Source organism: Vanellus vanellus (assembly GCF_965231255.1).
Source record: "Vanellus vanellus genome assembly, chromosome: 12".
Lineage (NCBI taxonomy): Eukaryota > Metazoa > Chordata > Aves > Charadriiformes > Charadriidae > Vanellus > Vanellus vanellus.
Window position 1 is genome coordinate 10,368,307 of NC_138917.1, and position 140,298 is coordinate 10,508,604.

Sequence of the window (140,298 nt, forward strand, 5' to 3'; positions counted from 1 at the left end):
CCCCTGGGCTGGCAGAGCCAGCTGCCGGCACGTTCCCAGCCCCAGCCCCAGATCCTCTTTCCGGGAAGAGGGAGCAGCCCCGCCGGTTCACCCGCCGTATCCTGTTTTTGTGGAAAGTCAATCCCGCTCCCGCCAGCGCCGAGGCAGAGACCGGCCCCGCTCCCCCGGGGATGCTGCGGGAGCTGCCCCGGGAGGGCACTGGGACGGGTGCCAGCGGGTGCCACGGCTGCCAGCCTGGGAAACCCCAGCAGCCGGCCAGCGGCTCACGCAATGGGACAGGGAACACAGCAGCTTTGGGAACGGGTGCTCGCTGCCACCCCACTGCCTGGGGACACCCCTGTCCCTGGCACCCACAGACCCAGGGGCTGCGGTCCCTACACCGGGCACACACCAGGACGGGGACAGCCCATGCCAAGGGGCCGGAGGAGCCTTTGGGGCGCCCAGAGCCACCGGCTCAGCATCGGGATGCCCGTGCACACCTCCTGCTTTCACACCCGCCTGCGCACAAGGACCTCCACTCCCATCACACGGGGACACTCCTGGGTGCACCATAATATTTCCCACCGTGGCAATGTCTGCCATGCAGCAACGCCAAGCAGTGCCCAAACAGCCCCCCCTTCTCCTCGCCCAGTCCCCGCGGGCGCCCCAGGACTCTCCTGCGCTGGGGCGCAGGGGAGGCAAAGGGTTAAACCTGACCTTGCCCAGCCTTCGAAGACCTGCAGGAGCCATAAAGCCCCTGCAAGCCCAACCTGCAGCAGCCCTGCCGGGACACCGAGAGCCTCAGGGGCAGCGTGAGCCCCGGGGGAGCCCCCACAGCATCACCCACCTCAACGGGGCCACGCGGGGGCTTTGCGAAAGGCTCAGTCCCGGGCAGAGGGGCACCCCGGCGCGGGCAGAGCCCAGGCAGGCTGCAGGCAGCCGGCCCTGCACCTCCCATCCCCCTGCGCGCCTGGGGAGGAAACGGGAGTTATTGCTCTTGGAGACAGTGGTGGCTTTTTTTTTTTATATATATTTTTTTTCTTCTTTTTCTTTTTTTTTTTTTTTTCCTTTCTCTTTTTTATTTCCCTTCTTTTTATAAAAAGCACCTGACCGCAGGAGGCAGCTGGTTGCAGCCCACGCGCCCACCAGCACCCAGCTGGGCACCGGCCCCCTGCGGCACCCAGGGCCAGCCGGGACCCCCCCAGGGACCCCCGGCACCCCACCACCTCCTGGCCGGGCAGGGGGCTCAGCCAGGAGGGGCCGTGTCCTCACCTCACCCCGGATCAGGCCCCCGGTTTGGGGGTCACCGCAGCCCCAAGGAGGGGGGCGGCTGCCACCGCTGCCACCTCACCCATCGCTTCTGCCTGAGCACCACGGAGCCGTGCTGGAGGCATCACAGCCAGGAGCATCACCCAGCCTGGGGGTCCGGGTCCCGGTGCACAGCTACCTGGTCCCAACCCCCGTCACCCCTCGGGTGGGATGTGCACTAGTGGGAAGGCACAGCGGGCTGTGCCCCCTGCCGGCTCCGTGCACCCCAGAATTCCAGCAGGCAGGACAGAGCCGAGGCATCTCCCTGCGCCGGGGGTGGATACGGCCCGTGGCATGGCTGGGAGCCGCACCGTGGGGGTCCGTGCCTGTGCCAGCCCGTGGGACGCAGAGGGTTGCCCTGAGCCCTGCCGTGGGGGCCAGCTCCGGCGCCTCCACCCACCCCGAGCTGGCCGGGAGCCGCAACCAAACATCCTCCGGACGTTTGGGAAGAGCCTAATTGCCGGGGAAGGAAGGGCCACAGGCGGGTCATGCTCCGGGGCTCTTCCTCCTCCTTCCCCCCCCCCCCCCCAGGTGCAGCAGGACGAGCCACATCCCCCCGTGCCTCAGTTTCCCCTCTTCGGTGCGGATGCGAGGCCCCAGACCCCCCCAGACCCAGCTGAGTCACCCGCACGGCTATTTTGACAAGCGGCTGGAGCAGGAGGGAGCTGCTCTCCCCCAGGACAGCCCCCGCCCAAGCGGGGCCCCAAATTTAAACAAGCCACCTATGAGCTCACCAGGGAGGGGGAAACGCCAACACCACTGGCACCACCGGCCACGGGCGACAGCGGGTCGCCAGCACAACATCCCGTGCCGGAGCGTGGCAAGAGGGCAAGTAAGGCTGGCACGATTTGGGGCCAAATGGGTATAATCGGGGCACGAGGCCCCCATGTGCGAGGCCGCACCCAGAGGCCACGTGTCCCCCCCCGTGCACCCATGGGATGCGGCCGGCGGCTCCCGCGCACCCCGGAGCAGCGGCTGCCACCCCCTCCGGCCGGGGAGGCCTTGTGCAAGCGGCACCCGGCCACCTTCCCTTCCCAGCCCCGTTCGTTCCTTCGTAGGCAGGGTTATAATTAACCTCCTCACATCCTGCGCGATGCACTGAGTCACTCCTCCAGCAAACCAGGCAAATAAAGAGAAGCTTTTTCAACAGTCACCGACTTCCTCTGCCAGCCAGGCTCGCCCCGCACCGCACCGGCGGCACGGCCAGTACCACGTACCCCAGCCCGGCTGCCCAAAAAACGCAGCTGGGACAAAGGCTGCTTGGCTGGATGTCACCCCTCTGGGTGACACTACCCCAAAAGTCGTGCCACTGCTTACTTCCCCGGGGCTGCAGATCCCCCGGCATGGGCGGCGTGAGCCCGGTGATGGCAGCCGGACCCTGCCCGGTCCCGGGCACAAGGAGCCCGTTGAACAATCCTGTTTATGGAGAGGTTTTTTTTCCTTTGCGTCTATGTAAAGGTAAACGGAGAATCCCCAAACAGGCTCCCCCCAAGCAGCCGGGGTTCAAAGAGCCGATTCTTGTTCTGCGCGTCCCAGGACACGGGTATTTTCCAGGCTGGTAGCCAGACGGTTGCCTCGGTGGGTGGTGCATCTGCCTTCAAAGGCCAGCCAGCGTTGCTCCCAACGGGCCGGGAGCAGCTTGGGAGCCACGGCCCCGCAAGAGGCTGCTGCAGCCGAGGTGGATGCCCCGCTCCCCGCCGCGGCACCGGGACGGTACCCAGGCACGGAACCAGGATGGGTGCCAGGTGCCCCCCACCCCCCTCCCCCCGGAGCATCGCCAGGCGCAGGGCTGTCCCGGCACCCTCTTTGCCCCCCAACCTCACAAGAGGCAGAAAAGCGAGTGGGGTGACACGGTGGTGTCCAAACCGGGATGGTTTTGGCCCCAAACAGCCGCCGGTGCCGGGGGTGCGTGTGTGCCCGCTGGCTGTGCCTGGGGGGGGCTGGGGGGGGGGGACGGGACACGACACGCACGACCAGGGCGCTGCCCCCACACCCGGCCCGGAGAAGTCATAGCGTTTCCCGAAGAGCGGGCTCGGTCCCGCGTGGGGCTGGGGGAAGAGCCGGGCAGGGTGGGGTGAAGCGGACACCCCCCCCGCCACCCGCCGCGCGTCCCGCCACCCACTCCCCCACGGACCCTCCGGCGGCTCCTCCCGGGGGCTGTGGAGCACCGCGACCGCGCTGACGCGTGGAGGGGACACAGCGCACCTCACCACCCCCCCCCCACACCCACCCAAAACCCAACCCCTCCGCCCCCGGTGCCCCGCACTCACCGGCGAGCAGGGCGAGCGGCAGCAGTAGCCAGTACAGCCCCGCGCACAGCGCCCGCCGCTCCATCCCTTCAGGCGGCGGCGGCGGCGGCGGCGGCGGCGGCGGGACGGCCCATGCCCCGCCGTGCCGAGCCGAGCCGAGCCGTTCCGCCCCGCCGGGGCTGGGCAGGCCCCGCTGGCCCGTCCCGGAGCGCTGCGAACGGAGGAGTTTTCCCCCCGCCCCGCTCCCGCCGCCTTTATAAGCGGCGCCGCCCGCCCCCCTCGGCGGGCTGGTCCGGCACGGCTCGGCACGGCACGGTCGGGCTCCGGTTTGCTCTGTTCTGCCCCCGGTACGGCACGGTACGGTACAGTACAGCGCCGCCCGCCCCGCCTAGCGCCGCCCGCCGGCACTGCAGCCCCGCCACTGCTGTCACGAGTTGGCCGGTCTCAGCCCCGACGGGCAGCGGGGGGGGGACGACGACGGGGGGGGGGGGGACATGACACGGAGGGGTCCAGCCGGGGAGGGGGTGAGCCCCGACCCTGCAGCCTACCGGTTCCCGCCACTGGCAGCAAGGGCATTTGCAGCAGGGTAAAAATAAATATATAAAAAATAGTTTAAAAAAAAAAAAGCTGATGCGTTTCCTGTTTTCTTCACAAAAAAAAATATAATAAAATAAAAGAGGCTGGAGCTAATTGAGGCTGAGTGCTCCGCTTGAGGCTCCAGGGCTCGGTAACGCCAGCACAGCCGGGGCAGCAACGCGGCACAGGGCAGAAAGCTGCTGTGGACAGCCACCGCGCTGCACGAGAGCGGGGTGTTCGGCCGTGCGCCCCCGGGAGCTGGGTACACGGTCCTACGTCCCCGGAGCTGGGTGCCCACCACACTCCCTGGGGAGCCAGAGGCACGGCCATGCTCCCACGGAGTTGGGTGCCCAGATGAGGGAAGGTGGGTGCACAAACCCCGTGCCCCAGGAGCTGGGTGCCTCAGTGGTGGTGGGGTTGGGGGCACGGTCACTCACCCCCGGAGCTGGGTGCCACGCTGACCGCCGCAGCCCAAGCTGCGCCCCGGCTAGGGGGGGACAATGGGCACAACCTGCGGCGAGGCCATGGGGCAGCGGGCAGCACCCCGAGTAGTGCTGGTAACCGCCAGCCCCTAACAGGAAGCATTGGCCCATGAAATTTTCCGCATTCTTTGGCTTCCCCGCATTTGTTTTCCTAACGCACTTAATAAACTGGCATCCAGCTGGCACGCTGCCGACACACTCCCCACCTCAGCGGGCTCTGCTCTCTTCTCTGGGCTCTCAGGGTTCTTCCCCACCGCCCAGGCCCCGGCCCCAGATGTGCCGCAGAAGCTGCCTGTGCCGTAGCACCCAAAACACGGGCAGGGTGGGCCTGAAGGCCCCCAAACACGTGTCCAGGTGAGTTTTGCTGGGCATAGCCCTTTGAGGGAGCTGGGATGGGCTGTGGGCACCCAAACAGCCTCTGAGCATCCTCAGAGCAGGGACTCTGCCCCTCTGCCCGGCCACATCATCCCTCATCGTCAGGACCCAGATGGATTCACTTGTACAAATAATACGCTCGTCAATGCCCAGCCGCGCAGCTCTGCATTAACACCATGGCCGTGAAACCCAGGTATAGAAATTACCACTGCAAAAGCCCTGGGCTGCATCCCCCCACCCAGAATGGATCCAGGAAAGGGTGGTGCATGGCGCCCACGCCGGCGTCTCGCTCCCAGCCGGGCCCCCAGCACCCCGCCGCACCACAGCTGGCAGCTGGACCGGGAACAGAGGCTGTGGAAGTAAATGGGCACGGGGAACGGCACCCCAGAGCCCTGCCTCGCGCAGCCGAATCCGGCCCTGAGTGGCCCCGCTTCACTTTGCCGGCCTCGCTCAGGCTTTAAGAGGGATGCTGGAGAACAGCGCGGCCCCATAATGCGCCGCAGGCAGTGCCTGAGTGCCCGGCGAGGCGTTTTATGGGCGAGCAAGCTTCTCCCACATCCGGGCAGTGCCATTAGCGCACAGCCACGCGTTGGGGCAGGGGGATGCCAGGGCAGGGGGCTGCTGCAGGTGCCTCCGGACCCCCTTGTTTCTACGGCTGTGCTTAGCCTGAGCACCATCTGCTGCCCAGAACTGCGTATGTTGGAGGGAAGGCAGCAGTGGCAGTGTCCCCCGAGGGACCCCACAGAGCTCTCGCTGGGCAGGGCTCGGCCCCACACGGGCTGGAAAGCAGCAGCTCGCTGGCCCCAAGCGCCCTGGGGACAGCAGATAAGGGGGGTGACCCCCAGCCCAGGGGCTGGCCGGGGCCAAGTGCCATTCCAGGTACTGTTTGCCCTACTCTTCCCCCTGCTCAGGGCCCCCCACCTTGCAGCCCCCCGCCCCGGCCGAGGGCCAGGCGGCCTCCACCCCTGCAGCGGGCAGGGGCACACCGCCACCAGCCGGGCCCCCGAACCGGGCGCTGCGACACCGGGCAAGGTCGGAGGGGGCACCCGCGGAACGGCTCTGCTCCCCCACTGCCGGGCACCCCCCTCCCGGCCCCCACGTGGAGCACCGCTGTAGGGAGGCACGGCTCCTTTAAGAGCCCCGTGGCGCCAATTCCGCCCCACGTGACCCCTCCCGCCCCCCGTGGTGGGCGGTGCTTGCGGCCGCGCGGGTTCCCGCCGAGAGCGGAGGCTTTGGCGCGCGCGGCGAACCGGGCGCACGTGTGGGCGCGCCAGGATCGCTACCGCTACCGGGACCACGATCGCAATCCCGACCCCGAGCGCCGCCGCCATGGCCCAGCTCCGCCTCACCGACTTCTTCGGCCGCACGAAAGCGGCCACCGGAGCCCCGGCCAAACACGGCGGCGGCCGCCGGCTCAAGGCCGCCCTGGCCGGTTCCCCGGTGCAGCGGAAGGCGGCGGCGGAGGAGGAGGACGGTGTCCCGGCGGGGCTCAGTGCCCACCCGCCGCCTCTGCCCGGCTCGCCGCGCACCCCGGCCCGCGGCGGCTCCCCGGCGGTGCGGGGGCTGGCGGGCAGAAAACGGAGCCGCCGGGAGATGGAAGCGGAATCGCCGGCCGGGGTCCGGTCCGGGGAACCGAGCGGGAAGTCGGCGCGGAAGAGGCTGGAGCTGCACCGGGACGAGGAGCCGGGGACGCCGGCCGAGGTAGGGAGCTGCTGTGGTCGGGGATGCGCCGCTTCCCCTCCCCCCCCCCCCCCCCCCCGGCTACGGCCCTAAAATGGGGATGGGGGAACGACACACCTTAAAACCAGGACACCGTCTCCGGAGCAGCCCCCTCCCCAGGGCTTGACCCCCTCCCCAAGTGCAGACCCCCCCAGGGCTTCTCCCCCTTTTCGTAATGCAGACGCCCCCCTTCCCAGGGCTTGCCCCCTGCCCCTAGTGCAGATCCTCATATGGCTTCTCCCCCCCAGTGCAAGGCCGGGGGGGGGCGGGTCGACACTGGGGAAGGGGGGTGGTGTCCCTGCACATCCCTAGGCTGCCTCTAATGCTCCTCCGTTCTCTTGCAGGCCACCAGCCCTTCACCTCCGGCCGCTGCTCGTCCCCCGACACCACCCTCGCTGGACCTGGCAGCGGACCCCCCAGCCAGCACCACCCGCTCCCCCGGCCAGGGGCAGGATGGGGGGACGCGGCCCAGCACAGCCCCCCCGGGGACAACCAGGCGCTTGCAGAGGGTATGGGATGAGCCTGGCTTTCCGCTCCGGTTTCTTGTGTTTCTTGCCGGTGTGCGAGCCCTCCTCTGACCGTGTGCCCCCTCCCCACCCAGGAGGACCTGGCCGGGCTGCGGTGCCGCCTGCAGAGAATGAAAGCGCTGGCCCAGTTGCCACCTGTCCCTGCCGGGGCCAGCACTGACCTGAAGAGCCGTCTGGAGCAAGTGCGGCAACTGGAGCTGCAGATCCATGAGAAGAAAGCGAGAAGCGGAGCCACTTCGGGAGCGCAGCCGTCCGGGGACATCGGGGCGGCAGCTCCTGCGGCAGAGGCTGGGTGAGGAGCAGCTCTGAGGGCTAATCGGGGTGTCCCGGTGGCTGCCGCAGCCCTGATCTGCTGCTCAGCCCCACAGTGGTTTTGCCAGAGGTCTTCCCACTCCTGTGAGGGGGTGGGGGGGCGCTGACTGGCCTCGCTGCATGCAAAGGGCTTCTCTGAAGCAAAACTCGAGCGTGGTCCAAGCCACTCTGACATTGCCACAAGCACTGGGACATCCATGTCCCCTGGACATGAAGGGTGGGTGATGTGATCCAGGTAGTGGCACAGCTTGCTCAGATAAGAGTTTTGGGATGAGGGGAAGAAAGGGGTCTCCCCTAACCAGGGTGGGCACTCAGCTCCTAGGCTCTGAGGTCAGCCCTGTCAGCAGTGGGACCCCTGTCCTGGCCAGTCTCAGTCCCCGGCTGCACCCTTGGGGTTGTCCCAGCACTGAGTTCACCACAGCCCGTGGCTGTTGTGTGGGGGGGGACCCTCACCCCTCTCCTTTCCCGGCAGTGAGAAGCCCCCCGCGTACCAGCGGTTCCACACCCTCGCCCAGGACCTGCCACCGGGGCTCACACTGCCTTACAAGTTCAAGGTGCTGGCGGAGATGTTCCGCAGTGTGGACACCATTGCTGGGATGCTCTTCAACCGTGCTGAGACCATCACCTTTGCGAAGGTCAAGCAGGGAGTGCAGGACATGATGCGCAAGTAAGTTGGCAGCACTGGGTAGCCCATTTTGGGGTCCCAGCTGAAGCTGTTGGGGCGATGCCCTGGTGTCAGTCCTTGGGGTTCCTGACCTCTCTGGGTGCTGTTGCAGGCAGTTTGAGGAACGGCACATGGGGCAGATCAAGGCGGTATACCCCACCTCGTACAGGCTGCGCCAGGAGAAGAACATCCCCACCTTTGGCAATGGTGTGAAGAAGTCTGACTATCAGCTCACGCTGGAGCCGGTGCTGGGGGAAGGTGTGTATGACTCAGGGGAGGGAGGGTATGGGGGGGGGCAGTGGAGCCAAGAACTGGGGCGTCCCGTCCTCGATCCTGGCTGGGATCCCTGAATCCCCAGGGATGCTCTCTGCTTGGTCTGTTAGATAATTGTTTGATGCATAAGGGTCTGAGCGTGTTGGAAGTGGAAAACGCTTTTGGGACAAGTGGGAGGACGATTCTGGCAGCGACTCAGTCCCACGGCAGGGCTCTGATCCTGTCCTTCCCAAGGCTCTCGAGGTTTGGGCCTGGTTGCGGTGTTGCCGTGCTTTGCCAAGATGCTGTGGGTGATGCTCATGTCTCTCCTTGCAGAGGAGAAAGTGGACGGCCGCCCGCACTTGTCAGCATCGCGCCTGCTGGAGCGCAGGAAGGAGTTCAACCGCAACCTGGTGAACATTGTCAAGCAGCACCACAAGGTGAGGCTCCCCCAGCACCCTCCACTTTTGGGGTCTGGGGTTGTTCTGGTCACCATCTAGAGAAGTGGGTGGAAGGAGCAGGCTGGCATCCAGGCCGAAGGACATTCCTGGTTCCTGTGGGATGCTCTTGGCAGGCAGGTGTGGGTGGGGAAGATGGCAGCTGGAATCTCTCCTGGCTCTGAACTTCCTCCAACGCAGCTACTATGTGTTGCCAAACTGTGCTGGGAGCATGGGGCAATGGCTGGCTCCCCCGTACCTGACTTGCAGGTGCCATGACACAACTCTCGCCCCTCTCCAGGCATTCCTGGCCGCCCTCAGCCCTCCCATGGTGGTGCCGGAGGAGAAGCTGACCCGCTGGCATCCCCGCTTCAACGTGGACGAGGTGCCAGACATCAGCCCGGCAGAACTGCCACGGCCGCCCCAGGAGGACAGGCTCACCACGGCCCAGGAGGTGCTGAGCACGGCTCGGGGGATGCTGACCCCCAAGGTGAGTCAGGACTGGGGTCTGGCTCCGTCTGTGGCTGGCAGACCTCAAACTAGCTCTTTCTCTGGGAAGATGTTACTGGATAAAGGTTGGGAAGGATCGCTCCAGAGCTGCAGGACTCAGAACACTGTAAGGTGTAGGCAGGTGGGAACGCACATCTGGCTGTTACCGCTGCTGGTTGTGGTGTAGGGCTGGTTTCAGGCTACAGGAGCCATCGGTACTGACTTTGGGGCTGGAAGAGGAGATGGAGCACTCCAAAGTGCAGGCAGGATGGGTCAGACATGCCGGGGTGGGAGCGCTGGGCTGCGGGGTGGCAGCGGGGGCGGTGGAGGGGAAACTTCTCCTTCCTCCAGCGCGAGCAGCTCCCAGCTGTAACCCAACTCCTCCTCCCTCTTCCACATGAGCAGATGGAAAAAGCCCTTGCCAACCTGGCCTTAAGAACCGCTGAAGCCAGTGCGGGGGAACCGGTGGTTTCCAAAGCATCGTCCCCTGCCAGCACCTCCAGTGCTCTGAAAGGGGTGTCCCAGGCCCTGCTCGAGAGGGTGAGTAATTCGGTCCTGGCTGTAATGCCGGTACTGGGGGGACCTGCCTGTGTCTCACCCCCATCTTCTCCGCTCCCCAAGATCCGGGCGAAGGAGGCGCAGAAGCTGCAGGCGCTGATGACACGGGACCCGCGGCAAGAGGAGCGGCTTGCCATGCTGGGGCGGCTGCCGGCCATGGCCCGCATCCTGCGCAACGTCTTTGTGGCCGAGAAGAAGCAGGCGCTGACCATGGAGGTGGCTTGTGCTCGCATGGCCGAGAGCTATGACACGCAGATGTCTCCTGGTAGGAAAGCAAGGGGGGTGTCTTCTCACCGGCGCGGGAGGGCCTTTGCAGGAGGAAGGGGCTGGGGAGCTGAGCTCTGACCTGGTGGCTGCCGTTCCTTTTCGCAGGCGAGATGGAGAAACACTTGCGCCTCTTCGCAGAGCTGCTGCCCGACTGGGTGGGGATCCACGCCATCAGGACGGACACCTACATCAAACTGGACAAAGGGAAGGACCTCGGTCTCATCGCGGAGAGGCTCACCAAGGCAGCAAAAGAGGCAGAAGCCCTCTAAGCCCCCCCAAGGGTCAAGACTTCCCCCGTGCAATCTCCTCTAAATGTAGCAAATCCTGACCGCGCTCTGGGATCTGATGTGGGCTTATCCTTAGGGATGTCTGAGGAAGAGCAAAACGCCTTAATTTAACTTAATTCCTCTGTCCAGGCTTCGTGAGGTCTGCCAGGGTCCCTCACCCTTGAGCTCAAGGCAGGCAGCCCTGGATCCTGGGGTGACGCTGCAAGCGGTGAAGAGGAGCCGGTAACCTCTTCTCGGCTTCCTGCATTCTCCTGAAGGTTTGATGCAGGAGGCTTCTTCCATTAGCTGGGGTGGAAGCAGGACTGGGCAAGGTGACAGGCAGGAAGGAGTGAGAGGAGAAGCCACAAATTGATGTTTTTTGGAGTTCTGGGCCTTGTTCTGTTTTTTAAGAGAGGGGAAAATGCATCTCCAGCGCTCACTGGAAACAACTACAGGACTTGTCAAAACATATTTGTATTAAATGTTTTAAATATAGCTGACTTGTGTTAACCCAGCGCTCTTCCTCCGTGAGCTGCCTTGCCTGCGCCGTGTTAGCACCGTGGTTCTCCATGGCAATTGGCACCGGCCGGCACATGCAGGGAAGGGCTGGGATCGTCATCCAGCTCCTGGAGAAAGACTTACTGGAAAAAGTGAGCGTGGGTTTGCAGGGAACTGAATGCGGCTTTTGTAAATAGGGACTGCAGAGCAGCTCCCGTGGGGCCGGGAGCAGCCAGGGCTGGGGGGTGGGCGCAGGGGGACTTTTCCCCAGGGGAAAGTCAGGGTCACTTGGCTGAAGTGGTTTGGGAAGAGGGACAAAGAGGGTGCTGATGGCTGCAGAGGTGCTGGCCTGGCTCAGCGCCCAGGGCAGGGCAGCGCGGGTGCAAGGGAAGAGGTGGGAGCTGCCCCTGCCCAGTGCCGCATCAGGCACACCTCACACCGCTTTTTGGCCCAAACTGTGCTGGTTTTAGCACAGCACATCAAGGACTTGCATGGAACGGTGACTGTCTTTCATCCCTCTGGGTGGGGGACCGTACTGGTCCAGGGAAGCTTCCCCACCTGCTGGTTTTGGAGGCTGGCAGCATCAGAGCTCCCCGTAGCACCGCCCCAGGGAGCAGGCAGGCTCTTCCTCCTCTTCCTCCTCCAGGACCCTGCTTGCTGTTGTGTAGGCCAGTTGGCCGGCACTGCTGGCAGGAGGTAGCCCTGTTTCCAGGGAGGAGGGTTTAAACCCAGCCTGGAGGCTGGAGGGATGCACAGGGTTGGGGTGCGAGGCTGGGTTACTGGCTGCGCTGAAACCAGCGGAGAGGAGCTGGTTTCGGCAGCCCGGCAGGCACACGTGTGCCCCAGGGGGACTTGCGGCAAGCTCCCGTTCTGCTGCTTGGGACAAAAAAAAAACCTTCCTCCTGCCTGGAAGCCACCCCTGCGCAGCCCTATCTCTGCAAGCAATTACATCAATGGTTGCTCGCAGCCCGGCCAGCATGAAGGCACCGTTCCTGGGTTCCCTGATGTCACCCCTTGGCCCCGCACGCAGCCAGCTCTGGCACCGGCAGGGCTTACGCTCGCTTCCACAGCACGCAGCTGCTTTCCACGGCTCTTCGGGGTGGAACTAATTTTTCCCTTCTCTACCTCGCAGCAGGGACCTTCTCCTTGTGCCAAGTATGCATGCGAGGCGCTGCCTCCCTTGGCTCCGCGCAGGGGCTGGCTGTGAAAACAAGTGCCCTGGGGTAGGTTTCTCCCGGGGGAATGGTGTTTCTCAGCACAAACTGAGCAGCCACTGAAGTGGCTTTTCAGGAAACTGATAAAAATAGCCATAATAACCCTTACAAGTGTAAGGGCAGGGTGTGCGGCATCCCTGGGCACTGGATGGGGAAGGTGAGCTGAGCTGTTGGGGCTTGGTCTATGATCCCACCGGCACTGGGCAGGACCAGCTTGGGTTCCCACCCCCTCCAGCCAGAGGTGGGTGCCAGGAATGGAGAAAAAATACCTGAACTGCTCACTCCTTACAAACCTCTTCCGTGCATTTGGGGTGGCAAGGGGGAGCTCACACCACAGCCTCGCTCTCCACTGACAGCCTGGTTTTGGAAGAAGACACTCCCAAGGGTGATTAATAGCTTCAGCTACTGCAAAAACAGCTCTGAGACAGTTTAGAAAAAATAAAAATAAGTCAACATTTATTTTACCAGTGAGTTCAGCCCCTGCTAAGACAGGGTCAGTCCCTTATGCTTTCAGGCATGCGGAAGTTTTGGCACACTGGGTCTTAGCTACTCCTGTGACCAACCTCAACCACGCTATAGTGAGCATCTCCAAGCCCCACTTCATCCATCACACAGCTTGAGTGAGACCGCTGGAGCTCGGCTGCAAGCCTAACACCTTTTCTTTCTTTCCTGTGGCCTTCTCTGGCACCAAACGTACTGACAAGAATGGGCTCCAAACTGGCATCATCCTTTCAATGTCCTGGTGCCCCAAGAAGAACACAGCAGGGGAAGAACGGGACACAGAGAAGTCAGCAGCACAGGGAGTCAGATACATTGCAGCAGACGGGGAATTTGTGCTAAAAAAGAGCTGCCAGCCCTGGCTGGAGCTCCAGGCTTTGGTAGGTACCAGTGCTGCTTGACAGAAGGCAGGCAAACAGCCCTGAGCATGTGCATGGCCACCTTCCTCACCACCCGTCCCCCAGCTGTGTGCTACTTCTCACTAAGTAGATTGCTCCTAGTTTTCCAAAACCGACTGCTAAGAACTACCCTGGACCAAGGGAAGGCAGACAGCTTCCTACAGCAGCGAGCTTCAGCTTCCTGCAGTCTCAAAGGAAGGAGAGCAAGAGCCAAGCTGCGAGCTGACACGGTGTTTGAGCTCATCTACACCAGTTGTGTTGGCAGTGGCTGCCTCCTGATTTCAGGACACAGGGCTGGGCAGGCACTGAATTCTCCTTAGCAAGCACTACCTTAATTTAAGAGCAGTCTATTCTGCTGTGAGCAACAGCAGAGAGCAACCAGACCATCCTCTGCAGAGTTTATCCCTTAGACAAATAATCACTTTGTGCCCGTCATCCGTGTTTCTTTGGCAAACTTTTAACGGGTTGCTAGGAGGCTGACCAGGCATGGCTCAACCGAAGGGGAACAGTGGGCCCCCAAAGCTATCGGACCTCTCCTGCCTCAGCAGGAGTATTTTCACTTTGGTCTCCTAAAAAAAAAAAAAAATTCAGTGAAGATGCATCTTAGTCTCCCTCTCCAAAACCAGTCAGGCTGTTCCTTCTTCCCAAAAGGATGAACTCCAAAAAGGATCCTTACACTCAACACAGCTTAATCTGTGGCTTGGAAAATAAATAGGACTTAATGATTGTACAGCATCTGGCCAGAAGAAAAATTGTAGGTGTCCGTGTCCCCCCCCCCCCCCCCTCTCGTGACATCAATAGTCACTGAATAAAGCCCAAACTCGTGCACAGATCAGTGCGTGCATTCCCTTCTCCCAGCTCCTCCTCAGTCATACTGCAGCAGAGAGTAGAAAGGGATGGACTTGAGCTTTTCCGACCCTTTCAGGAGTTTTAACTCTATGATCACCAGGCACTCCAGGACGTCAGCCTTCAGCCTCTTCATCAGCTCACACGCTGCACACATGGTACCTGCATGACACAGAGGTTAAGTAGAAACTTCGTCACTCGAGGAGCAGCGCTGAGGCACGCTTCAAACCCCACAGCCGCTCCTGCTGTCACCAACGCACGCGTATGTGGGTTACACATGCTCTAACACCGTCTGCTTCTCTCACCTCCAGTTGCGAGCAAGTCATCTACAATAACTACTTTTTGTCCCGGTTCCACGGCGTCACTCTGGATTTCAAGTTCAGCCTGCAGGATGGAAAGAGTAGCTTCATTTCAGTCTGGCCTTACAGAGAAACGCTTCACAAACTGCTAACACATGGTGGAATGCAGACAAGTCTTCAGCGAGATCAACCTTAACACTCACCACCTAAAACCCCCAAAACCACATACTCCAGCTACAGGGGAGTGCCACAAAAATATATAGCGGGTTAGGTGACTGCTGGGCCAACCCTCTGGCACGTCAAGATCCTGAACATTCATCAAATGAGTTATGGTCCCATCGTGAAACGTTATCCTGAAGCAGCTCTCCAGTGGAGAAAATCTCCTGTAATGCACTGGGCTGGAGCACTCTGCCTCGACAGCACCACCAAGCCAGATCCAAACCATCACAGGCACGTCCTGTGTCAGATGAACTCGTCCCGTGCAGGGGTTGGCCCAAACGGTCCTCATAAATAATGGCTAGGTTTGGTGTTTCTGCTGCCGGTCCCCGGGTGCCGTTAGTCACCGGTGGTAGCGTGTTATTAGGCTTACACCTCTGCTCCTTAATCAGGGAGGCTGCGGCGTTATGAGGCGAGCACTCTGTTTTGAAGCCATGCAATAAAGGCATTTACTTATAGCACTTACTGTAAGAGTGGGAAACACACTCCATGTTCATTCCCCTGAATTCAAGCCAAAGAAAGCAATTTAGCATCAAGTCGTTACCACCCCCCAAAAAAAAAAAAAAAAAAAAATCACACTGCAGCTCACCAGCACAAACCACATTTCCACAGCTCGGGGAAGGAGCCGCCATGCCAGGGCACGATGAAGCTCAGAGCTGCTCCTGAAGCTTGTGCCGTGCCAGGATCCCCATGGCATCAGCACTGGCTGCAAAACCCAGCTTGGGGACCGCCCCGTTGGTTTTATCACCCCATCCCCTCGCTGACACCCCCCCCAGCCCTCCATCACCCAGCCTGGAAACCCTCTTCTCCCCAGGCATTACCTTGCCATACTCAAGGGCGTAGGAGACCGACTCGGTCGGACCAGGAAGCTTCCCTTTTTTCCGTATCAGCACGAAGCCGATCCCCAGTCTCTGAGCCAGGGGGGGCCCTATGAGGAAGCCGCGGGAGTCCAGGCCTGGGGGGAGCAGAGCAGCACAGAACACAGCCATTCGACTGGGGGTGTCTTTGCACAATAGCCCAGATTTATCCTCCCGTATTTGGGGAAGGGGGTGTCTCTAGAATTTGCTCTTACAGTCATTTCTACAGGTTGAAAACACACCCCACACTCCTGCACTGCCCGTGTTTGCCAAGATGCGCTGCTGACGGGCTTCCGGGCAACGCAGCAGCCCATTTTGCCTCCCCTCTAGCTCTTCTTCTTAAGAGATAAGCTCAGCTAAGCCCCAGTATCAGTTCGGCCACACAGCCAGGGACTTTGCACCACCGGGGGACCGACTTCAGTTATCATGAGGCACTTGGAGCACGTTTGGTCTAGACTCCTTGAACTTTGGGCTATCACCCAGCACAAGCACTGCTTTCCTAAGCACTTCCATTCTCAGCCTCTTTCATAGGTGTGTTGCAACGCGTTATCACCACAAAGGCTGTTTCTGTTGGCTTGAGAAGGCCCCCTGAGAAGCAAAACGTGCTGGAACAGGGTCTGGCTGCTGTGGGGACCGTGTGAGACCTTACAGGCATGCCTGTAAGACTTTACGTCAGACTTTCAGTACTCCCTGACTCTTTTTTTTAACGATGAAAGCAACAAATTACAAAATTGGCAGTGAAGCATCAGATGGCCTCTGCCACATCCCAAACCAGTATTTCAGGAAACGACAGTAGTAAGTTAAGGGCATAACCTGTCCCAGTCTTACCATACGATAGAGGCCAACATTCAGGTGATTATAACGTCCGAGGGCTACGGTACGTCCTGCCTCGTTAGCAGAGGAGCCTCCCCACGCCTCCCGCCGGGGCAGCCCGGGGACAGGATGCTCCGCAGTGGCCTCAGAGATGATTCAACCAACACTCACCTGCGATAAAGTCGATTTGGGGGAAAGATGCCCTCAAATGATCTTCCAGAAGGTCAATCAAAGTCCTGAAAGCTGCAGGATCCTTCAGCAAAGGGCTGATATCGCTGCAAAGAGAGGGAGAGCAGTTAGTTACCTCCGGGGGCTGATGTGGCTCCCGACCGAGCTCCTAAAGCCCAGAGGGGAGCGGGTCCCGCCATGTGCCGCAGGGAGGGAAGGAAGAAAGGAAGGAAGGAAGGAAGAGGAGAGGAGCTGGCAGCAAGCACCCCCATCCCTGCTCCATCCCCGCTCCCGGCACCCATCCCCGCTCGCACCGGAAAAGCACGCCGGGCACCGGGAAGTCGGGGAAGGGCCGAACCCGGTCGCGGACCCGCCGCAGCCGCTCCTCGTTCATGGCGGCCCCGCTCTGCGCAGCCGCCGGGCGGGCGGAGCTCTCCCGCCGGGAACGGCCCTGCACCGCCTCCGGCTGCGTCCCGCCGGCAGCTCCGGGTACGGTGTCCTGGAGCGTGGAGCTCCGGAACCCCGACTCCCCGGCTGCGTGGAGGACTGGTACCCCGGGGCACGGAGCATCAGTATCACCCCCCGGTGCGTGGAGGACTGGTACCCCGGGGCACGGAGCATCGGTCCCCCCTCGGTGCGTGGAGATCTGGTACCCCGGGGCACGGAGCATCAGTATCACCCCCCGGTGCGTGGAGGACTGGTACCCCGGGGCACGGAGCATCGGTCCCCCCTCGGTGCGTGGAGATCTGGTACCCCGGGGCACGGAGCCCTGCTACCCCAGAGCATGGAGTTCTGTTACCCTGGTGCATGGAGCCCCAATGCCCCCCATACACAGAGCCCTGCTACTCCGGAGCATGGAGCTCTGGCATCCTGGTGCACGGAGCCCCGTTCCCCCCTGTGCATGGAGCTGCGATGCCCCCCATGCACAGAGCTCTGGCATCCTGGTGCATAGAGCCCAGGTATCCCCTGTGCCCAGCGCGCCCCAGTAGCCCAAAGCAGGGAGCCCCAGTACCTCGATACACACTGCCCTGGCAGCTGCAGTGCACAGTGCTCTGTAACCTGGTGCAGAGAGCCTGGCTGCCCCCGCTGCATGGAGCCCCAGTCGCCCCTCTGAAGAGTGCTCTGGTACCTGCAGCACGTAGAGCTGTATTTCCTCAGCGCACGGAAACCCTGAGACCCTGCCTTGCCCCAACCAGCTTTGGAAAGGGGTCCCATGCCCGGAGATTACACGGCTACCCCCCTTCATCCCTGCCCTGTGCCTCACATAGATAGCAAGCTTGTTAGGACTAAACTATTTCCTGCCTTTTCTGTGCCCCGTCACCTCTTGTGAACCCCTGGAATCGCATTTTGTGTTTGTTAAAACCGTTGGTTTGGATTACACTCGTGGGGGATGATAACGCAGCCAGCCTGAGTGCCCTCGGTCCCGGACTAACAGCTCAGCAGCTACTGGTGTCACTTACTCGTAGGGCAGGTCAGGGCACTCTCACACAGCTCCTATCTCCCATCGCCTGACGGGCGAATAGCCGTTTGCCCACGCAAAAACCATTGCGGGCAGGAGACGTACCGCTGAATGAGTACAGATCTCCTCTTACATTAGCAAAGACGACTTGGACCTGGTCCAAAAGCATCTGGGTACAACCCGCTGCAGAAAGCGAAGGCAGCTCTAGCCATGCAAACACCCCCGGCCGAGCTCAGTGCTCGCTGCCGATAGCTGCGATGGGGACAGCTCAGCTCCACACCCTCCGGAGAGCCGTTAGGGCCTGTCTTGGAGGCGTGTGACAGTGTGCCAGCAGGTATTTTGCAGTGATTAGATGTGGACCCCGTGGGCTGGGTGCGCAGGGCTGCAGCAGCCCAGCAATGAACGCAGAGCTGCTTCCTCCTACTCTTGCTGGACCAACACAGAATCACAGAATAGTCAGGGTTGGAAGGGACCTCTGGAGATCATCTAGTCCAACCCCCCTGCCAGAACAGGGTCACCTACAACAGGTTGCACAGGATGGCGTCCAGGCGGGTTTTGAACGTCTCCAGAGTGGGAGACTCCACAACCTCTCTGGGCAGCCTGTTCCAGTGCTCCACTACCCTCAAAGTGAAGAAGTTCCTCCTCATGTTAAGATGGAACTTCCTATGTTCAAGCTTGTGCCCATTACCCCTCGTCTTATCAACGGGCACCACTGAAAAAAGACTCCTCCCATCCCTCTGGCATCCTCCCTTTAAGTATTTGGAAGCATTAATAAGATCCCCCCTCAGTCTTCTTTTCTCTAGACTAAAGAGACCCAAGTTCCTCAGCCTTTCCTCATATGAAAGATGTTCTAATCCCCTAATCATCTTCGTAGCCCTTTGCTGGACCCTCTCCAGCAGATCCCTGTCTTTCTTGAACTGGGGAGCCCAGAACTGGACGCAGTACTCCAGATGCGGCCTCACCAGGGCAGATTAGAGGGGGAGGATGACCTCCCTTGACCTGCTGGCCACACTCTTTTTGATGCACCCCAGGATGCCATTGGCCCTCTTGGCCGCCAGGGCACATTGCTGGCTCACAGTCATCCTGTTCTCCACCAGGACTCCCAAGTCCCTTTCCACAGAGCTGCTCTCCAGGAGGTCAGCCCCCAACCTGTACTGATGCATGGGGTTATTCCTCCCCAGATGCAGTACCCTACATTTACCCTTGTTGAATTTCATTAGGTTCCTCCCTGCCCCACTCTCCAGCCTGTCCAGGTCACGCTGTGAAGCAGCACAGCCTTCTGGCATGTCAGCCACTCCTCCCAGTTTAGTGTCATCAGCAAACTTGCTGATGGTACACTCTATCCCTTCATCCAGATCATCGATGAATATATTGAACAGGACTGGACCCAGTACTAACCCTTGAGGGACACCACTTGTTACTGACCTCCAACTAGACTCTGCACCACTAACCACAACCCTCTGAGCTCTATCTGTCAGCCAGTTCTCAATCCACCCCACTGTCCATTCATCTAGCCCGCACTTCCTAAGCTTGCATGTGAGAATGATGTGGGAGACAGTGTCGAAAGCCTTGCCAAAGTCAAGGTAGACAACATCCACTGCCCTCCCCTCATCCACCCATCTAGTCACTTCATCATAGAATGCTATCAGATTAGTCAGACACGACTTCCCCTTAGTGAATCCACGTTGACTACTTCTGATAACCTTCTTTTCATCCAGGTGCTTTGAGATGATACCCAGCACAAGCTGTTCCATCATCTTTCCAGGGATGGAGGTGAGGCTGACCGGCCTGTAGTTTCCCGGGTCATCCTTCTTGCCCTTTTTGAAGACTGGAGTGACATTAGCTATCCTCCAGTCCTCAGGCACCTCACCTGTCCTCCAGGACCTTTCAAAGATGATGGAGAGCGGCCCAGAAATGACTTCCCCCAGCTCCCTCAGCACTCGAGGCTGCATCCCATCAGGCCCCATGGATTTGTGGATATCCAGTTTATCTAACTGATCTCTAACTTGCTCCTCGTCAACCAAAGGAAAGCCTTGCTCTCTCCAGACTTTCTCTGTTACCTGCAAAGTCTGGGTTTACTGAGGACTGGCCCGAACAGTGAAGACAGAAGCGAAGAATGCATTTAGCAACTCCGCCTTCTCTGCATCATCTGTCACCACGGCACCTGTCTCGTTCAACAGCGGGCCCACATTTTCCCTAGTTTTTCTTTTGTCTCCTATATACTTAAAGAAACCCTTCCTGTTGGCCTTGACATCCCTCGCCAGGTTCAATTCCAAGGCTGCCTTGGCTTTCCTTGTTTCCTCCCTGCATACCCTGACAGCATTCTTGTATTCCTCCCAAGCAGTCAGCCCCTTCTTCCACCTATTGTAAACTCCCTTCTTCCACCTGAGCTTTTTCAGAAGGTCCCTGCTCAGCCATGCAGGTCTCCTTCTTCCCTTGCCTGATTTCTTTCTCTTTGGGATGCACTGATCCTGAGCTTGGAGGAAGTGACGCTTAAATAGCAGCCAGCTCTCTTGAGCCCCCTTACCCTCTAGAGCCCTCTCCCATGGGATTTCTCCAAGCAACTCCTTGAAACGATCAAAGTTAGCCCTCCTGAAGTTTAAGGTTTCAACTCTACTTGTCATTTTGTCTATACTACACTTAATCCTGAATTCTATCTTCTCATGATCACTGCAGCCCAACAGTGACTCTTCTTGCTCCCAGCAGCACCGTGGGTCCTTCCAGCTACGAGAAGTGGCTGTTGCACAGGAGGAGCAGCCGACAGGAGGGGAAGCTGGTCTCCTCTCCAACTTAGCCGTGATGGGCTCATAGGCACAGCACAGCTCACGAGACACCCGATCCTACCTGCATCCCAGCATCCGACACGTCCTGTGTCCTTGCACAGTTCCCAGTGCTTGGTGCAAACCCTAGGGAATCATTTGCTGCACACTGAATCCGCCACTGCTCTATTTTCTTCCTAATTCATCTACAGATAGCAAAAGACCCTTGTTTAATGGATGCGTGCCTGAGGTGCAAACGGAGACAAGCTGATGGCCAGCGCAAAGGTTGCTCCCTTTCTCGTTAAGCTTTCTATTGCCAGAGACAGCCTGCACAGGGGGTCAGTGTGCCTGCTTTCACAACCATTCCCTTAAAGACTAAGATTTTCCCTGAAGTCAGATTATCTCTTTGGCACGAGAAAAATCCTCTCTAGCAGCTGTTCCAGTGAAGCAAACAGATGAAGCACGTAGTCTTCCACTGGAACAGCGGCTTTGCAACACCCTCGCTCCCTCGGATGAGCTGGAAGGGTTTCTCCTGTAACCTTACCAACCATGATAATGGACAATGAGCTATTCCAGCAACTCCTCCTCTTCCTGGCAGATGGAAGTCATGGAATTTATCTACCTACCCATGGAAATAAGCAGGAGCTGGGAAAGGGCTCTTCTGCAGCCTGCCTGCAGTGCAAACACCAGGCACCCCTGCCTTCTGCCTCTCTTTCGTGGACAGTCTGTAAGCTGGGGTCCTCAGCACGCTTTTCTTGTTTGTGAGCCTCCTACACAATCACCACCATTACCAGCAGAAGACACTACCACATTTTTCTTGAGGCTAAGTGAGGTTCCCAGGCCCCTCATGCCAACCGACCCCAGACAAACCAGCAGCCCTCACCAGGACGAGCTGCCGAGGGCTCCCACCGGTCCCTTTGCATCCAGCAGCTGGGTGAAGAAGCAGCTGGGAGTGATATCTCCTCTGATGCAGGACCAGGCCTCTCAGACACCAACAGTTCTGCCAGGAAGAGTGCAAAGGTTACACCAAATCAAACTTTGAATGATTCAGCTGCCAGAAATTATGCCACATGCCAGCTCAGGTTTAAAAAACATCTCTCAGATCTCTGTCAGAACTTCACCTCATTAATCCTCCATTTCAAAGGATATGAATTGCAACTACCAGTACAGACTGGTTTTTAACATCCAAAGAAAATTAGTTTCCCTGCAATTGTTCAACCTTTCAAACAACAGTGCTGACTCCCACTGCAATTTCCATGTGAAAAGAACTTTCCTAGGACTAATTTCCAAATGTGATGTCAAAGGACTTCAGCTCTGGAATATCAGAGGAGGTGTCCTGACATCCGCTTGCAGCTCGCAGAGGTTTAAGGCTGTTGTGTGTCTGGTGGAGGAACCTCCACCTTGGATCTGTTCCCCTCCCCGAGGGTACTGTAGCAGGGGGACACTGGCTTTGCCTCTCTTTTGTACACAGAGGTAATCAGTGATTTAAAAGTGCTTTGAGATCCTGATACCAGAGATGTTATTAACCCGTGGACATAAAATCTGGGGGTATAAAAGCTTGTGAGCTGACTCTAATCAGCTTAACCAGGCAATTAGAAGAGCTGTGCGGAGTATGGAAGTTTCTGTTCCGTTAAGGATTTTAAAACTTCTGTGTGAAGTGGAACAAAATGCTCAAAATTTCAACATACCCCACAAGGGGAAATGAGAACTAAAATTTCCCTTCAAATCCACTGGAACGTTTCGTTTCAATTTCAGCTTTAGAAATGCATGCACTTTAAACCCATTTTTTTAAAATATCTTATTTCAACAGCAGAAAAATGCAGTTCTCCAGCCAGCTCCCTGGGCTTGGGAGCGAAGCATCCATACTGCATAACGAGCTAGTTTTGTCCCCCCTAAAAGAGGTAAAGGCATCATGAACCATCTCTGCCCTTCCACAGCATCCGTGTTCGCACGGAGCTGAACCCAGCACCTCCTGCCCGCTGCAGCAGGTTGGATGAGGCCCTTGGAGAAGACATAAAACTCCTCTCTCTCCTCTCCTGAGCCGGGAGAGGATTTTGAGTCCGATCCAGGACTAATGGATTTGGCACGCATTCCTCGCTGCTGGCGAACGGGCCGACGGGCTTTTCGGCCCCTATCCCTTTCAGATGGGAATCATGCTACCAACCTACATATTGCCCAGAAGGGTATTAAGTGACTCCAGGATGGACAAAGGCATAGAGACCTGCCAGACTGGCTCTCTCGAGAAGTTGGATGGCAGAGGTTTTTTTTCCTCTCCTAGGAGACCACAGGCTTTTGGCTAGGGATCCACCTTTATTTAGGATTTATATAATCCGAACTAGACTTTGAGCAACAACAAAACTATAAACGGTGGAAGGGGATATAAAGAAAACAGGCAAATGGATTCTTTTCTTGGTGTTTAAAACAGCCAGTTTCCACAGGAAAAAAAAAAAAAGAACCAAAAATGAGATTTCCGTTCTTCCCTTAAAACTATTCTTAAAAACTAACAGTTTAATTCGAGAGGCACCGCCGTGTCGCTTTCTGATAACATATGAAAAATTCACACCAAATACTATCAGAAAACAAAAGCAAAAGTCTACTTCCAAGTACTATAACTGTTAAGAGAAACAGAAAACAAGCCACTCTAACTGCAAAACAGTTATTTGGATACTGAACAAGCACTCAAGAGTAACTCTTGGAGAGTAAAACTGCATGTAGTTTGTAAAGTTTCCCAGTGCTGAGGACAACAGCAGGATCCCTGGGGAGAGATTTCTCATCTAGCTGTGCTGAAGAGGCTGCTGGAAACTCTGCAGACAATAAACTGCCTCCCAGCACTGCCTTCCCCTCCAAAGCCCCGATTCAAACCATTCTCACCTTCAAAGGTCTGTCTTCAGCTGCTGAAATTATTTCACGTGGTGACTGCAAAGATGTCCTCACGGGAAAAAAAAGTGTGTTCCAATCTTTGGGAGATCCTCATCTCGCCTGCTTTGCTTTATGTGAAACCAGGAGGCTGTTGGAAGCTGTCCACTACGTTTGGGAAAGGCTCGATTCAGCAGGTACCGAGAACTGCCAGCTTCCACGCAGCAGTGAGTGTCCCAGGTTCAACAGCCTCCTTCTTGGAAATATTAGTTCCAGTTCCTTTAGTAAAAGCCCACTGTCATCCTCAGCACTTGCCTGAAAACTCAGTCCCCAGACACCGTGTAACGTTTTATTAGCAAATACGTGGGTATCACTCGCTCTCGCTCTGAACTTGCCCATTTTCACTTTTAAGACTGTGTTTCTCGGCTTCCCATTTAAAATGCAGAGGCATGTTATCTTTCATCACTGCACTCAATACAGTTTGCAGGGCATTAACCTTGGCTCTAAGTGTTCGGAATTGATCTTCTGCTTTCCAATTCCAGTGTTCAGATCCCCAAATTGTTGGTCCACAGAGACTAATTTGCCACCGAAATAATCCATTTGTCGCTGCAGGATTTTAAATCAAGACTCCGTTTTTGCAGCCACAGACTGTAAATGCAGTAGGACTTTTTCCACGATTATTAGTTACATCAATTTCAGAAGCTTCTCTGCATGGAGGGTTGGATGATAACACAGCCTCAGGGGCAGAGCAGGGAGACTCGAGAGGCTCAGCTAATTGGAAATTAAAGGCAAGAAAGAAATTCCTTGGACTCTTAGCCCAAGCAGATATTAAGCTTTTAGCATTTAGCAGACATATTTAAATATAAAGAAAGGAACATCACACAGAAGCAGTCTTAGATATCATCTTTCCTTTAGCTCTTATGTCTTGCAGCTTGCGAAAGGAAGCCATCAACAAACCAGCTTCACTGCTGCAGGTCCCCGACTGGCCAGTAAACCCCACCAGACCCTCTCCTCTGTCAACCGCTATTGCACACACGACCGCAGGCAGGTCCTGCAGGCAGCTCCTGCAAAGCCAACACCTGCCCCAGTACGGGCAGTTTGCAAAACTGCGCAACTGTCACATGCGCCAACTTCAGATCAGATATTATTAAGGGCAGACGTGGTAATACATGCTGGCCGCTTTGTGATCCAAGGCGTATATCGGTGTTTTTGAGCTGCCCCACGCTAACGCTGCAGGCTGGCAGCGTTCATCCCTGCGGCTGTGCTGGTAGACGCAGTCTCAGGCCACTCATGCCCCTGGTCCCCACACCAGCTTCTGAATTGTACTTGGGCAGTTGTGTGGGCTGGGAAATTGATCCACGTTAAAAATAATACAGGAAAAACAAAACAAGCTATTTTTAATCCAAGTCAGTCCCGTGATCTGGCAGGCGTATCTGTGAGACTGTCCCCAAAGCAAGGTGTTATTCAGTTGTTTTACAGGTGCGCACAGACAAATCATAGAATGCATTTCTGATAAATTAGTTTATTTTTCTTCATTAGTTCTTCATCTCACAACTTTAAAATCTGTACATCTTTGGGAAAGGCATTGATTTAAAATTCTTCCTAGCCAGCCAGCTGTAAAACTACTATTCTTATTTAAATTTAAAGCAATAGCTTCTTCACATTAAGCTTTGATCTTTTATAATAAACGGTCACGAAGAAGACAATAAACAGACATCAAGTCAATTCACTTATAGCAGCCAGCTTTCTAGCGCAAAGTTTACATCCAGTGTCTATGCACCAACAGATCATTTCGATGAGGAACGAAGACTTTGTGTGCTGGGTAACCAGACAAACACCATGTGTGCTGAGAACAGGACGGCTCGTCCAAGCAAGTTACACAGACAGGTGAAAAGCAGTATTTTCAAAACTGCAAGCTGTGAAAGAGTAAAGAACGAAGTGGCAGCCAGGGGACACGGGGTAGCAGGCATCTAGTATGCTCATGATGTGCATACTGCGAATGCTAAGAACTGAGAAACATGTCTGGGCTAGTGCTCAGATGATGAGCTGCGATGTGATCTCTTAATAAGCAGGACGCAGAAAGACAAAGCGCTGTTACAGTTCGTAGCAGACATGTTCATAACCATTTGAGGGCTGACAGCGATTTTCAGGGAGTTGCAGTGACAGACTCCCTCCTCTGGTGGTATCTTTATCTGCTGATAATCGTGGACTGCAGAGCTCTGAACAATTCTGGGTGACAGAAGCACTAAAGCAGAGGCGGACCAGACCCAGAAAATGGGAGGTTATTTTTTTTGTTTGGTCTCCTGTGCTGACAAACGCACATGACCGCTGCAAGTCCTCCTACCAGTCCTTCTCATATAGAATCAGTGAAGAACAGGCTGATTAGGATTTCTCAAGACTTGAACTATCCACACTATGTCAAAACGAGGAGAAATGTTATGGACGAACTGGAAATGCCTTGATATACTGGAAGAACAATTAGGAACATCAAAAGGCATCTAAGATGTTTGGACTATAAACAAATGCCATTTGCGGATGTGCAAACAGTGAGTTTCAGAGGCTCTTCCAGCGGATGAAATGTTGGCTGCGATTTCTGACAGGTGGAATAGTAAGAGCCGACTCAAGTGCTGTTCTTATTACAATCTTATAGGATTATCCAGCTTCATGAGATATACAGTAGGAATTACTGTGGAGGGGATTACAGGTAGCATAAACCATGGGAACAGAGAGAATGAGAGCATTTGGGATTACAGGGAGGGTACGAACAAGCAGTTGGGAAGCCCATTGTAGGCAGAAGCACAGCAGTTACAACAGAAGCAGAGCTCTCAATGCCTCTCAAGCCAGCCCCAGGCTTTCCTTGGGAAGGAAGTAGGGCTGTTTACAGGTACAGAGCACCTCGATTTTTCCCAAGACAGCATAATGCCATGTGGAGAGGGCTTGTGTACTGTATAAAACACTGCAAGGGCAGAAGTGGAGCTGTCAGAGGTGCAAACAGCACGTTCGGGGTTGCTTCTAGCTCGGTTTTGTTTGAGACACATTTATTAGCAATAGCGAAGGGTGTGAAACAGGCTCAAAAGCAGATGAGAAATCTGCAATGTGAAATTGTGCGAAGGATCGGCATTTACCATGAACTCTGTTTAGAGAAGTGCTACACCCAGGCTGTGGAAAGTTTGCACAAGGAGAATTCCTCAGAGAGCGTACACTGGAAACAGGGTCAAGAGTTAACATCTGATGTAAATGGGCATTTCTGAGCCTGCAGTTGGCTGGGCCCAGATCATAAGACTAAACGCGTGACTTAAACCATATTTGGACCCAGATTTTTGGAAATCAAGAAAACCCCTTAAATGAACAACTGACTCCCAGCGCCCTAAGTATATCCTGCATACCATCAATAAGGCAATACTTACACGAACACCGTCTTCAAATTTCTTTATACCACTACCTGGGGAATGTTTGCAGCTATGGATGTAAGGCAGGCAAGGGTGTCCTCCTCCCTGGAGGCAGCCCCTTAGTTGGGAACAGGAGGGAGCACTTCTTTGCACCCGGTGATGCACAGCAGCAGTCTGGGCCGTACAGCTGCACCCAGTACTCGCAAGTTTAGGAAGAAAGGAAAAACAAGTTGGTGTCCAAAGAGTTCACAATGGAAATCAAATGTTAAAACAACAAGTTACAGACAAACAAAACAAGGGCAGTTTGGGCAGGGTTTTCTGGCGGCTATAAGTTTCCTGAACAGTGCCCCATGGCTGCTGTTGGGGAATCCGAATGAGCAGTGATTTGAGAGAGCAGGTTGGGGTGAAGGAGCAAGAGGAATGGTCCATCCATGGCATTTCTGAGGTGATGGCAGTTGCGGTTTTCCAGAGAGCTTTTGCAGTTAAAACAGTCTTCACTGAGAAGTTACCATTTACGGAAACAACTAAAACAACAGAAGAGTACAGGCTAAACCCTGAGCACTAGCAATATAAACACTGGCCCTTTTGGAAGAGCGAATGATGATATCATATGTACATCACACCCTTCCTGTGTAAACAGGAGTGCCAACATGAGAAGACATGCACTGTAAACCTTATGTCCGGCTGGTTATAGTTTTTCTGTGTAGCTCTTGAGGGAGAGAAGATCAATGAGGCCAAAAGCACTTCTTAGGATCAGACTTGGGCGGTTTCAGGCACTTCCCTAGCTTCTCACAGCCTGGAGGAGACCAATTCTGTCAAAAACAAACAAAAAAATTTACAGAAAGATGATTCATACCAAGTATCTGCTAATCCCTAACCAGAACTAACCCCTTTTGATCCTCACAAAGACGCTCTTATGTCCTGCTTGAAAAATGAAACTACTCTTGCAGCTGATGCTTCTGAGCTTGACTTCCCAACTCCAAACACTATTCAAGAAAAACTTTAGGAAAGACTACAAATCCTTCTACAGCAGATGATTCCCTCTTCTGGGATACAGTGGTCTCTCCTGTACAAATGCGGTCTGCTGGGACTCCGGTGACACTCTTCTCTTTCCTGCAGTTGCATGGAGCAATCAGACCATGAGGTTTTGGTGAGAGCCCCAATTTTCCTGGGATCCAGAAACCAGTTATCATCCTTAGCACTAACATATCCACACACTTTCTTGAGGAAATAAGCAAAAAGCAACAGAAGGCCAAGGGTGTGAGAGAGATAAGAATGCTGCTATTTTAATGAGTATTTTGATGGATGAATTCATGAACAGATGGACTAGGAGGCATTTATGAGACAACTACTCCAGTGCATGCAGACCAAAATTATTTGCCTCCCTTGTTTTCAGGTTTCTTGAACTACCTTTCCCCAGCACGTATACAACAGAGAAACGACATCAGCAAGGAAAACCACTGCAAACCTCAGTTTCCAAAGGACTAACAGAGGAACTAATTTGGACAAAAAACTTTTTCAATTTCATAGGGTTTTGTCATTTAAAATTTGGGACTGCGGTAATGTGAATGGCGGGTTACAATTCCCATTCTGCCTTCAGAAATCTTTTGTGTTCATTGTCTGTCCCTCCCTCTCTCAAGGTCTATCCATCCATGGAAGATTGCTGTTGTCATCTATTAAAGGTCACTTCAGCTCTGACCTATTGTGTTTCATTTTACTTATTTTTATGCTTCAAGTCATTAATGTGTTCCTGGAATTAAATTCCTATAGAATAAAAGAAAAGCTTAACCCCAGAAAAAATGTCAGAGCAGGTTTCTATTCCATACAGCTGACAACAGATGGCAGTGAGACACCAGCTATCTCTGCAGAAGGAGCAGACCACAGAGGGGAGCTTTGGCAGAAGGCACCTCACTGCACAAAGGGCTCCAGACGGTTTAAGAACAATTAATGCGGTTTTCTAAATCCGTTTCTCAATTTTAAAATGCACAACCACTGCTGGGAATTTCAGATGATTGACCACTCTGCTGAGGTAACAGAGATCCAAAGAAACAAATGAAACGTTTGTTCTTTTGAAAAACAAAAACAAAAACAAAAACCGAACAAACAAAAAAAAAACAAACCCAAATTTTATCTGCTTCAGTCTTGCAGTCCAAGTCGGCTTTCCTGGATCTATGCTGTAAGCGGTGAGAGCCCTGAGGACACCATGTGTTCTGCAAGTCAAACATGCAGTCTCCAGCACAGCACGGCTCCACTGCATGGAGCAATTTCTCCTACACTTCCACAGGAGGAAAACACAGCAGAACTGGCTCCACAGGAGCTTCATCTACACTGCTGGTGGGATACACCACAGATGGACCAGTAAACACTTCCCCTGCTCAGGAGGGCTGATGCTGCTATGCTTACATCACAGAATTGTTTTGGTTGGAAAAAACCTTTAAGATCATCAAGTCCAACATCAATCCCAAGACTGCAGTAGCTACAAAATGATCCATCTGCTTTGCTCATGGATAAGTAAAGACAATTCTTCTCCTCTGTCCCAGAAATGATATTAAATGCCCATATCAAATAAATGGTGGCAGAATTTAGAAGACAGCATTGGACATAGTATCGGTACATGATATTTATCTCCCAGCATCCTCCAGAAACAGATTTTGAGCCCAATCAACTCCAGCAATAATATCATTCTGAAAAGATTTGGTTATCTTCACCTCTGGTCTCAAAAGGCAATAATTTAGTGCCTGTTAATTTTGGTTTTGTGACCATGTAACTAGCTGTTAGAAGTTTACATAGACTAGAAAACTCATAATGTAAAATAGTTTCCTGCTGGGATTGGAACATTTCTCCCGGGATTAGAATACCACTCAGCCCACCAAGGAGGGCTTTCTGCCCCAGACGGCCTGGTTTGGGCTTGGCCGAGCATCAGAGCGGTCGTTAGCTGCCTCTGCTTATAGATTAGGCAGGCATAACTGGACTTGGCCAAGCCCTGAACATTGCCATAGCCAAAGCAGACGTGGCAGCCCATGGTTTGCAAAACTTCTACCCAACTGAGCTAGAACAAGGCATGCTCGGGGAGAAGACTGACTTTCAATAGCCCCAAGGAGAGGGCTGGGGTACAGGATGAAGTACAGGACATCCAGTCCAGCACTTTTTCCATTATGCAACACAAAGACATCAGGTGTTGACAAGCAGGGACACCAGATGTTTTCACAGCACCTCAACACACTGCACCAGGGTGGCTGCAGAACAGCGGAGTATACCTACACTTTATGAACCAGTTTTGGAGTTGGAATTAGCACAGAAGAAATGCCTTTTCAGTGAAGGTCTCTGGCAGCAGCCAGGCACTGGGGAGAATGCCTGAACCCAAAAGGTCCCAGAGGAGCACAGAACAGTGTTTATTAAGGGAAAAGTTGAATAATGAAAGAAAACAACACAGAAACAATGGTCCTTCAAATGTTTTTCCTACTTAACATCCAAAAATACAAAGATGTGACAAAGCTAAAAAAGATCTTTGCCTTCTTACTAAGTAGACACAGCTCCACATTTTGTACTTTTCTGTCTGGCTGGAGATAGACCCTAAACAGGAGGTACTGACTGTTTCAGATTATTTCAGCATCAAAAAGATTTTGCCTGTTACTATTTTGTGCCAGTCTACAGGCACATCCCCTTAGACTACACAAACTCTTGCCATCTGACTACTTTACCTCCTTCGAACTATCCAGTTTCTTTCCCAGGTTCTCAACAAACCAAGCGGCATTTGACAGGGAAGCCAAACTGTAACTTTCCGACATGGAATTTGAAACAGGAAACAGAATTGAAAATGTTTGTCATGTTTCAAGCCATAAAGAAAAGTCAGGCATGGGAGGAATTGGAGGAGACCGAGCAAGACCCAAGATCACTGAAAAAGAGCCACTGTTCCAGTCCCACCACTCAAAACTCAGAGGAGTTTGGAGATTTGCAGAAGGGGATTAGAAAGAAGAAAGACCTACAGCTGTAGATACTGCCATATCTCTAAGGAAGGAAGCCACGGAGTTTACCACAGCATGTTGGTAGATATAATCCCTCTCACTCTGTAAGAGCCTTCCTACGCCACTGTATTCCACAGGTAACAAACACCCCCCCATGGAACAACCAGACAGCCCTTCAAACGGGTGAGCGTGGATCTCTTCTCCATCCCTTCCCAGCATTAGGTGACATTTTTAAGCCTTAGCAAAACATATTTTAAGTTAAGAATTCTCAAATGTATTTATGCTCTAACCACTCACCATGACAGCCTTGTCGCACACATTAAGCTGTGGCTCCCCTGGCACCATGGTCACTTTGTGCTGCTGGACAACAATAGACATTCGCTCCATAGCCCTTTGGTATTCATCGCTGGTAAAACTGGAACGTGAAAAAAAATACAGACGTTATTAGTGGGGCTTCATACATGGCATCATTACAGTGTCCACATCACTAAGCTAGGTCAGAAGACTTTTCCTGGGCCATAGCAAAACAGAAGAGCATGTAAACATGCAGTTGACACTAATTGCCCACATGTCCAAAGGGGAATAAACATCTGGGCTGACAGAGTCCAGCCTGGCTGGTCCTGGACGCCACGGGTCTGAGACGCTCTGCTTAGGGCAGCAAGGACAGCAGATGGCCTGCCCTCCCCAGCAAAGAAGCACATGGCTCCTGGCAGATCATCTCTCAGCATGGGGCTTCCACTTTGAAAACTGCTGGTCCCAGGGGCCCCAAATGTGTCATTTTGTAGTCAGGCAGATACGCTGCAAGGTCGTGTTGATTCCCAAGGGGGATCTTGTTGGCACAAGTGGCATGTACAAAGAAGGGTGCTTCTGGGGTTGTCCTCAAGCTGTACCATAAACTTATACCAAATGAGACGTCCTAGACCCAGGACACACTTGCCTGACATGTTATACATAAACAAGTTTGCTGAGGCGATCCTTCCAATGTGTCACCCAAGAGGTCACCCAACTCTCTGTGTGCTCATCCTCCACTCTTTCAAGTGCTTTTCTGTAACACGTGCATCACACAGAGGTGTTTATAGTAGGGAAACAAAGGTAATGTCAATACTTTGTTTTTCAAGAGTGTTCTCAAGCTAAGCGTTTCAAATATAACTGTTGGCTAGTAAAACTTCACAATCACCAAGTAAGATGAACTAATATTATGCAAACAGGAAGATGGAGGAGAAGAAGAATAGAAGTGACTTGTCCAAGACAAGAATACCTCCTCCATTTCACAACATCCACCCGGGATTCTGCCCCATCTACATTCTTCCATTACAGCTTTATTATTCCAAGCTGGGACCCATCTATCATGCTCCAAGCCCTCATACAGGGTTATAAATAACCAGATTTTTATACACCCGATTACTCCAGTAGGTATTCATTTAAGTGGTTCAGGGTGTACTTCACTAATACTTCAAGTGTTTCTAAAATGGAGGATTACTACCCAATGATCTCATTTTGTCCATCACGTTAAGAGTCACTTAAAAAACAGAGCGGCAAACTGCTTCTGAAGATAAAAGAAACAATGCAGTTTGGTCCTGACCTCAGGCTCCCTTTGCTTACAGTCCAAGCTGGCCACCAGCCCCACACTCCAGCTAATTTCCTTCTTTGAAAAACAATCACATTTCGAAGCCCAGTAATGTGCCAACAGTTTCCAGTAAACCCTATAAATATCACATCTCGGCAACCATCCAGAGAGAAGCCGATTGTGGGGATGGGCCTGAGCTTTGCTGATAGAGAACCGGAAGGGAATGTGAAATGACAAGCTCCAGCAAACTAATCTGTTGCTCTCACACCCAGCTAGCTGTATCCTGGCGGAGAGGCTATCACCAGGACCTGCTGTGTGATCTGTTTGGACCACCCTGAAATTCAGACTATTCTTTTAAAGCTCCCAAATTTGCTTGCTCCTCTCCCCACACATCCCACCTTAGCTCTCACAGCAGTCAGCTGTGAGCACTGCCCCAAAGACTTTGCCAAAAACGGGGGGACAGGCAGAAGTTTGGGAGCTGCTAAAGACCATCTCTGACTCACACCCTGATGAGGACACTCAAGGCAGCAATCACTTGGCTCAGCCAGTGCCGCATCCCAGTGGCACAATGGCCTTTCAGTTTGGTGAGATTTTATCTGGAATCCCTCTGGTCAAATTTCAAGCAGCAAAGGATTGCCAGCCTGGCAGCACGCTTGGAAAAAAAAAAATTAAAACAGATTTTTAAAAGAGGCAGAGATGGTTTAAAGCTGACCTGTGTTGACACTCGGAGGACAGCAAACACGGGAGAGCCGGCTCATGGAGAGAAAAGGCTTCACAGACATACACACTGAGGAAGTCTGCCTAAAACCGCAGGTGAGAACCAGGGACGCACACAGCATGTTGTGAGCTGGAGACTGGATGAAACAGGGGAACCAGAAACATTTTAAAGCCTACGTACACTAGTGACGGAAATGGAGATGAAATGCAGTTTGGCGAGACGTGTATTTCAGTGTTTTAGATTTCTAATGCACCTATTATGCCAAGATTTGAAGGCCCTTCCAAACCCGAGCTAATCACACTTTATTAAGATCCTCGTATTAAGGATGAATATGAATTAATACATATTTTAATCAATTGTTAAAGTCTAACAGATACGTTAGATATCAAATCATTTAATGCCTCCTACTGCTGCTCTTGTACTAATGTGTTTATTTCTGTCACACACTTGTGTCATCTCTCCAGTATTCAAGATCTTCTTTTGGAAGTGGACGCATAAAATAAAATGTTGCTGCTAACTAATTAAGCTCCACAGCATCTTTGCAAATATTTAAGTGCTAAAGAGATAGCCCAATTTCATCCATCGAAATGGCTTTTCATACATAGGATTCCAAATTAGCTATAATCTGGACAGACCAGTGGAAAACACAGCTGTGGTCCGGATGAAAGATAAACAATATGTTGTCATAACTGCTGCTTTTTGCTCCAAATATGCCAGTCCTGTTGCAGTGAAAAAAAATCTTTTTGCTATAATCTTAACTACTGCATTTATCCATGGCATTGTTGCTCATTAGCAACCTAAAACACGTGAATGCCGCAGTATAACAAAGTAGGCTCAAGTCACTCAAATCATCGTCTTGCTTTAATTCCCATGTTCAGGACACTCCTGGTGTTTTCAGCTAGCTCAGCAGTGACAGGAAATCTTGGCCTAACCTCAGCTCCTGGTGTTTTTGAACTGCTCTCCCCTGCAGCTTCTACACTTTTAGATTATTTCAGCATTTAGCATAGGCTGAATGACTCCCCCAAAGCATGCTAGAAACAGCTTGGTGCATATAAAAGACTCGCACTTCTCACATAAGCACAAAGCTGGCTAAAGCTAAAGAACATGTATAGATTATGCTCCAAGTCATACCGCTAACCTATAAACCTTGTCTCAGTAGGGCTTAACATGCTCTTAAGCTGGCTAAACCTGTTGACACTAGCTTAAAACATATCCGATTGCAGCTGTCTTCCTTGTGTTGAAGTACACGACAGTGACAGACCCCGAGTGCTGTAAGGTGTCACTCAATACTGGAAGATCATCACAGATCGTCATCAGATGCCTCAATTAAACACACGAACTATCTTCCTCATCCAGACGTGTATTGAGCCTCCGTGCATAGCAGGGGACTGCAGCGCTCGCAGGATGGCACCAGCCCTGCGGCTGGCATTGACCTGAAACTGGAGTCACGGCAGAGGCAAAGCGGTGCTGGTGGGGGGTGTTGGTTTTCCTGTCTTGGCCCCATGGAGATCCCCATGCCACGCTCTGATGAGCTCAGGTGCTGCTCAGACAGACCTGTTTAGCTCCACAATGTGTGCCAAGATCCAATATCCATGCAGCAATTTCTTAAGTATTTACTGACTGCACACAGAGGGTTAAAACTGTCTCCAGCCCTATGCAAGAAGGGCATTTTGAGACAAAATCCGCAAGAGAAGAGTGCCTTTAATCTGTACGTAAGATGGGGATAATTACTTCATGGTAATCAGTCTGAGTTGTTAATGGAGCTGGGAATGTCTCTTACATGGAGTTCCATCATTTCCCTGAATGTGTACGCAGGACTGTGCTGCAAGGGCAGGGTTTGCTACATTCTCTGTTCCAAAAAAAGATGGTATTATCTATACAGGTGTTTGGGTATTGTTGTCTGCATGAAGATCCAGACCTCGCTGCCTCCGGGGCATGCTATATTTTGCATTCTAGTTCAACAATCCTGCAGAAGGAGAGCTGGGAATAGCACTGGAAGAATGAGAGGGTGAGCAGGTGGTGTTGTGAGGAGTTTGCTAAAAGAGATCCCCCAGCGTACATGAAATTATTCCACGCTCAGAATGAGGGAACGGAGTGGACAAAGTCCAGGGTCATTACACTAATTGACACTTTACCTCCGGGAAGTCTCTGGAGATCCAATCAGGGCTGGATTGTGAGCGCAGGGTCCCAGGCACAGGTGTGGCCTGCGGTTCCTTCATTTAGTGTAATTGTGCCTTGGCAATCTGTTCCCATCTCCTCCCTCGCCAAACACAACTCCAGTGTAACCTGCTCTGCTATTAACCCCACCATGCCCTACACTGAAATTCAGGTTTGGAAGAAGGAGGGTTTGTCTCACGCGCTGCTTTTGGTGTTAGAGCTCCGCTTTAATCTTGCAGCCGTCAGTCTTTCACCTCCAGGTTCGCCAGCATCCTGAGCTGTACAGAGGGGGAGAGGGCGATTCTCTACCATCATAAACACACCATCAAATAGATCAGAACCAGAGCAAATTAAAGAGCATTTTCAGCATTTTTAAAAATCTAGATCTTGATGGTTTATACCTCGTCCTGATGATTCATGTACGAGCACAGCGCAGTATGTCTATCCTGGGAGTGACAGGACCGTGTTATTATTGAGAGGAATGTAACAAAATGGGTATTATATATAGTGCGCTTCACAGAAACCTGACAGTGAGCTCTTAATAGATGCTTTCAGATTTACAGCATGCTTTTTACCAGACGCACATGAAGTTAAGGGACAAGCATAAAACTTGGCTAATGAAGGAAGTATATTTTACTTCCTTCTCCACTGGAATTATTTTAATTAAAAACATTATTTTTAATTGTTAAATACGCCCAGATTCAGGTAATTTGATTTTATCTGTTATCAGTGCTCTGAGGCTGCTCAGCACTATAGTATCCAAGTCTTGATCTTGTCCTATTATTCAGTCTTCCTCAGTTCCTCTCTTCTATTTTCAAGTTTAATTGCAATTTAAAGTCTGCGCAATACATGAGGCAGACAACAGGTTTGGGGCTCTGCTGCTGAAACACGGCAATTTGCAATTACTGGAAAGATCCACACAGCCAAAGGAAAACTAAAAAGGAATCAAATAGAAGAATGATGGGCTGCTGCCACCCCAATTCACCTCTCTGGTCCAACAGATGCAAATACCCCAATGCAGGGCATGTGGCCAGTTAGCCACATGAGTACTTGGGAGTACTGACGATGCTTCTCACCTGTGTAGATTCTCTAATGGTGTCCACAGCCTTCCTTAGAGCAAGGAGATGTGATCATGCTGATCTTCTACCTGGTGACCTATTTTCATGGAAGTTGTAACTCCCCGGCTTCCAGAATCCAGCCTTTCTGCTGGGTTTCATTGCGAGTGACCACAGCATTGAAATGGCAGAGGGGATAAAGGAAGAGTGACTACGTAAAGCCTCAGTCTCTGCATGAACAGGCGACAAATAATAATGACTATCCATCTGATCCTCCCACTAGTTGCTTCAGTGGTATTTCTGAATCGTAATTTAAGCAACACATCCTTCAGGCTGCTCTCTGAGGCTATAGCACTGCCTGGACCTGTCTCTGAAGATGTCCATTTCTAATTGCATTTTCGAAACTGGTTCATATGGCTTTTTACTTCCAATATTCCTTTTTCTGCAACATGTCTCTAGTCTAGACAGTTACTCATCAAAACACCTGCAGGCTGCGGGTCTGCCCTGATTAAGGGGCAGTTGATCAGATGGTGTGCCACAATGTAAAGCACCGATCCCAGTCTGGGCAAAGACCAGCTATCGATTGTGACGAGTTTCCATCCATTCTTAGTCCCCAGGCTAGTTAGTGACTGTCCTCCACAGATGTACTTTTCTTCATCCCTCTTCCCTCCAGAGCTGGCTCCGTACTGGCTCTCACGCCTGGCTTGCATACTTCTGACAGCCTTTCTGTGTCCAGCCCCTGCATGGGGGCTCAATGTTTCTTACCAGCATCGCTGAGGCTCTTTATCTATAGCTCTCCACAGTTTCCACAGTTCCTCAATGCCAGCTCTCCTGTAGCAGCAGCTAATTCGCCCCTGCAATGCAGCTGGTACGATTTCCTTCTTTTTCAAGAAGATGAGGAGTCAGCATCTCCCCTGGCAAGATTCTGGCTCTTTGTTATACACGTGGTTTTTTTTCCTCATTTTGCACCTTCTCTCTTTTCCTCACAGAGAGGCTTCTGCACTGGTGAGTAAGGTGAGACTGGCAACTTTTCTATCAGATCCTTTCCCCTTTAGCTTCCCTTCAGGAGCTTCTTCCCTTCTTTTCTGGCTTCATAACCAGCGCAATTACCTCTGATGATTTTCTGGATTTTCCATCTGCTCAAAATAGGCACTTGTGAGCTCTCTTGTTAATTAATGTGTTCTGAAATCATTATGTTCATCAACCAAGCCTTATCACTTCCATTTTAGCCATAATAGTAAAAATCTATTGCCCTAAGTAAAACACAGGTATTTCGACGTTCAAAATTTAGTAAACTCAGTTTTGAACAGAGGCTAATCGCTCAAAGCAGAAGTCGCTACTAACCTGGAGTATCAACAAGGCGCGAGCACGCTGTACTTACTTATTAAAGCTTTGCACCTCTGGCTCAAACTGACAGAATTTCAGAGATTTCTGTTATAAATTCTTTTTGCAGCTTTGGAGTCTGACTCAAAACAGTCTTTCCCTTCAGCCTGCTTTAGGTATTTTGTTAACTGTATTTTAAGCTGTGCCAGCTTTTGCTATATATTATTACTTGTGTTCTTCCTGACTGGCAATGAAGTATTTCAGTGAAGGCGTGTATAAACAGTAATCTGTGACTGGGGTAATAAAACTGACAATGGGTTGTGAAGATGTTACCAACGGATAATTTTACTGAATCTGTCACATACGGCCTGAATGGAGAAACAAGTTCCCTATGTGGTACTTAGCAGGCACACAATACCCCAAACATAACAGAATTTAGTAAAGAAAAAAACCTATCAGATCTTTTAGTTCTACATTCTGATAAATTTGATAACAAGGGCAACCCACTGTTCGAGTGTCTTTATACGAAGCATAAACCCCTAGTATTGCATCTAGGGAGAAAAAAAAATACTGCTTAGACTTAGAGAAGTGCTTCTGCTTTGTGTGCTGCCTAACACACAACCTTAATTTATATTTCAAAGTTGAGAGCTATAAAAAAAGATACCTCTTCTATCCGGCAACCTACACAGACCTAGTCAATCTCTTGGATTACAAAAGATACAAACAGTTCATTTCTCACTACACAAGGACCAGATAATGAGGTAACTCTTACTTATTCAAATACAGTTACATTATCATTTCTGGCAACCAAAAGAAAGATTATTTACCAGTAACCACACTTCTTTGAAATATATTGCCCATATATACCCTGGTATCGCAGGTGTTCATATTACAAGCACCTCTCCAGACGCCAATTTTGCCTCATCAGTACCTGCAGGCATGTTCATGCCCTACCTCATTCTGCAGCCATATAAATATTAAGCTTGTCCTACAGTGCCAACCTTCTCTCAATGCTAGGACCCCAGAGTCCTGCAGTTCTGAGAAGAGTCCTCCTCTTTCCAGGAGAGAGGGGGATAAGAGCTTGGTAGTGAATGTATCTGATGCTAACATTCGTTAAGCATGTCAGTCCTGAAGGTCAACTACAGGACAGGGATCTTGCTCTATCTTGTCTGTTGATGTGGTGATGTAAATATGCCATCACCTGGGCAAGCTCAGGCAGTGTGAGAACTCATAACATGTATTTGGCACTGCTATGAATCCCAGCTAACAAAATGCAAAGTCTGTGAGGCTGTTGGATTGGCAGGCTGAAGTTCCAGTCCAGTCTGAGAAACATCAGCAATTACCTTTCAAGGCGAAGGGGTAAACACAACCGTGTCTCTTGGCAGAGGCTGCGGTACAGGAGACAGTCCAGCCAAAACCAGAGGGGCAATAGCAGGAAGAAGCAGTCGCAGCCCCGTTGGGAGGGTCTGTTCCTTGAGTCAGACATGCGGAGGGATGCATGCACAGCCTTACATGAAGGGGAACGTGCAGGGTGCCATATGGCTCAGAACTGCCAGACGTGTCCTCAACATGATGACAGGACCTGCCTGTAATTGCCTGACCGGTTTTTCCACTGCATGAAAAGTGCTCCTGTGGGAGGTAAGCTTTTGCTGATATTGTTTGCAGGCAGGCTCCAGGAAATCCAGTGAACTGTGTCAGGAAGAGGAAGGACTTGTCCTGCTTCACCACAAAACCCAGAGAACTGAAAACTTTATATGCTGTCTCTAGATCTTGAAGGACTTGCATCTTCACTGACCCCTTTAGCAGCTAGTTCTCCAACAAAGACTGAAAAGGCTAATCCCCATGTTATGAGATGAACTGAAATCATAGCCCTGAAAAAAGTCTCTCAGTGTCACACAGTACCTTGTGTGCACAGTGTCATGATCCAAAGACATTTCAGATGAGACTGCCTGAGCATAAGCACCCTGCAAGTCAAGAGTGTCGCTGCAGTTGACTGAGCTGACTGACTTCTAGGATGTGCTGGCTCTGAGATCCCCTAGGATTCTAGAAGGAGCCCAAATATATAAGCAGTAAATCTCTCTGCAGGTGCATGTGATGCCTGGCCTTCACTTGCAGCAATGAAACCTCTTACTGGTGGTTTTGCACGTGACCCCACTCCAAACTAATGCGAATCAAGAGATATGACAGATTATTTTAGGGAGAAGAAAAGGCTGTACTAAAATACAGAATAAATGAAATAAAAAATGAGCAAAAGCAGGCAGAGAGAACAGGGCATCAGTGTGCCATGCTGCTCCATCACAGCAGCAGAAAAACTAATAAAATCCAGTACAGATTTAACAAAGCAAAGTGGTAAAAGTAAATTACAGAAAAGAGGGAAAGATATTAATAAATCGGGGGGGCAACGCAAATTTTTCAAAATGCTTTGGCAACATAACGATACACCAGAGGAGCCAAGCTGGTGAAAGAGTTATATGATACACCCTGTTCCCCCAGGGCTGCAGAAGGATAAACAGCAGAGCGTGGCCAACATGGATTGTGAACACACACAAACCTCGGGCTGGAAGACAAGTGATATGAGCACACCCAGCATGTACGGACAGACAGATGCACGCTTAGAGGAGAATGCTGGATTCCCTTCTGAGAAACATTAGTGTCGGGACTCCCAACAGGCTGTCTGCCAAGGGGGATAATTAAGCTAAATAAAAATACACAACAGTAACAGCTCCACAAATGAGTATAATTTAATTACCACATTCGATATAGGAGACCCACTTCCCATGAGTTTTCCATTGTGACCAGAGAGGAGACAATAGCAACAGAACATGCTGCAGAAAGGAAGATTCATTTACTGAAAAGAGGCTTTCTATTAGGGTCTGCATATTAAACAACATCACGGCTTTCCATAATCATGTCATAATCTTGCCATAAAATTCAATCAAAGCAACAGCTTGTCAGTGTCCAAAATCAATGGAACCATATGAGATATGATTGCAGATGTAACAACATTTATTTCAATGGTGGTAGTAAGGAACATCTAAATAACAGGGAAGCAGGTGTCCTGCAAACACCTCTTAGGGAAGAGCTCCTCTGCCTCAAATTCAGAGGAAACACAAACAGTAGGCACACTACGGTTCACTTAATACTACCTGTTTGATTTTTGGAAAAAGAGGTCATTTCTATCCACTCAATTTCCTAAGATAAAATAGTTGTTAGACTGAACTAGTCTTATCTGGAATCTCAACCCAGTAGCGTAGTTTCACTGAGCTGAATTTAAAATACAGAAGCTGCAGATTTGCTTTATTCATTAGTGCTGAAATGCAATAGAAAGCGAGAGCTAACATGCTGGGCTTCTGAAGAGCTTTATACACTGCGTAATGCACCTCTAGGGTGCTCGGCTGTTAAGTAGGAGAGAAGTGAAAATATTTTTCCTCCCCTTCTCTCTCTAGTGAAAACACTTACTGGACAGCACAGGCTCAGTTCTTTCGAAAGTAATGGAGCGAGTGTATCCACTCAATTATTTAAAACAGTTGAGTAATTGCAGTCCTGTCAGCTCAGAAAACATCTCTCTGTTAAAGCTGCTGCACAAAACCATTTCTGCGCAGACGGTCACAGTAGCACTAGTTTTCTCTTTATTTATTTCCACATTCTCCAAGTCGGAGCCACTGGTGAGGGTTAAGGCTGCATGCCCCCTTTTGCAGCCAGTTTTGCCGCGGGGTAAAACTCAATCAGTAGAAGGAAGGAGAGAGGGAGCTGGGGACACCTTGGGAGGTTTTTTGGAGGTGGCAGGTTTATATGTGGGCTGTTCTGGCTGATGACTACATAAATCCTTACAGAAATCTCTCAGGACATGTTGTGTGCTGTAGATAAATATTACAATAGTAGGCTTTAGGAAAATGGATTCAGAGAGCCAGGAGAGTCCAAGGATGGAACAGGATTGGGCAGAAAGTCCTCTTGCTAGAGACCCTCTGGAGAAGCTCCCTTAGCAGGGGCTAGGAGATTGGAAGGTTACTACGTTTGCCTTCCACAAATTCCAATGCACAGAGGAAAAACACCACAGAGTATGCAAAGATCACTAGATGTTTCCTCCCTAGCCCCAAAACATACACAGAATCACAGCTCTCATGCACACGCTAACCAACACCACTGCTTTATTCCACGGCTGCCCTGCACTCAGTCCTGTCCTGTCCAAAAGTGTGTTTTGCCTCCTCTGTTGGAGTGGTAGGACAGAACAAGAACGACCAGACCGAACAATGGACATGCACACCCATTTAACATGATCATTTGAAAATGAAGGTTTGTTCCTTGCTTTTTACTACTCTCACCAGTAACGTCTTTCTGGGACAGTCTTCAAGCAGACTGCAAGAAACAACTACCAAGGCGAATGAATTATATAAAGCATACACTGACAGTGCTGAGAGTTTTCACATCTTCCTTAACTGGCTCACCTTAACGGGTACTTCTCTCCAGGGTCCCTCCCCAGGTGGAAAAGCAGTGGCAGGGTAGTGTGCTCCTCCTGTGTATGTGTTGTCACTCCAGAGACATTCTGCCCAGGACAGAAATCAATGCCCTGCAGTGAAGAGGAGAGAAGTCATCAAGGGGGAAGCCCTGAGGGAGAAAAATTTTAGCTGATGCCACTTTCTTCAGCACCTTGTTCCAATATACCCACAAACCTCAGAATTATTTTAAACTGAGAGTCCACTTCAGTCTGCAAAATGGATTTTGATCTGATGGGGTAAAATAAGGTGACAATGTTGACATTGCACTAACTAAGCTGAACCAGGCCTTAACATTCTTGCCTTATAAAAAAGTAACCTCTATAAAATATTCATTAAAATGAAATGGCAAAACAAAAGAAAAAGAGGTGAAACCATTTAATCATAAAAATTTTGCACCTGGAAAGCATCTTCTCTCTTGGTTTCTATAGCTTCAAAATACAGAGAAGACTGGATCACTTGGCAGTTCTGATCAAAAAGCAACAGTCCCAGAGGAAACACCCAGCCAAACCAAGCGGCATCACCCTGAGAGGCAATGGACACCTGGCTAGTTTCCCTGAAAACTCATCTTGCCAGCACCTGACACCAGACCTGAAGGATCTGTTTCACTGAAGAACGAAAGAACGAAGCAAATCTAGTTAATTTTAAAGAAATGCATTTGATGATCTGATTCGTAGCGTCTCACCTGAGGCACTCACCTGGGAATGAGAGTGGGGCTGAAAGATCTGTATTAAGTCTGGAGACATTCCTGTCACTAACATTGAAGTCTACGGGGTCAGAAGTTGGGGTTTCCCAGTAGCGGCAGTGGATATGAAGGGCACAAGTACTGGCACTCTCCCTTTGCTAGCAGCAATGGGTTAGTGTTTGCTGGCCACCAAGGGACAGAGCTAGCCGCCTGCTCACAAGCACAGAGCGTTAAGCTCTCTGCATCTGCCCTTGCACACCTTGCCAGGCTGCGTCTCCCAAAGCCCAGCCGGTTATTAGCCAGGTGTCGAGCTCCCTAATCACCTAGAGCCTGGCCTGCAGTCTCGAGGGCTAACAGAACCCATTTAGTCCCTGGGAGTAGCAAAAAATGCAAAGCGCTAATTTCACCGAACAGCAAATAAAGCAGGGGGCCCCATAGACCAGCAAGGACTAGCACCAAATGGACTTGTTAAAGCTCGGTTTTACAATTCCAGCTAACACGCTGCGCTCCTTACAATACCTAAAAATGCCCTGAGACACGGACAGAGACATGGAGAGAAGGTAAATGGGAATATTTCAATGGAGGTGGGAAAGCAGCTGTAGCATTTGCTTATAAAACAAACAAACTGAAAAGGCTATCCACGGATGTGGGTAGGATTTGATTGGCAAACAATTTTCTAAAAATATCCAGTGTTTCTAATGGACAGCTGGTCAGTGGAGCAGTTAATATTCTGCTTTTCAATAAAGCAAGAAGTTTAGAAGCCCATGAAATCCCATTTATCTGCACAGAGGTATAGATTCCTGAATCACTGACTGGAAAAATAAGAGAGTTGCTTGATAGGTTGTAGTGGCCTACCAATAATGGACTTTAAATGGATACAAAAATGATTGACCTTTCCACCTTGTGATGCCACAGGCCTCTGAAACACACAATGAGAAATAGATTTTTATTTTTACTTTTTCAAAAGGAACAGTTAATGAAAAGGTATCAAAGCCTACATAACATCCAAATTATAATTTGGATGCAAATCAAACAAGCAATTTAATTAAGAGCCTGCTAATTGGTACAATGCTCTTCGGCTGCAAATGCTTTAGTTTGAAAGAAGATTTTAGTCTCTTGGGTATTTGTTTATACATTGCTCTGTTTACATTTTATCTTTTGTTTCTTATAAAATCCTTGTAGCTGAGACTCCAGAACACAGCCCAGCCTCTGTCCCAAAGACTCCCAGGAAAGAAAGTGCCGTGACAACTTGCCTGATGCCACTAGCCAAAAGTTATCTGTCTCTATTGTAGAAAAAATAAAATAAGTAAAAAAAAAAAAAAAAAATCAAGCATACCATTTTACGACATTGATAAGTAACTCTCTTTAAATGTGGCTGAAACCACCCTTTAAATTTCTAAGGCCTTTCAACTTTAGCTCCACAAATAAAATTTACTATTATTATTTTTATGTACTGTGTGACTGCCAATATTCAACCTACAGAGAGAGCAATAAATATTTTCTACCTGCTCATCAACAAATGAGCAAAAAATAAGAGGTAAAATTTTATCCTTACATCCCTGATCAAGGCATTCTCCTGCATCAGAGCAGGAGCAATACACTCCAGATACAACTAGAGGAGCCCGGTCTTCTGTCCCTTAACTTATCATCCACAACTGTATGTCATTTTCTTTCTTGTAAATCAAAGTATTTTCAGTTCTTGGGATGGAAAGAGAAACATCAGCTATACCACTAAGCTGAAAGTCTGGGATCCCCAAGTCTGAATTGCTTTTCTTTTCTGGAACAAAACCAGTATAAATTAAATCTGCTTGAGATGTGAGAATTCTTTAAAGACGAGACAATACACACTCTGGAGCATCTGGACAATGCCTCCGGTTGCTCGGAGAATTTGGTCATGTGGTGCTGGGAGCTGGGGCAGAGGGACATGCCAAAAAACTCCTTATCTATGTCTTGGATGGGAGAGAAAGAGCTGCCCTCCAGCTCTGCTCCCCCAAGCGGCTGCAGGACAACAGGCCTGGTGAGGAAAGGTACTCTCCTCCTGGGCACTTCTATTGGTGAGGGCTAACTTTAAATCACGTCACCATTTTGGATCATTTCTTGCTCTTCACTAAACAAAATATTTCTTTTCCTTGTAAAAGCCTGATCCGACTACATGCCCCATGGACCCCAAGAACACTGCAGGCTTTAACAATAAACGCAAATGTGCCAAATTCTCAGCTGGAACAAATGCCACATCGTTCCATGGGCAGCAGAGGAGCTCTCCCCATTTACGCTGACAAGGGACTGGCTTCAGCTCTCCGGCACTACCAAAAGGAAGGCAATTTCACCCCAAAATAAAGCTATGTTATGACGGAGAAGAGCAAAGAGGTAGCTATGCCTGCCCTACCCACCAGGATAACAAAATCCAAATCAACTACCAATTCATCTGCTGTTATTTCCTTAAGCTATTTATTTAGCAGATCATTAATAACAATATGCAGAGGATCAATAGTCAGTTAAAGCACGTGCATAATATTTTACTCTGCGCACTATCCAAGGTAATTTACATGTTTACAGGTAACAATGATCAAACAAAATAGAAAGGTCACTCCCTGTGTTTAACCAAATTCTTGGATCTTTTCTCCTCAATTATAAAAGCATGAAAGCCAAACCAGAAGATCCTATCTACAGCCCATTAGCTCTGCGCCTTCTGAGGGAGCCCATAAAAGAGCATCAGATGGCAACCAGAAATAGCTCAGCTCCTGCACCCAGTCTCTTGCACAGGCAGTGTTTTGCACCACGGCGCAGACCTATTTGCTGTAGGAGAAATTCCAGCAATCCTTTTTGTAAAAAACAAACAAACAAAAAATAAAAAAACAAACCCAACATAAAAACATTTCCTGCACATCAGGTAAACCTTTTAGTGAGCACATCTTTCTGCCCTTCTCCCCAGCAATCGTGTAACCTGGATTGTTTTTCCGTTCTTAAGATCTAGCGGCTATTGGTTGCACAGCTTATGCTTTAATTTCCAGAGCAAATGGACCACAGATGCTATGTCAATATAGACATGAGACAAATACAGCCGGTTGCCAGTTTGGGCTCTCCGCCAAGTGATGGAATCACCACTTGTGTTAACGTAAGCCCTCTGGCAATTCGTCACCCTGGCGCTATCCCAGATCCCTCCGACTTGACAAGTGGCTGCAGATTTTGATAGCGGCGCAGCAAATCTGGGGTCTGTCTCCTGGTCATGTCTCCTCATTCCGCCACACAAAACCCAGAGCAGTAAAACTGTATTAATATTGGAAGGAGAAAAGAAAAGCAGCTAATCAAAGCCAGGAACGTCGTTACTTGCTGTTTGCCACAGCATGGGTGAGCGGCCATTCCCTCTCTCCTGGCAATTCCCAGCAAAAGCCTTCCAAACCAGAGCTCTGAGTGACCAGACACCTAAAAGTGTGACTGCCAAAGCTTCAACCCTGTTGAACAAAAATTGCTTCTAATGTGTTAACTGTCTGGAAGAGACCCCAGAAGATGGGCAGATCAGCGAGCCTCCAGCAGCTCTCAAGCAGAAGCGATCAATGGCTAGCTCATATGCTCAGAGGACCACAATCAAATGTCATTATTTGTGAGGTTCTACTTGACTTCACAGCCCCCTTGCAGAAAAGGCTTTATCGATCCCTTCACGTTGAGGAGAAGGGCAATCAGACAGACTGCGGCAGGAATAACCCCTTTGGCATTTTACATTAAAACAATAGGGTCTTCTGGCAGGCACCTACACCAATCATTTAAAGGCACGGGAGCTCTCATGAAAAACCACTGAAGACTACTAACAAGATACTAAGCGAACAGCAGAAAGGTTGATGTTATCAGCCACTCTCCAATGAACCAAAGGGTGTTTTCCACGTTTTTTCTTAATTATTTTTCCCCGTTCTTACATTACTGCTCTTGGAGGGCACAAGAGCTATTCTTTGCTGGACAGTCTCTGTGGCAGGCAGAGAGAAGGAAATTTCCTTTTTCCTGCTAGCTCATACTCCTGTCTCCTCTACATAGCATTAAATTAGGCAATTCCTGAAAGAATTGCTGGCTACTCACGCAGATCCATAGAGAATACCCATTTTTTCCCCTTTCAGACCTCTCCTTCCAAACAAGGAAGATTAAATGTACCTCTCCTTCAATCCTATGGACAAAATAACTCATAACAATGCAGACTCTGAGCGTTTGTATTTTAGGAATGGGAAGCTGTGCACCCAGAGTCACGGCTCTGGGCACCAGTAGCAATAAAACAGAAATGCCAAGTCTGCATGCATTATTTGTCATGCACTTTGCAATCCAGTTCAAATTTGGTAATGAACAAGAATGACTTACAGGCTAAAGGGATGGATGAGAGCAACAAGAGCAGCATTTTATAGGAGACTTCCAGTAAAAGTCCTGTGTGCCTTATGCCATACAGGAGAGGAAGCTCCCCAGGTTTATCCTTAGAGGAGTTCTTCTGCTCCAACACACAACACATGAGGCTGTTTTTATCATTGCTGATTTTTGCTACAAGAAGAAAGGTGGTCAATGATGGTGGGAGAGCTTACGCACTGATGTCCACCAGTCCTAGAGCAATAGGGACTCAGGTCTTGTGAAGGGTGAAGATTTTTCTCTCTCTACCAAACTATTTTAAAATCTTTTACTATTTTAAAATATAAAAATATTTTTGAAGTAAAGTTTCCTTTCATCTACCTCTGTCCCATTTATCACCTCTTAAATGTCAAATACGTCAAACTATGTAAACATGAGTGACCTGTACAAAAAGAGATGGAAGCCAGGTAAACAGACCCAAATAAGCATCCTATGCAATCTACAAGAAAAACGTCCCGCAGAGCGCTTACTGTCACTTGCTTCTGTTGAGTGAGCCTTCCCTTTATGCTTTCAAGAGACTAACCATTCAAGAATCCAAGTTACCTAAGTAATTAAGGCAGCAGAAAAGACAGCATCAAGGTATCCTCTGCAGCACCGAGAAAGACTACAATAGTTCATGAGAGGAGTCAGACTAGAGAAAAATTGCTTGGGGTTAAAAAGAAAAAAAAAAAAAAAACAACCAAAAAATAGGAAGAACAGAACAGCACACTTCATCTTTGTGAAAGACGACAAATTTTAATCCCAGGCCATAAGGCAGAGGATGCAGACCAGTAATGGCATGTTAATGTCACGGGAGTCTAAGACAACTGTAAACCTGTGTACCGCTTGCATGGGATCTTTCCAGTGTAAATATTCTAGCTCCCATATGGAGAGAAGCATTCATATCCCTGTTATGCTTTCCTAGACTTTGCTTTCTATAAGCTGCTTCTCTCTGGTACATTTTTATTTGTATATACATACTTTATTACTTAACTAACTCATACCGCATTCAAAGGCATAGCTTTCCAGGTTAGAGGCCAAAATTGCACACATTCTTTCTAGTTAATCCTGAAAGACCTGGTAGTCCTAAACAGACCCAGGATATGCACCAATTTCACATTTTCCAACATCAACACAAACATGTGGTTCTGGCTGCTTTAACAGTATATAATCTCATCTGAAAGTCAAACAAAAATGCTCAAAGTGTGGATTAAAAACAGTGCAAGTTTTCTGTATCAATGATTTCCCACACTGCCAATTAACAAGGGGATTTTGAAAATGAAAAGAAGTTTGGCTAAAACATGCCATGTATCTGTCACAATAATGAGATACTCAACTACCCATAAAACAGACCTCGTAAAAATTTGCAGACAGCTGTTTTGACACATTTAGCCAACTTCAGACCTCTTTCAAACGGATAGCATGCCAACCAGATATGTCTGTTTATTCCAGGTCTGAGTTTGGACCTTCAGACAGAAAGAGTTTCACATTTGAGAGTTTAATAAATCATCACATTGGATTCACAATAAGGTAAGGACCCACGCAAAAGATCATACAATTGACAAAGCCTCATTAGCTGAAGTTCTACTGGGATGGCAAATCAAACTTATTGAACAGCAAACCTGTCAACAGTCAGAATTCCTAATGCCACACACGTGCATGTATTTAAATACGATTTTCAAATGAAATTAGCAAACCAGCTGGCCTTTTTGATTCTGGCAGCAAAAATGTAGTCCAATATCAATACAGCTGAGAATACCAGTCACTGAAAGAGGCAACTGTATTGTAAGGTGAGATTACAAAACTCCTAAAACGGGACTCAAAACTGTGGAACTGTTCTGCATTCTGATTTATTTCTATTTTTAAACTTGCAAGGCTTGTAATTAATGGCTCGAGGACATGAGGAGAATTGGAACAAATTTCAGCCTCAGCTTCCTCTGCATGTTGTTAATGGCTAGTCTGTCCACTAATGTGCTCCAATTTTACCCACATCAACCACATGTGATACAAGCTGCAGGAAAGCAAGTGAATTTTTAATCATCTCTCTGATGTACAGTATAATTGCTGACTTTTATCAGACAGTAGTTAAACAAAGACTTAGAAATAAATAAATATTCCTTAATTGCACAACTGCCATTGCTCACAGTAGGAGAGCCTCAGAAATGAGTAACTGGTCCCCATTATCATGGCTACACACATACTCAGACATGTACAAATAAGTTTAGATCAATGTTGACGCTTATTTCCCAACTAGGTATGTAAGTGTGCGTGTGTGCTTATATTACAATGGTGAGCAATTACTCATGTGTGACATTATCTTCCACGCACATGGGAAATGCATGCCTCTGAGCCCACACGTGTACCCATACGCACGCACATACAAGCTCCTCGCGTCTCTCGCACAGGGAAAATCCTCCACACTGTGCCACGTGTAATATATGGGTTTTACTTGCATACTACCTAGACAAACACATTATCTCATTTTAGCTGTGTAGAATTAGGATTGAGACAGAGCGCGCAATGCATTTCTGGTGCCAACTTTCCTTTCCTTCTTACTCTGTAAAACAGAAGCTTTGACTCCTGGAGCATTACAGTCTTTAAAAGAGAAACACACATATTTACAGCCCTGAATGTAAATTACTCCCTTGGAGCTGAGCTTCCTTTTACCCCCAGGACATCCCAGTGAAAGAAACCCTGCACTTTTACATCCACAAATGTCACCAGCACTTATTTCTGCACCTGTGTTGCCTTGAGGACCCACCATAAGTTAAAAAAAAAAGACATAAAAAAAATAAAACATACCAACAGTCCCTCCCCAATACCAGCCTGCTGTCAAAATTGCTGAGAGCTGTGCCATAACGCATTTAGTTCGTGTCTAAAGGTATAATCAGCAAGGCACATGTGTGAACCTGCCATTCAAGAAATGCCCCAGAGTTTAGTACCCAAGTCTGAGGCAAGAAAGATACAAAAGAAGAAAAATAATAGTGCTTAACATCCCATTGTGAGAAGATCAGCCAGGAAATGACAAAAGCTGTGCCTATTTGGCAAATAAAATGTAAAACATCTTATAGAGTGATATGAGCTCGCACAAGTGCTGATAATAGATTAAACACATGTACTCTACTGTTTTCAACAACTGCTGTTCTTTCCACTGTGTGGTTCCTACGGCTTTCCTTTTCCCTTTAAAGAAAAAAAAAACAACAACAACAAAACAACACCCCCACCCCTACTCCATTTAAATACTTCAGGGCACCAGTTTTTTTATACTAGATAGTGTGACATACATGAACAATTCGGCATCGGAATCCAAACTTTGTAAGGGTACACATGAAAACTCAGAATCCAGCAGGGAAAGAAGCTTAATATTAAAGGGCATTAAGTACTGATTAAAGGGAGCACCCCTCAGAACAACTCAGACTTTGCTCATTTTCCTCTGCTTGTCTCCGACTTCTAGTAGTGGGGTGCTGTGACACCAGTCCCATTAGATTTTGCAGCAGACGTGGTAGCTCTTAAAAGGCTGTGAATAAAAGGCTGGCTTGTAAGTGCACAGTGACTTTCCTAAATTTAAAACTCTGCGTTAAAGGATTATTTTTCCCCAGGGGGATGAATGATACCAGGGTGCAGGTTGGTGTCCTGTTACCTTGCTGTACTCCTCCCAGGAATTGCTCCAGGTCCAGTAGTGAGCCTTGTAAAGCCCGACCCTCACCGCCATCATCTCGTTGCCACGATAATAGAATATGGGCCTGAGAAGGAGAGCAAAGCTGCATGAGAAATGCCAACGCGCCAGGCCCGGGCAGCCACCGCCGCAGCAGCCTCACTGATAAGGGAGACAAACACTTCAATGGAGTCTGACTTCCGATTCGGCTATCAGTCAGAAACAGGCTGCCTCCTAATAGTCTCCACTGCAAGGTTTTCAATTAACATTTTTTAAAGTGTTCATCAAGTTGAGAGCTCACACGGCGCAAAAATGAAACATTATACAGCTTGGCTGCCAGTGATTGTTAATCCTTGAACTATCAGACCCTGTTATTTCCTATAGAGCGTGCCGATTTAAACACCAAATGTCTCAGAAGTGGTGTGTGTGTGTGCGCGAGAGAGAAATGGGGATTCACAGGCTATGTGATGCTTAGCCTCTTCGTTACGGCACCACCAAGCTATGTGCCGTCAGTGTCACGCGGACAGGGTGGCTGGGGAAGACACCAGATGCTGGCCTGTTCTGGATGCCATCTCAGAAAAACTCCATATGGAAAAACCTGGCAGCCAGACATGCTTTATTTTTAACTTCTGTTGACTTTTTTTTCCCCAAAAAACTCCCTTTGTATCATCTAAACATACCACTGAAAACTGCTTTTTCCCCAGAGGTTTTCCTAATTAAAAATACATTTGAGAAATACACTTTACTCAGAGTATTGGTCTGCACCTGTGTACATGCTGGGCATCCCAGCAATGTTCCTGTCGGTTTCCCCAATAACGTGCTCTTGTTTTTTGAGGGAACAGTACAAAATTTTACAGAGATGGACTATCTGCAGGAGAGAGGTTTGATTTGTTGGTGCAGCTCATCACACAAGGACATCAGACTTAGTCAGCTCTTCTCTCCAGTTGTTTCAGGCTGCTGACAAGGCGAGATCGTGAAGCTATTTTTCGCTATGGGTAGGGTACGTACATCTTTGTCTTTCATTCAGAGATGCCACTTGGCAAAACCTACTAATTCTGATGATGCCACCTTGAAAAACAGTCCCTAAATACAAGATAAGATTAAAATCTCCGCATCTGAACGTCAGGAGTGGCCTTAGATCTCTTCTATTTTAAAATTGTAGCCTCCCCTGCAGGTTCATTGCACGAACAATGAGCTTCTCTCCTTTGTCACCAGCAACTGCCTGTGAACAAAGGGGAAACTTGCTGCCAGCAGTGCCTACTCCTGCATCCTTAACGCACCTGGTGAAATAAAGGCAGCTTGAGAGACCTGCCAAAACACAGAACCTGATCTAAACCAGTCCGATTAACAAAATAAAAAGCCCAAACATACCACAAAATATGTCAGTCTCCTTTTTCCTCGTCATAAGATTCACTATTTGACAAGCTATTACGTGCCCCTTTGATTGAAGGTGTGGGGGTCAGGTTTTGTTTTTTTTTGTTGGTTTTTTTTTTTTTTTTAATATATTTTCCATCTTTGAAAGAAGATTACAGCTTGTACTCAAAATTCTGCTAGTACCGATTTCTTTTTCCCCTATTCACCCTTTCCTTTTTAAGCTTAAAAGAACACAACTACTGCATCACCTGGAAAGTTTTGAGGGGCTGTGGGAACTGTGACCTGGTCAGGTCGGGGGTGGGGGTGGAGGGGTAGGAAGAGAAGAACAAAAAAGAACACTAAGGAAAAAAAAAAAAAAAAAAAAAGAAAAAGCCTTGAATGACTGCTGTTGTAACACAAACAGCACCAGTTCCAAGGGGTTGGTGGCTGCAATGAAATTCTCTTTTAAAATAACAAAGAAGCTTTACAAACTTTCAAAAGTAAAGATGGAATAAGCTGAGTCTGAGGAACATGCAACAGCACATGTCAGCCACTGGCTGAGCTCTCAGGTAATACTGTATGCAATGCTTTTGCTTAACAGGCACAAAAGCAATTTTACAGAACAAAGACTTACATCCAACACAGAAATCAAATATGTTTTCCATGCGTATGTTTCCTTCCTACCTCACAGATAAAGAATATGTTTGTATTCAGATTTCCTGGTCTGCGAAATTCGTCATCGAAATCACAACTACAAGACCTTTCTTGACCTCTGACCCTTCCAACCAGACAGCTAAGGGTATTTGCTGTCAAATCTTAGTGCTGGTACCCAACAGCTGGCAGCACTCCTCCATGCCCGTAGAGATCCCAGGTCTTTAATCCACACCTATTCTCGCAACAGCATCCACAGAAACAGACCTTGGGAAGACGTGGGCTTCCAGATTATCCGCAGCTGCCCAGCCTTCACCCCCCAACCTTTCTCAAGCAGGGGCTATAAAGACCCAGCATACTCTTGGATGTTTTTCCAGTAATAATTAATGTATTCTCCTCTACCCAGGCTACAGTGCTCCGGCTTTTATCCCCCCTATTGCCATATGTTGCTCCAGGGATCCCTGCTAACCCCCTGACATTTTCACCTGTCCCCAGACTCCATGGTATGGCAACATGCCACACATCAGGAAACCCCACCTCCGCTTGCTCCACCAGAGAATTAGCACATAGCATAAAGCTCTGGTGCTACCCCACCTCACTGAGCAGGAGCAAAGATGCATCAATTCAGTTTATAAAATATTTCTGTAAACTTGATTTAAAAAAGAATCCCAAGTTTGGTATCACTTCACTTTGGAGGCAAGAGTCGGAGCTCTGGGCTCATAACTAACCTGTCAATTAGCTTGCCCTGCAAGATGGCAGGTAAAAGGTCAATGCCGTCAATCTGTCGGTCACTGGGAGGCTGCAGTCCCGCCAGGGAGAGGCTGGTGGTGAAAAGATCCATCACGTTGCCCAGCTGATGACTGACCTGAAAAATCAACAGCAACGCATTTGCAAAAAGACCTTCAGTAAAAACCAAAATGAACCAGGTTGGCTTCCACAAAAGCAGAAGTATTGCTTCCTGAACCTCCTTCTCTGCTCAGCATCTTTTGAGAATATCTCCCTTTACGGTGCTGCAGTCACTAGCAAACTTCCTATTAAAATAATAAAGATGAACCAAAATGCAAATGCTCCCTGGTAGTGGAGAATTATGGGGCATTTTTTAATTTTCCTCTCTTCTCACTTCTCTCAATGCATCTACTTTACAGGAGCATGTTTTCACAGAGTTCAACTTCATTTAGCAAATTCCAAGTCAGTTGTACATTGAAAAATCAGCACTGAAAAAAAAAAAAAGTCCTTGATTTGTTCCCTCTCCAGGTCATCTCTGTAGTCCGGAATACCCTAAAAGAGCTCCCAGAAAGCACAAGCATAGATGGATAACAACAAAAAGAGCCCAATGACTTCATCTGCAAACCATTTCCAACAACTTAAGAACTGTAAAGTTGTGGTATTTTTAGTATATATTTTAATAAGGGAGAAAAACATCTGGTTTTGGCTCCAATAGAGATGTGCAAGCTTCCCCCCCCCCCCGCTTGCTTTTCTGTAACTTCCTTAATTGGAAGCCGTACTTATCTCTCTGGTCTTAATTATTTATATTTTAAAAATCCAAAAAGTCTGTTCTGACCGATTCTTTCTGAATCTTTGCTCCCATCCTCCTTGTGGTATGTTACAGTTATCTGCTGTAGGATATTTAATTAGCCAGTGACACACTAAATTGAAGTAGATACGTTCAAATCAAGAGCAAGACTGTTTTTCACCAGGATGCACCAGCACAAGATGCGACATGAAAAGAGCCTTTTCAGCCATACCACTTTCTCAGAGACAAGAAGCCGTCTGATACAAGCCCACATCTGTAAGTACACAAGCACTTTCTGACTGAAATCCAAGTCTAGCAGCAGCCTTGCAATTGTCAGTGTGAACATTATGATGCTGGGACTATCAAAGACTTTTTATCTCCGAATCCTCTTTCTACTCACAAACAGACCCCCAGTCTGTAAGCTGACACTAATTATTTAAATATGACAACAAATGATTACATGATAAATGAATTTTTGTGAGATGCTGGCTGTAGAAAAAAAAAACTGAAAGGAAAATGCTATTTTTGCTGGGATAGTAAGCCTTTTGTTAAGACACTGGGCTGAAAAAAGTGAACACAAAGGAAGAATTAACAAGTTGTTTTTTTTTTTTGAAAAGAAACTGGAGAAATCAACATGCAGGGGACTGATTACAAGTTTAATGTTACAATATCACATTACTTGATTACAGTAATTTCAAATTTTAATGGCTTTTATTCATCAAAAGGTGTTGGCAGGAACACATAATATTAAAGCTGCATACAAGAATACTTCCACAACCCTTAAGAAGAGATCAAAGTGCAAAGCTCTAGGCACAAGAGAAAGCCTGACCATGGAAACCCTTGCCCAGGAAAGCAGTTGGATCAGTTGACCAAGATCAATAGATCTGGCAGAAGGTTTCGGGCATTTGAGGTTAAGCCTTGATCACGGACTTGGTGGCAGCAGGCAGCCTCAAAGAGGTTGTGCTCAACCTGTCCTTGTAGGCAGTGACAAATAGAGATGAGCTCACAAATCCCTCACAAAAAGCAGATGTATATAAGAAGTTCCCTTTCTGCATAGAGACAAGGATGGGGATCTTCTGATACACAGCTGTGGAGCAGGAAACAGAACTAAGCCCTCCAATGGGGTAACCCTGCTTCTGGCTCTCCCCAGGGCTGTTTGGCAAACACAGAACCAAAGCTGGCTGTGTCATCCATGGGATTAGCTGTGGCAGACAGTGCTGCACGCTCCTTGGACCGTCACCTTGCACAGGCTCTTCTCTGGTCTCAGACGTGCACTCAAAAAGGACTGACGTTAAAAAAAAAAAACAGTATACACGTTCAAAAAAAAAAAAAAAGACCAACCAACCCCAAACCAAACCACCAGCTCACACCTTACAGAGCTGGGCAGCCTCATGAGCCACTGGTGTTGGGAACGCTGCACTCCCTCTGAAGTCAAAGGGGATTACAAGTGCTCAGCATCTCAGCAAAGATGCTCAGTCCCTTGTAGGCTCATCTGCTGGCTAATTTACCCCAAGCGTGCCTTCTGAGAGTGGCGGGGTCAGCAGAACACCATATGCAGACCTCAGAGTCTAATAAAGGGGAGATCTGGCACACGCCTGCTCCCTGACAACTGCCATGTCAGGAGCAGGCGGGCAAACTGGTATCTGAGACTTTTTCTAATTAGGTCTCTCACAATTTATAAGGCAAATCCATAAGTCACCTTTTTTGTTGTTGCTCCATTCCCTCACCTCAATCTTTTGGTAACAGGCAGCAAGACGCAATCGCTGACCTGAGACTCGTGCCTCTAATATCACCCAATTTATACATTGCGTTGTGACAATCCTGTGGGGCCACCATGGTCTTCTTGTACTGGCCCTTATTAACCATAACCAGATGTAGATGACTCTCTTTAATCATCCAATTACGTTTCTGGTCTCAGACAACATTTTTCCATGAAGCAGAGAAAACTTCTTAAGGAAATTAAATGCCCATGCCACAGCCACTTGGATTTATCTGTGCTCTGCAGCACCACATTGAAGAAGGGAAAAAAAAAAAAAGGTTAATATTTATATAAAACTTTGAAGTATTTTCAGAGAAAATAAAAAAATTACCATTTTCTCCTGTCAACAGTGCTCTTTCATTCTAGTTGCCTTTTCCATTTTTTTTTTTTTTTTAAAGAAAAGAAAAAGAAAAATCCAGAGAGGGCAACAGCCCAGAGAAAATAAATAATATATAAAAAAGAGTGAGATCAGATACTGCTCGTATCAGTGAGAAACAGCCGGTATTACGCACGTAAGAACGGATTTTTCCCCCCTCCTTCCCCCCCTTCTTTTTAATAAACTCTCAGTATACACATAACGTCTTTAAGAAAATGAAATCCTTTTGCTGTGGGCCACGTCGCTAGAAGAAATAGTCACCACTGCTGTTATCAGTGCTTTCAAGCTTTAACTCTGAATCAAAGGCGACAATTAATAAAGTCGCCCCCGCCAGGAATGGAAAGGAGGAAAGCTAAATATTTGAAACTGGGTGAACAAATGTCAGGGTGTTTTTAAATAAAATCCTTTTACAGTTATCACAGCAAGCAGACCTGATATCCCTGTCTAATTCAATTTCAATTTGCGCCCCATGGGAGATAGCGAAGAAAAGGTTGCAATGCTGTCTTTGGGTTGATATGTTCTTTTCTCCTTCAGGAAGCAGGCACGAGAGAGGAAGGGGAGGAGGGTGAGGGAAGAGAGGAGGAGGATTCAAATACCAACAGAATATGATTTTTTTTTTTTCCAGCTGGATCCTTCCAGAAGGCAGATGTGATGTGGGGAATGTTGAAACGCTGATTTGTTGTGAATTCACCTGGAAAAAATAGCTGAGGAGGAAACTGCAGAAAGGCTGTTTGTATGTGAATAAATATTCCTGATGGGGGACCAGAATTAACCGAATGTTGATGCCAAGAGCAACACACACTCCTGAAGCATCCCTCTCCCCCAAAAAACTGCAAATCAGCCAACTGCACCAATTGTCCTAACCTCTATCAATATTCTATCAAGTGTTCACAATCCTGTCACCTAACTTTTGTTTAAATAAAAAGGTACTCCTTTGTTTCAGCAAACAAATGTACCCTTTAATAGAAACAAAAACCCCCACCCTATATATCAATAAGACTATTAATAAACTGCCAGATCCCATCAGCAGAATGAGCCTTCCACCCAAGAACTGGATTTCACTGGCCAGAGACACAAGTCCTCTTTTTCTGGCTGCAGTTGTGCCAATTGAAATAGTCGTTGACCCTTCGCCAGCTCCCCAATATGTCCACGGCTGGGAAGGAACAACCGTCGCACCGAGAGCAACCCCAGCACAGGAAGGAAGAGTTGACCCTTCAGCTTTGTGCTTGGTACTCCTAAGAAGCTCTTTGCTCCCACCCTGGTTCAGGGCTCCCAAGCCTTTCATCCTTTTGAAAAGAAAGAGCAATGAAAGACTTTGAAGCGGTTTCCCCACATTTTACAGATTCTTGGATTACACAGGACTTAGACTGACTAGTTTAAACTTGCAATCAAGAAGATGTTGAAGCTACAGATTCCGCAAGATACAGAAAAGAAGCCAAAAATGTACTAGCAAACACGTGTCTCTTCACTTACTATGTCAGTGAAAGAAGCAATTATGAAGCAATAACTACAGGTGTCCTACAGGCCAACATAGTGTGAGCTACATTACACAGAAGCAATGCCAAACCTCTCACCTGCGGTCAGTGCTGCTGTGGGTACCAGTGCTGGAGCCTCGATGGCAAGAATGCAAGCAGAAAAGACATATAAGTAGCTATCACATGTTTACTCATCAGTAGCATCCCGTGGGGGTCTAACTCAGAGCAAAGCAGCACATCCTGGGGACAGAGTTCAGAACAGGCTTCTCAATGTACCTGAGTAGAGTTCCAAGAGAACATCTGGGAGCGCAACACCTGCATGTGCAGACATTTGGCAGGCAGCATTGTGAACTGGAGCCCAGGGTAGGAAGGATTTAAAGTTAAGCACGTGCTTAAGTGCCAAGGATGATAGCAGCAGTGGTGTAGAAGGGGATTTTCAGGCGCATACCTGCCTCATAAGCCTTCAGCACACTCTACAACTTGCTGAGCATGCATGGGCTCATGACAGTACAGCATCGGTCAGTCCACCCGCCTATGCAAACACATTAATTCTGCACAGAAATGTCTGTTCATAGGAATTCGAACAGCAGCTTCAACTGTGGCCTCAAACAGGAAACCATGCATCACACCAAGCTACCAAGAACGTTTTGCACCACATAAAGCTTCACTGCTGCACTACATGCAAAAAACTACCTGCGAGAGGGGTACCAGCCACCTAGAAAAGAAGCAAGCACAATGATTTCTCTACTCATGTTCTTAATTATCCTCAGAGTTACTACAATGGAAAGAATTTTTAAATTTGGTATTTACTTGTCCCCATTTATAATGCATGTTTACTTTTAGCACATTATTCAGTTCGGACATGGAAAACAAAACAGTCAGCTTCAGTTTCATGTTCTCATATGCTAGCCCAAGGCTGTTTAACTTGGCTTGTAAAGGCTTTATGGAAATGTTTAAATTTAAACAAAAAGACTGTTTTCATTTCAAATTAAAAAAATAATAAAACACCCCTAGTAGGTTCTGTGAACTCTTTAAAAATGATGAAACCAAACTATCCCCCTGCCCTCAGCTGCAGATCTAAGCTATCTGATGGCTTCCTCCTAAATGTAAATGATAAATTATCATTATCCTGACTCAATTAAACCACTGAAAAGGAATGTAACTTAGAAAAATGTTTTATTTATGAATAGTTTGCAGTCTTAAGAACAGTGCCCAGTTAATGAAGTATTACTTTCTTCAGGGATGAGAGATGCTCACAAAGGGGAGGGAAGCTGTATTATTTACCGTGAACCCTGCCTGCAGAAGAATTGATTGCATCTTTCTTTAATGAGAACTGGGACAAGAGAGGCTGGTAATGCCACTGAAGGATTATTTTGAAGTGATCATATCTGAATTTCTGTACAGGCAGGAAAGAGCAATAGTCTGGTATCTAGACCTCCCCTAGTGGAACTTTTATCAAACATGAAATCAAGAGCCGTGAGGGTCAAATCACTTAATACTTTCAGGACACAGATAGTGTGTTTGGGCAACACACTCCTGCTCTGGACTTGGGACACACATTAGCGACATGTCTTTACACTCCAATTTGTTCAACACGTAACCCACTAAAATACTGTGGTCCAAAAGTCTAAAGGGTTTAAATAGAGCAGGAAGACAAAAAGACAGGACTGCTTGGTGCTCACAGAAGTGTTGATCACAGACACTGCAGATGCAAATTTGCAATAATGAACAGGAATGGCATCGTTCTCTAGGGGCAGCATTCAGCTCACTGAACCCAGCAAGAACCATTCCACTCACTCCAGTCCACTTAAGACCAATCAGAATTTTTAAAAGCAGATACTCACCCCTCCTGCAGGTATATGTCCGGGCCACCAAGCAATAGCTGGCTCTCTCATGCCACCTTCAAAGGTGGTTTGTTTGCCGCACAGAAAACGACCATTGCTTCCTCCTAGAGAGAGAAAAAAGTCATAAACCCCAAAATGTTGCCAATATGACATTTCAAAGAGACTGTCAATTAGGAAGTTTTTAGGCTAGTTTTAAATGAATTTTCATTTCTGCATGAATGCTTCTTCAAACAACATGTCCAGAGCTGTTTTGGGTTTTGTTGCTGCTGTTGTTGGTTTGTTTGTTTGTTGTGGTGGTGTGGTTTTTTTTTTTTTTTAAATAACCCTTTATGGTGAAATTTTAAGAGTGTCTTTTGTGGCCAGGGAGGAAGTGACAGTTTAAACACAACTTGCTATCAACCAACCAAACAAAAAAAAAAACCCCAAACCTACAAACAAACAGAAAATACTTTGCTGTCATTTTCCTTCCCTTTAAGGATGCTAACTGCTGTTTGTAACTAAAGGAAATCTGACACTTTCAGGCAGAAATAGTATTATTTTCATAATCCATTTGAAGTACCAGAGCAGTATTAGATGCAGACATGAGAATGAGAAAAATAATCATGCATTCCCTGAATGTTCACTCTCAGAGATACCAAGTGCGTTGCAGGAACGTCTGGGTTTTTAACCCAGCCTTATAGCTAAGCTTGCTGAGGAACAAACAGGGAGGTCCTGTGACAGATTCCAGGTCACACAAAGTCAAACACAGTGGCTCAGCTGAAATCAGAACTCAGGATACTCCCAGTCTGTGGTCCAATAACCACGAGACAGCCTGCCTCCAAACAGACGAGAGTGGGTTATAAAATCAATTTGCAATGACTCTGTTCGAGAGAAACAATCATTTAAACAAAAGAAAACTTGCAAAGTAACAAAAATATTTTTTCTTCTTGCTATTTTTCATGAGAGCTAAAGAAGGAGGGCTTCTTGAACTCTCTGTAATTACTCAGAAAGCTCAAATATGCATTTGGCAGATGGAAAGTAAACACCCTGCTAAGTTACTGTGCCTGGCCTGAACAAATTAAAAAATATTCACCCCCTGACAGTGGAGCACAAAGTGGAAATGCACACAGGTGAACAGCCAGAGTACCTCCTCCAACAGTGACTAGAAGTAATGAACATAAGCTAACTCTAAATGCAAATGCTCTGAAATTTGAGGCTTCTTATAACTGCAGAAGCAAAAACCCCAGGTACAGGTCTCTCTACTCCCCTAGACATGGAGACTTAAGCCTTGATCTCACAACCCCAGCCCAGGTTTGTTCATGTGACGCTCACCTTGTTTAGGAGCAGAAATGAGAGCAGCCCCATTATCAGAAGTGAAAAACACAAAAGTGTTCTCACTGATACCCAACTTCTGAAGATGTTTTAGGATTTTTCCAACGCTATCATCAATTTCTCGCACAGCATCCCCATATCTGAGGCAAAAGTAGATGCAAAACATTAAAGGCAGCAAAAGAAGAAAAGTGTCACACAGCATAATGCATTGCAATCAACCACAATGCTTTTAGTGGACATTAATTTATACCTGTGCTGCAGAAATACTTCTCTTGTTTATCAGCTACTGTAATAAAGTTTTCCACTGTCGCTGCTAAACCCTTGTCTCCTACTGGGAGAGAGCAACTTCTCTTGGGTATTAAGAGTCAGAATTTGTTCAGATGTGAGCCGCTCTTGGACAGAGACCAGCAACCGACATAAATTTAGCTATGGAGTTCTCAAATATAGGCAAAGCCACTTTGCCATAGACTTGAAGCTAATAATGTAGTTTTGCTTATAGATGCTGGTTTGAAACTGTATTCTCAGAAGCAAGGCTCACAATTATCTACAGAGCTCTCTGCCTCCTGTAAATTGAGTTTTTCATGCATGCTTTTCTACTTGCTGGCCTGATTTATAGGCTTTTAAACCAGGCACTAATCATACAAAAACCTTCCAAAAAATCGTCTGTGCCACATACAGCACTTCATTATTCACACACCTGGCAAAGGAGCTTAGGCTCCCCCTTCTCCCCCATTTAGTCACAGGACCTTCATTTCAGATTATAGCAAAATTATTAAAGAACAACCCAAGCAAAGTCCTCACTAACTAACCAGTTTCAGCACACAAACACTTTTGAGAAATTATCTATATACTTGGATCTAATAAATGTTGCTTAGGTTTTCTGTTTCTGCAGCACAAGGTATTAATTAAAAAAAAAAAAAAATAAACCAACCAAACAACAAAACCAATACCCACAAAAACAAGACTTACAGTCCTCTCTGACTAGTGCCCAGGAAATGTTTGGAGGCATAAACAGGAGCGTGGGTAGCATCAATTGCCCAGTATAAAAAGAATGGCTGCTGGCTGGCCTGCTGCTTGCTAATAAAATCGAGAGCTTCCTGTAAACAACAATAAAAATTAATTTAACAGAATCATCCTCTCCACCTAAATCTCTCCAAAAAAAGAAGCAAAAGTCACTGTGGCTTAGAAACCAGTATTAAAATAGACAGTACCTGCAGGTAGATCTGAGTCAAGTTGGCTTCACCTGTCTTCAGATCAATTTTGAAATCTTCATAATATCTTAACATAAAATGCATCAGAGAAAAAAAAAAATCAATCCTAAGGAATATACAACATAAAAAGGCTTTCCCCTCCCCCCCTTCCTTACAAAAGCAGGTCACTGGTGCCACTCTGCAAATTCTTTTCATATATTAAAAAGAATGTCACCGTATTTTTTTCTCATGGAAGAAAGCAGTGAAATGGCTAGATCCAAATTAATGACTACAAGATTTCAACAAACCCAAGGCACTGACTTTTCACTGTTAAGTTATTAGAATAGGGGTAGTGTGCTTAAAGATCTTATGCCATTACTCCTTCAATAGAGAGCTGTTTGATGTGTGAGTAAAATTTGCAGAAGTACACAACAACTTTCAGTGAAATAGAGCAATCCTGGAATCAGAACTTGTGCAGCTTTGAAAACGTTATGTTAGTCATATCTTTAGACACCAATTAAGCAAAGAAGGGTGGGAGGCAGTCCTCAGGAGAATAACAACAAGTGAAATAAGATGATAACCAGGCACAAGAGTGAATGGACAAGAATGGCACAGACTGCAGTCTGGAAGCATAGACTGGCGTTATGAAAACAGACAAAAGGTTATTACAAACAGGAAGAGAAGGAATAAAGAGGTCTTTCAGTACAGAATGGAACCAGCTTCCAAGAGAAGTAGTGGAGAGAAATCACCATAGGAACCCTCTAGGGCATGACCATCTCTGGGAGGGAGGCACCGTAGAGCAGTCACATCCCTAGACAGTCCACACGCAACTTGCGGGTTGGCATTGATACTCAGACCTTTATTAATCCTCAGAATCAAACATCTAGCTTCATATTTAACAAGATTCCACTTTAAATTTAGATGGTAAGGTAGAGATGAGGAAGACAGGATTCCTACAAAAAGCCATTTAGGAGTTTAGAATAAAGTTTATTAGACAGCTAGCATGCCTAGTCTCTGAGGGGCATCAATGCTGTAGAATTGTCTCAGCTTTAACTTCACAACTGAGAAGCAGCAGGCACTGCCCAGGCAACAGTACCCGAGTATCCTTTTCTGCCAGCATTGCTCTCAAAACCTCTTCTTCCCCCACAAAGGACTATCCTTGCTTCCTCTCCTAGATGTGAAATTCACATACCTCTTGACAGTTAATCTATACCTTCCTGTTTCTGACTGCCTTGTGAGTTTTCCCACAAGATTTTCCCTTCATTCTGTTCTAGCTCCAGTGGAAACCACCACCCAGGTCTTGAAAGGCTGGTTATTGGCCATCCCCAGACTAGAGGGTAAGTCCTGTTCGAAAGTATGAGGGCAAAGCAAGAGATGAGATCCTGGCACAAGATGTTGTAGAGACCAGAAATACAAACTGGTTTAGAAAAGAGACAAGTAGTTCATGGAACTTAAGTCAGTGGCTACTAAAGATCTGGACACAACCTTCAGTTTAGGAAGGTGGACAGCCATGCAGAAGAAGGATCATTCCACATATCTGTTTTCTTATACCCTTTCTATAAGCATTCACGATGAATAGTCATTGCAGAGCATAATGGATTAAATGGGCCTTGGGCCTGATCCAGGAGGACTGTTCATGTGTTTCATGACCTTTTACAAGCATCTTTCCTGCACTGGCTTATTGCTGAACTGCAGGACATTCAGGGTCCTCTGTAGTAAGCATCCCAGATTGTAAAGGAGGCAGGATATTCCCAATGCTTGACATGCTATAGAAGTCCTCTGCATAGGGTGAAGTACCTGCAGATCACTGCCCATCCAACTGAGTCTGTAATTCCGATTCTGAAGCAGCTGTGGGTTTTGCCAACCCCTTTTCACTGAAATGGGTTTGCTACGCTAGCACTTATCTTCCAGCGCTGTAATATCAGCAGCGAAAGCAAAGAAAATAACATTACCAGGCAAGTAGCTGAATTACCTGCCAATCATTTCCCAGTCCCTATACACAGGGATATTGGGGAGCGCTCTGTTATCAAAAGGTCCAAAATGGCAGTTTGGGGATCCAAACCATTCATCAAACCCATGCTTCAGGGGGTGGAATTGGGGCCTGTGACCCAGATGCCTAGGAACAAAAGAAACAGATGAGTTAAAATTCTACTGCAAAGAAGCAAATAAAAATCTCACCAGAATGGCATGCAAGAAAACAATCTTTGCCTAAGAAGAAAAACTTGAAGCATTTTAATCAAATAAATGACTGCAGAGCATTATCTTGATCTTTCTCATACTTGTTGCAAACACGTCCATGCAGACTCACTCCAGTGCTTACATACATCCCATTTTAGTCTACTGTCCAATCTTTGTTTTCCATTATTTCCTTCTATTGGTGCCTGCTCTCATGCTGTCTTGATGATCTGTACTGATGGACTGCGCTGCCCAAAGCCATTGCAAAGACACACATAATGTTTTACTTAAGGATTCTGATCTATGACAAGTCACTTTTATACCACTAAGCTGTAAAAATACAGGGTAAAGCGCATGAAACGTACCATTATATCTGCATTCTCTTCATGGAATACTCATGTTGCCAAAATGGTACAAAAACCTTAATGTAAACAAGAAGGAGTTCTTTCCATTCATATCTGAACATAAAACATGTTCAGCAACTCCTGATGACAACTCCATTCTACTATGCAGCTTGAAAATTCAAGATGAAGCTCCTCGCTAATCTCCAATTTACATACTGCAAATTCTCCATTTCCTTCATTTATACTATCTTGAATATACAGAATGCCCATCCTCTCCCAGTCTCTAAAGGAGATCTTTGGAGCTTAATGTTTATTTAATCATTCCAGCTCCCACTCACAAGCCTGCATCTGCAACCTGTCCATTTTGTGCCATCACCCTCTGCACACTTTCTGAACATAAGGGGCATAAAATGCATTACCTGAAGAAAAACGATCCATGGTGTTATTCTGAGCTATTCCAAAATGAGTTACAACAGACAATAATAATCATTCCAGCTATGATCATATCTTGGTGATGTAACTAAAACTGCAAGCCTGGCCTGCAGGATTCTACCCTTTCCTCATTCATATACATGGTAATATAAAGCTCTTCCTGGCTGTTTCTACAACAGGGGACATGAAAAAAATATTTTGTTCTAAGAAAGTCCTAAGAGAACTTACAGAGGAAGAGACTTGGAATCAAATAATTACTGAGATGCAGATTATTCTCTCCCTCTCACAACACAAAAAATAGATATTTAATGAAATGCATCAAATTCTAAACCAGACATGGCAAATACTTGACTTGCAAACTGTGGAACCTACTGTCACAGGACACCCTGAATAGTTTTTAAAAGGGATGTTGAAAGGATATAAAAAATGTTCTTCTGGAAAACTTAAAAATCTTTCAAAGCCCTAAAATTCTATGCGTGGCTAGGATGAGACTCCAATTTAACTACTCTACCTTGCATTTCTTTACACCTTTCTAGGAAGCAGGTGGTATGCACAAATGATAGATACTGCTACTGTACGCAATCATTCCCTAGTGCTGTCCAGGATAACAGTTCTTGGGTGCACAGCGATAGTACACTGCACATTCATATGTAGTCTCCTTCTTGCTAGCAGCTGCAGGTCCTTCCAGATTTGCTGTTTTCCGAATAACTGCCTGGAACCAATCTGTATTTACGTTGTTTATTTCTTTTCCCTGGGTGTATGAATTTACATTTATTAGCACTGAACTGCATCTTATTGCATTCAGCCCATTGATCCGATTCTTCACGGCCACTCTGCTGTTTGGATTTGTGGTAATAAATAATTCACTGTCTTAGGTTAGTTTGCTTTCCTTCCAATTTCAGCAGCACCAGTGAATCCAACCACAATTTAAACTCACTCTTCTCTAACTTGTTAACGAAACTGTTAAATAAATTGTATCCCATTACTTTCCTAAACAGTGTCCCCCTGATACTACTCTTGTCCGAAGTCTCTTCATTAACAATTACTCTGTTAACCAAGCAGTACTCCTGTGGTGTCTATGTAGTTTCAAAGTTGCTACTTATGCATTTATTTATTACAGCACTGTTCCAAACTGTGAATCAACTGTTCAGAGATACCCAGGCCCCACGGGATTCCATTACAGCCCACAAGTGCATTTGAAATTCAAATGTTACAAATGCACCAGTTTCAACTATTACATTTGTAATTTCACCATGCTTGTTTGATCTGAGTATCTTTCAGGCCTTTCCCTTCCGACTCTTTGCAGACATCACAAAACATTGGTTTTCAGAAGTTCTTCTATATCCTCTACAAAGATTATACTGTACTTTCATGAAAGTCCATAAAGTTAAAGGACAATATTCACGGAGTATCGGATCAGACCTCTAGGTCTTTTAAAAGACCTGGCATCAACAATCCTGATCAAGCCTATTCCTATCCACCCTGACCTACACTTGATGAACAATCTTCAATGTAGCCCTGGAGATGTCTGCATCTCTATTTCTATACCACACACTTCTACACAGCCCCACCCCCACCCATCCCCAAAAAGAAACTTTCACAATTTAGTCTACACTATTAACAAAAAACCCAACATATAGCAGGGGCCAAAGATAAAAAGCACATAGGTGCTCAAAGCAAGTTCCTACAGAACATCTTGGTGTTTTTTGATTAAATTAAGTTGTGTGATACATGGATGAAAGCACAAAGAGTTGAAGGGTTTATAGATAGATATATATATACATAAAACTGCTTCAACTCTTCTTATGAAGATATATGCATGTACTTGTACTGGTAGCACTTAATTCAGAAATTGATCACAGCAGGGGAGAAGATCCACCACAGATTTCAAAAGCTGGACATCTGAGCTTCAAAACAGTTTTTTTTCCCTGTGATTCTGGTTATTCTGCTGCTCCTTCACAATACATACACACGCATACTGAAATATCAAAGCAAGAGATCTTAAATTAAGTTTACCATTTGCCAATGATCTTATTGATGTAGCCAGCTTTCTTCAGCAACTCTGGAAGCAGTAATTCAGAATCTGGGATTCCTCCTACTATATCCTGTGGCGTGTATGCTGTGTAAAACAAACAAACAGAAAAATCTTTCCAACTCTTACAAATATTAGAGCAAGCAGCTCATGGCTGCCCATCATTAGAAACAGTTAGTGGATGAGAAATAGTGATTAATTTGAAGTCCCAGCAATATCACCCCTTCAAAGGCCTCCCAGGCTGCAAGATGAAGAGAACTTGATTCAGAGAAGGGAGATCTCCACCCAGTTGCACACCACAGCGAACAAGAAAGGGGGCTGCCATCACAGAATGAAGGCGAGACCCTTGAAAAGGGGGGTCATAAAGAAAGCAAGTGCTTTAGGTATGCATTGGAGTTGCCTTTACACTTGCAAATTTGTTTCATATTTTCTAAAATGAAGGCCTTTTTTTCCTAAATCAAATGTTCAATAAACTTGCTCAGACTGCAAGACCTGAAAGAAATTATGTCTCTCACAGTCCAGAGTTGTCTGGCCCTTGAAAATCTAAGGTGTGACTGTGGTTAGGACAGAGATAGTCAAGCATGCTGGCTGATGCACAGTGTGAATCAGTACGTAGCTGCTGATTCTTGCCCAAGCACGCATGGTCTCATGTGGCGTCTGTCACGCCGGAGCCAATGACAGGAATCAAAATCAACCCAGGAACGTTATGAACTGGTAATCCTCCCTGGAAGCACCACGGGCACAATTGGTAGTTTTATAACTACCAAGGCCGAAACGGTTAGAAAACTAGCTGCTGAATGAAACTGCAAGCAGCTTTTTTTTTACTCTGGGTGTTAACATATATCCCACGTGACTTTCTTTCACCAGACTGCCCAGAGGAAACACTTCTCAGCCAGCAGAAGCAAATGGATCAACCAGTCTTGTTTGTCTCTTAGTTTGAGGAGGTTTTCTGCTTGATGAGGAAGAAACAATAAATTTCACGCTTATTACCACCAGTTAACATGGTAATCTCTGGAAGATCCATAGGGGAAGATCACCAAGCCAAGCCTTTGTTCAAAGCAAAACTTCCTACAAAGCACAGAGGGAAATCAAGGGAGGAAGGCAAGTCAGTGAAGCCCATACCGTTTCTGGCATGTGCATTTGTGGTGTAAAAACCATTCCTGACTGGGAGACGGCCCGTCAACAGTGCTGCCCTTGCTGCAAATAACAACAAAAAATGTTTTATTTTACATGCATTCTCTGCTTAATATTAATATTATCATATTAAGGCCGAGGACAGTGCACTGACTAAAGCACGTCAGTGTCCTTTTGCCACAGCCAGCTACTAAGATCACTCACATTAGAACAGGCAGCAACTCTCTTCTCCAGTGAGCCATGGAGATAGCCACGTTCTGATATGACATTTGAATTATTCCAGGACAAACCTGGCTGAAGTTTGGCCCCTCTATTAAATTACCCACTGCTGTAGAATAATTATTTTCAGTAGTCAATGTAGCAGCCCTTCTACCTTAGTAATTACAAAAGGAATACCTGACATATATATGTAAAAGGAAATCGTAACAGAAATTGATTACATGCTTAAGGCTAAATTTTCCAGCTTGCCTGAACAGAAGTCATGTAATAGTGAAGAAAGAGCTGTCCAGCTTTGACAGTAAAAGTCAGGTCCGGACTGCAGGAAACATTTAACCAGATGTTTAACTTTAAGCATATGCAGTACCACCATTGGACTTAGCAGGACTTCAGCATATTTTAAATGCCTTTTCTGAGCAAGGACATCATCAGCACAATGACAAATTATATCCAAAATGAAAGCCCAAATATAAAGCCCCTATTTCTCATTTTTGTTTCAGTTCTTGGCTGCCAATCAGGTTTGAGGAAAAAGGAAAAAAAGCAAAACCCACACCACAGAAGAACCAATAAGGATAAAAATATCTGTGTCTCCCAGACCCAAACGTTTCTTTTATCTCCTGTCCCTTCCCCAAGAATCTTGCAAGCCACCAGGGTTAAAAGCAAGACACAGCCTGCTGCCATTCCTTGCATGAAAGTCTCAAAGCCAATGGAATCCGACAAACTATGTACAAACTATGTTCAGCAATAATTTAGGTACTTCTTTGTCTGTTTATCCCAAAATAAGAAAGATAGGAAAATGCAATGACTGAGGCTAAAATACTAAACCAGAATGTGGGTTTTTTTTTAAAAAAATCCCTTAGCTGGACTGATTTGATCACTAAAACACTGCTTTGTATGAACCAAAGATTGTAGGGTTTCCAATCAAAACGTAAATAAAAAGGCAGCAAAATGCAAGATCAAAGCACAAAATCCAAACACTGCCCTGAGGGTAATCGCTGGTTTGGTTGCTAGTTCATGTCAGATGCTGGCAAACATCCCCATCTTCTCAGAAGGTGGCATGCTTATATGCTAGTTTAAAACTCAAGTTTACTCACACGGAGAACAGAGGGGGTTGGCAGTATAAAAATCCAGGAAAAGCATCCCTTCTGAAGCCATCTGGTCTAAGTTAGGAGTTTCCTTAGAAGGCTCTCCGAAAGCTCCCAAATCACCCCAACCCATCTGTAAAAAGAACACACCAAAAGATGTAAAAGTACTTTTACTCTTCCACAACGACAATGCTTCTGGGCCAACATAACACTTTTATTGTATCCCTTCATTTCTAAATCTTTATAGTGCTCATCTCCTTATTTGAGGAGTACTTCACAAACACGATAAAAATGATCTTCCCCAACCCTATGAAGCAAAGGACTATTAGAGTTTTCACTGGCAAATGAGAAACTGAGGCACACACGATTAAATGACTAGCTAACAGGCATTAAAACCCTTGTAGCAGAACTGGGTAAGAACCCTAATGCTTTCACTCTTACTCAAGCGCCTGAAGACTGGCAAGCGCACACATTCCAGGGAGGAAAAGGAAGTTACATGTGATATGCTCAGTGTTGTACAACTGCAAAGTCTGACCCTTCATTCCTTGGCTACATGTCTTTGTGTTGGACCACTGACCCCAGGACTCCATCTCAGCCTGTTGAAGCTATCTATCTATCTATCTATCCATGCGCGTACATGCAACTAGAAATACAAGGAAAACCAGTGCTGCAGGAAAAGAGAGAAAGTGCTTATTTTAAAAGCAAGCTCTGGAGAGAAACCTGCCAGAGGCATCGTATGTCACTCTGCTTATTTGCAAGACAGTGGTTTTACCCTGCGTCTTCCTCCTAATTCAGAGAGGTCACGCGCTAGGAGAACCGTAAAATTACCATCATGTTGTCTACGTTCATTGCTGAATGCTATTACTGGTAATAATACAAATAAAAGTAAGTGACTTAAAACAGAAGGTTCTAGAAGGGAACAACTTAATGAGCAATTAGGCACCGTGGTTGCTGGAGATTATGCTTTAAAAAAGGCAATAGCTTTCTTTAATACAGATGCGTATCAGGTGAGCAACTGATATGGAGGGCGTAATGTATCGAGATCTTTAGAAAACCATCTGTCTGGTCCCATTTGAAAGTCTAACATTTACACTGCAGTGATGCACCTTGGAGAAAAAAATTGTTGGAGAGCTGCAGAGCCGGCTGTTGAGGTTTGAGTGAGGAGCAATTAAATGGTACCACCTACCACTAGGATGTGGAATTAAAATGGACTCAATGGGATCACCCCCAAGTTCTTGATTCTTCAGTATCTTTATCATCAAGGAAGAAAGAAAAAAAGAATATCATGTTGCTCTAATTCAAAACCAGTGACAGAGTCACAGAAGTTACCAAGGATCAAAGGTAAAAGACCATGCAGATGTATTTTTAATGAACAGCATTTTATATAAATAAATAGTTCACAGAAGCTCCAGTCAGGATCTGTGCCTCATCACGTCTCTTGCCATACCAACACTTCTAGAGTGGGATAATCACTTTCACCTTGAAAATTACAAATGGTAGCTTTGGGGGAAATATTCCTGAATGGAAAATTGAGACGGACTGCCAGAAAAACTAGGCTTACAAGGTAATTATCTTGTACAGTAGTGTTGAAACACTATGAAAACATCAGTCACATTGAATTGGCAGAACAGAGCCAAACAGGCTTGCCCACCCTTTGAGTCACACCCCCACCCTCATTAGTTTTTCAGGTATCTTAAAATGGCACACAACACATTTCTACTACAAACATACCTGAAAGACGACATGAAAATACCAAAAGAGAAGCAAACCAGGAAGATGTCAGCACCTCAAATGTGTTGAAAAGGAATTTATTTCCTTACTTATGTGGATAAGGCGATTACAGAGTGCAAAAGTGAAAAGACTTTTAGTTGGAAACAAACCTATGATTATTTTTGCTCTTTAATGATTTATTACCTTTTTTTTTTTTTTTTCAGTTCAGAGAGCAAAAATTAATGGAATTACTTTCCTCCTTGTTTAGTTCTTCAGGAAACAAGTTTGGGTTTCTAAAACATTTCCTGAAATGTATTGAAGTGTCTTTGCCTACGCTTGTAGCTGCACTTTATTCAGTGCTACTACCACTACATCCATCGCTACTATTAGAAGATATTGCCACAATTATTTTTGTAGGCTACAAAACCAAGCCTTAACTTCAGAATGATTCTATCAAGGTTTGAAAACAACCAAGACACCCTGGTTTTCAACATTTCCCAGCTGGAGGAATCCTTTGCCAAGGACTGTGGAGTTAATTGGCCAGTCATTATGAATGGACTGGTAGATAAGATAATTAAGACTTCTAGATGAGGTATGTAGGTGTGTAAGCACCAATTCCAAAAGACTCGAATATGGGCTTGACTTTATAGACCTGAGAATTCGGTCTCCTTTGTTTTCAGCAGGACACTCCCACACCCGGAATAACAAAAGGTTTGCATTAATACTGCAGTGTTTCTAGCACAGGTCAGCTAGGGCAGCTCTGCCCTGAAGAAGGGCAGGGATATGCCAGGCCTGGGCCTTCCTTTCAATTCTTCACCACTTTTTACACAAAATCTGGAAAGGACTCGAGAAAGAAAGCGACCATGCATGATGGCTTTCAAAGTACTTACAAACCTACTCAAATATTCCTGCTTATTTCAATCAAACTTTTCCAGATCATCACATCAACCTGTGAGCTGCACCTGAATCACTGTGCTGAAAACCTCTGACCATGAATCATGGAACAGACCCTGTTCACGTGCTATGCCACAGGCCCTGATCTACTGACAAAGGGAGCGGATGTAGCACACGGCTGAACACGGAGACCACGCCACCTAAAAGGGATGATGCAAGAAGCTAGAAACCATGCAACCTAGCGGGACCCTACATACCAGGGAGAGCTCTACTCCGTAGGAGTCAATGCGACAGAGCTCTAGGGAGCATAAAGAAGCAAATAAACATGCAAGACATGCTCTCAAAACACAAGTCTTGCCAGGCCCAAAAACGTCTCTCGATGTGCACTTAAGAGGACATCCAGAAACAGTAAGCTGCACGATAAGGCTCATGGGGAGCCAAATTGAAGAAACCTCCATTTAAAGGCCTCTGCCTCAGCACCAGCACAGCTTTGGACCCAGCCAATGCGTCGTGATGCTCCCACGAGCTCAGAGACCACCGCCAAAGCATCTCTGACATGCTGCACATGCACCATGAACAAATTTCCCAGACATCAGCAGAGCATTTCTGACAGCCACCCTGCCCACAAGGTGCTGGTGCTCAAACCCTGCTGCCACCACCACCAGTGCCTGGGAGAGGGTGGGCCACCACGGAAGCCCCTCCACTAGCCCCAGGACCCCACCTCACCACCAGGGCCCTGCTCTCAGCCCAATGGCAAGCTCCCTCAGCCCACACCCTGTAACAAGCACACTATGGAGCTGAGGCCCCAGTTTCCCTCAGCCACACCGACCCCCTCCCGGGAACCCAAGCCCCTCTCTGGGGACAGGTACACAGCCTTCTTCCTGGCCACAAACAGAACTGCCTCCCCGGTGACCAACACCCCCTCCATCCACCTTAAAGCCCCCCTCCCGCCCCCCCAAGTGACTTCCTCCCAGTGACAAGTGTCCCGTCCCCCGGGGGTCCCCCGGCCCCACTCACGTCGTCCATGAGGAGGAGGAGGATGTTGGGCGGCGCGGAGGCCGCGGCGAGGCCCAGGACCCAGCACAGGCATAGGGGCACCAGCACCACCCTCGCCATGGCAACCGCCGCCCCGCGCGCCCACCGCGCCTCACGTGAGCGCCGCCCGCCTCACGTGACCCGCGGGAGGGGCGGGGCGAGGGGGACGGCGGAGGCGGAGACAAGATGGCGGTGTGCATCGCCGTGATCGCCAAGGAGGTGGGGCGGGGGTGAAGGGAGCGGGGCCGGGCCTCAGGTTGTGGGGCCTGGGAGGGGCTGTGGGTCCAGTTGGGGCCTGAGCGGGGTCGTGGGGCCTGAGCAGGGGTGAGGGGAGTGGGGCTGAGGTGGTGGGGCCTGAGCAGGAGTGAGGAGGGGAGCGGGACTGGGGCTGTGGGGCCGAGCGAGGTTGCGGGGTAGGGGTGAGGGGGAGCGGGGCAGGGTCTCGGGTTGTACGGCCTGAGGGGGACAGGGGGGTCAGGTGGAGCTGTGGGGCCTGAGCGGGGCTGAGGGGAGTGGGGCTGGGTCTGAGGTTGTGGGGCCTGAGCAGGAGTGAGGAGGGGAGCGGGACTGGGGCTGTGGGGCCGGGTGAGGTTGCGGGGTAGGGGTGAGGGGGAGCGGGGCAGGGTCTCAGGTCGCGGGGCATGAACAGGGGTGAGGGGAGCGGGGCAAAGCCTTGGCGGATACGGGGGGAGCGGGGAGCGGGGCAAACACTGGAGGTTAAAGTAGGCTGGGCAGGAGCAGGCTGGGACCAGGGCAGAGGGAGCTGGCGCAGAGTATGCAGGGACAGTGTGAGGATGCCCTACAGTGTCCTGCAGGCAGGAGAGGAGAGGAGATGCATTTTCCTCAGAAAGAGCGGGGAATAGGCTCTGCTGGGGCAAGGGGGCAGGTCAAGCAGTGGAGAGACCTGATCCTTGTGCAGTGCCTGTGCAAGTGATTCTCCTGCCACTGGTGTATGGAGACAGATCTGCTCCACAAGCACTGCAAGGTGTAAAGGGGGGCTGTGCTGTGACAGCTGTGAATGTAAAATCATTAAAATAGTTTGCTTCTGACAGCAGTGATTCTTTGGGTGAAAGCACTGTCGTGGCATCAGCTGTCACTTACACAGCGGAATGGCTGGTCCTAGTTAGCATAATTTGTTTTCCTCCTCAGAACTACCCCCTCTACATCCGGAGTGTTCCAACTGAAAATGAGCTGAAGTTCCACTACACTGTGCACACTTCCCTCGATGTTGTGGATGAAAAGATCTCTGCGATGGGCAAGGCTCTTGTAGATCAGAGGGAACTGTACCTAGGGCTTCTCTACCCCACCGAGGACTACAAGGTGTATCTTTCTAATGCCTTTTGCCATGCTATTATGTATTTATAGCCTCTTACTTGTGAGGGACTCCACTTGGGAAACTTCTCTTCCTACTTAGTGCCATGTTAAAGACATCAGCAGAAAATACACAGACTTGTTCACTGACCACTTTGTCACCTAGAGGGTCAGGTTTGGTGCCTTTGTCAGTTCAGCAGCTGCTTCGTTGCCCAACCAGGTGGTGGAAAAATTTACCTTTAGCCTACATGAGGGAGTGCAACATGTGAACAGTGCCTGGTGCAGCTAGACTTCACCTTCCATAAACTGGGTGCTTTATTCCATGCTTAGCTAAAACAGTTGACTGACTACAACAAATCTTAGACTCCTTGATAACACCAGTGAAAGTAGCAGGAGTATGAAGGTGCTCAAATACATAAATCCCAGGTGTGTGGTCCAATTTCTCTAAAATCTGTACTCCATGGCCACAGCTGTCCCAGTGTTTTTAAGTCATCAAGTTGATCTTTTGAACTTTCTTTGGGTTTTTCTCTGAATCCTGCAGATGGAAGTTATCTGCTGTAACAGACCTGACTTCTGGGTTTTCTGATTGTTAGTTTTTTAAGTCCATGGTCACACTGGCCGATACTAGAATATCTCCAGGTTTTTGTGGTCTCCCAAACAAGAATAAATAAGGTGGCTGTCTCATTGAAATGGTGGTTAAGACGAGAGAAACTCTCACCAAAATAGCTAGTGGGAAGCTGCAAGGCATGCCTTACTGGACAGCATAGGAGCAAGCTTGACCTGGAGTTATTAAAGATGGCATCAGTCAGGTAGAAAGGGGATACAGTTCCTGCAATCTGGTGTCTGGCTTACCTCATCTAGTCCTGGTTACATGCTGGGTGCAGCAAGAATGTCATGTTTCCTCTCAGCTTGTTTCTTTGAGTGTATTCCAGCCTTGTTTTAGTGGCTTTGACAAGCTCTGGTGTGTCAGAAGCACATGCCTTAACAGCTGCACAGATATGGCTACGTGACAAATTCAAAGGTGAAGTTTGTTATGGTGGTGGATTCTTCAAACACAGCACTTCGAGACAATGAGATCCGCAGTGTAAGTGCAGGAAATCAGAGCACAACTTGCCACATCAGTGTTTTTGCTACTTCCGCTTATTCATAAAGTGCTGAGAAGCAAAAAAAAAAAAAAAAAAAAATTAATTAAACTACAATCCCTTTTCAGATGTTCCGAAAGCTGCATAATTCATATACGGACATAATGTGTAACCCTTTTTATAACCCTGGGGACCGTATCCATTCCAGGTAAGTCAGCTGATCATACTGATCTTTGTCATCTTTCTGGAACTTGCAGTGCACTTATGATGTAATAGGACCAAGAGCATAACCCCTGTGGTTGACTAGTTCAGATGTGCATGCTCTAACTGCCTAAATGGAGAACAGCTGTGTTGTCTTTGGGCCATTACTGCATAACAGAAAACTCTCAGAGTCTCATGAGAAGTTACATTGAACTCTCACTCCCACCTCAGAATCAGTGTGAGAAACTTTGGCTCAAGAAAATTAATTTCTTGGGGAGAAAAAATGCCCTGTTTCATAGGTAAATACAAGCATAAACATAGGTAAACAGAGCAGGTTAAACAGAGTAAACAACTGCACTTGTCCAGGGTTTACCCTTGGGCAACGACAGGTGGGCATTTAGTATGTGTAGTTCCTCACACATGAAGGCCAGTGCCTCCTGCTTCTCACCTGTAATCTCACAAGGAATTTTAATAACGTTGGGAGTTTCTACTGCCTAGGCAAGACTAACTTCTTTTATGCTTTGCTGAGGCAGGTCTGCAGCCAGGATAAGACCTGTCCTTACTTCAGCTTAATTAAAAGTCATTATTTACTCAACAGAGCATGCTATAGTTAAAGAGTGAAACCATATATTCAGCCTGGGGAAAGACAGCTTGTTAACCAGCAAAAGGCATTGTTAGCCATTGGGTTTGTTACAAGATATCTGCTGTGCCAACCTAGCTGCTTTCTTTAATATTCTGTGCTCATTTCCTTCTCTAGGGCTTTTGATAATATGGTGAACTCCATGATGATGCAGGTCTGTTGAGGCTCTGCCCCTTCTCATCGGAGTTGTTGAGAACATTCCCTGTGTACAGGAGCGTGCCTACGAAGTGATGTGTATATTGTCTTCATTCTGTGTAATATTTTAAATCTATTCTATGTAAAATAAACTCAACACATGCAAAGTTTGTGTGCGTTTCTACTCTAGCAAACCTGAGTATAGCTCAGAAATCACTGTTCAGCTTCATGCCTTCAGGTAACATGCGAGAGCCAGCTCTTCCTTCAGGAAGGTCAGCTGAGTCAGACGGGAGGTTGGTTCCCTACAGAAATGTGTGCAGCTGTGCCTCCGTGCAACTCAGATGTTTCTGTAGGAATTGGGCTTTGTGTAAAAACAGCAGTTCCTGCTGCACTTGTGGTTAGAGCAAGCACAGCTGCACAAGAGACAGCTAAGAGATTATTATTAGGGTCAACCTAGATTTCAGTCAGCCAAGATGCACACTGTTCCTCAGAAGTACTGGTGCTTCAGAGCAGTTCCTCTGAAGCAGGAGCAGCGCATCAGCAACAGCAGTCCTTCTGCTGTTCGCCAGCCCCCTTTGCTGCTGCTCCGGACTGTTCATTCTGACAGGAACATCACAAGCAATGCTTAATTCAAACATACTCGGTCTCTTTGTCCTGATTTTCCTTAGCTGGGAGCACTCACAGATCTGTATGTACTTACTCCATTAGTTCTTGGAAAGAGAAAACTCTGCAAGCCAGGCGAAGGCTCCAGGTTTCTCTACAACCCCAGCCACTGTTTACATACTTGAGAAAGCTCTGGCAGACAGCAAACGGCTGGTCTCAAACCATCAACTTGAACCTGGTGGAGCCCTGCACTGATCCTGCCTTCCTGGGGAAGATCTTTGAGTGACTCACATTTGACAGTGTTTGCTGTTATCACTTTGCACCTCGTTGAGACAGGCCAGGCACACGTAACAGCATCTCTACCCCGGGTCAGGGAGCACAGGTAGTGCAGCTGGGATAAATCCACACCAAGAGATTAAGACATCAGGATTGCACAGCTGCCTGGCTCATCCCAAACTAATCTCTATTAACATCTCCTCCCCCTGCAGCTCCCTGCTGTTCTAATTAAAGACTACCAAATCAATAGCAGGTATTTATATATATATAAAAAAATACAAGCTAGACTAGAAAAGCATCCAAGCTTCTTGATCGCTTGCGCTACGCAAGACTCTGCGGCTACAGCAAGTTCAGCAGAGGTAACGCAGGCAAGCACAGGCACTGAGCAGGTACCCAGTGCTTTTCCACACACTTCTACTCCAAGTCTTTCCTGCCCCACAGGCAGCAGTCTGTGCTTCAAGCACCTAATCAGTTAAAAATATATAAAACATAGCTAAAAAAAAATAAATAAAAGAGACAGCTGCACAGCTCCAAAGGGTACAAGAAGCCTGGAGAAAGCCAGGTCAGCGTGGAGTGTCAGCTCACAGCCAGTGCGATCTCACTGCAGTTGAGGTTCACACAGCAGGATCATTTATTTTAAAAATAAGTGACATTTACAATACTTTCTCAAACAGAACTTAAATACATTTAATCAACAACAACCTGTCAAATAATGGGGAGGTGAAAGTGGTTGAGCCTCTCCCATCATCTAAACAAGGCACAGTAGTACACTGCTATTCCAAAACATTTTCATATAAAAATCTTCACTCGGAGACAGGAGCTCAGCTTTTCCTCTTACACAAGAGAGTACAAACACCCCAAAGTAGTTTTTGTTAAAAATTAAGTCTCAAGAATTTACAAAGCTACTAAATGTAAAGTTTAAAGCTCTAGAAAAAGCCAGTTTTATAAGTCTAACCCTAAGGGTAGCTTGGATCAGGGCCAGCCTCAACAGCACAGTCCGCACTGGGCAAAGTGCAAAATCAACACAACATGAAGAGTTAAAGCCCCAAGCTTTAAAGAAATCCTGAGATCTTAAGGAAAAGGAGGGGGGGGGGGGGGAACACAAACCCAAAACAGTGGGATTTTTAGCCTGGCAATGCCCCTGAGCTGTGAAAAGCTGCTTTAGGAGTTGGTCACATCTGTTGCATCTGGGTTAGAGGAATCCTAACCAAGGATCCTGAAAGATTAGCGTGACAATTATGTAATAAAACAAATTTTGATGCAGAACTTCACACAGTAACGCTGTCTGCTGGTGTTTGCAGCCTGCCTCTTTTAACACAAAAGTTTTTCCTTTAAAAACGAGTGGTTTCAGAGCTCATAAACACAAGCTCAGCAGGAAGGGGAAGTGCCAGGCAGTGCTCGTTCCCTGGTACCCAGCTCCCCTGGTGCACTTTGGTCCTGACCTTCTAGTTCAGCTGGGCTCACGCCATCCCCAAACGGGGATGTGCAGCAGGAATGGTGATGAGAGTAAAGAGGAAGATTAGACCAAATTTGCAAGCGTGGAGATGGTTTTCTAATACTGCTACTGCTAGAAATAAAGTAAAAAGATGCATTAGCAGCACTCTTACCCCTGTAGTTTTGGAATAAAAGCAGGAGGTGCGGAAGAGGAGGTTGTTGACTTCTGAAATAAAAGGGGGGGGAAGGGTTTTGTGACACCCAGGTCTTGTTTAACCACCACGGAGATACAGAGGCTTCCAGAGAAATAGCAGAGGATGCCTTCTCCCTCCCCTTGTTGTCAGATGTACAACAGCACCAGTGAGCTAAAAACCAGACCCAAAACACATCGTTAGGCTCCATCATCTTCCCAAAAGCAAGGTCAGAAATCCACAAGGCTAATGGAGTTAAGGAAAAGCTCCCCAGCAGTCAGGTCTAGAGTTGTAACCAAAGTCTTTCTCCACTGATTTGGAGAAGAAGAGTCTTCAGAAAGGTATTCATGATCTTCTTATGGGCAAGAGAAAGCAGCATCCAGCCCCTGTAGAAACAGCTGGCAAAGCTGAGTGCTTCATGGGCCAAGCAGGACAGGTCCGCCCTCATGGTGGGGTGGAGGGCATTTGGACAGCTAAAAGCCAAACCATGTTTACAGCAAACCCTCCAGTACAGCCCTTTACTATGGGGTGAGACTGATGGTCTGGTAGAGCTCTTCCTTTCCCAGGACAGGGTGTTCTCTAGAATGAGACTGTTCTCAATGAAAACACAATCTCCTAAGCAAAGCTAAGGTGAGCCTCTCCTGGGATGCTGATAGGGATCCAGCCGATGTGCAGTGGAGCAGATCCAGTCTTCCCTCCCGCAGCCTGGAACACGGCTGCCTCAGCAGTAATCCTCACGGCCAGACAGATAGCGTTTTAAAGTTAATCTTTTTTGGCTTGGGTAGGCATATTTTTAAATCACTCCAATCCCATCTCCTCATTTCAGTCCCATTGGCATCACCAGGGCAGTCCACTCCTTTCTAGTACGGAAAATACCAAGGCACCAGCCTTGCCCGACCCCTAAACGAGAACAAAAACAGTATCCTGAAGCACTGGGGCACTGCTCAGCTGAGATGTCATCTCTGCCAAAAAGCACAGCTACCTGCTCCTTCACCCCTCCAAGAGCTGGGATTCACCCTTCCACCCCAGCTAACCCAGACTGAACCCCCAAAAGACAGGGGAGTCCCAGAACCAAGCAGACCTCTGAGACCTGTCAGGCTGGGAGCGCGATGCCCACCCACTGTGCCCCCAAAACCCCTGCAGGGACAGTGCAACAGCAGCAAGTTCCCAGGTGTTTCTTCCACCCCCACAGCTCCTCTCCTCCTCCTCCTCCCGCAAAGCTGAAGGGGCTGGGACATCATTGAAGCTAATCCCCAGTGAGCTCGCAGATGCACGAGCAGCGGGAGGTGTGCTGGAGAACCACTCCAGGCTTGTGCTGGGGACACAAGGGATGCCAGGACAAGCAGCAGGGATGGGTCTGCCATGCCACCGCTGGCTGCTCACTTCGGTCCTACCCCCTCCCGGCTACCCACAGTCCCCCTGAGGTGCCCATGTCCCAGCCAGACCAGACAGCAAGCTCCTGCCGACCCCACAGGCACCAGGGTGATGCTAACAGCACATGGCAGGCAGGAGACATTTCTAGCACAGGTCTCCAGGAGGCTATTCCTGCTGGAGCCCTCCTCCATCATTCCCTGGGTGGGAGGTGCAAAGCTGAGCAGCTGAGCATGGCTGGAGCAAGGAGCAGCTGTCTTCATCCTTGGGGACACCCTGCTCCACAGGGATCTTGACCCAAATACGCAAGGAAACCCTCTGCCCATTCACCTGTACGTCCTCCCTCGCACCCTTGGGTGCTGCCATCCATAGTAGCCTCCCCGCTGGGCCAGCCCTCCCCGGGCTTGGAAGCGGCCCCGGTAGCCCCCGCGGTCAGTGGTGCTGATGCCTGGCATGTTGGTCCTCTTGGGCAGCACCTGGAAGGCAAGAGATGGCTCAGCCAGCGCCGGGGTTCGGCACAACCCCATAGACACAGGGCTGGGAGTGATGGATTCACCATCCCAGGGCCTCATCCAGCTCTTACCTTAATGACACGGCCTCTGAACACACTCTCATCCAGCTCCACCGCAGCCTTCACAGAGCTCTTCTCTTCGAATTCAATGTAGGCATACCTGCAAGGCAAGGGGGCGATCAGAGCTCCAGTGACACCCCACTGCTCCCAAAGGCTGGGGAGCACAGGGCAGCACTCTCAACATCCCAACCCCAGCCCCCGCGCACAGCACTGACCCTTTGGGATGCCCCGAGAACTTGTCACAAAGGATGGTCACTCGGTTGATCTGCCCACAGCTGTTGAAGTGAGACTCCAGCTCTTCTGCTGTGCCCCCGTAATCCACCTGCAACAACAGTTCTGGCTCCTCCAGTACCACCAGCCAGCTTCCCCCAGCTTGTGGGTCCGCATTCGCACACCATCACGGGGGGCAAAGGGCCTGGCTGACCCCACTCACACCTTGCCACCATGGCCTCACCATCTCCTGAGACTCAGGAGACCCTTCCAGCTGAACGCTCCAGCCTGGAAACCCAAATCCGAGGCAGCCCCCCCTCCTTTGAGGGAACAAGCAATGCTGCACGACCCGCAGCCTCCAGCAGGATATTTTGGGGAGCTGACACATGCAACAGATGATCTGCAAGTGGCTGAGGATCACAGGCAGATGCTAAGTCACATTCCCAGTCTGGGCTGGGCAGAGGAGAAGCATTTGGGACAGGACCAGCCAGCTTCTGCTGGGGGGGGCAGATGGGCCCCCATGCTAGGGATCTCAAACATATGTCCAGCTGGGCAAGGAACAGCAAGGTGGGCCCTTTCCAGGGTCTCCTACTTACATTGCCCACATAGATGGATCGCTGGTCAACCTCAATCTTCTCTTCAGTTGTCTTTGGGAAGAGACCTGCAGAGACAAGGGGTTGTGCTGGACAGAGTCACAGGAGCCCTCTGGCAGAGGGACGTCTGTCCATGCAGGTCTGCTCCCAGCAGGGCTGCCACCAAGCTGACACACTGCAAAACTCCCCGGGTCCCCGGTAATGTCCGGACATATTCAAGTCCCCACACCGCTGCCGCCACTTCCTCCATCCCCTTTGTCCCCACTCTCTTCACACAAAAAAAAAAACCAACCACCCACTGAAGATAACTGCTCGACTGGGGCTGTTGGTGCTAAACTCAATTACTTAAATTTAATTAAATTTACTGCATCTTGTCCTGCAAATGTAGGAGTTGGATATAACCTTAGCACCATGCCATGCCTGGGACCCCATCCTGCACCCACCTTACACATTGTCTCAGGCTGCCAGCAGAGACAGAGCAGTGTGCTCTGGCGCTGGTCACCACCCTGTGCCCCAGAGTTGCCCCTGGAGGGGAGGGAAGCAGCACACAGGGACAGCCCATACCTGCCTCCGAGCTCATGATAAGGCGGGTCTCAGCTTCCAGCTGCAACTCCTTCAGCCTCTCATCCTCCTTCTCCATCTCCCGCACTCTGGCTTTGATGGCCTCCAGCTCCTGAAACCCAAACCAAGACTTGCATGAGCAGCGCACGGAGCAGGGACACCCCACCACTGCTGTCCACCCTGGATTGGGACATTGCAGTGCTACACAGCGCACACCTCCACCAGCAGTGCCCTCCCAGGCTCGGGACAAGGGGGAGCTGGGTGCTGGGGACAACAGACTGTCCCACAAAAGGGAAGTTCAGCTCCCAGCTTCACAGAGGGAAAAAAAACACGGAAAACTTTCCTTTCCTGTGCTTGCCTGGGAAGCAGCATGTGCTGCAGCAGAGAGGCCCCAGCAGCACCAGAGGGAACTGGAGGTTTAAGCTGGTGACAAACAGGAGCCATTGACACTTTCTCAGCCAGGCAGACATCTCAGCAGTGAAAGCTGAGCAGCAGGAGAGGGACAATTCAATTTCCAGCTTCTCAGCTCAGGGATTTTAACAACAGAACCCCAAGATTATTCTTGTTCTTAATTTCTGGAAGTGCTTAAGGAGAGGTGTAGAAAGTTTCCTATTTCCTCAGAGAAACGGGGAAAGCTGATTCTGCATTCAGCCAGGCACTCACTGGGTCCGGCACACTCAGCTCCTCCGCACTGTCCCCCTCCAGGTGGCTCAGGTCGGAGTCATCTGCAGCCTTCCGCAGAGCTGCCATCTCGGCAACGTCCCAGGATGCCTCTACTGCTGCCAGGGATGGAGAGTCCTGCCACCAGATCCCTGAAGTGTCCAGGAAGAGAGGACTGGGCAGGAACAAGGGCAAAAAGCCATTTAACAAACAAACAGCCATTTAACATAGAACCTAAAGCAGAATTACAGCCAGGCAAAGGCTTTAAGGGCGTTTCCAGCAAAAAGATGAATAGGTGCCACCAAAGCAGTTTGCTCTTGGTGCTGCAGGCTTGCAGCAAGACCCCAGAACTGCAGGACTAAGGGCTACTGGAAGGTCTCTGCTTCATACTGAGCCACTTCCCAACACAGAGGGCTGCAGATAGGACCTGGAAACAGCTTCCCTCAGGTGAAAAAAAAACAGGCACAAGCATCACAGCCTGCTGGCAGGGAAAGGGAAGAGGCAGCAGGACCTGCCCCACCAGCAGAGCTCCCAGGCTGCACATAGGTAGCGGCAGAGAACCCTTCCTCACCAAAGCAGAGGCAAACCCGCACCCTCTCAGCTCTTGTTTGAGCCCGCAGCGGGACAAACTCTCCCACCTCTTGAGTGGGAAGCTGACCCGGCTCCAGCCCAGGGAGCCTCGGTGCCCGACACCAAGCTGGGGCCCGGCTCGCCCCGGTCCCCCCTCGCCGCCCCGGACCCACCTCGCCCGGCCCCCGAACATGCTGCGCTGCCTTCGCGGAGCCGGCGGGACCAGCGGAGCGGCGCGGCGCCACGTGCGGATCTCCCGCCACCACGTGCCGCCCTCCGCCCTGCGCGCCACTTTCATACATCAGTGACCAATCAGGGCAGGGCGCGACGCCAGGCCCCGCCCCGTGCCTGCAGGGCGGGGGAGGCGGCCCTGCCCAGCCGTGACCCCGTGACCATGGGTTCGAGTCCCGGGGGCGACAGGAGACACGCGTGGCCGGTGGATGGCACAGCTCCTCCGGGTTTGGGGACTCCCCGCCCTGGTCCTCCTTGCCCACCGAGCCCGCTGGTGGGGCTGGGGACCGTAGCCAGCTCTCGGCAACTGACCCCGGCACAGGGGGAGCAGCGGAGCACCCCAAAGGGGTGCAGCATCTGCAGCGGGGAGGGGAGATCCCTTTGGGTTCCCTGGGGCCACCTGTGATTGCCCCCGGCTGTGGGCACCACTCCTCAGAGCCGGGCATGGGGCAGCGAATGATCTCAGGGCTGGCTATAACGAGCCCCCCAGGGTTGGGGGCACAGGGTGTGGGGTGCTGCTGGGAGAGGGGGCTGAGGGCACCCAGCACAAGCCCAGGCTACAGAGCCTCCGGTTGATATTAAATTGTCTTTATTACACAGATACAGAGTTAAGAACAGACATAACCTGAATCATAAAGTTTACATCTTTCACAGGTCAAACATACAGTACACTTAGAGAAAGCGGGAAACAGCAAGGGGGGAGGGGACAGCATGCCGAAGGAAAGTCCTACCACGTCATCTCTCTGGACTGGCCCCCAAAACCCATGCAGCGGGACAGGGCAGGCCACTGCCGTGCCCACCCAGCCCTGGCAGGAGACTCTGGTTTCCAGGCCCCCAGGGACCTCCGTGCCCCAGTGTCCCCATCCCCAGGGGTGGCAGGGTAACACGAGCAGAGCTCAGCCCCGCACGGGGCCAGGGGACTGGTGCTGCCCACGCAGCCGTGAGCAAGGGGGGGGATGGCGGCACGACACCTCCCTCCTGGGGCCATGTCATTTGGTGGCATCAGAGGAGCCCCCGGGGCAGCCACCGTGGCAGGGACACCCCAGCACAGTGCCTGGGACCTAGGAACAAGTTGGCATCCTGTCCCCAACCTCAAACCCAGCAGGAACCGGGAGGGCATCCCAAGGAGGAGGGGGTCCCCAGCATGCCCCAAAGAAGGAGGGCAAGGAGAGGCTGGGAGGGGGGAGGGTTGGGGGAGCTCTGGCAGTGGTGGAGCAAAGCCTGGGCAGATGTGGGACCCCCATTCCGGAGTGCCCAGCCTCGCCGGGACACGGCACTTTGGTTTCAGCTGGGATTTCGGGTTGGGAATATGAGGAAGGAGCTGGAGAGACCTTTGCCCGGTGGGGACAGAGACCCAGTGCCATGCTTGGTGCCAGAGGAAAGCCATGTCTCTCCTGCCACCTCCTCTAGCCTGGTGCTGCAGCCAGCACCCACCATCCAGCGCCCTGGGGTCTGCCTCCTCGCGGGGACAGGGACCTCAGGCAGGCTGTGCCCATGCCACCAACACTGTCCCCTGGCCCCAGCCGCGATGGTGGGGAGGAAACCCAAGAAGGGGAGCTGTGGGTGGCCATGGGGACCCAATCTGGCAGGGGACTGTGCCTGGCCACGCTGGTCCCCGAGATGCCCCACAGCCACTGGGGTGTCCCTACCCACCGGCACCACGCGGCTCATCGGTCTGCCATCTCCCAGCTGCCACAAAGCCACTGAAGGACACGGCTTGGGCACAGCATGGGGCCCATGTCCCCTGGCCCCCCGCATGCCCCAACACCATTTTGGGGCAAAACCCTGCAGAAGCGCCCGCTGCTCTAGCCAGCGCCTCCCTGGCTGCCATGGCCCCTTCCGCCCCCACATCACTCCGGCCCCGCAGCTGCACCGCCGCTGCCGTCCTCCCTGCATCGCTAATTTTTTGGGAAATATTACACTTTAAAGCTGTCGTTCTGGTTTGGACATCTGCTAGCGCCGTGCCGCCCATTCCCTCCCTCCCTTGGCTTTTGGTTTGAATGCAAGGTTCTGTAGGGTATTTTTATTATTACTCAGAAAAAAAAAAAAAGAAAACAATAATGAAAAAAACCCAAAACAAAACAGAAGGGAGTGGAAACGAGAGCAGACTCCGTGGAAACGCTCTCGTCCACAGTTTCCCGGAGAGGTGGAGGTAGAGAGGCAGAGCCCCGGCACGGAGCAGGGCTGGGGGCACGCGGGGACACGCAGGGACACGCGCGGCGGGAAGGGCAGGGACGGGATGGACACCCGAGAGAGCAGGCGGCCCCGCAGCAGGTGCATCTGCAATACTCTTATATATTACCTCTTCTCAGGAAACGTAAGAAAAATAGACAATATTACATATGTCACACCATAAATAAAGTGAACAGTCACTCGAGGGGCACCCGGCAAAGCTCCCAGCCTCGGGGTGCACAGAACCCCCCCGGGGGGGATGCACCGAGGTCTCGGGGTGCACAGAACCCCCCCGGGGGGGGGGGAGGCACTGAAGCCTTGGGATGCCCAGAAACCCCCCAGAGGGCGGCACTGAAGCCTTGGGGTGCACAGAACCCCCCCTCCAGGGGATGCGCCGAGGCCTCGGGGTGCACAAAGCCGCAGCAGGGCTCGGTGCCGGTGGCACAGGGCTGGCAACGTCACCCCGGGAGTGCCACGTGCACCAAGCTCTCCTGCAGCGCGGCACGGCGCGGCGCGGCGCGGCTGTCGCAGGAAGCCGCCGTGAAGGCAGCACCAGCAGCCGGGCCCCCGGGGTGACTGGCAACACAACTGACCCGGCCCCAAGCCCTTCCCTCCTCTTCCTCCCCTACAGAAAACACACAGGATGGTTTTTGCAAATGCGGAAAAACTACAGCTCCTATCGAGCACACGACTTCTGCTCGCCTCCGGCCGGCCTCGCTCCCCCCACGCCACAGCCTCCAGCGGGTTCTCATCATCTTTTATTTGGCAAATGTCTCTTATTATTATCATCACTATCATCATCATCATCATCATCGTCATCGTCATTATTATTATTATTATTATTTTTTGGACCTCTGCAAACACTATTTACATTCACATTAGCGTACAGCACTCCCGCCCCGCGCGGGGCTTCCCTCCTCGGAGCCGGGGGACTTTCCGTATTGCACTCCCGTCCTCTGCGCTTTGTACAACGATGCGAGAAATACAAAATAATCAACATTGTCCTTGGCTGCCTCCTCGGCCAGGAAGGAGGTGGCGCTCGCTTTCCTTTTTCCTCTTAAAAATCCTTGCAAAATAAATCCGACGCGGGGTGCGGGAGCAGCCCGGCAGCGAGGGGCTGGGGGGGGGGAGAAGGGGCGTCCAGCCGCAAGTGGCCCCTGACGGCTTCAGGAAGGGAGAAAACCAAAATCTGTCTTTTAATCTCTCTTTTTTTTTTTTTTTATTCTCTTTTTCCAGGTCGGCAGTGGGCAGAGGTAGAGATGTGCCGGCTCCGGCTGCGCCCACCCGGGCGGTTCTCAGCCACCATCTCCCCCTCCCACGCCTGGGGGGGCTTGCATTTAAAAAAAAAAACAAACACCTTTTTTTGCTTTATTTTAATAGAATCTCTTTAAAGCCCCGGGGGAGTGTCCGTCCATCCTTGCGGGGAGGGGAAGGAAGCGACAACAGAACGAAACGAACTTTGGCAGTGGAGAGACGTTTGGATCTTCCTTGGTTTTGGATTTCCTTTGGAGCAGAGGTGAGTCTGGTCTGTTCTTGGCTAGCTAGCAAGGTAGTTACAGGTGAGCGTCCGTCACACGGATTGACTTGGCGTCGTCTGGTTTTTGGATTTTTCTTTTTTTTTTTTTTCTTTTTTTTTCTTTTTTACAATTTCTTACTTAAAGCCAAAGAGTCCGACGTTTTCTTTTTTATTTTCTTTATTTTTTTTTTTACAAAAAAAAAAAAAAAAAGAAAAAAAAAGGAAGAGAGAGATGAAGAAAAGAAGTTTCTTTCCTCCTGCAAGCGAGCCCCTCGGCAGCGCCGATGCGGGCCGGGGCAAGGCTGGCCTCTCCCCACGTCACTGCGTGGCGAGGCTGAAGCCAAATCCCTCATCTGGAATAAGAAAAGGAAAAAAAAAAAAAAAAAACAGAAAAACCAAACCCAAAAAACGACAACAAAAAAAGGAATCATAATCCCCCAACCGATAGAAAACCAACCAAAAAAAGCCAAAACAAAGACCGAAGAGAGAACAGAGAAGACCGGTATTTGCCTTAACTCCACTTAAAGCCCAGTTTGAGGATCCGTGAGGATTATTTGTGAGAGCTAGAGAGGTCGTTTCGGAGGTCACACGAGTCAGGTAGCTGAGGAAATTGCATCGAGTGCAGTCCATGTCTTTTGGAGAGCGGTGGTAGCAGCAGCGGCGGCGGCGGCGGCGGCGGCGGCAGCAGTCCAAGGGCGGCTCAGCGGGACGCGCTCTCCAGCGGCGCCGGGGTGGCCGGTGTGCCGGCGCGGGAAGCGGCCGCCGAGCCTGTCTCACTGGGGCTGCTGGCGATGGTGGCCACCCCGTCGGGCTGGCACGGGCCCGGTGGCAGCCCCACACCGGCGGCGGGGGTGGCGGGGGCTGGCAGCCCTTGCAGAGTCTGCCCGCAGACGTGGTGGTGCTTCTCCCAATCCTTGTGCTGGCAGAAGGAGCCGCAGTAGCGGGCGGTGTTGCAGCCGCTGCAGGTCTCGCTCGCTTTGCGCCCGCAGTTCCAGCAGCTCTGCGGCGATGCAAAGCCAAACCTCAGCACTGGATCGTGCACCCCCCATCCCAGACCAGGTACCCCCATCCTGGATCATGCATCTGCATCCCAGACCATGCACTCCACCCCAGACCGTGCATTCCCAACCTGGACCACGCACTCTGTCCCAGACTGTGCTCCATCCTGGACTGTGCACCCTGTCCTGGACCATGTATCCCCATCCCAGAACTTGTACATCATCCTGCACCATACAACCCCATCCTGGACCATGAATAGCATCCCGGACCTTATATGCCCATGCTGGACCGTGCACTCCATCCCAGACTGTGGTCCTCCATCCTGGACTGCGCACCCTGTCCCAGACCATGCACCCTGTCCTGGACCATGCACCCCCATCCCAGAACTTGCACATCATCCTGGACAATGCATCCCCATCCTGGACCGTGCACATCATCCCGGACCACGCATCTGCATCCCAGAGCATGCACATCATCCTGGACCATGCATCCCCATCCTGGACCGCGCACCTCCATCCCAGACTGTGCTCCCCCATCCTGGAATGTGCACCCCATGCTGGAACGTGCACCCCCATCCCCAGTTTGCTGCAAGAAATTCCCTCTTCTTCCCATCCCGTGGTGTTGCCACAGCCTCCCTGGTACCCACGCTCGCACGCACAGATGCTACAAACTTGATTACAAAAGGAGCAGGTCCCAAACACCCGTGCTGCCACCAACCCTGTCCCCCCTGGCTCGTCCCCACCAGCCCCCACCTCGCTCGAGTCCTCCTGCTGATTGATGACGGTCAGGGCATCCTCCGAAGCCTGGCGCTTGGCCTCGGCCAGGGCTCGCTCCATCTTGGCTCGCTCCGTCGTGATCAGCTCGTGGGCTTTCCGCTCGGCGTCTGACACGGCCTTCTGCAGCTCGGACATGGCCTGACGCTTCACCTCGTTCACAGCTTCTTCTGGAAGGAAGGCGGCCGAGTGTGGCACGGGGTGTGCCAGCACCCCAGCCCCCGGCGCCGCACATCCCTCTCCCGCAGCAGCTCCCTGGAAGGGCTGCGAGCATCCACCCCATGCCGCAAACCCACCCTGACCCCCTCCATCCCCACCGGCACCCCGATGCAGCGCAGGGAGGGGATGGGGCAGAGACCCTGCCAACTCAGCACACCGATGGGCGCCGGTGCCCACCCCACACACACTCACCAGCCTTCCTCCAGATCTCCTCCGGCATGTACCCGGAGAGGGGCCGCGGCGTGAACTCCCGGTGAGCGTCTGCGAAGGAGATGGGGTGACTCCGTTAGGAGATGCCGTCTCCTTTGAAACCCCCCTGCTGGCAGCGCCGGACCCCCGGGGGGAACGGCACAGGCGCAGCCCCCTTGTACGCACCCCGCAGCCCCGGGGGTCAATACCTAACTGGGGTGCCTCGGAGGCGGAGGAGCTGTTGTGGGGGCGGGCGGAGGGGGGGCTGCCTTTCTTCATGTCCTCAGCATCGCTGTAGCGCCGGATCCAGTGGTTGAGCTCCTCGCGGTCGGCCTCCTGGCACCGCCGCAGCACCGTCAGCGACCGGCGCGTCTTCTCCACCATGTCCATGATGCAGTTCAGCAGCTGCGGGGTGGGGGGTGGGCAACGTTAGGATGGGAGAGGGCTCTGCCACAAGCACCTGGGGGGACTGTGGTACCCGGCGCTGCGGGGGGGAGGGATTTGGGCTATGCTGGTGTGCCGCTCCGGCTGTGAGGAGCAGAGGATGCTCGGGAGAAAAGCTCTTGGGGGGGGACACACAGTGGGGATGGAGGGAAAAAGGTGGGGAGGGGGGAGGCAAAGCACACACGCGCACACACACACACACACACGTATGTCAGCCCCATGGGACTGCCCGGGGGGAGCACTACATACGTTATTGAGGTGTTTCCACTCCTCCGCCCACTCCCGGTCGGTGAGCCGGTGGTCGATCACCTCCTCCTGCCGTGCCCCATGCACCGCTGCAAGGCAAGCACAGGGCAGGGGTCAGCCCCCCGCAGCACCCCTCTCCCTGTGGGGGGGCTCCCCAGCCCCCTGTCCCCCTCCCCTACCCCCAGCCATGGCCCATGAGGATGCCACCGCTCACCGGTGGGCCGCTGGCGCTCGCGGAGCTCCCGGGGGTCAGGGTGGCGGTAGGCGTCGCGGTAGTGGTGCGCCATAGCCATGTCCTCCAGGCGGTAGTGCTGGGGCAGGGGGGGGGCGGCGGAGGGGGGGTGCCCCAGCCCGTTGGGTGGGTGGCTCAGCCCGTTGCTGGGGCTGTAGCGCTGCGCCGGGCTCATGGTGCACGGCCGCTTGCTGAGGTGCTCGGGGTGCAGAGGGTCGCGGTCCAAACCGTTCTCTTTGGTCCTGGGTGGAGAGGAGGAGGTCGGTCCCCAGCAGGCACCAGTGCCCACCGCCCCAGGGAGGAGGGGTGGCAGGGATGAATCCCCAAAAAAACACACACACCCCCTCACCTGTCTGGCGTCCTCCTCTTGCCGCTCTCGCCCACCTCCAGGAGCAGCTCGGAGGAGTCGATGGGAGAGGAGGCGTTGGCGTCCAGCAGCAGCTGCTCGTGCTGGGCCAGGTACTGGGCCGGGGTCTGCTTGGCCATGCGGGCGCAGTGCAGCAGCTCCCGCTGCAGCAGCGGCAGGTTGGCCTGCGGGGGGGGGGGGGGGCGAGAGTCCAGTCCACAGCCTTACAGACGCCCCCCCCCCCAGCCTGGCACCCCCCCTGCCCGGATGCCCCAGCGCAGCCCCCCCCTCCCAGCGCAGCCCCCCCCGGTGCAGCCCGGCTTTGCCCCCAGCCCACCATGGGCAGCAGCCTTCCCTTTGGGGTCCTGCTCACCTTCCCCAGGGGGACATCCCTGGGACCCCACTCGCTGCAGTGTGCCTGGGCCAGCTGGGCTGCTGGGGAGGGAGGGGGGGGGACACATGTGGCACCCCGCAGGATCTGGCCACATGCTGGCACATGCACAGCTTCAACTGAGCCCTGGGCGTCCTGGCAGGGGTTGCAGAGCATCATCTCCCATCCAGGTCGGCCACCTCTGCCGCCCCGTCCCCATAGCTCTCACCTTGGGGACCGGACCCCCCAGGCTGGGGAGCCCCCAGCCCATCTGTCACCCGCGGGGCGCGAGGACCAGCTGTGACCTCTCCCCACACACATCTTCCCCGGGTGCCGCGGCCTCAAGGAGTGCACGGAGCAGCAAGAATTAAGCAGCAAGAGACCCTTCTCTGCCCGGGCGCTCTGACTGCCAGCTCCGGTTTTCTCTTTAGGCGGCTGATCCGCAGCCAAATTCCCATCTGTCGGACACGTTAGCACCCGAGCCGGAGATGCGCGCTGCGGCGAGCGGGGCCGGACCCTCCCCTTCCCCAGCGCGGGAGGGGGGAACAACCCCGCAAAACCAAGCGAGCCCCCGAGCCTGGGAAGCACGCCCAGCCCGGCTGGTTGCAGTTAGGATAATGAGAAACATCTGGAGCCCGCGGTGGGAACAGCTGGGAGCGGGGTGCCAGGGCAGCCAGCGGGGCCGCCGCGCGCTTGGCAGCGGGACAGCGGGGACGGCTCCCAGCCCGCCCCGAGCCACGGGGCCACCAGCACCCACTGGGACCCCACCTGGGCGGCCGGGGGCGCCCCGTCCCCCTGCTCCCACGGTCCTCCTGTAAACCCAGGCAGGAGGGTGAGGGGGCTCTGCCGTGTCCCTGTGTCCCCCTCCCCCCTCCCGGCTCAGCCCTGCCACATTTCGGCTCCTGCCTTCCCCTGTCAGGAGCGAACCGCTCCAGCAGCTTTGCAAGCAGATTCCTGCGGCAAGCGCAGAGCTCTGCTGTGGGGGAGACAGGGAGGCAGAGGTGGAAAAGGGCCTTTTTTTTTTTTTCCCCACTTTTTTTTGTTATTCCTCTGCTAACGAGGGGCAGGCGACACCGGGCTCGAACATCTGCCGGCAGCGCCAGTGCTGCCAGGCATGCCAGCGGTCGGTGAATCCCTCCGGAGCGGGGTGACAGTGCAGAGTCAGCACAAAATTAAAAGGCAAATAAAAAAAAAAAAAAAAAAAAGGTTTTTTTTTTTAATGAATTGCAAATGGTTACCAGCTGGGCTGAACCCCACACTTTATTGCAAACAGCCCCGGCCTCGTGTGACTCCACACGTGCAAGGAGCTGGGTGAGCAGGGGGAATGTGTGCCCGGGGGGGGGATGCGGGCCAGCCCCGACCCCAAAATGACCCCCCGAATCCCCCTTTGCCAGCGATGCCAACGCTAACCCTGACGTCCCTGCGGCGCCCGGGCTGGGGAACCCACCTTGAGGAAGGGGATGACGAAGGGTCGCAGCGGGAAGTTGGTGGCTTCCTGAAGCTTGGCGTGAAACTCCTCAATGGTGAGCGTGGAGTTCTGTGGGAACAGGCCGGGCTCAGCGCCGCCAGCCATGGCCCCCCCAGCTTCCCCTGCGCCCCCCGGGGGGACGCTGTGCTGTTTCTCCCCCATTTCTGCTCCTCTGCCAGCTCTGTCACGCTCAAGGGAAAACCATGCTTGAGGGAAAACCATCCTCAAGGCTTCGCTGGTGATGCCAGCAGCGGGGACCCAGTCCTGCACTGTGCCCACCCCAGGTGCTAGGCAGATCCCGGGAGATGCTGGAAAAACCAGCCCCCATTTTTCCAGGATTTAGGTCAATCTAGCACCAATAGGACCCTCTTTCCCAACCCCCCCACCCCTCCCCATTTACCAGCATCTCCATCCCAAAAGGAAAACGCAGGATCCCTGGACAAGGCATCACCCCGCCAGCCCCGGGGCTGACCCTACACCCAGCAGACGTACCACGAGCCCCAGGACGAGGGTGCGCACCCGCTCCCCGATCTCGGGGGAGATGTCGTTGCCGAACTGCTGCAGCGTGGTGAGGAAGCGCTTGAGCTTGGAGAGCTGGCGGGCGCCGCAGGCCGGCGGGAGCTGGTGGGTGGAGAGGGAGGCGGTGGAGGAGGTGGCCGGCCCGTTGCTGAACCCGTTGGGGGTGGATGGGGCCCCATTGATGGCGGTCGGTGAGTGGCTGCTCCCGTTCATCACTGCAAGGAGAGAGGGGGACGGGAGGTCAGAGCGGGTGGCCGTGCCCTGGCACCGCGGGAACAAGGCTGGGCTGGGGGGACCGGAGCATCCTGCCGGGTACCGTGGGGCTTACACCCTCCAACCCCCCCGGCAAGCTTCGGGATGCTGCTGCATCCCTGGGGTTGCATCCTGGACCAGTCCCTGGCACTGCAGGAGGGAGATGCGGGCTGCGGGGAGGGAAGGGATGCAGTGCATGCCCCAGCGCAGCCAGGACCTGATCCTGCTCCTCGACGGTCAAGGCAGCCAAGAGGGAAGAGGCTCCATCCTGCCCCTCTGGGAGCTGCTCAGCAACCCCCAGGAGAATCCATGAGCTGTTTCCCACGGAGCCCAGCCTGCCTTGCAGCACACCGGTGCCTCTGGCCCCGCTGCCCAGGCGGGGAGGACGGGAGCTGCCCGGAGCACCCCCACACCAGGGGACCGCGGGGTGTACATCTGGGGGTGCCAGCCTGCGGTGCGGCAGGCCCCTCGCTCCCGCCCCAGACCTCTGCGCAGCCGGTGCGAGCGCAGGGACCTTTCCGGCAGCCGGCGCGGGCGACGGCACGCGTCACCCCCATCTCCTGACCGCGCGCCGCTCCACGGCACCCAGGCATGCACCGCGCCTCTCCCCACGGCGCGCCGGGCACCCAGATCTCCTGGGATCGCACTAACCTTGCGGTGCCTGCGCCGCCCTGCCTGCCCTGCCTGCTTTGGCGGGCTCCCGCTCGCTCTACGGCCGGGCAGTATCGGCCGCCCGCTAAAGAGGTGCCGAAAATAACCCGGCGGCCACAACTGCTTTTATTCCCGTGACAGGTGCGTTACTAAGTTAGACGCCGCACATGTCCCTCGGCCGGGCTGGGGATGGGGTTCGCATCCCCGTGACCCGCCGGAGCAGGGAGAGGGGCTGGCGCGGGGGGGAGCGCACCCTGCCCGAGCCCCCCACCGTGGCACCGTGCCCCCCGCGGGGACCCCTGCACCTCCCGGGGGGCTGCGGCTGCGGCTCGGGTCTCTCATGAGAGCGGATGCTTCATTTTACTTACAAAGACAGACCATCGACCATTTCAAGCAACCATGAAAACGGCCGCGAGGCAGAAACGTCGGAGGGCCAGCGTCTCGATCTGCAAGCAAAATAAAACACGCTATGATGAGAGAGCAGAGGGGGCAGCTCTCGGCCGGGGGTCCCTGCAGGCAACGCTCCTCCATGGTGGGCACGGCAGGGGCACGCGTGCCATGGGCAAAGCCGCCTGGACCCAGGGATGGAGCCGTGTCCCTGCATCCCAGTGCAGCCGGAGGGAAGGCTCAAGGGATGCTCGGCTGCCTAACCCGGTGCCCGCATTTCAGGATCGCCCCCGCACAGCCCCAGCGCAGAGGGAGGTTTGCAGCACTTCCCCAAGACCGAGAACAACCGAAACACCGTCGCGCTGTGGGCTGAGCCACGGCGGAGAGGCTGCCTGCACCTCCGGCCCCGCGTCCTACACCGAGCCGAACCCAGGGTGCCACATCTGCCACAGGGCTCGGATTAAAAAGCAAAACCCCTCAGAACACAGCCGAGCACAAGCCGATTTCTAATTAGAGAGCATCTGGCCGGGAGGACAGCAGGGCCATGGCGGCGAGCAGCGGTCATCAGGGGGCTGTGTCTCAGGGGGCTGTTTTGGGGTGTTTTCTTCCCCACTGGGGTTTCTAAGCGAGAAGCAGCTACGAGCAAAGCCCCTGTGCACGCATGTCTTGGAGGAGCTGGAGCGACCACTCACTATGGCCACCGCCACTCCTGCCGGGGCAACCAACCTCAGTCCCTGACCGCCCGGATCCTGCCCTGTGCGTGCCTTGTCCAGCTGTGTGCCGGGATGGTGACACCGACACAGGGACCGATCCCTGGCGCAAGCTCTGCAGGTGCACAACAAGCCCACGTGCCACTGGTGCAACCGGTGCATTGGGGCTCCCCCAGTTCAGCGACGCTACAGAGACTCAGGACTTGGACCTCAAGTTCCCCCTGAGTCCCCTGATGCCACTGTGCCATGCCAGGGCAAGGACATCCCTGCCACCACGGCTGGCTGTGACCCTGCCCTGCCACTGCCGGGTGCCACACACAGACGGGCAGGCAGGTCCCCACGCAGCCAGGACCCCCGATGGGGCCAGCTCCGACCGTGGGGACTCCCCCAGCCCACAGCATCCTCCAGCCAGTGCTCTGCAGGAGAGAGTGCCCGGGGCCACGCGCTGCTCTGTGCCACCGTTTGGCGACCTTGTGGCAGGAGACCGGGATGTCTCCGTCCCCAAGCACCGCGCAGGGCACTGCTGGTGATGGGCAGTGCCACAGTGCTCCCCACAGGGACACACGTGACCCAGAGCTCACGGCGTGCGGCCCAAAGCCCTTCTCTGGGGCAAGGATGGGTAATGCCACCCCACAGTGTGGCCAGGGCAAGGATGGGTGATGCCACCCCACAGTGTGGCCAGCACCACGCAGGGGTCTGAGGACACTGCTCATCCCAGGTGCAGCGTGTGACCCAGAGGCAAAGGGAACCGGGCAGCCTCCCTGCCTGGCATCCCATCCTCCCTGTCCCCGCCAGCAGCCCGGTACTCACTGGTGTTTGGTGTAAAGGAGGGATGGCGCGTGGCTCCCTGCGTGACGGCCGGTGGCGGCGGAGGCATGCTGGGCGGCGTGGACCTGGACTGTGTCTTCACGTCGGCCGGCGAGTCGGGCATGGTGGCAACCCGCGTCTCCGCGTTATCTGCAGGGAAAGGGCATGGGGCGGTGAGCGGGGTGTGCCGGGCAGCGCCACGCTTCCCCTCCTAATGGGCATCAGGTCAGGGGCAGAGGGGACCCTTGGGGACCTCGGGCTGGCCTGGGCATCCCCGATCCCTGATGCAGGGCGGCGCGGCTCGAGGCAGGATGGCAGCGACCCTCACCCTGGGCAGTGCTCGGGCAGTGGGGATGGTGCCTGGTGTCCCGTATGTCTGCAGGATGGTGGGGATGGTGACCTCCTGTGCATCTGCGCAATGGTGGGGATGGAGCCCTGTGCCCAGCGCGGATGCAGGGTGGTGGGGACAGGGCAGGGCACCGCTCCGCCCCTGCAGCGCCAGCTCTGCCCCACGCACGGGGCACAGCCCAGCCCAGCACACCAACAGCGTGTATTTCCCTGCAAAGCCATCGCTGTCACGTCCTGGCACCCTCCTGCCAGCAGTTACTTGCCTGTGTCTCGGGAATCCCCGGCTGCCCGCTAACCCCTTGCCATCCCCGGCAGCTACGCGCAGGGCTGCCGCAATCCCAGGCAGGGCTTACGCACAGGCAGTAAATCGTGGGTTCGTTACGGTTGGTGCTCGGTGGCAGCAGTGATGGCAGGACCCGCACGCCCACCGGTGGCTGTCCTCCCACGGCCCCGGCGAGCCCCGCAAGGTGCCGCATCCTGCAAACTGGGGAGCGCGGGGCTCCCCCCCAGGCATCGCTGCCTCCCTCCCACTGCCCTGCGCTTGCAACCCCAAATAACACCCGGCAGAGGCATCCCCGGGGGAAGCGTGCCAGCACCGTCCCCTCCCGACGGCGGTGGCAGCAGGGCCCCGGTGCAAGGTTTCGGCCCTGCGGCTGCCGCGCCGGGCGGTGATGGGTGACCACAAGTGTGGGCAGCTGCGGTGGTCCATCAGTGCGCCCGAGCCCGCGCCGCCGCCGCCGGCCCCAGCCAAAGAAGGAAGCGGCCGCCACGGCCACCCCCCGGCACTGGGGTCCCTGCTGCTCCCCGGCACGCTCCCCGCCGGGCACGGCTGATAAACACTAATCTAATATGCATGCTTAATCCGCTGCAACTGTTGTGAGATTAATTGAACCCTGCAAGAGCACATTGTCCGGGCTAAATAAAACCGGGGCCTCATCCCGAGCAAGATGCTATCGGGGATTGTGCCGCAGCCGATGCCGTTGTATGGAGGACCGGGAGATGAGAGAGTCAGAAGAAAGGGACAAACTCCCGGGCAGTCACCACCGTGGTCCTACAGCATCCTACCCGACGGCTCCAGCACCACGGGAACATCCCCACGCCGGGGGCTGAGCCTCCCGGGCTGCACTGCAATCCTGCGGACGCCTGGATGTGCATGCTCTGGTTTCCCTTTCCTCCCCGCCTTCTCCCACTCCAGCCTTAGGAGAGACCCCAGACCAAGCAGCATCCCTCCCCATAAAACAACGGTTTGTTTACAGGGCCCAAATAAACGGGACATTCTGAAAAACGCCTTCAATCAGCAGAGCGGGATCCAGCCCCAATGGCAGAGGACAGTGCACAGAGTGTGACCCAGACTTGGACTCGGCATCCCCTGGGCATCACCCGCTGCCCAGCTCAGCAAAGCACAACCTGCAGCGCCTCTGCCTCCGCAGCAGGCAGGACCCGCTCCTCCCCGTGACACCGGGCTCTGCGTGGGACATCCCCTTGCCCTTCTCGCCCCCTCCGAGCCCGGGGTTTGCACTGTGGGGCGCTGGCTGGCGTCGCACGCCCAGCGTGGCGTAGCGAGGCATTGCAACACGCTCTTCACGTCTGCAACGCTGCAACCACCCACGTGCTCGGCCCCAGGCCCCGGCTTTCGACGCAACAGCCGCTGGGCGTGGGGACAAGCCACAGCAGCCTGGGGACAGCGTGGCAGCTCGCCCGGGTAAGTGCACCTGCACCAGCTGCCTGCATGGTTCCCAGCGCAGAGGGGCTGCACCGGTGGGTTTGGCTCTGCCATTGCTTGCAGGGATGGAGGAAGCTGCAGGCTGGGAGATGTTCATCCCTGCCTGCATCCCTGTTCCTGCCTGCATCCCCATCCTCATCCCTGCCTGCATCCCCGTCCCTGCCTGCATCCCCGTCCCTGCCTGCATCCCCGTCCTCATCCCTGCCTGCATCCCCATCCTCATCCCTGCCTGCATCCCCATCCCTGCCTGCATCCCCATCCTCATCCCTGCCTGCATCCCCATCTCTGCCTGCATCCCCATCCCTGCCTGCATCCCCATCCCTGCCTGCATCCCCATCTCTGCCTGCATCCTCATCCCTGCCTGCATCCCCATCCTCATCCCTGCCTGCATCCCCATCCCTGCCTGCATCCCCATCCTCATCCCTGCCTGCATCCCCATCTCTGCCTGCATCCCCATTCCCATCCCTGCCTGCATCCCTGTTCCTGCTTGCATCCCCAGCACCATCCCTGCCTGCGTTCCCGGCACCATCCCTTCTTGCATCCTCATCCCTGCCTGCATCGCTGGTACACACCGTCCCTTTCTGTGTCCCCATCCCTATCCCCCTCACTGTCCTGACTCCGCACGCATGCCCATGCTGAGGGGAAAACATGGATACACTCCTTCTGGCATCGACACGGCTTTTCCACAACTTCCCATCAGGAGAAAAGTTTCCACGAAGCTGAGCAAACACCCGGGGAAATGAGGCCTGGCTGTGTTTTTTCTTGTCTTTTCCTATTTTTTTCTCTAAGTCATAAATTTTCCCCGAGGTGTTTGGGTTGCAAACCGTGTGGGCACGAGGACAAGGGACGGCCCCGAACCCAATGAGATTTCTCAGTGCCTGAGCCCAGAAATGCCCAAAACAAACAGAGCCCGGGGTGTCCACAGGATCCGGCCGCGGCCGTGGCACCAACCCAGGCCCTTTGCAGGATGGGACAAGCTCCGTGGCAGGCGAAGGAGTTTATGGGGGGCACACTGCAGCCTCCCGGCAACACCTCCAAAAAATAACTCCCCAACACGACCCAAACTCCGCTGGAATTTTTTTTTTCTTTCTTTTTCTTTTTTCTTTCTTTGGGTTAATTTGTCCCAGCCGCTCGAGGCTGTGTCTGTTTTCCTCCATCTGGTTTCCATTAGGCCTGTGCAGCCCAGATGAATAAGTAATAATATAAAAATAAAAGGATTAGTATTTTCTCCTTGGCTGGCGGGAGCGGGCGTCCCCCGCCCTGCCTCCTGGGGCCAGCGGATGCCGGACCCCGCACACCCCCGCGTGACCCCGAGCCCCCCATTTGTCACACCGGAGGGTTTAACCTCCAGCACACTGTCCCGGGCACAGTCCCCGCTGGGGTGACACACCAGCGCAGCCGCTACCGGCTGAGAAAGCCCCACTTGGAAGCACCAGCAACTCCTGAATCACTCGCCCTGGCTTGTGCATCGCTCTTCCCGGGTGGAAGATGCAGGAGAACCTGTCAGCTGGTCCCCTGCCTCCCACCGGCACTGGGACAAGGCGTCTGCTCGGCTGGGTGCTCCCCAGCGGGCAGTGTTGGATGCTGGAAAGCACCAACGCATGGCGCCATGCAGCTGTGCATGCCCGTAGGCACCAACACGTGGCACGGTGCGACCGTGCACGCCGGCAACCACCAACGCACAGCATCACACAGCCGTGCACACCACTGTGCACCAACGCGCAGCACCGCCCACCCCAGTGGGCACCAACACACGGCATCCTGCAGCCGTGCATGCCAGCAGGCACCTATGCATGGCACCCTGCAGCCTGGTGCCTGACGGACGGGGCCCGGCAGCCGGTCCAGCCCAGGGTCTGTTGTTTCCCACGGCCCCGGGGAGCCCGTCCCACCGCTGCAGGCTCTGCCCCAGCCCGGGGTACCCGTCCTCCCCGGGCAGCGAGCGGCCCCTGCTCTCTGCAGCCTTGGGCAGGACCAGGGAGCAGCTGGGGATGGCAACAGGGACACGAGCCCGATGACTGCGGAGCACCCAGGCTGGCTGCTTTACTCTCCACCTCTCCAGGGACGGGGATGGAGAGGGCAGGGAGCTGCCCCGGATTTGGGCGTTGGAAAGCTCCGGCTTCCCACAGCCCTCCTCTCCCAGGCTGGGCAAAGCTTCCCAGGAGAGGAAGGGGTTAAAAGGGAATTAAAAGACCAGCATCCTTCATGCTCTCCAAATGGCCACAAATGAAATCCAGATGCTGGAGGCGACGTCTCCCGAAGCCAGGCTGCCTCCGAAACAAAGGCGAGCATTCCTGCTCCTCAGCTGCCGCTGCCACAGGGGCCAAGAACAACTCCCCGATAAGATGGCGAGGGACCGAGCCGTCCCAGCTGGAGCACGTTAGGGAAGCGCGCGGTGCCGGCGGCCAGGCAGCGCCACCGGCCATGTGCACGAGCCCCGCAGAGGTGGTGGGAGCTGCAGGGTACCATCATCTCCCACCTCCCCTGCACCCATCCTGATCCCCTCCCCAGGGATGCGGTGACAATGGGGGTCGGTGACAGCAGGCAGCTTGGAGGTGGCTCGTCCCCAATTGCATGTGGAGTGGAAGGGGAGAGAAAAGGAAAGCCAATTAATAAAGCCCTCTGCACAAGATATAAACGAACCGGGCTTTGGCCGGCTCCGGGCCTGGGGAGGCGCTTGCAGGGTCGCTGGGGCAGGGAGCTCTTGCCACAGGTAACGGCTGCCGCGAGGACAAGGGGACACAGATGTGCCCGGTGGCGCCGAGGGAGCGCTGGCAGCAGCGCCCAGCCCTGCCGGGCACTTGTGCCCTGCCTGCACTCCTGCCTGCAGGCAGAGACCCTCACAAGGATGCTCATGCCCTGAGTGGCACAAGTCTTGCTCTGTGCTGCTCCTCCAGCCCGGGGGGACGGTGGCAGCCTGGCCCAGCATGGGTGACCACGCCGTGCCAACCAGCTCACGAATTTTGGCATTGTCCCTGCGGTTTAGTTTGGCTGCTCAGCTGAGCGGGACCTGCCACCCTTGCACCGCCACGGCAGCCCTCTGCGCCGGTTGGCAAGGCAGCCTTCGTCCCTGCCGTCCTCAACTTGCCCACGGGTGTCGTGGGACAGGTCCCACGCCGCTGGCCCGGGCTGGGACACTCCCCACCCACCCAGTGCCGGGACCAAAGAGGGTTTCGCCAGACACATCCCGATTTGCTTCGCTTTCCCCACAGCCCCATTGCGTGAGCCGCCCCCGGCTGCGCTGCCTGCACCAGCTGTGCCAGCATCCCGGCGATGTCCGGCGCTGCCGGGCGATGCTCTACAAGCAACGCTCCTGGCTCGGCTCCAGGGCAGCGGCTGCCAGCAGGGACCCCAGCGCCTGGTCCCCGTCCACCTCCCCCATGCAGTGCCAGCACGGCTCCACGTGGGACATCGGCACCCGGGGCCAAACCTCCCCCATGTGCCCTGAGCCCAACAAACCCCATTTCTCAAGCCCCAACCAGCCACCCAGGGACCCAAACCCGCCACCTCAGCTCCGCGCAGGTGTTGACAACCGGCTCCTGCTCCCCTCCAGCCGGCGTGGCCAGGGAGGAGGGAGATGGCGTCGATTTTCCTCAAAACAACAACAACAACAAAAAGCCAAAAAAAAAAAAAATAAGGCGCCCTCTCTGTTTTACAAGCCTTCATTTGCTATTGTTTATGTAAACAGGTAAATTGTTTCGTATCTCAATTAAAAACATCTGCCACATAAATGAATACCAATTAACTCATCCTGTTTTTAATTACTCTGTTAATTACACACAGGCAGCAAAAAGGATGGCAGGGGAATAGGGAAAGCATGCTTACAACCCCCCCTTCTTCCCACCTTGCTCTTGGCAAGGATCCGAAATGTGCCCAGATAATGATGGATTAAGGTGGCTGGTGAAAAGCATGGCTCGTGGCCAGCTCCGGCGTGGCGGCTCCCTCCTGGCCCAGCCGGGTGCTGCCGGGGTGCCTTGCGGGGGTATTTCCCAGCACCCTCCCCAAGAGGCGCCGCGCCACCCTGTTTCGGAAACCCCGGGCCCCGTGGGACGCGCCAACGCCGCCTGCGTCATCCCCTGTGCCGGCGGCGGCCACGGCACAGCCCGGCTGGCTTTCCCGGTGTCGGCCCCACGTTTGCTCTCGAAACATGTCCCGGGGGGAGAGAAACCTCGGGATGCCGAAGCATGCGGGAAGGGCGGGAGGATGGAGGAGGCTTTGCACGGGCAGCATCCTCGTGGACCAAGCACATCCTCAAGCTCCGTGTTGCCCTGGGGAGCCCTCCTGCCACCGAGGGGCTACACCTCCGTGGGGGCACAGCGGCATGGGGTGGATGCCATCCTCAAGTCGGGCCAGCGGCAATCGCCGAGGGACCCTGGGCGCCGTCAGCAGCCTCGGGCTCGCAGCCCCTCGCCTCACTTCCCCCCCCCCCCCCCCCCCCCCCCCCCCGGCTGCGGGAAGCTTTCCAAGCAAGCAGATGGGGCAGGGGAGCAGCGGCAGCGAGGAGGAGAGCAGAAAAGGCTATTTTCTCACGCTACATATTTTACAAGTTGAACATTTTGTGCATTTCAGCCTTGCCTGTAAAAGCAGCTCGGGCTCAGCCCCGGGACTCGACGTCGGAGCTTGTGAGTCAACAGCGGCTGGTGGCAACGTGGCCAGCCGGTGCGAAAAGGGGCCGGCCAGTGGGGTACCCCCCCCCGAGAGGGTCAGGCTGGGGGGGTCCTCCTGACCCACTGGTGCTGGAGGAGCGGCAGGACAGACAACGACCCCCTCCAAGCCCCCCAGCTGGGGCACAGCATCTGCCGCAGATGCTGCCCGCAGCATTGCACCCCGGTGCCACCGTCTGACCTGTCCTGCCAGCAGCTCCGGGGCGGCGGGGGGAGGAGGGCACGCACACACCCTCACTGCTCCCCAGCTGCCTTACGCTCCTGGAAATTAAATATACTGGCTAAACACCGCGAGTAAACAGAGTGTCTTGGCCAGCCCGGCACACCTGCAGGCACGTGGTGACATGGGGCTGGGGGTGACCCCCACCAGCAGCACCGGCCGGAGCTGCCCCCTGCCCAGGAGACACCCACGTCTCGGCTGCAAACCACCCCCCCAGTGCAAGGGCTGCGGGTGCATCACCATGGCGGCCGCGCCGGAAGGGCAACCGATCCACCAACGCGTTGCCGAAGGGGCGCCCCAAAACCAGCCCGATGCCCCAGCTGCGGAGCTGGATGCTTTTCAAGGGCAGGGAAAGGTTCAGGCTAAAACAATTTTTGCAGCCGCCCAGCCACGTGCACGGGGATGCTCATGCCCAGCGGTGGCCTTGATGGCTGGAGCGGGGACAAGTGGCACAAGCAGCCAGGGGACTCGGGGCGTTTTGGAGGCAGAGAGTGTCTGGGGAAGGAAAAACATCCCCCCCTCCGCACGCCAGCACCAGTGGGGAGCTCCAAGCAAGGTCCCTGCAGCGTGGGAACGCCGAGGCGCCGCCGGTTCCCCAAGGACGCCGGGCTGGCTCATGCCCTGCAGACACCAGGACGGTAACAGCTCCGAGGGGGTGCCGAATCCAGCCGTGCATCCCCACAGCCGCTGCATTACTGACTCTCTGTTGGTTTTTTTAACCGCAGGCTCCATTTCGAGGCGATTTTGCCCATGTGAGAATGAATCAAACAACACAGGAAAAAAAATATTAATGAGAATTTTGCAAAATAAACAGGAAATCCTTTGGATGCTTTCTGGAAACATTGGTCAGCATCTTCCAAAGGAAAGCTGCTTGTCAAGGTGGGGTTGCCCCCAGGGAGCCTGAGCACGCTGGGAGGGATGGCTGAAAACAAGCTTCAGGAAATCTAAAAATAAACCCTGAACCGGACAATGGCACTAATGCCAATGGCACCCAGGCAGGGGAGTTCTCCTCTGCGTCATCAGCCTTGTCTCACCCCGCGCCGGCCATCGTGAAGCTTGCAAGGACTGGTTCCAGCTTGGGGACCACCCCCCATCCCCCATCCCCAGCCTGGTGGGGCAGCTAAATCCAGCTCCCGCCCGTGGTCCAGCTTGGAAAGCACAGGCCAGGGCTGCAGCATCCGATCCGCATCCCCTCAACCCCAGCAGCAGCATTTTAGCCCAGTTTAGCACCCAGTTCAGCGGTGCAACCCACGGGCTGCCCCCGCTCCCTCCCAGGGCCCAGGCAGCCCTGTTTGCAGAATCAGGCCCTGATCTGCCCAAAACCTTGTGCACACTGCGACTGTGCTGGTCTGGCCAGGGGCAGAAGCAGCACCGGTGATGGTGGCGGGGGCCGGTGTGTCCCCCTGGGGGAGGGGGCAGCCCCCTGCCCCACTGCCAGCACTCGTGCACGCCTCACTGGCAGCCCTGCACTCCTTGGCTGTCTCACCGGCAATCCACTGACCCCCATTAACAGATGTAATTTACGGGGTGCTTCTCCTCCCCGGGGGTCCCGCTGCCCCCCACAGCACCCCACACCCCTTCCCTGGGTGGCCGCCGGCAGGGAGCCAAACTGCCTCTGGACCGCACCGGGGATTTGAGGCGGCTGCCAGCAGTGAGCGGAGCCGAGACCCCATTTCCACGGCAAAGCCGGATGCCGCACAGCCCAGATCCTGCCTGGGGTTTTCCACACCTGAAAACAACCGCGGCTCAGAAGCAGAAATCAGGGGAAGGGACGCAGGGGACATCAACAGAGACCCGCCAGCCCCCAGCCCCGGGTCCCCCACGGGACTTGCCAGATCCCCCTCCCCGGCACGCTGACTGCGGGCATCCCACCCCGGCCGTGCCCACAGGGCTGCCCCGGAGCCCGGCAGTGCCGAGTGTGCTGCGGCCACGGGCAGAGGCTGAGGGGCTGCTCGACCCTCCCAACCCAAATCGCGGCTGAGCACCAGAGTATTTTTCCATCCTGCACCCTGGGAGTTCCCGGTGTAAGGGGCAAATCCTGCACCCACACGAGGCCTCGCTGCCGCCCTGCCCAGACCCGGCACCCACCCCCTGCCACCACCCAGCGCCACGGGAGAACAACCTCCCCCCCCGCCAGGCTTCTTGGCTTTCCCTCCCTACAAGCCAACATCTGCAGCCACACATTTTTCAAACAAAACACACCCAACATCTGGCCGTCCCCGGATAAAACCTTACCTGCCAGCACGGACACTGTCCGGGCCTGCCGGGAGGCAGCAGGCAGGGAAAAATCCCTTTGCACAGCCAAGTTCATCTCCGCCTTCCTCCCCAACCACAGCAAAAGCAAAGCTCAAAACTTCTCCCTGCATGGAAATGCTCTGCGCGGGGACCTGCCTTCTCCTCCTCCAGGGACCCAAGCGCCTGCCCCGGGTGGCAGCTCGGTCCCACGGGGCTCCTCACCCGTGGACCGCGGGCACCGGGGCTGTCAGCATCCTCCCCGGCTGCTACTCCGCATTTGCTGTGGGGTTTTGGGATGGTTCCCCCACATCTCCGTGCCCCGTACCACAACAGAGCTCACCCCGCCGCGCTGCCAAACAGACGGACGTTTGCAGAGCGTCTTCAAGTCGCTCGACAAAGGAGCGGAGAATTAATATTCCTTCTAATTAAAGGCAGAAAAATCTCTTTGTTCCTGAACAGAGAGAAAACAACAGAAGGAAGAGCTCAAAAGCTCTTTCTAAGCTAGAGACGAGACCATCGCTTAGATTCAAAGACACTGTCAACGTGCACGTGACCTCAAATTAAAAAAACAAAATGAAACCCAGCAGCGGCAGCAGCAGCTCCTCTCCGAAAACGAAGGAAAGTTGCAAAGTTTTTCTTGGCTAATGTGTGTGTGTGGGGGGAATCCAACAAAAGGTGTGTTTAACCAGAGAAACACTCTGCAGTATCCGAAGGCACCATCCAGCGGCGAGGGGGAGTGACAGGGAGAGCCGGCCGGGCCCCGGCCCACGTCACGGAGGAGCCACGGAGGAGCGCGGTGCCAAGCCCGCTCCATCGCGATGCCGACAGCATCCCCTTAGCAAAGCCAGGCCACCGCCGACGGAGCTGGACGGTGATTAATGGCTGCGAGGTTCAGAAGCAGGGCAGCGCTGAGGCAGAGCGCTGGAGGCTCCCCAAGCCAGCCTTCCTTCCCAAATCTGCATCTGATACCACCGTCCCCCGGCACAGGCGAGGACACGGCACGTGTCCCCGGCACGGACCCATGTCCTCGCACGTAAACACAGAATTATGCTGGTGCAGCTGGAACTTCCCAGATCAGCCCTGGGGTTGCTGGAACTTCCCAAACCCTGGGTTTCCTCCCACAAACTCTCCCGAGTGGATCAGCTCCTCCTCGCCACGGAACACGGCTCCATCTCTAAATCGGCGGCGGTTGGAGCGGGATGCGGAGCCGGCGGGATGGCGCTCGAAGGAGGAGGGATGTAGGGATGAAAAAGGCTTCTCCCGCCGGGCAGAAGTCGGGAGCCACGACCCGGGAGGCACAATCTCGCTTGGGTTCCCGGGGATGCTGGGCGGCCCCACGCTGCCCCGGCTCTCGGAAAGCAGCTGCCGGGTACGGGGAGGGGAGCGCCGGCAAAGCCCCGGCCCCGCCGCGGCGGGGAAGAGGGGTCCGCATCCCGCCGCCCCTGCGTGAGCGCGCTGCGTGGGAGCGGGACCCACGGTCGCGGCAGGCCGCTCCTGCCCTGCACGGACGGCGGCTCCGGTGGCCGCTCGCCCCGGCTGCGCCTCCGCTAGCCCTGCCCTGCTCCGCCGCCGCGGCGCGTCCCGGGGGTGGCCGAGCCACGGGGCCGGCGAGACCGCGGCGGCGGGGACCGCGCTCGCTCGGGCAGCGGGAGCACCTCCGTCCCCTGCGCACCGGCAGCTTCCCCGACATCGGGAGCATCCCCCGCGCACCGGGAGCCTCCCGGACTCCTGCGCACCGGCAGCATCCCCCGCGCACCGGGAGCCTCCAGCTCTCCTGCGCACCGGCAGCATCCCCCGGGCACCGGGAGCATCCCCAGCCTCTCTTCCCCGGGGGCCTCCCCGGGCACCGGGAGCCTCCCGATCCCCGTTCCCGGTCGCGGACGGCACTTACCGTCCTGAGGTGTGGCGGAGGCGTGAGGTAAGTCCCAAGGCAGGGGCCGGCAGGAGCGGCCAGAGCCGGCAGCGGCCCCCGGCGGCGGCGGCAGCGGCCCCGGCCCGGTTAGGGCCGGCGCGGGCGGAGCGCGGCCCCGCGGCGGCGGCTGCCCCCGGCACCTGCCCGCCGCCGCTCGCCGCGCCCGGGGCCGCCGGGGGCCGCCAGCCCGGGGGTCGGGGCGCTTCCCACCCCCCCCGGAGGGGGGGCACCGGAGAAGCGGGGGGGATGGCGAAGGCGGAGAAGCCGCTAAATCCGCGGGGCCGGTTCACCCCCGACGCGCTGCCCGGCGGCGCATCCTCCGGCACCGCGTCGCGGCCATGGGGCGTCCGCGGCCGCGCTCCGTGCCGTGCCGTGCCGTGCCGTGCCGGGCCGGGGCCGCCCGCAGCGCCCGCTGCCGCCGCGCCGCCCGCCCGCCCCGGAGTGAGCGCCGCCCGCCCGCGCCGCTGCCTTAGACGGCGCCTCCACCGGGCCCGGCAGGGGGCGCCCCGCCGCCGCCGCCGCCGCCGCCACCGGAGCGGGGCCCCCGGGAGGGGGGGGAAGACCGGGGGAGGGGGGACCAGGATGTACGGGGACACGGGGCTGCACGGCACCGGGGGGCTGCACGGTGCTTCGCGGGGTGCACAGGGGATGGGGACTGGAGGGGGATGGGGTTGGGGGGTGTGGAGTGTTGCCGTGCAGGGGGTGCACGGGGTTTGGGGGTTGCAGGGGGGGGCGGGGTTTACAAAAGGTTCAGGGTTGGCAAAGGGTTGAGGGTGCCGAAGACTGAGGGTTGCAAAGCTCGGGGCGGGGGGGTGGAGGGGGTTAGGGGGGGGCTGCATGAGTGGGGGGCTGCATGAGTGGGGGGCTGCATATATTTTGGGGGGCTGCAAGGGGCCGGGAGTTGTTTGCGTGGGGTCAGGGAACTGCAAGGGGACCGGGTCAGGGCTTGCCTGGGGCGTGGGAACAGCGAAGGGGCTGGGGCTGGGACTTGCAAGGGCTGGAGCGGGGTGGGGGTGTTTGCAAGGGGCTGAGGTCTGCGGGGCGCTGGAGTTGTGGTTGCTCTGCTTCCCTCTGTGGAAGCCCAGGGGCCAAGGTTCCAATAGGAGCAGCCACATGTGCATCCAGAAGCCCCATGGGCACAGCCCCCATTGGCACCCCACGGTACACATGGCCATCCTGGCCTGGCCTTGGGGTGCCCCCCACCCTACTTGGCCTCGGCAAGGCTCCCTTGGGTGGCCACGCTGTGCCCCGGCACCGCGGGAATGCCAGCAGGGCCCTTCCTCCAAAGCTGCCCGTGGCAGCGGTGCATGGATTCGTGGCAATGCCTTCCCACGCTGGCTCCCCAGCGTGTCCTTCCTGTGTGCCCCATGCCAGCTGGGGGCCAAGCATTAAAAATTTCCCAACCCCCCAACCCCCCAAGTCCTACTACGATGTTGTTGCTTGCTTGTGCGCCCAGTAACGCAAGCCCTGCTAATTTCCCTGCCAGCCAAAGCCCTGCCTCTTTGCGTAATTACTCTGCTTGGCAGCTGCCTTCCCTCTGCGAGTTGCTGTGCAGAGCCTTTGCCGCCCGTATGGTTGTTGTATTACTCATCCTCACCCGCTTCCCAGGACTCCGGCGCTGGGGACCGCAGCAGCCTTGCCAGGCGGCGAGTCACCGCTGCACGGCCATTGCACAACTGCTGCCGGGGTGTTGGGTGGCACCGCCGCTGCAGAGCCGCTGCACGGCCACTCTACAGCCGGTGCACAGCCCTGGCATGACCGATGCACCATCACTGCATGGTCACTGCATAGGCACCGCACAGCCGCTGCGCAGCCACTATAAAACTGCTGCATGGCCACTGTGTGACCATTGCATGGCCAGTAAATGACTAGCACATGGCCACTGTGCGACCACCGTACAGCCACTAAATAACCACTGCATGGTCACTGCACAGGCAAATTCCCACCCATGTCACCCCACTGATGGGGTCACAGCAGGACAGCGCTGCAGCACCCCAACCCAGCCCTCTCCCCCACTTTTGGCCATCCCAACCTCCAGCTCTGGTTTTGCCCCCATTGTTCCCCCTGAGAGCTGACATGTACTGCTGTGCCACTCTCACGGTGGCTCGGCACCGACAGTGGGGGGCTCAGGGCATTTCCCCGCTTCAGTAGGATGAGCAGGTCTGTGCCCACCCCAGAAGTTTTTGCACCTACACCGATGGGCACGGTGTGAGCATGCTGCTCAGCGTCTGGGCAGCACCACGCACCCTGCTGTGCCCTCTGCCTGCCCTGCCTGCGCTTCCCAGCCCGAAGCGCTGGGGTTGTCCCCATTCCTGCCCTCATTTCCCACAGGGTTTTTCTCAAGGAGCCCCTTGTGGGTGAGTGACATGGCCCCACCGGTGATGGCCCACCAGCATTGGAGGAAAATTCCCCCCTGCACTCAGCTGCACGCCCACCCCGCTGCCTGCCTGGCTTTGCATAGGCGGCACCGGCTGGCACATGCAAATGCCGGTGGTGCGTGTGCATTTGGACACGCGGTGCATGGTGCAGTCCCCCACCGGCGCACACGACGAGGCTTTGCAGAGCACCAGCCATCACCGAGGCATCCCAAGGGAGCACCCCGTTTTTCTGGGGTGCCATCACAGGGCTTCTTTGGGCTCTGCCGCTGTGTCTGGCTGCTCACCAGGACGGCAGGGACCTGACCTCGGGAGTGACCATGCTCTTGGCTAGGTGGGCTGTCCTACACATCCATCCCAATGCCGTGCAAGCCGCTGAATGGTTTGCAAACCCATCCCCACGGACCTGCCAACACCCTGCCCGTGGGCACCTTGCGGGGACCTGCCGGGAAAAGCCACAACCTCTCCATCTCCTGGTTAATTTGGGGTGTAGCCGAAGGATGCTATCAAATACCTGGCACCAGCCAAGGTGGTCGAGCTGAGGCTGTGCCAGGCAGCTGTGAGCCCACAGTCTTTGCAGCGAAGGCGGATGGAGCCGGGCACAACCGCCCTGCCGGGGCCACCGCGCAGGCGAGAGCTGCCCATCCACCGGTGGGACAGGCAGGCAGCGGCGCTGCAGCACACATGGGATGGCGTGGGCGGGAGGGAGCCACGCCGCGTCCCCCCCAGCGGCGTTTGGGTGGCGGGGTCTGCTTCGTTTCTATTCCGCTCGCGCAGCCTGTAATTTTGGTCTATTGAAGTCATAATTCACTACTGTGAAAATAAACATTTGTGTTAGCTCGCTTTATTTGGCGGGCCTCGTCTGAATGTTAATAATTCCCTGCCAGCGTGCTTGCACATGGCCTTGGCCGCCGGGACAAAGCCCGGGCACCCATAGCTGTGGTCGTGCCCGTGGCTGTGGCCATGCCCATGCCCATTCCCACGGCTGCCTCCTTGCATGCTTGGGGTAGGATCTCACCAGCCTTCGCATGCTGTCCCCAGGGAGCCCTGGATCCCAACAGAGAGGAGATGGGGACACAAGTGCCCCTTTGAGCTAAGCTGGGGGTAACGAGGGAGCTGGCTGCTGCAAGATAAAGGTAATACGAAGGTAATATTTTGAGTAAAGCGGACGGAATCCACCACCTGCTCTGGACCCTTCCCTGCCCGCTCCTGTCCCTGGTTTTATTTGCCTGCACTGTTTTGTGGGTGCTCCCACCTGCAGCAGAGATGCCCCAGCACCCACCCTGTGCCATAGCCGAGCTGGGGCAGGCAGGAGGACGCCTGGGCCACCCTCCGGCTGTCCCCATGGCTGTCCCCCTCCCTGTCCCCACTCAGCCACCAGCCGGGGCAGCGCTGGCCCCAGGGCTCCCCGGGTTTCTCCCTGCTGGCCGCGGGGGCTGGTGCTTCCCCTCAGCATTTGCATCTTCCCAGCCTTTATCTTTCTCCCAGTCTCTGTATTGCTGCAATTACAGACACTTTAAAACACAATGATCTGGCTGTTAGTGTGATGGATGACAGAACCTTTCTGTCTGGTTTAAATCATTGCCGAGAGTGAGCAAACTTCCCCGGCTTAACCCCTTCGTGCCGCCCAGCCCGCTCCCTGCCCAGCCTGGGCTGGTGGCCACTGGCTGGCTGCTGCCATGTGCCCCATGGCCACGCACCTGCCGCACGCGTGGGTCCCAGGGATGGGGACGGAGTGGGTCTGGCATCCCTGGGGTCAGTGCTGGTGGGGAAACATCCCGCATCCCTCGGCTCTTTGGGTGCACGGGATGGATGCGGCACAGTGGGGCAGATGATGGGACCGGCCCCACTTCAGCAGGGCCGACAGCCCTGCTCCACTGCGGTGGGAAAGCAATGGCTGGGCCGGGAGATAAGCACCTGCCAGGGCCCGATAGCCTTCCTGGATCCATCCCAGCCCAGGGCCTGGCAATCCTTCCCCTGGCAAATCTGGAGCCGGGGCAGGATGGGGCCCCGCCGGGTTCCCACCCGGCAGAGAGGGTGGAAACTCCTGTAATGACTTGGTGTCAGTCACACCGGCGTGTGATTGATAGCGCAGCGTGCAACAGCCCAGCGCGGGGATTAACTGCACATGTTATGGCAATTTGCACTCCCTTTGTTTTGAGGAGCTGGCATCCCCTGCCGCCGCGCATCCCGCCCTGCGCCCGTTGCTGCCTGTCCTCCCCGTTCCCACCAGCGCCGTCCCCATGGGTGTCTTGTTCCCATGGGAGAGTGTTGGTACCATCACCCATCATTCTTGCTCATGGGACCCATGGGGAGGAGGGGTGTCCTCCATCCCTGCTGGGTGTGCACTGGGAGATGCTGCAGTGAGGCAGCTTGGGGAGCTGCCACAGGCAAATGAGGTCCCCAAGGCATGGCCTGGGGGCGAGGGGGGGGGCAGTGGGGCCTGGCATGGTGCGTGCCAGCAGATAAGGTGCTCGCTGAGGGCAGATGAGGGCAACTGGCACCAACCCTTGCAGGAAATGGTCACCACCACGCGCCACCCGGGCCCCGTATCTGCCTGTGCACATGACCCCCTGCTGATATCGGGGCTGTGCTCATGGGCTGGGGGCAATGTGTGGTGGGTGCCACCGGCTCACGCTGCCACCAGGGCAGTCCCAGCCCCATGCCCCACTCGTGCCTTCGCAGCCACCATGGTGTTGGGGTCCCTTTTCCCACCCCATGGATACCCAAACCGTCTGTCCTGACCCACCGCTTCTCTCCCTGTAGCTCTCACCCAGCCCCTCACCCTGCATCCCGCCAGCACCATGTTCTCCCTCTTCTCCCCATCTCTCCCAAGCTCCCGCAGCCCAGACTCTTGCTCAGCCCCGTCGCTTCCCAGCGTTCCCGAAAGAGCTGATTGCTATTCAGGCTGCGTCCCCCCTTCGCAAGCCTCAGGCTTTTTTAAAAAGCCCACGGTGTTGGTTTATCACACCTTCCCCCTCGCCCGCGCTGGTGAGTCATCCCCTCGCCCGCACGCCACGCGACCGGGAGCCGTGGCAGACCTGCCCCACTGCTGGCAGCACCCGTGGGCACCCGCAGCCCCTCCGCCACACCGTGCCGGGGGTCCTGCCACGGCCCGGCTCTCACAGGAGGCTTGTCTGGAGGCGAAGGCACCGAGCCGTGCCGGCGCTCAGCCCCTGGCGTGCCACAGGTTTCCTGTGTCACCCCTAGCGAGTCTGTCTCTCTGTCTGGGTTTCTCGATCCCTACCCGCTCCCTCCTGGGGAGCAGAGCATCCCCGGGTGCCTCTCTGTGGTCCTCGCTAGCTGCGGCTGCACCAGCGGTGCCTGCGCGGCACAGCGCCGAGCAGAGCAGGGGGGACAGCGTGGGGCTGGGTGCTCGCAAGCTGCCACGGCAACGCAAAGCCCCACGCCGCTGGCGGGGTCCCCATTTTGCACATTTCGTTCAGAGCATCCCCACAGGAACGCCATCCTCAGGGCCTGGAGCTGCTGGGCTGGGAAGGGTCAGTGTGACCGCCGATAGTCCCTGGCTGCGTGCACGGATGTGGTGGCCTAAATCTCAGTGCCTAAATCCATCCCAGAGTGAACACCAGGCTGCAGCCCCCAGCGCTCTTCCCTCGGCATTTTTCTTGCAGCAGGAGCCCCGGCTGGTGCTGCATTTCCCTGCGCGTTAATTCATCGGGGAATGCGCGGGGGAGATAAGGGGCTGGTGGGGAGCCAGCGGCCAGGGAAGACGGCTCGCCCGCCGGCCGGCTATCGCCCGCCGCAGCTGCATCCGCCGCGGTGACATCTGCTTGGCAGGAAGCGCCACTTGCCAGCCTTTCTGAAGAAAGGGGGTTCATTTGTGCCTGGCTTCCCTCCTCGCCCGCTCATGGGGGTCCCCAGTCTTGGGACCACCTGCTCCGCAGCCGCCCCAGCCCCTTGCTTCCCCAGCCGAAGGCTGGAAGGAGCAGTCCCCCCCCCGCCATCACTGCCAGGAAGCAGAGCCGGGGGCTTTGCGGCTTTCCCACAACTTCCATAACATTAAAAGAAAAAAAAAAATAAAAAATCCTGCTTTCCTGGCTGACAGATTCGTTCCTGCTTTGCGGCATTCAAAGGGAAACCGGTCCCTACTGCTTATCATCTCCGCTCGCCCTGCACCGCAGGCTCTGAAAAATCACCGGCTTGGCTTAAACACCGGGAGACTTCGGGATGCGACACCATTCCCCCGGGTGCTTTACAGTTTCTGGGCTGCTGGGGGCCAAGTTTCGAGCTTTTCTTTGCCATAGGGAGTCTGGAAAGTATTTTAATTTCGAAGCAGAGACCGCCACGTGCTGCTCTGCCTCTGGGAGATGGTGCTTTGGGGTGCACGGAGACACTGCTGACCCCCCCGTAGGAGCAGCGTCCGGCAGCGGCACTGTTGGCAAGTCGTGCCAGCCTCATCCTTGGCCAGCAGGAATTCGCTGGGAGATGCTGAGCAAAATCCCCCGAGCTGCCCTGGCGAGCACAGCGTGCTGGGAGGGCCGTGCACCCCGCCGCCGCGCAGGGGGTCCCTCCAGCTCCTCCAGTCCCTCACCAGGGGAGCTCCCCTCTGCACGGCACTGCTTCCCTTTGAAGGGCTGCGCGAGGGGAACGGCGGTGCTGAGCCCCCACGAGAGCCACGTCCTCGCCTCAGGGCCTGGCCCCTAGCATCACCTGGAGCATGCGAGATCTCTGTGCAATGCCAAGGTCTGAGGAGGCAAGAGCATCTCCCAGCCCCGCCATGGCACCATGGCCGTCCTCCCTGCCCCTCGTCCAGCGGGCAGCCCTGGTGGGGTTGGTGGTGCGTTCACACTCCCCTTCTCCCCTCCAAACCAGGGGGTATCCGTCTGCTTGCCGGCCCTCCCTATCCCACAGCCTGCAACTGCCTGCACAGGGCTCTTTAACGATGGGAATTTAATTAGCTTGCATTGCACTTCCGACACCTCGCGTCCCTGCAAAAATCAATCGGAGGCGGCGCGGCGCAGCCTGCCTTCGCTCCAGCACGCGGCTCAGACTGGGAGCAATGCCCTGGGACTGCTTTCAGATACCCCACCCCGGGGCCAAAATGCCCCAGCACCGTGCTCTGGCTGCATCGAGGTTGGCGCTGATTTGTGCCGTGCCGTGCCGTGCCGTGCCATGGAGAGCCGCAGCCTTGCGGCGGGGAGGTCTGGGATTCGTTACGAGGTCCAGATGCGCCGTGGCAGCGGGGGGACGTTGCGGCTGTCTCTGGCCACCTGCATCGTTTCCAAGTTCCCAGGCTAAAAGCAGGGCTTGTTATCAAGAGCAAAAAATGTGCCACCTCTGTTGTATTTCATTTCCCTTTCTCCACCTCTTCCCTGCCCGCTGCGCATCGGAGATAACAGCTCTCCGCGCCGTAGCCGGAGCGTGGGGCAGGCAACGGCCTCGCCAGCCCTATCGCTGCCTCGCCGGCCGCAAGGAAATCAGGAAGTTTGCAGAGATATTCGGCCAACAAAATAAACATTTCTCCTGCCAAGAGCCTAACCGGCAGCCCCGCGAGCCCGCAGCAATCTGCACGGCTCCCCTCGCTGCAGCCATCCGGTCAACGGTGCCCGAAAAGCCACCGCAGCAGCGCTGCGCCCGCGCGGCCCCCGGCACCACGTCGGTGGGTGCCCCTCGCCCGGGGTGCACCGAACGTTGCCGTGGGTGGCAGGTCTGGGGACAGGGACCCCAGCACAGCTCCCAGCTGGGGGGAACTGGCACGGCACGATGGGTGCAGCACTCAAGGGTGCACCCCAAACCCTGCCCTCGAGCCCGTCCTCACCGCATCCCCGACCCCTGGGGTGGGTGCCAGGACCGGGCGGTGGGGCAGGGGGCTGCTGGTGGGGAGAGGGGTGTGTGAGGGGAAGGAAGGCAGAGGGCCAGTATTGTTTGGTCAGGGCAGACAAATGCCGGTGACTCAGCCGGCATCCGCTTTCCTGCCCGTGCCGGGCATGGGCCCAGCAGGAGCCCCCTGGCTCCCCCCCAGAGCTGCCGCAGCCCCTCGGCTGAGGATGGGCTGTGGGGTGCCCCTCACCCTGTGCGCGGCTGTCCCAGTGCCACCGTGATGCTCTGGCACAGGACCGCGGGATGTCCCTGCCCCATGGAGCCTCGCCGCTGCCACGCTGCAAGCGAACAGAAGGACCTGGAGAGCCCGTGGGGTCGGATGCTGACCCTGGTGGCACAAACCTGTGACATGCATGATCCGGCCGCTGCCAGGGAGTGAGCGTGGGAACGCACTCCTGAGCCGCGTGCGAGCCACTGACCCGAGAATGAACGAAAACACCCAGTAAACAGAGGTTTTAAACTCCGTAAATAAAAACTAATCACGGCTGATTACTCATTATGGAAAGGTTAATTGCAGATCGGGCTCCAAGTGGGTCCTCGTGCCCGTGAGCCCACCATGCCCCATGGTGCTGGTGCTGTGGGCTCGGCCATGCACTGTCTCCCCGCTCCCGCCAGCTGGTCCCCATGGGGATGCACCGATGGGGACTGGCCACATGCTACCCTCGGGGAGATCCTGCCCACCCGAGCCTGAGTTTGACATTGGGGCGATTCGCCTACGCCACGGCATGGCACACGGTGCGGCCACAGCCACCCGCTGCCTTCCTCCCGCCGCTGCCTCGGCCTTACCTTGGCCGGTCCTGCCCGCTGCCCTGGCCCAGGAGGGGTGGCCATCCGGCTTCGGGGGTCCCCCGGGCATCCCAGGGGATGGGTGTCAGCACCCCGGTGCCACCAGCCTCGCAGGGTCTGGCACAGCCACGTGTCGGTGCAGGAGCCGCGCCGGGGAGGGAGATGCTGAGCACCGGTGGGGCGCAGCGGGGCACGGGGTGTCCTGCCCGCTCGGTGCCTGCCCTGCCGTGAGGTCCGTTCATGTGATGGCCGGGGCCAGGGTGGCAGCAGAGCCGTGTCCCATGGCGAGGGGGAAGGTGAACAGCTGCCGGGCAGTGATAATGCGGCGGGTGGGGGGGAGGCCGGGCAGCTGCGCCCGTGTCCTTCCCCAACAGGAACCATCTGCGACCAAGCCCAGCTCTGCCTTCCCTATCAGCCATTCCGGTCTGACTTTCCAACAACTTCCCCTTCGCGCCGGCTTCACTTCCTCACTGCGAGGGGCCGGCACGGTGCAGCTCGGCACGGGCAGCACCATGCAGCAGGACCGGCACGGTGCAGCATGGCACGGCACGGCTGCCCTGGTGCGCCTCGGCACGGGCAGCACGGTGCAGCATGGCACGGCCCAACCGACACCGTGTGGCATGGCATGGCATGGCATGGCTGCCAAGGTGCAGCCCCGCACTGGCGAGCCGGCGTGGCAGAGACAGCAACGATGCAGCCCCGCATGGCACAGCCGGCGTGATGCAACACAGCACGGTGCAGGATGGCGTGGGAAGCGAGGTGCAGTACGGTGCAACCGGCACAGCACAGCCGGTACAAGACGAGGATAGCTGCAGCGTGGCATGGTGCAGCCCGGCACAGCGTGGTTGCAACCCCACACAGCGTGGTGCAGCCCGGCACAGCGTGGCCGCTGCAGTGTAGCGCACCATGGCCAGCCCAGTGCAGCCCAGCACAGCCCAGCACAACCATCACGCTGCAACACCGAGGGTTTGCCCGCCTTGCTGCAGCCCTGCAACCCGCTGGCCCCTTTTGCCTGGGGACAGCCACGGGGATGAGGATGTCCCCTGGCTGCTGTCGCCCTCCCGAACTGCAGCTGCAGCATCAGCGCCGTGCACCAGCCAGACAGGGGCCCTGCGCCAGCCTGGCTCCAGGCATCGCCCTGGGCTGCTCAGCGCTTGGGACAACCCCTCCGGCGGGTACGGAGCCCCCCGTTGCAGTCCATCCCTACACCCCCAGGCCAGCCCTTCCCACGCCGGGGCTCGGGCTCCCCGACAGCCGCCAGCGAGAGAAACAACTTGTTAGAAAACCAAAAGGCGGCTCCTGGCTGCAGGTGGGAGGGAGGAAACGTGTCCTAAAAATACAGCAGCGCCTGCACGGTCCCCGAAGGTGGCTGAGCAGATGGCGTGTCTCGGCGGCCACCTGGGCTCCTGCAGATGGTACCCGGGGCTCCCCACCTCGTGCCCCAAGCCTGGGGCTCCTGGGAGGGGGCCGGGGAGGTCGGGGAAGGGAGGGTGGGGTGTAAATGGGAAGGAGGGTCCCAGAGCATGGGGGCGCAGCGATGCTGCGTCATGGGGGCACAGGCTGCGGGACAGAGCGGGGAGCAGCGGGGGGTCACCCGCAGGGTTTGCAGCACCTCTGCCCTCTGGGTGCAGCTTGGGGCCCCGGGGGATGGCGAGTGTGGTCTGGGTGCTGCAGGGAGACAAGGGGAAGCCCCAGCACGAGGCTGATGCGCCAGGGGAAAGGGCCACACGGCTACAAACCACAGCCCCGACTCAGCAGGGACGGTGTGCACCCAGCCAGGGCTGTACGCTCGAGGGGGAGACACTGCAGCTGCCCCCAGCAAGCCTCTGCCCCAGACCCGCATCCTGCATCCCAGCGATGCTGCGGGTGGTCCCAGCTCCACCTTACCCACCCTGGAGATGCCCGTGTCCCACCAGCCAGGGCAGAGCAGCCTGGCCGCATGGGGCCTTGGGCTCCCAGCTGCCTGTTCCACCAGGCGGGAGGGTTTCCATCCGTCTTTCGTGCTCTCGCCTCTTCCGCTTTTATTTCTGGCCAGAGAGGCAGCCACAGGCCCAGGTGGGCTCAGCATCATCAGCTCGGGGTTTCGCCAAGCCGCCCTGCGGTGAGGGTCAGGCGTGCCTGCAACGAGAGATGGAAAGCGCACGGGGGATTGAAGGGCAGCGGTGGCTGCTGGGGAGCGTCCTGCGGCAGCAAGTCAAAACCAGAGGGTTTCAGGGCCGGCCAGGAAAATCCCACCCAGCTGCGGCCCCGTGTCCCCCACGTCACCTGCGGCGGGAGGGTTTTCTCCGCAGGCAAACAGGGGAGCACCTGCCCCGGGCAGCTGCGGGGGCTGTGTACCAGTGACGCTGGGCTGCCAGGGGCTGGGGAATGCCCCGGCGTGGGGGGAACCCCTGGGGTCCTGGGGTCTGCCCCAGTGTGGGGGAACCCCTGGGGTCCTGGGGTCTGCCCCAGCGTGGGGGGAACCCCTGGGGTCCCGGGGTCTGCCCCGGCACAGGTCACCCCCCCGCCCACCCTCCGGGGAGCCTGCCAGCGCTCCCCGCCAGTTTCTTTTTGAGTCAGAGTCGTGCACTTGCTGCCGAGCAGAAACTTCCCCCCTGGTAAAGGAGAAGCGGGACGGGCTCCCATCGCCCCCACACTCAGAGCAAAAGGGTGGCAGGAAGGCAGAAACCCCTGGGGGGCACCCGGCACCCACCTTCGCACTTACCGGGACCGCATCAGCCCCGTGCCAGCACGGCGTGCTTCCCTGGTGCCTGGGAATGCCCCAGTGGGTGCTTGCTTGGCTTTGCGTGCCGGCCATGCCCATGCGCCCCGCTCCCTGCAGCACCCCGCTCCCTGCAGCACCCCGCTGCCTTCCCCTTTCCATTTGAGAGCAACGTGGCCACCCTGAGGGGGGGAAACCCAAGGTGAAAGGAAGCCACAGCAATAACCCGTGAGCAAAACACCGCCAGCAGCTGCTGAAACCAAAAAGAGAGCATTGCCTCCCAAAGCCGGAGCTGCTTTTTGGGCTGGGGGGGGGGAGGGAGAAGGGAGGGAGGGCAGGCACAGCGCTGGCTGCCTGCACACGTGCAGCTGGGATGGGAGTTTACACGCTCTTGCCCAAATATGCCTTTTCCACCCCAGAGAAATGTGGATGTGGGAGCAAAGGCAGGAGCTGGGGATGGATGGGAAGGAGAGCGGCGGCCGAGATGGGGAGACGGGAGCCGCTGGGAGTTCACATGAAACACAAAGACAAATTCTTTAAGAAAAAAAAAAAAAGAAAAAAAAAAGAAAGAAAAAAAAAAGAAATCAAAGGGATGTGGAGAGGGAGATAAGAGGGAAGACAGAGCAGGAGACGGAGGGAGCGGGGAGGACTCGGGCAGAGGGAGGCAGGAGGCGCGGGCGGAGGCGAAGCCGGGAGCCGGGGGAGCTGTCTGGCGCGGTCCCTATCGGCTCTCTCCATCACGGTAGCCTAACCTCAAGTAGTTTTTCACTGAGATTGGAGTGATCAGGTAGGGCTGCCCTCGCAGGCAGCTGCAGGGCTGTGAATAAGCACCTGCTTATCTCTGCCCAACGGCTGTGCGCGGCTGCAGATTGCGGGGAGGACGGGGAGCTGCCTGCCGGCTGCGATTTCCATATCAGCGCCCTGCAGCCGCCTGCACCAAATAAACACAACAGCCCCATGGACAAAAGGTTAATTATCAATTTTCAGAAAGGGAGAGAGAGGGGAGGGGGAGAGAGGAGCAGAACAGACGTCGCCAGCCGCGGGGATGCGCAACCGTCCCCAACCAGGGTGCCGGGCTCTGCACCTTGGGCGCAGCGTCCCCGAGCATCCCCGGGGCTGTGCCGGCATCTCCGGGGTGGGGGCAAGGGGTGGGGATGGGGATGGAGATGGGGGTGGAGATGGAGATGGGGACGGGGATGGGGACGGGGATGGGGACAGGGATGAAGATGAGGATGAGGATGGGGATGGAGATGGGTCTGTGTGTGCACAGGGGCAGTGGGACTCGGGGGAGATGTAGGGGGGAAAGGGCACCTCGCAGCCCCCCCACCCTTGGCTCAGCCCTGGCTGGGCAAGGGCAGGGTTGGAGGAAAGTACATCCTCCACCTCATGGGCATGCAAGTGCCTCCCAGCTCCTCTCCCTGCACCAGCATTTCTGCATTCAATGGTTTCCTCCTCTTATCAGAGTGGCCACAGGCTCCCAGCTTGGCCAGGCCACGGGGCTCGGGGAGAGATGGGGAGGGGCGAGGTGCCCTGATCGCCCCAGCTCTGCGGGAAGGGAGAGGTGGGTGGTGTCATCCCCCTGCTTGTAGGTCAGAGTGGGTGAAGCCATCGGGGATCCTCATGGGCTCTAAATCACTGTGCTTGGGGTTGGGGCTTGTCCCTGCTCCAGCCGCTCAGGAGCAGGTTGTTAAACGGGGCTGGGGGTGCCGGTGCTGCCCCATGGTCCCCACCCTGTGCCCCACGCTCTCTCAAGCAGAGGTTGATGCTACGGCACTGGGAAACCCCTCTTCCACCACAACCATCCCTGCACCAGCATGGTTTTCCCGACCTGCTGCATGGTCCTACACTGAGCACACCCCGGCTGGGGACCACGGCCCTGTGTGTACCCGTGATGCTCCCAGGTCGCACATGGAGATGCGGCGCCCAAGACCGTGGCACGGGGCGGCAGCCGCCACACTGCCGGGAAGCCGTGAGCCCACATGGCGCCAGATTTAGCCACCGACATGCTCCTAAATATAGCCAGGAGCCAGGAGGCTGGCAAGCAGCGTCTGCTGTGGCGGGGAGCGAGCAGGGAGCTTGCGGGGCTGGGTTGCACGATACTGGGGTGCACGGGGCTGGCCCCAGCGTGGTTCGGCTGCAGCAGTGCTTGGACCCACTAGTGTGGGAGGATTCAGCCACCCCTGTGCCAGCCCAATGCCAGGGGCAGGAGGACACTGGGATGGAGATGAGATGTTCTCAGGGTTGGGATGGTCCTAATCCGCCGGGGAATTAGACGTGCGGTCGCAGCTAAGAATATTGGGGGTTAATAATATTTAGCACTTAGGCAGGGCTTTTGTGCATGCAGGGTTTTGCGGCTTTCGCCTGACGGATTCTTGCAGGACCCTGGAGGGGTGAGGAGTTTGGTTTCACCGGAGAATTTTGGGTGAGAAGTGGGGGCTTGGGGAGAGCTGGGATCGGGGAACCGCGGTGGCTGGCAGGGACTGCCGGGAGCTCCGACCTGCCCCACACCCTGAGGGGGGTCTGACCTCCAGCTGGCAAAACACGCTAAAAATACCAGGCTAAGTATACGGGGGAATGCGGGAGGCATGCGAGTGTCCTGGGCTGGGGCAGCCAGCCCCTCTCTCATTCACCCCAGCCCCCCAAGCTAACCCCAGCCCAAAATACTAACCCAGGGCCCATCTGGTGTCCAACTGATGAGCACAGATGTGTTTGGGATTTCCGAGCCGGCTGGCAGCCGTTCAGACCTGTCGCAAGCTGCACCTGCTGCAGGATATTTTCCTTTCTGGATTTAATCCCCACCCCCCGCAGCAGCCCCAGGCACCCCCCCCCACCCCCCCCAGGCCTGGGCAGGCAGCGGGAGACACCTCCCCCCCCCCCCCCAAGTGACGACCCTCCTGTCCTGAGCCCATCCCTACCATAAATACGGATGTGGAAGTGGGAGAGGGCTGAATTAAACGTGCAAGCATGGGGGAGAGGGGCTGTGCGGTGCCCAAATTTCAGCCCCCAACAAGGAAATGCCTGATGGGGGGGGGGCAGGTATCACAGCTGCCCTCCCCCAGGATGGATCGCACCACCTCCGAGGTCTTTTGCAATGGTTGAAAGGTACATCTCGGTGAGCAGCCCCCTCCGGCCATTGCTGCAGAGACCTGAGACTTTCGTTGCAGGCAATGAGCCCAAGCGATGCTCTCGGGCTTGGAAACTCGCCAGTGCGTTACTCAGCCTCCCTCAATCTCCCTTCCTTCCCCCCCCCCCCCCCCCCCCCCAAATTAACGTGCCGTTATTATTTTTTAACAAGGCTCTCCCAGATCAGATGTTGACCCCTGTAATGATCGCGCAGCCTGTGGAGGGAATAAACGGCAAATCCCCTTTTAAATGAAGGCCTCGCAGAGGGATTAGGAGCGAAGGGGTGGCTTCCCTCCCCCCGGCCAGGGGCTGCCTGTGCAGATATGCGGGACAGGAGGAGGCCTCGTCTGTCCGTCTGGCCCGTCTGAAGTGGTCCTGTGCGATAGGGAGTGATTAGGATTAGACACATCCAGGATGAGAGTTTTTTCACCAGATAGAGATGATAATGGGACCCATGGGGAGGATTATGGTCCCCGTCTCTCCAAGAGAGCTGCCATCTGCGTATCTGTCTCCTGACGTGTCTGTTCCCCCAATGCGCCCAGCCGGACGCTCCCTTGTCTGTGTCAGGGATGGCAGCGCTGACCCGCTGCGCCCAGTGGGGCTGGACCTCACACCCAGTCGTGAGAGGGTCGTGTGGGAGCAAGAGATCATGGCCATCTAGGGTGGGAGATGGGCTGTCCTGCACATGGGCACAGCACCCAGTATCTCTGCACATCCCTGGGGTGCTCAGGCATCTCCCTGCATCCCTGGGGGACCCAGCATCCATCCATGCATCCCTGGGGTGCTCAGGCATCTTTCTGCATCCCTGGGGCACTCTGCATCCCTGGGGCACCCAGCATCCCTGCATCCCCAGGGAACCCAGCATCCCTGCATCCCTGGGGTGATCAAGCATCTCCCTGAATCCCCAAGGCACCCAGCATCCATGCATCCCCAGGGAATCCAGCATCCTCCTGCATTCCTGGGATGCTCAGACATCCCACTGCATCCCCAAAGCACCCAGCATCCCCGCATTCCTGGGATGCTCAGCATCCCCCTGTATCCCTGGGACACCCAGCATCCCTGCACCCCCCGGGTATCCAGCATCCCTGCCTCCCCAAGGCACCCAGCATCCCTGCACATCCCTGGAGTCCTCAAGCATCCCCCCATATCTCCAGGGCATGCAGCATTCCTGCATGTCCCTGTGGCACTCAGCATCCCTCTGCCATCAGAGCCATCTCTGGAGCTGTGCTATGGCAATTGCCTCCTGGAGGAACAGGGAGAGGTTCCCAGCTCCTGCCCTAAAAACATCCCAGGCTCCTGAGCGCTGCAGGTCAAAGCCAGTGGCACTGGTATGGAGCTGGGGGAGCAGTGCCTTGCAGCCTTGGGGGTACAAAGGGTGGCACATGGGAAAGCCAAGCCTGGAACCGGGAGGAAGAGAGGAAGACAGGGCAAAAACCCAGTGAATGTTTTTTTTGGTCAATAAAAAGAGAAAAAAAAAGGCCGGCGAAAGTTGTGGTTTATTTGCATTTAAGAACTAAGCCACCCAGTCACTATTTTCCCTTCTAAAATGAACATTGCTTTCTTGTTTCTGCTCGGAGGCATAAGGACAGACTCTTCTGCACGGGGGCTGGAGAGGTCCCCCTGCCCACCGAGCGGTGCCTGACTGGGGCCGTGTTCAGAGGCGCCGTCCCCGTGGCTGTGCCAGCGCCAGTGTCACGGTGCTGGGCAGGATGGCAGGGGTTTGCTGCCCGCAGCATCCTCCCACAGGCATTGAGGCAGGCTCAGGGCGCTCTGCCAAAACTGCCATCCTCCCTTGGGGTGACATGGGGACCGTCTTCTGGTTTGGAGCCACCTCCACGCACCCAGGATGTTGGCTGGGTGACAGGGTGACATACTCCCGTGACAGCCCGGCGTGAGCCTCGCCAGCCCCTGGCCTTTCCCATCCCTGGAGCGAGACAAGAGCTGCCGTTCCAGCCGCCGCGGGGGAGAGAGCGGTGAGAACTGGCCCGTTCCCATCGCTCGGCACCGCCGCTCCCCGCCGGCAGCATATTTCCCTGCTGAAGTCAGAGCCACCCGGCAAAACACCCGGCTCCTGCCAAGCACCAATTGCACAAACATTTCCTATTTGGGATGTGAGCGCCCGCCGCGCCGCACGCTGCGTCCTCGGCTGTGATGCTGTCCCCAGGGCAGCACGGGCTGAGCGCACACGCGTGTGCACGGCCGGCAGCGTGGGTGAACGCACGTGCGTGTGCACGGCCGGAGGAGCCTCGCTGAAGGTTGGAGCTGCTGCGATCACCATAATTGCGGAGAGAGAGGGAGAGTGGCATTTTGAAGTTTGTATAAAACCTTAATTGAAGTCTTGGCTGCTGTTAATTATATTAAAGGCAGAGTGAGCGATGGGCTTTTTATTAGTTAATGAGGATTTTCATTTTCCAGCAGAGGGGCCCTTTGATGTTTCCAGGACTAATAGCTGTTAAATTCAACTTGTTTGCTTTGCCGGTGGTGGAGGGTGAGGGGAAGCAGGAGCTGCTCCGGCCACGGTGCCTGTGGTGGCCAGGAACAGTGCCCGGGACCGGCCAGGAGCCATGGGCCACCGTGGCAGGAGTACAAGGATGCACACGGCAGGAGTCAAAGCTTGTCCTGCTCCCGACACGGATTTTTACAGACTATCTTTAAAACCTGTGGCAGGCTGCAGCCCTCCTCCTGCAATTAGCATTTATTATGATTATTTCACATACATTACCAGCGGAGCCGAGAGCCAGTGCTATACCCCATCTGAAATCATTTGCAAATTTCTTTGCATCATTTTTCCCACTCTTGGAGGGGAAGGGCTGTACAAACAGTTTGCCGTGAATATTCAGAGCCCGGGATCGGGGAGGCGATGCCATCCGTGCCGGTCCCGCGCCCCAGCCACGTGGCCACGCGGCTGCTCCCCAGCTGGATGATTTGTAGCACTAATCAAGGCAGAGCGTACTTTGAATTTCAAATGCTGGCAGGGAAGAGCCAGGCAGGAATCTGGGCTTTGGGGAATATTCAGGAAGAAAATGGGTTTGTCCTCAGTCTCCGCCGCAGCCTGAACCGTCCCGCGGGGGGTGCCAGCGTGACACCCCTCTACCCCTCGGCGCTCGAGTGGGTTCTCCCCCCCTGGCACAGCCCCAAGAGACCCAACACCTATTTAAGCACTTTTTGGGCTACCGGCGTGCCCAGCGCTACCCTGCAGCATGGCTGGGGCTGTGCCAATGTGACAGGATGGGGTGGGGGGGGTCGATCCTGGGTGCTCCAGGACATCGACGGCAGCGGGGACGGGACCCTCTGCAGCAGCACTGTGACAGCAGTGAGGGATGCTCGTGGGGCTGGGGGGTGGTGGGCACCTGGGGGGGAGACTGACTGCTGAGCCATGTCCCCAAGGCTGGGAGCCAAGGGGGCAGAGAATGTGGGGCAGCAACTGTTGCACCCCCCAGACTCCCCAAATTGCAGCTCGTCCCCTGCCGGGGTGGGGGGGGCACACTGTGTGCGGCTGCCACAGGGCAGGAGGGATGGGAAGGGGGGGACACTTCCCCGGTAATTACCCCTTGTCCTTCCCCGTCACACTGCATGGGGGGAGCCGAGGGGGGACAGCTTAAGCTATCAATGGTCCTGCCTTGATGGGAATAAAATATGCACTGAAAGACATGAAAATGGAGTAAATAAAAGAGATAAAAATGGAACGATCAAGCCAGCAACTTCTCCTCCTCTGATTAAAAAGAGGGAGTGGGGGGGGGGAGAGGGGATGCGCTGAGCCCTTGAAGAGGCAGCTGCTGCCGCAGCCGCAGCCCTGATAAAGGGGCTGAGGCAGCCTGTTTGGGAGAGATAAAGTGAAGTCCCAGCGTTTACTGTCCTCAATCCAAGCCTTACCATCAATATTAATACAGCCTGACAAACTGGTGTTTAAGATAGAATAAATATAGACTGGTTCTGCTATTACCTAGACCTTATTAATCTGCTTGGAGGCATTTAAATGCCGTTAAAAATATGGAGTTTACTCGCTGGCACTTCAATAGCTTTACAATCCATCAGCGTTTTGTTTTCTACCCTCCTCCTCCCCTTCCCGAGGCGTTGTCTGCAGGTGCCCACCGACCCACGCCGCTCCGGGTAGGGACCAGAACCGTGGCGAGGAGCAACAAGGCAGGAGCTTTGCTGCAGGATGATGGCAATGACTGGGAGATTGGCCGGAGCCATCAGGGTATGGAGGCACAAACTCCTTGGAGCCGGTGAGCGGAGCATCCTGGGCCTTGAGAGCCAGGTCTCGCGTGCCTGAATGATGGAAATTTGCCTGTGTGCGAGAAACTCATGGCTCCCACAGCCAGAGTGATGCTGGTTTCCCAGAGGCAGCAGCCAGAGCTCCAAAGCAGAGGACCAGCCCTCCCCAGAGCCCTAATTAGCCAGAGGCTTATTAGCGAGACTGGGAGGGAAGCCCACTCTTCCGCCCCACCACCAGCGGTGGTGCTGAGCCCCCACACCGTGCTGTTTGGCTGCACACCGGCTGTGGCCCTTTTGGTGGCACCGTGGGCAGGGGCTTGGGCAGCCGATCCCCATCCTGCCTCCTCTTCTCGGCTCCAGGGCCCACAGGAGCCAGCTCCGTGCTGGAGCCACTGCTTGCTGGCACTGCTGCATTTTCAGGCAAGGACATCTTGTTGCCTCAGCACCTACGGGGTGGTAAGGGCAGCCCAGCACAGGGCAGGAGCCATGAGTGCCAGGCACCCTTGTATGGGCATGGATCCATAGGTGCCGTGGACATGGCAGGGTCATCATGGTATGGGACAGGACCCAGAGGTGCCAGGTGCATGGCAGGGGCACCCTGGTATGGGGCAGGACCCATGGGTGCCAGGAGCATGGCAGGGACACACTGGTATGGGGCAGGACCCGTGGGTGCCAGGAGCATGGCAGGGGCACCCTGGTATGGAGCAGGACCCGTGGGTGCCAGGAGCATGGCAGGGACACCCTGGTATGGGGCAGGACCCGTGGGTGCCAGGAGCATGGCAGGGGTACCCTGGCACGGGGCCCCGTGCAAGGTGGCGAGCACAGATGGAGCAAGCGGGCGCGTGTGCGGGGCAGCGCGCGGAGCGAGCGGGCGGCTGGGAGCGGCGCTCATTAGATGTGTATTATTCATCGGCAGCTTCTGTCGCCTGCCATCTGTTCCCGGCTGCGAGTCGGGCGGGCGGCAGCAGCCTAACGGGGCTGACGCGGCCCCACTCCTGCTGTCACACCTGGGCTGCCGTGAGAGCCGGCACTGTGCCGGGACGGCACCCACGCGGCAGCTGGGAAGGGTGTGGGATGTCCCCGCTGTCCCCTGGGATGATGCTCCGTGGGGTGGGTGGGTGCCTCGTGCCATGCCATGGAGCATCCTGGGGGAAGGGGTCCCACTGCGGTGGCCAGCCCGCTGTTTCTGATGGCTCTGGTCCTCCAGACCCACCCTCATCAGAGGCTGCTTTCCTGCCTGTTCTCAGTGCTGGGGCAGGATTGGGCCCTGCCACCCCCCAGAGCTCATATGCGACCCCAAATGGTAACACCCCCACCCCAGCAGACCCAGGGACTGATCCTGCCCCCTGCCTTGCTGCGGGCTGAGTCAGAGCAGGGCCCGGACACCGCCGCTCGCCTTGATTTTTATAGCTATAATTAATTGCAGGAGTGCCGGGCTGGGGGATGCTCCGCTCCGACTGCCCTGGGATGGGGAATGTACTTCCCACCCACACCGCGCCACCGGGCAGCTCCAGCGGCGGCAGCACCCCTGGCAGCGGGGCGGTGGGAAGAGGGGAGAGGGTTTGCCCCCACTCAGTCGCGCCATCAGTGCCATGGCCTGTAGCACACTCAGTGCCCAACCCTGGGCAGGATCAGGCCCCTTTCCATCATAAAGGCAGCTCCAAGTTGCCACCTGAACCCACGGTTGGGATGTTCATCCCTGTCCAGAGCAGGAGAGAGGTTTTTCCTCCTCAGAGCGCAGCAGCCGCGCTCACCCTGCACCCCGAGCAGCACCTTCGTCCGGCTGCCTTTTAATTAAAACATTCTGTGAACTATGTAATGAGAGCGCAGCATCCCTGCGGGCTCTCCAGCGAGCTGCCTGGGCTGAAGGTGAGCTCCCAGCATGGGGGATATGCATCATCCCCCTGTCCCCTCCCGGGTGCCTGCCCTGTTTCTGCACCTCGGCTGCGTCCTGCAGCTCATGTGGGAGGACTTGAGCACTCGCCAGGCCAGAAGCTTGCTGCTCTAAATTGATAATTGCCAGGTTTTAATTACTCGGCAGCCAAATGACCTTTTGCATCTGCCAGCGAGGCCATGAAACATCTCCCTGAGTGGGAGCAGCCATACAGCGGGGGACAGTAGGGGGCTGCCACGGCCACCGGCTTCGCCCGGACCCACGTGCGGTGGGGACATTGCCAGGGGACGGCACGGTGGAGGCTGAGCATGGGGATCCCCGGACCTCACACATCCCCAGTGCTCCCCTCCTGTTGCAGGCAGGACACCGAGGAGCAAAGGGCCGGATTCCGAGCCTGTTGTGCAGCATGGGGAAAGGCGAGTGTGGCTGGAGACGCCTGGGTGAAAACAAGACCAAGGTGTCCTGGGACAGGGACCCTTCCCCAGCCCTGAGGTGAGCCGGGTACCTCAAGCCATGGGGTGGCCTTACCCTTGGGCGGAGCATCCCTGGGGCAGAGCCGGTCCCTGGGGTCCTGGCACGGTGCAGCATCCCCGGGGCAGAGCCGGTCCCTGGGGTCCTGGCACAGTGCAGCATCCCCTGGAGCAGAGCCGGTCCCTGGGGTCCTGGCATGGTGCAGCATCCCCGGGGCAGAGCCGGTCCCTGGGGTCCTGGTACAGTGCAGCATCCCCGGGGCAGAGCCGGTCCCTGGGGTCCTGGCACAGTGCAGCATCCCCGGGGCAGAGCTGGTCCCTGGGGTCCTGGCACAGTGCAGCATCCCCGGGGCAGAGCCCACACTCCGGGCTCCAGCCCGGCTCAGGGTGCAGCAGGCTGCCTTACGTATGTAGGGTCCCTGCCACCCCTTCGCTCTTCCAGGCTGCCCCTGGAACAACATCATCCCTCCTCTTTCCCTTTTCTCCTAGACATAAAACCAGCCTTTAATAAAGCAAATCCTCCTCTGCTGCCCGCAGCTCCCCGCACCGCGGCTGGGGCCAGACACAGCCCCGAGAGCAGCCCCCGAACCGGGCACAGCCCCTGCCTGCCCTTGCGCTGCCTGCACCTCGCGCTGCCTGTTCCTGCCCGCTGCCAGCCTTCGCCTCTCCCTCCCGTGGAAAGGAGCCCTTCTCCTGGCGATAATTACTGAAAAGTTCAATGCTGAGAGAGACGGGGGGGAGGGATGTATTAAAATGCATGTGCACAGCTTGGGCCTTGCAGCAGATGTTGGCATAATTAGAGAGGAAAAAATTATGAAATTAATTTGTGGTTCAATGTAAATTTTGGCGTTGGGGGGAAAGCGCGGTCCTGCTCGCCTCCTGCGCGCTGCCGCCAGTGCACGCTCCCTCGCTGGCACGCCAGCACGCACCCACTGCTGCTGGGAGCATGCCATGGGGATCTCGGGGAGCACCAAGCCTGGCGAGGGGGACAACGCGATGAGAAATGCCTGGCCTTAGAGGTGCAGGCGTTTGGCAGAGCTGCCGTCGGGCTCCATCACACTGGGAGCATGGAGAGGTGGCCCAGCAGCTCAGGGAGTTGGGCCGCTAGCCCAGGCAGATGGGCTACCAGTGCCTGTAAATGAAGATGCAAAAAGAGGAGATTTGGGGAGAGAAAGTAAAAAGCAGAGTCCAGCGATGGCCATGGTGGATATTTCCGTTGGTTCACACAGATACGCATTCGCTAATACGCTCGGTGGCACGATCAGTTTGGGGAGCCCTTCCCCTTAGTGGGGATGGGGTTGAGCTGTGCTAAGACCATCCTCATACATATACCGGTGGCATTCTCAGAGCCGCGTTAGAGCAGGGCGTTAGGGGCAGCCAGACAGAGCTTCACTTTTTCCATCTCCTCTTCCTTTGGGACCTGGAGAGGAATTAATGTCCGCCGCCTCCTCCTTTTCCCCCCCGGCCCCCGGGGACGGGGCGCGCGGGCTCAGGTTAATGCGCCCATTGATCGGCAGCATCCGCTGGTTACCGTATCTCTGCGCCGCAATGCATCGTTGCCTATTTTGCCGCTCCTGGCGAGTGATGGATGGCCTGTCTCGGGGCGAGCGCGACCCTGCTGCTGCCGCCTGGGAAATCGGGGTCAGCCCCGGGGCCGCGGCTGCGCTTGGCTGGGCCGTGCGGGGAGGCGGGGGGCTCTGCTCTGGACCTTGCATCCCCACCACTTACAGTTTGCATTTGTTTTCAGAAGTTTGGGGGGTCCCCAGATTTTCGTTTGTGAGGAAGAGGGGGAGACGCAGGAGGCTGCTCCCAAAGGTGGGAATGAGCCGGCTCTGAGGCTCGGGAAAGTTGCTGCCCAACCCAGAAGCCCCAAAAGCTCAGTGTGGCCCCAAAGCATGGCCCCAAGCTGGAGTGAAGAGCAAGAGAAAGCCACAGCCCCCAGCGCAGCCTCGAGCACCACCGGGGAGTCCAGTGCCTGCACCCCCCTGCCCTCCCCAGCTCCGTGGTGCCGGCTCCCCTGGGCAGCCCAAAGCACCGGGACCCCAGGGAGGACTGCAGTCCCTGGCTGTGGCCACCCTGTCCTTTCCCTCCTCTTCCTCAGAGCCGGGAGCTGGGAGTTGTTCCCATGTCGCAATTAATCAGTGCGACAGTGGAGATGCATTGTTACACGTTAACGGAGCATCGTTGTCGGTGTTGACAGGCGTGGGCACGGTGGGGGTGAGTGAAGGAGGATTCTCCGTGGCCCCTGCACTGGGAGTGCTGGGCAGTGTGGGGATGGTCCAGGCACCGCTGGTGGGACGAAGCAGGTTGGGGAGAGCCCAGTGGCGACCCCCTGCATCCCCTTGGCCTCCTCCTGCTGCGCTGAGCTGAGCGGGCGCAACAGCCGGGCACGGGCACGGCGGGTACAGGCTTGTCCTGGTGCCCGTGTGCTCCTGGTGTGACTCCATCTGGCCCCATCTGCTCCCACCCGGGCTCAGCGGGACCAAATGTGGGTCGCGGCGAGAGCGGGTGACACACCACGGTGCGACCGGGGAGCAGCTGATCCCCCCGGGCTGCATGGGGCCGTGCTGCCGGCCGGGATTACCCAGCTGCTGCCAAGCTGGCACAGGGACCGTCTCCTCCGAAAGGTTCCCTTCCAGGGGATTACGGATAATGCATCTGGAGCAGCACTCGCTCATCCAGGTTTGTGATTTATCTGAAAATCAAATTCCAGTAATCTCGCCTGCCATCTGGCCCCCGCGGACACGCAGCCGGCCCCAGCCCCGGGCGGGAGGCAGCCGGGAGGGTCGGGGTGTGGGGATCCATGTCCCTCCCCGAGCATCGTCCCCAAGCATCGTCCTCGAGCTGCCGTGGGGAGGGTGGAGTGGGCTGTGGGGTCCCTGGGGGTGGCATGGGGCACCCTGGGCAGAAGATGCCCAGGGGAGCCTTTTTGGGATGGTGAGGGATGCCCGTGTGCCAGGATGTGGGCAGGACCCGGAAAGCTCAGCACCTTTCAGGGATGCTCCGTCGTCCCTATGTCCCCACGCATCCGTGGATGTCAGGATGTGGGCAGGACCCAGAAAGCTCAGCGCCTTTCAGGGATGCTCCGACGTTCCTGTGTCCCCACACATCCGTGGATGTCAGGATGCGGGGAGGACCTGGAGAGCTCAGCCACTTGCAGGGACATGGGCAGGAGGAGATGGGGACCCCTGCCCTGCCCAGGAGAGAGGCTGGCAGCAGGCACGTCCCAGGCCCCAGCGGGGAAGGCAGAAGGTGGCAGAATCCATCCTTTGCCCCCACGGGGGGGTCCGCAGGCTGCAGAGCAGCCCGGGGGGCCGGGGCCCCGACGCTCCCCTCCCCGCCCCTCATTCCCAGCTCATTAAGGCTCTCCCATTATTCTGACATTTGTGCGCGTCACGTACCGGGAAGAAGTAATTTACTTAGAAGAAATTAAAAGTTCATTTTAATTGAGCGCACACTGCAGTATGCAAATGCGGGGCGCATTATGTACACTGATGCAGAGACAAAGGCTGTAATCAGCTGTTAACCCTCTGCGAGCCGGACCCACGCGCCACGGCAGCGCCGGTATCGCTCCGGCCACGCTGGAGACCCCATACCCACGGGAGAGGTGTCCCCTGGCCATGTGGTTCTGCGACCTGGCAGCACGCATGAGTGCAGGATAAACCCCTCCTGCACCTCTCTGTGCCACGTTGGCTCGGATGCGGGAGCCAGACTGGGATGCCCGTGATGGAGGCTGTCACCCAAATCACTGTGATGTGCGGGGATGGCTCCAAGTCAGTGAGATGTGGTCCACAGTTGGGGCAGGGGCTCTCTGGGGGTGATTCAGCCCTTCTGGGGAGCCCGGATAAGATGAGGATGAAGGTCCGAAGGCCACAATATGGCTCGTGCATCTGTGACCACTGCTATCGCTGGATTTGAAGGCGGTTGCAAATGCGACGAGCCCACGATATATGCAGCATCCTGTTGCCCAGGAGTTTCTCAGCTGGGTTTGGGGGGATTTTTTTAGGCTCTTCTCTTTTTTTTTAATTTTTTTTTTTTTTTTACTACCTGTCAGACCTGAGATTTTTTAATGGCAGTGCAAATGGAACTGGTTCGCAGATGCGAGATGACAGCCCGCTGCAGGAGACAGACAAATTACCTCCAACCTCGGCTCAAGACGCCCACAGACTCCCAGACAAAGGGAGGTGGCGGCGGGGGGTGTAGTGAGTTGTCGGTGCTCAGTGAGGCTGCCCACACAGGTCCGTGGGTGCTGTGTGGGCACACCGTGTCTGCAGGCATCCCGTGCACACTGATGACATGAGCCACCCTGCTGCGAAGGGCTGTTGGGCTGGTACACGTTAGCATCTGACATCATGTTATGGGGGTGATGCTAAAAAGCAAGGGAGATGTGGGGACAGAGCTTGGAAGGGACACGCGGAGGGTGACAGGGTGGGCTTTGCATGGACCCAGGAGGGGTGATGCTGTTGGGCATCCCTGTGTCTGCCTGGGCTGCCCCTGGCTCCGCGCTGGCTTTGCCAAGAGTGGCAGGGACAGACCCAGGATGTCACCCTGACACACTGGGGGGGGTGATGATGGCACTTTTCACCCCAGGGCCACAAGGGGACGAGAGCTGGGGTGCACTTTGGAGCTTGCACCTATGCCCCAGCCGCCCTTTGCCTGCCCTGTACTCCAAGGAGCTGCAGCCCCGGTGCCCCCAGTTGGCTCCCAGTAGCACAGGCAGCCGGGGTGGTCCGGACAGCCGCGGCGCCGCAGGGAGGATTTAATTGCTGCCATGTAACCTTTGCGTCCCGTCCCACGTGCCGGCCGGGCGCCCGGCTCTGCAGCTCCAGATGGCACCCGGGAAAGAGTTAAGTCCGCTGTGATCAACAGCAAGAAGCAAGTGGTAAACAATTTTTCTCTCCCTCTGCTAAATTAATATGCAAATTTCCCCCCCCCCCCCCCCAGCCCCCCGCTCTTGCTTCGAAATTAGCGAGGTAGAATGCTTGGGCTAATTATGCATTCAAACGAGCAGGCTTCGTTAATGTGGCACTAAGAGGAGCCTGAAAATGATTGTGAGACGATGAAATTGAAATTGGAGCACGGCACTTCTAATGCATCTGGAGTCACTCTTGCGTGCCCCGGCAGATGTAACCTGGCAGTGACCGGCAGCCCCCGCCGCCCTGCCTGCATCCAGGCACCCCTGCCTGCAGCACCCACGGCACCCCGGAGCATCCTCCTCCCGCTTCTCCCCTCACACCCCAAAAACAACGGGGTTACAAGATTTCCCGGCCTGGGGATGGATGGAGGGGTGGGATGGCCCTGCGCCGCGGAGCCGAGCCCCGTGTATCCAGAGCTCCCGGCTCGGGGTGGGGATGGGGCAGATGTCCTGGAGCATCCCTAGGACATGGAGAAGCAGGGTTGGGGTCAGGACTGATGGCGCCCCAAGTGAGCAGAGTAGATCCCTTCGCAGCCCTCGGTGGGTCCGTGCAGGTCCTGCTGAGCGATGTCATGGTCAGCCTCCCATGGTCCCGTAGTCCAGAGCGTAGCTGGGAGAGTGTTTCTCCTCCTCAGGCCAAATCCTGACCCCCAAGGCAGCCAGCAGAGCTTGAGCTTGTGTGGTGAAGCTCCACGGCTACCAGTGTTTGGATGGATAAACCTCCAGATGGGTAAACCTCCTCCTTTGCCTGGACACACTCCCAGGGATGCTGAAATCCAACGGCCGCAGAGGTGTCACAGGGGAATTGCCATCTTCCATCGCCATGTCCCACTGTGTTCGGTGCCTGGCAGTCACTGGCACATCCCAGCAAGGACCAGACCAGTGGCACATCCACATCCATCACGTCACATGGCCCATGGCACAGCCAGGCATGAGCCCCTGCCCCAGGGCTGGGTGGCACGGTGGCATCCAGGGCCAGGCTGGGGGCCGCTCTGTCCAGTGTGGCCTCGTCCCTCGGGGAAGGTGGCACCCACAGGGATCTGCAGAGGCAAAAGCAGGAGAAAAGGCTGAGGGTGACAGGACGAATAGGGAGCTGGTTTACGCTGGGAATGAACTGCTGGGGACGAACGGCCATGAGCTGCAATGGACACATGGGACAACAAGGGATTTATGGGGGAAGCGGCTCGAGATGTCACCAGCCCAAATCTCCGCTGGGCTCACTGCTCACTGCTGGCTGCATGGGCTTGGGTTCAGCCATGCAAGGTCTAAGCCTGGTTTCTCGTGAGACCTGGCAGCTCTGAAGCCCTGACCCAGCAGCCGCAGCGGGACCAGCCGAACTGACCTCCCCCCAGCCGGGCAGCAGAAACGGATGCTGGTGTTAAATATTCATCAGAGGCGTGGATTTTACTGGAACCGTCCATTAAGAGGTAATGCACAATCTGCAGCGTGCTCCCGGTAGCCGGGGCATGCCGTGACGGGCGGCCGGGCGGAAGGCGGCGGGGAAGGAAGACGGATGCTCCGGAGGAGGCTGCAGAGCCATAAGCCCGATGCACTGTTAGTAATCAATGAGAATCTACAGACTTTGGGTACTCAACCGCCAGAAATAAATAGAAGAAATAAATAGACAAGGAGATGAATAGCCACTCCCCAGAAAGGAGGGGAAGGAATGGGGGAGCAGCAGGGATGCGGACCCTGGAGGAGACTGTCCCTTGGAGCAGAGTGGGATGCAGTGGCACAGTTTGGTCCAGAGGGATGCTGACCACCCTGGAAGGATGTCGAGCATCCCAGAGGGAGGCTGAACATCCTGGAAAGATATTGGACATCCCAGAGGGAAGCTAAGCACCCTGGAGCAATGTTGGACATCCCAGAGGGATGCTGAGTGCTCCTGAGGACACACCTTCACCGAGGAGGCCATCTGGCCCAGAGCAAGCAGCCTCCCCCATCACATGGCCAGGCAAGGCTGGGGCGAGGGCAACCGATGGGCACCGGGACCTGCCGTGGCCGGCTCCGCTCTGCAGCGTGCCCCAGGGTTGGGGCTGGCGCGTAGAGGAGGCTGTTTTCCCCCTCTCTCCGGTAATTTTTCCCTCTGACTATGATGCATAGCGGTGCTAATTCGGCACGTTGCCATTAATTCCAGCACAGCTGCCGCTCTCTCCCTCAAGGCATTTCGCTAATACTCAGCTTCAGAGCCTCTCAGCAAATTAACATCATTTGTTCTGCAGAACATGTTTTATTTCTACACTACATGCATAGCTTATTACTCTGCCAGAAACTCGGGGTGTGCGGGGAGGCAGCGCCAGCGGGTACAGCCCTCCAGAGCAAGCCCTGCTCCCTGCCTCACCATGCCCGTCCCCGGGCGGGCGCAGGGACATCGTGACACGGTCCCCTGTGCCACCTCGCGCTGCCGTGCCTAACCCGAGCTGGAGCTGCAGGTATTTTCTGCTGGCACCTGGATGCTCTGGTGCTGCCAGTGCAGCCCAGGCTGGTGATATGAGGTGGGATGGCGGCAGCCCGCTGAATCAGTCACTGGCTGGTGTCTCCTGCATCCCTCCTCTGCGCAGAGGGATGCTCCTGTGTTTATGGGCACATACGGGACCGTGGTGACAACGTGTCCTGGGGGGCCAGAACCGGAGAGTCAGGCGCTCAGCAGCCAGAGCAGGGAGTTTCAGAGGTGGCTGTGGCAGAGACATGGCCCTCGTCCCCAATCAGTATAGCAAATCTGTGCCCCGGCACCCTCCCGCTGCCCCCCACAGCCACCCTGAGCCCACCCTTCCCTCCTCAGGTTATTGCTCTGGCTGATTAATCTCTCTGGAGTTTTGGTTCATGATCTCCGGGTGAGGGGGAGGAAGGGGCAGGCATGCTGGACCCCCATGGGCTTGCTGAGTGGGCAGCTGCGGGCAGAGGGACCCCGGCTCCCAGTCCCATCAGCAGCAGGGCCAGGCTGGGGCTTGCAGGACATGATGCCGAAGGGGACCGGGGTCCCCTACAGCAGCAGTGCCAGCGGGATGGCTCAGACTCTCTGGCAGCAAAACTGAGCGGGAGCAAAGCATCTCCCATGTGGCCCTTGATGCTGAGCCCCCAGGGAGATCCGGGGGCTGCTGGCGGTGGGCACGAGCCAGGCAGGGTGACACGAGCTGGGCAGGGTGGCACGAGCCGGACAGGGTGACACAAGCCAGACAGGGTGGCACGAGCCAGGCAGGGTGTCCTGCCCTCCACCCAACAAACCACAGCCCCCACTGGCGATAATATCAGGTCTTTCGCTTTGATTAAGGTTATTTAAGCTTTTTACCGAAACATAAAACCTGATTGTTTGCATAAACAACCTAATTGGATTATAGCGCACAGCATCGCTAATGCTGCGGGCTGGCTGCGAGCCGGCGGCAGCACCGGGACCACGCTGGCAGATGGGGGCCTCCGGCTCTGTCCTCCTCAGGATGGTTTTGGCAGGGGGTGGGTGAGACACCTCCATGCTGGGGTGTGCACCCACCTGCCACCCCTCTGAGCCACGGATGGACCTGGCCTCAGGGTGGGTGACAACCACATGGGGACACCGGTGTCCCCAGCACAAGGCCCTGGCTGTGCACTTGGGGACGCCTCGCCTGCACGGCAAGAGGGGACGAAGCCCTCGCTCCGGCATCACCTGCGGGAGGAAGAAGAGGAAGGAGGAGCGGCCGAAGGTGCTGAGCGGGAAGCGGGGGGCCGGGAGCCCCGGGCGGGTGGCTTTGCAGGAATGCTGCCTGCACAGCGTTTCCATGGCTGGGAGCTGCAGAAGGCTTTCATGGCAAAAGGCGGAGAGGCTCCATGAATATTTCATTAGGAAAGCAATGTGGTGTGCTGCAGAGAACATCTGGCTGGAGTCCCTGGAGACCCCTGCCTTGTGCAGGAAGCAGGAACTGTGAAATATGGAGGAAAACGAGGGAGAGGGGGAGACGGGGGGAGCATCCCACGGCACGGGGAGTGTTCCTGCCCCCCCGAGCTGTGCGACGGGCAGCACAGGGCAGGCACAGGGCTTCGTCCACCCATGAACAGTGGCCCCGGGAAGTCTGCATAAGCTGGAGGAGCTGGAGCAGTGCCATCCGTCTGCCAAAGGGACCTTTTCTGATCCTTCTTCATGGGATGTTTTGAGGACCCAACTGCAACACAGTTTGTCCCTCACAAGCAGGACACTGCTTTTAATCCCAGTATCCGATGCAAGAATAGGTAGAGTTGATCCTCCAGCTTGGAGCCGCGATGCATGGACTGGCTGCGGGGCAGCCAGGTGCAGACCAGCCCGGCGAGCGATGCTTGAGGATGGGGTGGGATGCGATGGGATGGGATGGAACGGGATGGGATGGCTCCTTTTTGCCTCATTCCACCTCCCTCGCAGGGAGATGCTGATGCCCTCAGACCTGGATGCCGTGGCATCCCCAGGGCTGAGCCCCTGTCCCGGCTCCTGCAGGCGATGGGTGCTCGGCACCCAAGGACCCCGAGGGAGGTTTGTCCCTGTGTTGGTGGAGAGAGGACAATCCCTGGGCACAGGGGTGCTGCTGGGCACAGCCGCGGTCCTTCAGGGGCGCAGAGCAGCAGGCAGGAGTTGGGGTGGTTCAGGGGCTCGTTATTGCCAACATCTCTGTTTGCCTCCAGTGCCGGCTCCTTCCTCCAGTGCCGGCCAGGTTTGATGCTTGGGGGCCCAGCTGGACCCCTTTGCCTTTGTGTGGGTGCTGGTAGAGATGCAAAGCCACGGTGCTCCCAGCACACCGGCATCCGCCGCTGGCTCTGATGTTGCTCCTGCACCACGGGGCATGCACCACGCTCACCGACCCGGACCAGCACGCGGCAGCATCTGTGCTGCTGGACCGAGGCTCTGCCCTGCGCCCCTCAGCCCCCTCCCCAAGGCTTCCAACACCCACCTGCACCCCCAACCCCCTGCGACACCCACCCGCAGCCCCAGCCCCTGCAGCCAGCACCCTGCGGCTCTGACCCCTGCATCGCACCGCTCATGGCTGTGGCACCACGAGCTTCCCGGCACCTCTCCCTGGTGCCCCGCAATCTTTCCCTTCCCTCCTCCTCCTTCCCAGCGTGGCGGTGAGTGCAGAGGGCTCTCTGCCCACCCTCTCATTCTCCCTCCTTCCCAGGCTCAGCTCTGTGGTAGCCCCAACTTTGGGAGCCGGGGACGGTTCCCACGTGCCGGCGGCACTTTGGTTCACAGCATCCCCGCTCTGCCGCGGCCACCTCTGCCCGCCGCCCCGCGCAGCTCCCGGCACCGCCGCCGCCGGCAGACAAAGCCCAACCAGACAAAGCCACAGCCTCCCTCGCTGGCCCCAGCTTGCGCGGCCAGGGGACAGTAAATCCCATTTTGCAGCCACCGGCCGAGCCCGGCCGGCACCTGGAGCCCTCGCCTGCCCATGTGGGCAGCGAAGGGCTGGCAGCGCCGCAGGGCAGGCCGCGGGCAGGAGAGCGGCGGGACGGCCGGGGAGGCCGCGGGCAGCCTGCACGGGGTTGAGCCGGCCGGGGTGCGCAGCCCCGGCAGCAGACACATGCACGCACACACAGCCTTTAAAACGAAGGCAAATACCTCTCTCCTCTCCGGCTCCACCATCCGCTACCCGTCCTGCCTCGGCCGCGCCGTGCCTCTGCCGCGCTGCCCGTCCTCCATGCACCCCACGCCGGGATGGGCTGCCAGACCCTCCTCTCCGCCGCCGGTGGGTTTTGGCCCCGCGCTGCCTGCTGGCGTTTTGGCAGCGGCAGCCTCGCCGCTCCAGCGATGGCATGTGTCCATTTTTTTTTTTTTTTTTTTTTTCCCCTCTTTCCTTTTCACAATCCGTCCTCCCCAGCTTTCTCCGCCGGTGCCTCCGGAGCCGCCTGTGGTGCCAGCTCGCAGGGAAATTGGCAGCGAGCGCGGTGCAGGGATCCTCCCGCAGCTGACGGAGCCCCGCCAGGAGCAGGCAGCCCTTCTGCCAGCCACCAGCCTTGGCACGGGGGGCTGGGGGGCCGCGGGGGGCTGCCGACGCTTGGCAGCCCTTCCCCGGCATCGCGCGCCCCAGCCGCTGCGGCGGCTCTGCTGCCAAAAGCCAAACGGGGGGAGGAAAAGGGGAAAAAGGCAGAGAGAGGAGCTGGCTTCGCCGTGCCCGGCGGTGGGGGACCTGCCGGGGACGCCTTCCCCTCGCCGCGGCCAGCTGGGTGATGTCCTCGTCCCTCGGCGAAGGGCGCGGGAGCCTGGCCGTGGCGCCGGCGTTGCGCGGGGAGGCTCAGACCCATCTGTCTCCACTCATGCCCCCAGTCCGGCCAGGAAAGCCCATCCCGGGGATGGCAAGCGCCGACACAGCCCGGCTCGGCGATGCTGCATGGCGAGCACGGCTCCCGCAGACACACCTCTTACCCAGCATCCGTCTGCCGTGTAGGGGGGCCCGGGAAATTGGGAAGGGGAGAGCGGAGGAGGGACTTGTGGCGATGGGTGGGTGGTTTTGGGGTGCCCTCCGGCTGTGTGCTGCTCTGCACGGCCACCTCGGCCCCGTGCAACACGGCGTCCCCACCCCGAGCAGAGATCCTGGCCCTGGCGGTGCAGTTGTGCCATGGCTCCGTCCTGGCCGGCCATCAACTCTGCAGCCTCTCCGGCTTTTCTTCCCAAAATTACTGGTCTCGGTGTCTTTTTGAAGGGAGAAGCGGGACCATAGCTTGAGCATCCACTGAAGCCCAGGTGCTCCCAGTGCTGATTCCTCAG

The 140,298-nt window shown here is 54.4% G+C and overlaps 7 protein-coding genes across 9 annotated transcripts in view; 2 read left to right on the forward strand and 5 right to left on the reverse strand.

The window, feature by feature from the left end:
* The window catches only part of PIEZO1 (piezo type mechanosensitive ion channel component 1 (Er blood group)), a 25,083-nt gene extending 21,404 nt beyond the window's left edge, over positions 1 to 3,679 (reverse strand). Inside the window, 1 exon segment of the mRNA XM_082489631.1 lies at positions 3,558 to 3,679. Within this exon segment, the coding sequence (XP_082345757.1) occupies positions 3,558 to 3,621 (64 nt within the window). The 5' untranslated portion in view covers positions 3,622 to 3,679.
* A 2,619-nt stretch (positions 3,680 to 6,298) lies between these two features.
* Positions 6,299 to 10,691, forward strand: CDT1 (chromatin licensing and DNA replication factor 1; the record flags this gene model as incomplete). The annotated part of the gene is made up of 10 exons (XM_082489425.1): positions 6,299 to 6,670; positions 7,033 to 7,197; positions 7,290 to 7,507; positions 8,000 to 8,194; positions 8,304 to 8,449; positions 8,780 to 8,883; positions 9,182 to 9,370; positions 9,775 to 9,909; positions 9,991 to 10,192; positions 10,300 to 10,691. 10 exons carry the CDS (start codon positions 6,299 to 6,301, stop codon positions 10,461 to 10,463), a joined length of 1,890 nt encoding a protein of 629 aa, XP_082345551.1. The 3' UTR covers positions 10,464 to 10,691.
* Positions 10,692 to 13,875: 3,184 nt separating this feature from the next.
* APRT (adenine phosphoribosyltransferase) lies at positions 13,876 to 16,661 on the reverse strand (the record flags this gene model as incomplete). Its single annotated transcript, XM_082489507.1, has 5 exons — positions 13,876 to 14,076; positions 14,220 to 14,298; positions 15,251 to 15,384; positions 16,271 to 16,374; positions 16,582 to 16,661. The coding sequence occupies 5 exons, from the start codon at positions 16,659 to 16,661 to the stop codon at positions 13,934 to 13,936; spliced, it is 540 nt and encodes a 179-aa protein (XP_082345633.1). The 3' UTR covers positions 13,876 to 13,933.
* Positions 16,662 to 27,455: 10,794 nt separating this feature from the next.
* Positions 27,456 to 73,317, reverse strand: GALNS (galactosamine (N-acetyl)-6-sulfatase; the record flags this gene model as incomplete). The annotated part of the gene is made up of 14 exons (XM_082489247.1): positions 27,456 to 27,542; positions 30,993 to 31,110; positions 41,961 to 42,082; positions 50,693 to 50,795; positions 53,440 to 53,576; positions 59,679 to 59,782; positions 60,990 to 61,129; positions 61,959 to 62,086; positions 62,201 to 62,267; positions 64,152 to 64,295; positions 67,147 to 67,249; positions 68,285 to 68,359; positions 69,607 to 69,730; positions 73,219 to 73,317. The coding sequence occupies 14 exons, from the start codon at positions 73,315 to 73,317 to the stop codon at positions 27,456 to 27,458; spliced, it is 1,551 nt and encodes a 516-aa protein (XP_082345373.1).
* An 82-nt stretch (positions 73,318 to 73,399) lies between these two features.
* TRAPPC2L (trafficking protein particle complex subunit 2L) lies at positions 73,400 to 76,766 on the forward strand. Its single transcript, XM_082489324.1, has 5 exons — positions 73,400 to 73,455; positions 74,386 to 74,558; positions 75,544 to 75,631; positions 75,758 to 75,837; positions 76,588 to 76,766. Exons 1-5 carry the CDS (start codon positions 73,423 to 73,425, stop codon positions 76,631 to 76,633), a joined length of 420 nt encoding a protein of 139 aa, XP_082345450.1. The 5' UTR covers positions 73,400 to 73,422; the 3' UTR covers positions 76,634 to 76,766.
* A 3,203-nt stretch (positions 76,767 to 79,969) lies between these two features.
* On the reverse strand, positions 79,970 to 83,838 carry PABPN1L (PABPN1 like, cytoplasmic; the record flags this gene model as incomplete). The annotated part of the gene is made up of 8 exons (XM_082489426.1): positions 79,970 to 80,009; positions 80,811 to 80,956; positions 81,064 to 81,151; positions 81,267 to 81,373; positions 81,858 to 81,922; positions 82,419 to 82,527; positions 83,079 to 83,250; positions 83,819 to 83,838. The coding sequence occupies 8 exons, from the start codon at positions 83,836 to 83,838 to the stop codon at positions 79,970 to 79,972; spliced, it is 747 nt and encodes a 248-aa protein (XP_082345552.1).
* A 4,422-nt stretch (positions 83,839 to 88,260) lies between these two features.
* CBFA2T3 (CBFA2/RUNX1 partner transcriptional co-repressor 3) lies at positions 88,261 to 116,359 on the reverse strand. Of its 3 annotated transcripts, none has more exons than XM_082489559.1 (12): positions 116,278 to 116,359; positions 96,180 to 96,326; positions 94,641 to 94,718; positions 93,343 to 93,584; positions 92,830 to 92,919; positions 91,016 to 91,197; positions 90,649 to 90,908; positions 90,438 to 90,523; positions 89,954 to 90,149; positions 89,748 to 89,816; positions 89,316 to 89,506; positions 88,261 to 88,564 (listed from the first exon to the last, which is right to left on the reverse strand). In XM_082489559.1, the coding sequence occupies exons 1-12, from the start codon at positions 116,345 to 116,347 to the stop codon at positions 88,265 to 88,267; spliced, it is 1,911 nt and encodes a 636-aa protein (XP_082345685.1). In that variant the 5' UTR covers positions 116,348 to 116,359; the 3' UTR covers positions 88,261 to 88,264. The 3 variants fall into 3 exon arrangements, with proteins under 3 accessions (XP_082345685.1, XP_082345687.1, XP_082345686.1); XM_082489561.1 differs by lacking the exon at positions 116,278 to 116,359 and adding an exon at positions 107,255 to 107,321; XM_082489560.1 differs by lacking the exon at positions 94,641 to 94,718.
* Between the last annotated feature and the right edge of the window lie 23,939 nt (positions 116,360 to 140,298).

Bases quoted from the DNA above. Each gene is read 5' to 3' on its own strand.
- TRAPPC2L (XM_082489324.1), top strand. From the start codon at position 73,423: ATGGCGGTGTGCATCGCCGTGATCGCCAAGGAG. The intron at 73,456-74,385 runs GTGGGGCGGGGG...TTTCCTCCTCAG, and splicing joins TCGCCGTGATCGCCAAGGAG to AACTACCCCCTCTACATCCG. The intron at 75,632-75,757 runs GTAAGTGCAGGA...ATCCCTTTTCAG, and splicing joins GAGACAATGAGATCCGCAGT to ATGTTCCGAAAGCTGCATAA.
- CBFA2T3 (XM_082489559.1), bottom strand. From the start codon at position 116,347: ATGCCCGGGGGACCCCCGAAGCCGGATGGCCACCCCTCCTGGGCCAGG. The intron at 91,198-92,829 runs GTGGGTTCCCCA...CCCCCCCCGCAG, and splicing joins TCGTCATCCCCTTCCTCAAG to GCCAACCTGCCGCTGCTGCA. The intron at 90,524-90,648 runs GTGAGCGGTGGC...CTTGCCTTGCAG, and splicing joins CGAGCGCCAGCGGCCCACCG to CGGTGCATGGGGCACGGCAG.